This window comes from Heloderma suspectum, chromosome 2, assembly GCF_057233095.1.
Source record: "Heloderma suspectum isolate Gila_16-S chromosome 2, 16-S_ref, whole genome shotgun sequence".
In the NCBI taxonomy this organism is placed as follows: Eukaryota; Metazoa; Chordata; class Lepidosauria; order Squamata; family Helodermatidae; genus Heloderma; species Heloderma suspectum.
Window position 1 is genome coordinate 65,612,454 of NC_139459.1, and position 144,179 is coordinate 65,756,632.

Sequence of the window (144,179 nt, forward strand, 5' to 3'; positions counted from 1 at the left end):
ATGAAGTGTCTGAAGGAAAGGAAAGGGGTCATCTGGAAAGGAATATAAATTGTTACCTATCACTGATTTCACTCCTTGGCCCCAAATGTCTTGGATGACGCAATAGCAATGGTTTTATACTGAGCTTTTCCAGGGCAATATGGCAGAATGTAGCACTGTTTTTATTCTTCCAAGCAAACTATCTGAGATATCATTTCAAACAGAACTGATGCAAATTCCCTGCTGGGGAATATATATCCCAGTTCCTGTCAGGAACAAGGAAATATGCACAGGACTGGCAACCTCCTGTGGAGAGATGACAATTGCTAAGAGAAGGAAGCATTTGACTCCAAATGCCTTTGACTCCAAGCATTTCTGGCTGAGAGATGAGATCTGAAATATTTCCACATTTGAGGGTTTCAAGGGTTTTTCGATGACCCTGGCTAACTATATGCCTCATGAATTCAAACATATATACATATATTGTTGTTCCATAAGCTATAATTCATGTGCTTGCTACAGAGTAAAGTTATAGCTGCACAGGTACTTTGACACTGTTTACAGTAACTTCTTTGTTTATTTCATCTCTTCCATGGGCTTCTGTGGAACTATGCTCTTCTCTTTCCTTCCTTATCCCTCCAATTGCTCCCCAGTTCTTTTGGTGACTTTTCCTGAAATCCCCCATTAGGATCATACTGGGTTTTATCTCCTTTTCTCATTCTCCAGACTCCTCTCTTTCTGTGATCTTGTTTGTTCTGCTATGATCTCCATGCTGATGGATTTCACATCTGCATTTCCACCTTTGGCATCTATTCAGCTCATATTTCTGTCTCACCAACATCTTCTCCTGGATATCCTGCCAAGGTCACACATTTAATGGCCCTATTCAGATGTGCATTGGGGAAGGGTGGTTAGGCTAACCATGGTGCATGGTGGTTACCAATAACCACTGCGAGTACTACTGCCACATGTGCAGGTAACCATGTACTGCAGTTGGTAAGACTTTTGTTGTTCAGTCGTTAAGTCGTGTCCGACGCTTCGTGACCCCATGGACTATAGCACACCAGGCCTTCCTGTCCTGCGCTGTCTCCCGGAGTGTGCTCAAGTTCATATTCATTGCATCGGTGATGCTATCTAGCCATCTCATCCTCTGCCGTCCCCTTCTCCTTTTGCCTTCAATCTTTCCCAGCATCAGGGTCTTTTCCAGTGACTTTTCTCTTCGCATTAGGTGGCCAAAATATTTGAGCTTCAGCTTCAGTATCTGTCCTTCCAATGAGCACTCAGAGTTGATTTCCTTTAGGATGGACTGATTTGACCTCCTTGCAGTTCAAGGGACTTGTAAGAGTCTTCTCCAGCACCACAGTTCGAAGGCATCAATTCTTCGGCTCTCAGCCTTCCTTACAGTCCAGCTCTCACAGCCATACATTACTACTGGGAAAACCATAGCTTTGATTAGACGGACCTTTGTTGGCAAGGTGATGTCTCTGCTTCTTACTATGCTGTCTAGGTTTGCCATAGCTTTCCTCCCAAGGTGCAAGTGTCTTTTAATTTCATGGCTACAGTCACCGTCTGCGGTGATCTTGGAGCCCAAGAAAATAAAATTTGTCACTGCTTCCATTTCTTCCCCTTCTATATGCCAGGAAGTGATGGGGCCAGATGCCATGACCTGAGTTTTTTTAATGTTGAGTTTCAAACCAGCTTTTGCACTCTCCTCTTTCAACCTCAACAAGAGGCTCTTTAGATCCTCTTCACTTTCTGCCATTAGGGTGGTATCATCTGCGTATCTGAGGTTGTTGATAATTCTCCCAGCAATCTTAATTCCAACCTGTGATTCATCCAGCCCGGCGTTTCTCATGATATACTGTGCTTATAAGTTAAGTTATAAGCAGGGCGACAATATGCAGCCTTGTCGTACTCCTTTCTCAATTTTGAACCAATCGGTTCTTCCATGTCTGGTTCTTACTGTTGCTTCTTGACCCTCGTACAGGTTTCTCAGGAGACAGGTAAGGTGGTCTGGTACTCCCATCTCTTTCAGAATTTGCCACAGTTTGTTGTGATCCACACAATCAAAGGCTGTAGCATAGTCAATGAAGCAGAAATAGATTTTTTCTGGAATTCTCTTGCTTTCTCCATGATCCAGCGAATGTTGACGATTTGATCTCTAGTTCCTCTGCCTCTTCAAAACCCAGCTTGTACTTCTGGTAGTTTTCGGTTCACATACTGCTGAAGCCTAGCTTGTAGGATTTTGAGCATCACCTTGCTGGCATGTGAAATGAGTGCAATTGTGTGGTAGTTTGAACACTCTTTGGCATTGCCCTTCTTTGGAATTGGAATATCAACTGACCTTTCCAGTCTTGTGGCCTCTGTTGAGTGTTCCAAATTTGGTGGCATATTGAGTGCAGCACTTTAACAGCATCATCTTTTAGGATTTTAAATAGCTCAGCTGGAAGACTGTCATCTCCACTAGCTTTGTTGTTCGTAATGCTTCCTAAGGCCCACTTAACTTCACTCTCGAGGATGTTCAGTGACCACACTATCATGGCTATCAGGGACATTCAGACCTTTCCTGTATAGTTCTTCTGGGTATTCTTTCCACCTCTTCTTAATCTCAGCTGCTTTTGTTAGGTCCCTGCCTTCTTTGTCCTTTATCATGCCCGTCTTTGCACAAAATGGTTCCCTTGAGATCTCCAATTTTCTTGAAAAGATCTCTAGTCTTTCCCATTCTATTGTCTTCCTCCATTTCTTTGCATTGTTCATTTAAGAAGGCCTTCTTGTCTCTCCTTGCTATTCTCTGGAAATCTGCATTCAGTTGGATATATCTTCCCCTTTCTCCCTTGCTTTTCGCTTCCCTTCTTTCCTCAGCTACTTGTAAAGCAAGTCATCAGACAGCCACTTTGCTTTCTTGCATTTCTTTTTCATTGGGATGGATTGAGTTGCTGCCTCCTGAACAATATTACGGACCTCCGTCTATAGTTCCTCAGGCACTCTGTCTATCAGGTCTAATCCCTGAAATCTATTCCTCACCTCCACTGCATATTCATAAGGGATATGATTTAGGTCATACCTGAATGGTTTAGTGGTTTTCCCTACGTTCTTCAATTTCAGCTGAAATTTTGCAAGAAGCAGCTCATGATCTGAACCACAGTCAGCTCCAGGTCTTGTTTTTACTGACTGTATAGAGCTTCTCCATCTTTGGCTGCAAAGTACATAATGAATCTGATTTCGATAGTGACCATCTGGTGATGTCCATGTGTAGAGTCACCTCTTGTGCTGTTGGAAAAGCGTGTTTGCTATGATCAGCGTATTCTCTTGGCAAAACTCTATTAGCCTTTGTCCTGCTTCATTTTGTACACCAAGGCCATGCTTGCCTGTTATCCCGGTGATTTCTTGACTTCCTACTTTAGCATTCCAATCCCCTATGATGAAGAGGACATCTTTTTTTGGTGTTAGCTCTAGAAGGTGTTGTAGGTCTTCATAGAACCGATCAACCTCAGCTTCTTCGGCATCAGTGGTTGGGGCATAGACTTGAATAACTGTGATGTTGAATGGTTTGCCTTGGATTCGTACTGAGATCATTCTATCATTTTTGAGATTGTACCCCAGTACTGCTTTTCCCACCCTTTTGTTGACTATGAGTGCTACTCCATTTCTTCTAAGGGATTCTTGCCCACAGTAGTAGATATAATGGTCACCTGAATTAAATTTGCCCATGCTTGTCCATTTTAGTTTGCTGATTCCCAAGATGTCGATGTTCAATCTTGCCATCTCATGTTTGACCACCTCCAGCTTACCTTGATTCATTGATCTGACATTCCAGGTTCCTAAACAATGTTGTTCTTTATAGCATCGGATTTTCTTTTCACCACCAGACACATCCACAGCTGAGTGTCCTTTCGGCTTTGGCCCAACCGCTTCACTCTTCCTGGCGCTACTTGGAAATACCCTCTGCTCTTCCCCAGTAGTATATTGGACACCTTCCGACCTGAGGGGCTCATCTTCCAGCGTCATATCTTTTAGCCTTGTGATACGTTCCATGGGGTTTTCTTGTCAAGAATACTGGAGTGGGTTGCCATTTCTTTCTCCAGTGGACCACATTTTGTCAGAACTCTCTGCCATGGCCTGTCCATCTTGGGTGGCCCTGCACGGCATAGCTTATGGCTTCACTGAGTTACGCAAGCCCCTTCACCACAACAAGGTGGTGAAGGGGTTGGTAAGACTAACCATTCTGTAATCACCCTCCTTCCCACAGGAACCCACAGTCCTCTGGATGAGTGGTCATTCATCCCAGCGGCCTTTGTGCTGTTGGCATTTTGGTGCTTGGTACTGCTAGCCATTTTGGTGCTCAGTGGCTACTCCTTCTTTGACTGATCTTGCCACGGAGTTCTGTGGCAGCTGTCAATTAATCATGGAGGCTGTTCAGACATCACACTAAGCCATGGTAGAGCCCATTAACCAACTTGCAGCAAGTGATTAGTGAACATGGTTAGTCTGTGGTTAATAAACCACCATGGTTGGGACAGACGCCTGTCACACTAAGCCAATATGGTTAGCTCAAAACTCCTAACCATCATGGCTTAGTGTGATGTCTGAATAGGGCCAATATGGCTAAGGAAAGAGTGGTTAATCTTTCCCTATGCATCCTTATCCCAACTAGGGATGTACAAGAATTTCATTTCACTTCATTAAGCATCAGAACTTGTTCACAACCCTGAATGCAAAAGTAAATGGCAACCCATTTCTTGGCCAAAGTTCTCATATTCTCCAGTTTGTGATCATGTTCGAACAATGCATTTGCTAGAAAAAATGTGCACCTTATGTGCATTTTGGAAAACACACACACCATATGTTCAGGCTTTTATCTATGAGGTAAAAGTACGCATTTGGGTGAATGCTTTAAAAATGTGCACTCAAATGTACACTTTTCCCATTTGAAAAAAAGAAAAAAAAAACACCTTGCATCTGGGAATGGGAATTAGGACAACTGAGCTTTGATGTGGAAACTGGAGAAGCTCAGCAAGACTGAACTGAGCTGATACTTCCATCGCTATTCCTAACCAAGTCTTGATACACAGGGTGTCTCTACATGAGTGATTTATTTCATGTTGGAGATTGGCCATTCATGGAAGTTTGTGGGTCCTTTACAAGACATTGTCAACCTCCAGGTTGTCTCCCGTGCTTCCCCCCATTTAGCCTGCTTTCAAAAAGATTGGAGATAAGCTGGAATAATAAAAATTATTATTACCAGTGTGTAATGCTGGTATAGCATTATAATTCAGCCACTTGATGGCAGTGTTTCACTGAAAATATAAAAGTCCCCATTAGGGTGATGAGAAAGGGCATTTTTAATTCCATATCACCTGTTCATCGTCTAAAGGAGGCATTCTAATCGTGCCATGGAAACAGAAGCAGAAAGCCCCAGTAAGGCTGTGGGATTTTTCCATAATGTAGAGAAGCCCATAGTACCCAAGGGTTGTCAAGCTATTTTGCTACCTGAGACAGAAAATCACACAAGCACTTCCCCTCTCTGGTAGTAAAATATGATAATAAATAACAGGTAACAACAGTCTACCCTTTATGACATGCCAAATCAGCTGCCTGGGGATACTGCCTTAATCTGCTTAATGGAAGGGCTATCCCTGCTTGGTAGCTATGGAACAATAGTGAAAATATCTTAATTTGCATATTGTTGTGGACTGCAATCCTGATGTTGGTCACTGAGCATTACTGATGGTGGTTGCTTTGTATCTCTTGATTGTCTGCTGTCTACCTGATCATCTGCTTCTTCTGCTTCCCCTCCTCCTCCTCCTCTGGCTGTTATCCTTTTGCTATGCTATGCTAGGCCAATGGCTGAAACAAATGAACTTAACTGAATTGAACTTAAGATGGCTGTTCATTGCACTGCACACTCTGTAATAGCCTGACCATACAGTGGTTCCTAAGAGAGACTATCATGGACATATTTTAATGAAGAGAAAGAAATTTGCCATTAGGCCTGCATTAGCAACACATTTGTGAACTGATAGTCCTCAAGAGAGAGTAGAAAAATACAGAACTGCAAGAATTAATGTTAAAATAATTGTAATTTTATACCTGAACAGAGATAAACAGGTTCCACATTAGATACTGTTATCTCATTCTTAGAAAGTGATGGATAGCTTTGTAATTTTTCTCTCCAAACTAGCCAGCTATGAGGAGATAATTTCTTTGAAAAGCATTAGGCACTGGGGAAAAAAAAAAAACCCTGATTGAATTGGCTACATTAATTCTCTAATTTAGTAAAATTAAGAGGTAGCTGAGGCAGGTTGTCTTTTTATGCTGTTCATGCATTTGTCTGCCTAATGGATAGTTGAACATTTCTCTCTAATGCTCCTGCTTTGGTGTAAGCAAATAATATTTAGAGGTATGAAAGGGATATTGCTCAGATATAGCTTCCTGTTGATTCTGGACAAAGATTGGGAATATTAGAGAAACAATAATACATTTCTGACTGTTTTCTCTGATCCTTGCTCTAGGTAGAATGCACCCCATTCTCTGCAGTGCCTGTATTTCTAGAGGTCACCTATCATTGTATGTATGGATAGTGTAAAGTCTGCTCCATCCGTATTTTGCGGATTATTAGGCGCTTTTTGTCTGGTGTCTGTTCACAGATAGATTTGAATTTCTTTCCGTCATGCAGAAAAATATGCAAATGATTCCGTAAGAGGGTTTGCAACAATTTTACATAATTTAGCTTAGTACATAACACTTAGCGTATTGTCCTCCATTCCATTCAACTTTTCCCCATGTATATTTACCAGTCTCAGCAAAAACGTGCATATTTTCCTACGAATAAATGCAGTTGCAATCAAAAATATTCCACCCCCATTGCAAATCAGGTTTATTGTCAAAATTTACAGACTTTCAGCTGTTTGGAATGAACAAATCAAATAAAAGCAATTGAAATAGCTCAACACAATGAATGGTTCAAGTGGTTTCCCCAAATTCAACTGAAAATGCAACTTATAATGACTTCTCCAGTCTCAAAATTATTCAACCCCTTCATGGCAAGCATCTTTAGTATTTAGTAAAGCACCCTTTTGCTGTTATGACCTGCTGCAAATGAGATGCATAGCCAGACACCAGCTTCTGGCAGCGTTCCTGAGGAGTCTTAGCCCATTCCTCATGAGCAATGGTCTCCAGTTCAGTAATATTCTTGGGTTTGCATGCTGCAACCACCTTCTTCAAATCCCACCAGAGATTTTCTATGGGGTTCAAGTAAGGAGACTGTGATGGCCACTGTAGAACCTTCCAGGACTTCTTCTGCAACCAAGCCTTGGTGGAGTTTGAGGTATGCTTGGGATCATTGTCCTGTTGGAAGGTCCACTGACACCCAAGCTTCAGCTTCCTCACAGACGGCATGACGTTTTCTCCTAGGATTTCCTGATACGTCAATGAATCTATCTTGCCTTCCACATGCTGCAGGTTTCCAGTGCCAGAGGATGCAAAGCAGCCCCAGAGCATCACCGAGCCACCACCATGCTTAACTGTAGGCAGAGTGTTCTTTTCATGCTTCATTCTTCTTCCTCCAGACATACTTCTGATCCATTGGGCCAAAAAGTTCCAGTTTTGTTTCATCGCTCCACAGAACAGAATCCCAAAACTTCTGTAGCTTATTTATATGATTTTGAGCATATTGGAGCCAACATTTCTTGTGCTGCCACCGCCGCCATTGCAAAAAAAAAAAAGTAAAGTAAAAAACAACAACACACACCCTTGATAGGCTATGTAATGATTTATGTAGCCTATCATGGCTAGATTTCCAAAGTCAGCCATGTAGTCTACGTAAACATTTACGTAGACTACGGCGAAAATAAGGGAACGCTATTTGCGTTGCCCTTATTTTCGCCGTAGTCTACGTAAATCTTTACGTAGACTAGACGTGACAAAATAAGGAACACAAATGACGGTCCCCATGGGAGCCGCCATTTGCGTACGCGCTTTTTTTTTTTCAAAGTCACCCGTGATAGGCTACATGACGATTTACATAGCCTATCACGGCTGACTTTGGAAATCTAGCCGTGATAGGCTACGTAAATCGTTACGTAGCCTATCATAGGTGTGTGTGTGTTTTTGTTGTTTTTACTTTTTTTTCGCAGCCGGGTAGACGGGGCGCTCCTACCCGGCCTGAATTTCGCTGGCAAGGGATGGGGCGCCTCCCCCCCTCGCCTGAACTTCGGGGGGAGAACCGAAGTGCCTCCCCACCACCACGAAGCAAGCTGCGGGACGAGGTAAGTCCCTTTCGTCCATCCCTAGTCTTTTGCAGTCATTCGAGGGTTTTGTCAGCCTGCCTTCTCAGAAATCTGGTTGCAGCCGTTAATAGCTTCCTTTTTCTGCCCCGTCCCGGTAGTGTGACCACTGTTCCTTTAGCGTTGAACTTGCGAACTATGCTTCCTACGGTGTCTCTAGAAACATTCAGTGCCTTCACTATCGTTTTGTATCCTGTTCCTTGTTTGTGAAGGGCAATGATTATCTCTTCTTTTAACTTTTTGGACCATTCTTTTGACATAGCCATATTTCTAACATGCAGTCACACATGACACTCAACAGACCTCGAGCCAGTTCAGGTATTTCATGTGTTCCAGCTCAAGCACACCTGGTGCAACTAATGAAGCCCTTGATTCGTTGCATCAGGTATGCTTGAGACAACACCTGTTTTGCATATTTGTGATGTTATGAGGGATTCTATTCAGGAGGTTGAATAATTTTGAGACTGGAGAAGTCATTATAAGTTGCATTTTCAGTTGAATTTGGGGAAACCACTTGAAGCATTCGTTGTGTTGAGCTATTTCAACTGCTTTTGCTTGATTTGTTCATTGCAAACAGCTGAAAGTCTGTAAATTTTGACAATAAATCTGATTTGCAATGGTGGTTGAATAATTTTGATTGCAACTGTATGTGTACATTTTGGGAAAGTAAAGAAAAAAGAAAAGATCTGGAAGTCCACAGACTCTGCACAGCCTGAGGAGGTCTGTCTGCAGGGGATTCTGCAGGCCAGATTCTTATTAATCCAAGTTCATTTTAGCCTGTCTCGAATTTATCCAGCATCCCTACTGTCATACATGGACAAATCTGAGGTATACCACTCTTCCTGTTCTCCACATTATAATTAGGTCTTTGGGGCTATACGTGTTGTTGGCATGATGCCCTGACCCTAACAAGTGGTTTTGTTAGTGGCTTGGTGTGTGTTTTAGGATACCCTAATGGTCCTGTTAAAATAAGAGTCATTTTCTAATGGCAAAAATCTCTCCAAGCTACCATTTCCAATTATTCTAGCATTTCTTTCCTGGAGTCCTATTTCTGGGAGGAAATGTGTATATTCCTCTCATTTAGACAGCAGCAAACATGGGAAATCATAGATGGATCAGGATGGAGAGGGTGGGGTGCTGTGCAGTATCGCCAAGCCCACTGTATTGTTTTTTTTTACCTCCCCAAGTGACACCAAAGCCATTTTACTGAATAGCATTAAGTAACTACTCAAATATTTATCAGTCTTCTCCTCCTAATAATGGAACACTACATTTGTCCAACTGTGGATGAGAAAATATTTGACCTTTACCTTGGAATTACATTTTCAGTTCTGGCATACCATTAGCCATTTGAACATGGATATTTGTTAAAAATAACATTTAAAAAAAGAATAGCACTGCTTGATTTCAAGTGTTGGAGAAAGACAAAATATTTCATTTTGTGTTCTTCTGAATCAAAATTGACAACACTGGTGCAAAAACATGAGAACCAACTGGAGTATCTGAGGTATTTCCTTCAAGAGGAAATGTTGATCATCTGCTGATTCTTCAAAATGGGCTGCCTATTTCACACTTAGTTATCAGTGAAGTTCATGATTGCCTGGTTCATGATTCATACATTGCTTGTATTCATGCATGATCCCCCAGATATGCTTCTCTGGCTCAGCACATGTGCAGTCATTTTAGAGTAACTAGACTGCTTTGTAGCTACATAAGAAAAAGTTGTTTAAGATTAACCTCTTACTGTCACTGAAGTTCTTCCCAGTTGCTGTGAAACCATAGCTACGTACAGCGGAAGGCAGAGTAGGACTGCCCCTGCTGGTTCTGCCTGCAACTTCACTGCACCCACTAGCCTTGCCCCGACCTCTCCGCATCCACCAAAGGGCTGAAAGGGGTACACTGTATGTGCGCAAGCACTCCACACAGAATTTCAAATCTGGCGCAATCAGGGTTCCAAGTTGCATCTTGCATGGAGCGCCTATGCACGTACAGCTGCATACATGTAAGCAGCCTTTCAGACTTTCTGGCTAATGGGCTGGATCCAGATTTAGTCATACTTAAGAGTAGATCCATTGAAATCAATGAGACTTATATCAGTCATGACGAACCCAAGATCTCAGTGGGTCTACTCAAAAGTATGACTAAATCTCCAATGTGTGGAGGTTGGGAGATACCATAGGCTGCATCCAGTGGGTGCAGTCCTGCTTCCTCTCTACATGTTTACACATGGAGGAAATGACTCCAAGGGGATAAGGTAAAACTGCCCTAGAAGTGCCTGCACAGAATTCTTTACTGTTAACTCCCTTACGCTCGGAATGCTCACTGAGTGCTGTGAAGTACGTGATCAGAACTAGTAACCTTTTCTTTTGAATATTCTGTTGGGGTTCTTTTGATTGTTTCTTGCAATTATTTTACGCAGTTGGTGTCCCTGATCTAGACCTAAAAACGTCTCTTGTTCCTGAGTATAATTTCTGGCTGAATTTCCAAGCCATTACTAGTTCCAGGAACTAAAATGGAGCCAATGCAATAAGCCAATGCACATGACACCATTGTAATTCATGTGCAAACATTACAAGCCAGGAGAGCTCTGTCTGGAAAACAGATTTTTTTCCTCCCACACATGCCAAGACAGTGTGTAATTATTACAAAGCTGTTCTGAATCAAGCTGCAGGGAGTCTGCACAGCCCTAGATTTACTAATACTAAATTTTAAGATCCACTTAGTATGGCAAATATAGGTATACCGGTCTTCTGGATTGAATATCAAGAGGTAGCTGTGTGGGACACATACGTCTGTAGAACTGAGGAACAGAACCTCAGACCTGGGGCCCCAATTCGGCCTTCCATGGTTCAGCAGAAGGCCATACCTCCTTCCCCTGGCTCCACCCCCTTTTCCCCAACAATCATTTGGAGGTTTCCCAGCTTTTGTGCAGTTTCTTCCCATTCTAAAGGGTTGAAATGCCTCCCCTGAGGCTTAGTTACCTGCAGTAAGGGCATTAAGCTAAAATACGCTGTTATTTTTAGTCCCACTCCTTTGCCTGTGGCATCATCCACCACTGGAATGTGGCTCCTGAGAGCCCAAATGGAATTCAGTCCTCAGGCTGAAAGAGGTTCTGCATCTCTGCTGTAGGACAACAGATAAGTGTCCTGCCAGACTCAGTCCTAGTGAGCAGAAGGCTTCACTACTCCTGTCCCTAGGTAAAAAAAAAACTCACTGTAAGGGCATTCTTTTGGCTCTGAAGGGGTCCTCTGGTTCATCAGAATGGCATGAACTGGTATAGCTCTACCATATCCAGGAGGTGCAAGGGCAAGAGCAGCATGTTGGATGGCATGTAGGGTAGAGACCTGGTCTGTCCCACTTATTAAAGTGTCATGATACTGGTATAAATAAAGTACTGTATACAGATCCTCCAAGTAGGAGGTAAGTCTAGTTGAGCCACTTTCAGTGAATTGTGATATGTATTTAATAGCTTCGGCTTCAGAAACCCTAATACACATGTGCGCAGAGCAAGCACATGCAAGAGCTTCCTCATTCCCTTAAGCAGAAGAGGAAGCAGCTGTGCTCATGTAGCCATTTAAGGAGGGCCTACAAAGATGGTATATAGATGAGGTTTTTCATAACAGACAATGACATTTCTATAGGAACATATGAACTATATTGCATGACAAAAGACTGGGTTGGATCCAGACATAGTCATAACCAGAATACACCCATATTACATAATTCATTAAAATCTAGTATCCTTCCTGAAGACTTGAAAAATTATGCATTTATTAAATTTAAGATGGAATTTGAGTTTACAGGGCTTTTTGTGTATGCTGGACAAATACATTAATTTTATTGTATATGATGTCCTAAAAATTGAGTATTCTTTATGAAGACTTAAAAAATAATGGCCTAGCCATTTATTTAATTTAGGGGTATAATTAGAAATTAGGGTTTCTGTATATGACGGACAAATATGTTAATTTCATTGTATACGATGTCTTAAAATTCTACAGAAGTGTGATGAAATTTTATAGGATTTGTCCTTTCGAGTATTTGATAGATATAAAATCTACTTATGTCTTCCTTGTTATGAAATTATCTTCTGGCTCTGTTAAGGATGAATAGGGTAAAAATTGTGGTTTTAATGTTCTATATATTTTAAATTGTTTTATTGTGGCTGTTTGGTTTTAATTTCTGTGAACCGCCCAGACAGCTTCGGCTATTGGGCGGCATAGAAATGAAATGAATAAATAAATAAATGAAATCTGAGAAAGAAAAGTACTAGAAAAAAGTTTAATATATTTTACAGGTTGTACAAGTAACAAAGAATTAAACATCAACTCCTGTACACAAAATAATATTAAACAGCATCAGACATGATGATCCTGACAGAATACATCTCAACAGTGCACAAAAATGGGACCTGGGTATGTTCCATAGCAGTAGTACTGTTCAGGAAGGTTATTTTCTGCAAACTGGCCTCCTCTAGTATATATAGTTAAAACAATTGTGCTTTTGCTTATCCAGGGTAACAGTGCTCTTTTCTGGAGGAAGGAGAGAGAGGAAAAAAGTGAAACGGTGCAACATTACAACGTGATCCAGTTGTGTACCATCTCTATCCAACAGGAGAAACAGATATTGTGTGAATGTTTCTTGGGGCTAAAAGTCTGACTCAGGTACTGGAACTTTGTTGGCCAGGAAAGACATATCCAGCACCTATTTGAACTGCCCCACCCCAACCCCACTGAACTGGGATACATATCTTTAGTTACAACGGGGCTTTTTTAGTAGCCACACTTATTCCTCCAAACTCATCTCATTTACCCCCAAAAAAGAAAAAAGAAAGAATTGGGAGTTCAGCAGACGAGATGCTGAAAGATATGCTGAATGAAAAACTCTGTTATATATGTGCTATTGCTTGTCTGGATGGATGCTACCTCACTGGATCTGAGCCTAAACTTGAAGATCCTAAGAGGCCAGGCATCTTCTATGCTTAGTGAAGTCAATGGGAGTTGTAACCAGTATGGAAAATTGCCACAATACAGAGCAACTGGAATCCTCATCTTGGTAGACTTTTAACATGATATTGAACATGTGAATGCCTGTTTACCTGCAAATTTATTGAAAACCAGCTGGAAAAATGCATTCATTTCCATTTAAATCAAGCATAGCTCCTAATCTGCGAAAGGTAAGTACCTTTCGTACATCCCTATTAAGCTCCATTATGTTGGTTTGGCTCCAGACTTAGGTCTACTCTAAGCATAGCTCTATTCTAAACATGGCTAAGTCTGGATCCAACATATAGTATTTATTTTTTGTGGAACATTTTTGTGGGCAGTGTAAAACTGAGCACTATCCAAACAGGCCCCCAAACCAATTGAAATGTTGAGTATATTTCACATTGTAGAAAGGTAGTAAGAGAAGGGAAATCATCACAAAGGAAAAAAGCAAATATATTATACATTTATCTTTGTTAATCTCAGGAACTCCAGAGCTCCTAAAAGAAACAGGTATGAATTATAAAACACTGGTTTATAATTTACATTCACAAGAAAAATGATCTGAATGACAACAAATTCCCTTTCCTACTTTGCATTTCTAATGAGACTCTTCCTATAGTTTTGTATTAAGGCATCAGAGCTTGCCCACTAGATATATGCTGGAGTTAGTGCTAGCCAATATTGCAGTAGGTATTCATGGTAGCCACCAGGCAACAAAATATGGTATGGAAAAGAATGGCAATAAGAAAAAAAAAATCCTTCGGTCTGAACAGATGTAACGAGTGTGTATGTTTGTGTATATATAGACCCACTAACAGCAACCTTACTGTATAGTTTCTGTGGACTACCTTTTCTCCTCTTGTTAGGTCTAGTAGCTAATCTCAGAAAGGAAAGTGGATTTCAAATGGTGCCTATGCTTTCACAACACACAAAGAAGAGAAATAGACTGAAAGGTCTATACAAAGACATACGGCAGGATCTGAGATAAAGTTTTCATCAATGTCCTGTTGGTGAAATGCAGGAGTGCTGCCATCCAGGGAAAACTTTGGAATTAGTACTCATGTAACTCTACAAGAGCAAGAGATTCTGACAAACAAGAGACAGCATGGGTGCTGCTACCTTAGGTTCTACTTATCATACACAAAAGTGGAAGGGGGGGAGAGCAAGATGGCAGTGCCTATAAAAAGACAATTGTGGCACCCTGATTTACAGGTAGTGTCATCTTAGATTTTCAGTGACTCTGATAAAAGACCTGAAAGACAGGATCCACCAGCCGCTGCAATATTGCATTTTAATAAACTTTTCCATCTTTTAAATCTTTCCCATCATCTTTTAAATCTGATTCAGTTGTTCTTATTCTTCATCCATTTCTTTATTTTACAGTCAAAATCTATACATGTTTCTTCAGAAGTCAAGTCCCGCTATGTTCAGTGGGGCTTACTCCCATACAGCCTGTTCTAATTAAGGGAAAACCTCACTTCCTTTATGTAGCATACTATCATATATTTTCATTGATTCTGAATCTGAACTCTAACTTTTTCTGTTGTAATTACATTGGAAAATTGAAATTTTCCTGAGATGGGAAACATAAAAACATAACCAGTATTTTAGCCCTTTCTTGGTTATGGATATGTAGGAATAGCCTGAGTAGGGGGAAAATGACAGATCAGAATTAAGTATCAGGATTCAGGTTATGTGAGATGATAAAGGCACTAGTCTCAACTTCTTTAAGGTGGTTGTGTGTAAGTTTATACCATTATGGATTGCTAGTGTGTTCTATTTAGACTGTTCTAGAATAACCATGTTTCCAAACCAAGTATGTCTGCATAATCATGGTAAAAATGATTCTCAGTCTATGAAAATATATTTTTAAAAGAATTTCTTAAGGAAATGAAAAATATATAAGTACAACCAGTTGTGTGACACTATTTTTAATAAAAATGTCTATTTTCTTGTTGCACTGAAATAGGTGAGCTTATGTATGACCATAAATACAAACTGAAGTCTTTTGTGAGGAAGGGAAATCTTACTTAGTGAGAAAAACCATGAAGGAAATATTGTTAAATAGCATCCACTGACCTCATTGCATGTGCTTCACTGAAACAAATGGAAGTTTGTGCTAGATTTGGTAGATTACAACTTACATCTAAGACACAGAAAAGATATATGTGTATGTATGTGTGTAAATACATATATGTGTGTAAATACAAATCCCCTGGACTGCAAGGAGGTCCAATCAGTCCATCCTAAAGGAAATCAACCCTGAGTGCTCATTGGAAGGACAGATACTGAAGCTGAAGCTCCAATATTTTGGCCACCTAATGCGAAGAGAAAACTCCCTGGAAAAGACCCTGATGCTGGGAAAGACTGAAGGCAAAAGGAGAAGGGGACGGCAGAGGATGAGATGGCTAGATAGCATCACGGATGCAATGAATATGAACTTGAGCACGCTCCGGGAGAGAGCGCAGGACAGGAAGGCCTGGCGTGCTATGGTCCATGGGGTCACGAAGAGTCGGACACGACTGAACGACTGAACAACAACAACAAAATGTGTGTAAATATATATACACACACACACACACACACGCGTACATACACACACATATATACTCTGTCTCTCTCTCTCTCTCTCTCTCTCTCTCTCTCTCTCTCACACACACACACACAGAGTTACTAGTGAATGCAACAGCCCCACACAATATCTAGTTGCCTCCCTAAACATGCTTTTTCCAGTAAAATCTCCAAGACTTAAAACCAAGTCCTTAGGATTCTGCACAACACTTTTCCCACTACGTACATTGCTTAAGTCCATGAGTGGTAGTTTATTTTACATGGTTTTATGTTAGGCAAGGGATTTCACACTTAGCTTTTTTCCTATGGGTTTGTCATTCTCATCCAACGTATGGAGCTCCATTGAGTTACACTGATCTAGATTCAAAACAGAACAGTATACACTGAATACCAGCTCTTGAGGAGCAAAGGTGGAAGAAGGCCTTCATGTCTTCTCTATGGACTTCCCAGAGCCATCTTGTTGGCCACTGTGGGAAACAGGAAGCTGGACTAGATATACTGCTGACCTGATCCAACAGGGCTCTTCTTATGTTCTTATAAAGAGCAAAGATGTATTCATGACTCACTGGTAGTTGGATCAGATGAATCACTGGTCTTCATCTGGTAGGCTTTCACCCAGAAGTGGGTTATGACCTTAAAACAGATTGTATTAGCAGCACAGCACCATGCCAGTCTTTTGGAGATGATAGAGGTAGATAGACGCACACACAGAGCGAAAGAGAAAGAGTGGTAAGATAAAAATAATAGAAGATGCGTTGGGGTGAAAGGTGGCTTCCAGGTTAGAAAGGGTTGAAGGGCACTGACAGGAATGATTCAACTTAGGAAGAAGGCATGGCCCAGCTCCAAGTTTCAATCTCTTACATACCAAAAAAAGAATGCACAATCTAATACAGTGTGATATAAAACTCAAATTTAGAACTGCTTCAGTCAATATCAGAACTTAGGACCTGAGAGTGTTTTGCATGTGCTCAAGATTTTTCCATGTGTGGGGAAATGGCACAAACTACTCTTTTTCATATACTCCATTCTGTGAAGTCCAATGAAGTTCTATTCTTTGTTTGCTTTCATCAGTGTTTTTCTTCTGCTCCTACTTAAACGGCAAAAATCAGTGATAAATGAGGAGGGAACGAAATCACACTTTAACTCCCTCCCCCCCTGCAATTATGGAATCACTCATTAATTGCGTTCTGAAACTCTCTAGATCATTTGAGGTTTGCAGCCATTCTGTTTACAACCCTCCTCAACTGTACTGCCACATTAATAATTCTCATTATATACACTCTGAGCAAAAATGCAGCAATAGAACTTGTCCCAAATAATAAAAGAAAATGGAAGGGAAAAGCAAGGTTGCTCATCAGCAGTGGCATCGACGATTTATAAGAATATCATAGAACAGGGAAAAGGGGCATGTTGTTCAGCACTATGAGTAATATGGATCTTAAAAGGACTTTGGGAATTAGGAAAAAAATATCCAGTATGGCAACTAAATTAAGTTTCAGTGTTTTGTATTTACATTTCTGATTAATTACCTTATCTTGATTAAATGAGATTATGGCTGCATTTCATTTTTTTTTAAAGGGAAAGCACCTGTTATCTCTATTTAAAATATTCAAGGTTTACATAAAAAGAGCAAAGTCAAGTTAAGGAATTTGTCATTCAAATGAAATCTAGACAGCAAGTCAACAGGAAACAAAAATGACTGAAAACAGTTTCCTCAGCAGCACAGCAACACAGTAATAAATGTACATAATTCATCATTAGAAGGAAAATAAACCTACATCGATTACAAAATCAGCATAATCTTTGGTACCAAATGTAAGGGCACCTGCTTGTTAATGGTATCATCTTCATTTGCCATGTAGCAGAACAATCTTGCTTTTAAAAGAGCTCAAAATATCCGATCTTTTGAGAATGTTTAACTTGTACCTTAGGGCAAGCTACATATTTTCAGTTCCTGTTTAGGTTGAGCCTTAGGCCAAACTACACAATATGATAAACGTATTTTTTAAAAGCATGTTTAAACTAGCAAGTTTTATCTTGCCAAAAAAGCAACTGTGGGGTCCTGATCTAGAGTATGTTCCTGATCTGGATGAGGGAACCCACTCCAACTTCCTGTAGACAATCTCACTCCCTGCTATTTCTGCCCCCAAAATGCTGTTTGTGGTAACACCCCCATTCAGGAGCAGATAGCAGGTGTGTGTGTGTGTGTGTGTGTGTGTGTGTGTGTTGGGATTCAGCAGGAAAATGGCACAGGGACCCAATCTGGAATGTGCTCCCATTCTGGATTGGGGGGACCCACAACAGTTTTTTCTTCAGAAGAAAAGAGGCCAGTATGGGCACACTTTTAAAAAAGCACATTTATCCTAACATGTCATTTTGCCCTAACAGAAGCACCTACAGCAACTGAGAGATGCTAAGCCCTGGTCTACAAGTTATACTGCTCAAAACAGCCACAGTGAGATGACTCTCCCCCCGACCCCGGCACCCCTGAACCGCCTCCCACATAATATGTATAGAATACCACATGTTCCTGGCAGTGGCTAGTTCTGGAATAGAGCATCTCCAGGGATGGCAGAAGTCAAACGTGGTGATTGGCTCTATATGTTACGGCAGTAGGAAGTCATCACATGGAGGCAGTTTCAGCTATAATGCATATACCAAGCACAAGCTGAACAATAAAATACAATACAGATTTTAAAGTATCTCGGTTTTTTGAAAAAATAACTTCTTCTTCTAAGACCACTTCTTGAAGATTACTTAAAATGTTCATATTATTACCTTTTTCAAAATCCCTTAAGGGGTTCCAATACCCAAACACCATAGAAAATGAATGACAATTTTAAAAACAGGAAGGAAAGAGAGACAGACAGAGAGAGGGAGAGAAAGGTTATAATACAAGGTCAGGCATTCCCCTGACTGAAGGTATTTTGTGTGATCTTGGTGAAGTTATCCCCTGCTCTACCAACTCCACCATGGGTTTTCCTGCCAGATGCTTGTATTTCCTTAAGGGCAGATCCCACCTCCTGGGTATTCATTTATATGTCGCCTGACTTTGCGGTGGCAAATGAGCAGTAAATACATGATTTGCTTCTTTAACAGATGATGAATGCATCATTGGATCTTGTAAACACTACTGATTTTATACATTCAAGCTTTGTTCTTAGTGAAAGTGGCACTTGCTCGAACCATTGCACTCAAGATTTAGCACTTCAACAGGTAAAACGATAGCTGGTAATGTCATTCTGATGGACTTCCTTGATCTCCAATGGTACAGTGCACTGGGATATATCCATTGCTTGGATTCCACTGCGGTTCCATAAAATCCAAATGACGAAGCCAATATCCTGTACTTCTCTTTGTACTTGACTTGTGCTTTATTGCTGTACACATTTCCCCGTTGTCAATTTAAGTGCCCCTCTGTTATGTAACACACTTAAAGTTTTAAACTCTAATGGCATCCTATGGGGACTGGCATTAGAAAAGTATCGATACTTTAGGTCATCGTAATAATGATATTTGACTGGTTTCCCATTTATATCCTTTGGAAAGGGCCAGAATCCATAGAGGTGAATTTCATCACAGAACCTCGTAGCAAGCGTGTACATGAGGAGTCCTGTGCTGGGTCGCTTGATAAAGACCTTGTTGGTCAACCAATAACTGCAAGAGAAAATAAAAGACAAAAGGATGTACAAGTGATCGTTAAGAAGTTTTGTTTCAGCTTCAGCAACAGGAACAGGAACAGGAATAGCAGCAGCATGTACAACACTCTCACTTCTCTAAAAAAACCAAACACCTTGAAAAGAATCCACACAAACATTCAAATTGACTTGTATCGTTAAATGTGATTCCTCCCAAAACATGCATGTCTCAGCATACTTTTTCTCAAATTACATGTAAAATACAGGGTTGGGGCTGAGAATTGTTGGGAATATTGGAATCTCATCTGCAAGTTACTGGATGAGGGCAGCGTTGCAGTTAGTTCATGGGAATTTTGACCACTGCTAGCCTCAGGATCTCTATAGCTTTCAATGTCATTTCCTATGATCTCTTCCTTTTGCTCCTCCCCTTCTCCCCCCCCCAACCTCCACCATTGCTGGGAGCAAGAGTGTTTGCTCTTTCACTCCTGCCTGTGTAATGGAACACAAAATAGATGGAACAAACTCTATGCTGTACCTGCATTTTTATGCAAGATTATTTGTGAGTAAAACTGTTTTACCCTTTCTTCACTAAAGAAGGATGTGGTCTCCTTTTATTGTACTAAGATAGCCTGTGTGCATGTGGGACTGGTAAACACTCATTCTGTTTTGCCTTTTTTTGTTTTTCTCTGCTAACTGCTGTTCTAGCAGGAGGTATCATTACTAAATAATTCCATCAAGAATTGCACTGCAACATTTAAGTGCAAAAGGATAACCAAGCTCCAATCCTCAGACATTGGTTTGGGAGGTGTGATTCAGGTCTGTTCATATCAGAATTTGCAATGATCACGTTCCTCAACCACCCCGAATAGGGAAGGGTCAGAGCTCAGAGATAGGTGCATGCTCTTTGCAGGTACATTCCAGGGTTCAAGCCCTGATTCCTTTCCTCCCATCAATGGATACTATTTTATGTATTTATTTGATTATTAATTCTATTGATATACTTCTTTTTTAGGTATACCAAAAACACCATCCCTCCCAGCCCCCAGCCCCACTAGCATCAAATGTAGTTGTGTAGCCAGATAAGTACAAATATGAGATCAAATATTAAATTAAATTAACTGATACATTTTCAGTATTATTGTGTCCTGTACAAATGCCATCCCTTAAGCTGCCATTTGCCCTGTATGGAAAAATGTGTATGTACCCATATGTTTTACCCAATGGGGCAAATAGAAGTTGGGAGGAGGGTTTTACATCAGGAGCATGACATAGAGGAGAAAGTATTTATATCCCCCCACCCCAGCACTGCAGCCTGATCCAAATCCCATCCCCTTCCATTGCAGCTTTTAACAGCCACTTAAAGATATGGGATATCATCACAGATCCTATCCCCTTGTCTAGTTTGTCCTTGATAGGAGCTGCACTCACAGTCCTGATTACTAGATGCAGAGATCTAGCCCTCAGAAGCATCCTTTTGCCCATGCAGACACAGTTCTCACTTGAGGAAGGCTTAAGCACATGGGAATATATTTGTGGGAAATCTAAACCTTATCAAGCAGGATTATCTATTTCACTAATGCCATACCACAGTGCTTCTCTGATTTTTAGCAACATCTCCTTCTGAATATAGCAACAATAAAAATCTGTTTTGCCAGGCTTAGCTTCGAATGTCATTAATCACATGTCGGCAGGGTGTTTTTCCCCCCAAAGCATATATTAGTTGTGAGTTGGAACCTCTAAAAAGCAAATGTGAAGCAACAGTGACAGATGCCGGGGGAGGGGATAAAAAGAGAATATGAAGCATTTTCTAATTTTAGACTTATTTTCTCCTGTGTTAAGGGAGAAAAGAATCTTGACTAGCAGCAAATCCATCAGGAAATAATTAAGGGCCACTTTCCTGATGTATTTTGCATAAACCTAAAATAAGTGTTAGTAATGTATGGCTGTGAGAGCTGGACTATAAGGAAGGCTGAGCGCCGAAGAATTGATGCCTTCGAACTGTGGTGCTGGAGAAGACTCTTACGAATCCCCTGGACTGCAAGGAGGTCAAATCAGTCCATCCTAAAGGAAATCAACCCTGAGTGCTCATTGGAAGGACAGATAATGAAGCTGAAGCTCCAATATTTTGGCCACCTAATGCGAAGTGAAAACTCCCTGGAAAAGACCCTGATGCTGGGAAAGACCGAAGGCAAAAGGAGAAGGGGACGGCAGAGGATGAGATGGCTAGATAGCATCACAGATGCAATGAATATGAACTTGAGCATGCTCCGGGAGAGAGTGCAGGACAGGAAGGCCTGGCGTGCTATGGTCCATGGGGTCACAAAGAGTCGGACACGACTGAACGACTGAACAACAAAATAAGTATATTCTACGAACAGACATTGAGCACACTTGTCTTTGATTCCCTGGCTTTTATTCAAGTTACTATTTCACAAGTTTCAATCAGAAGCATTGTTTTTGTTGTTAGAAACAGAATATGAAACACATAAAGCCATACTGTATATATTTGGGTTCCAGATAAGGCTTTATATTCCTGATTTATATAGCAGTTGGTAATTGCTCTGGTTGGTAACTATGTTTATAACTGCTCCTCATTTCTACTTGATGATAAAAGCATAGAAACAGTAGTAATTAATACAGTGCTGCTGTAAATGTATATTTCATACATTTTCAGTGTGTGTTGAAACACTGTCAGTTCTAGAGAAAGATTGCAAGCCTGCACAAATGGGTAGCTTAGATGAAAGTCCTGATCATCTTATGTGTCTGAACTACAAGGGTTACTATACTCCTTCTTTGGCTGAAGTGGACGGAAAAATGGCTCTTGTTGGAACAGGAATTACATGGTGCATGACAGCCTCGTGCCAACCTTTGTCACACACTGGGCTAAAACTGCATCCAACCCCAAGCAATAATGGAGGGCATTATTGAACACCAGGAAATAAAGAGGCCAGCCATGTGTGAATCTGGATTCCAAGCTGTGCCTCAAATTCCCAAGTGGAGGTGGCAATGGAAAAGGTCACTGTTACCCTGCAGAAGCTGGACTCTTTGTCTAGCTCTAGTTGTAGCATTTGCAGCATGAAATGTCTCAGCTTGCCAGGAGTGAAGCAGAAGTTGTTTTCATGGCTCAAAAAAGCCTGGCATTTATTTCGCAGGGAAAGAAAGCAAAGGAAAACAAAACAACCCTCTTTCATATTGTACCCAAGCGCTTATAAAAGTGGAGTTGGACATACCTTCTTTGAGCTGAGCCAAAGCAACTTTAAAATAACAGGTGAAAATGGAGTGAAGAGATTTATCAACCAGAAACTGAGTTCAGCTTCGTCCCTATCAAGCACCTTCTAGATGAAGGCAAACTCCCACAGTTACGTGGGATTTCCCAAGCACACAGATCTGCCCTGAGTTAGCTGCCTTGACTAGTCTGGTGCCAGAGCCTAGAGCAGACAATGAGAATTGGCTGCTTCAGTTTTCTTTGTTTGGACTCATGCCTGGAGTAAACATCTGCTGGGTTTTTACTTTGGACTATATTACCACTACCTACTGGAGATTCACATTTACTGTGCTGCTTCACCAGACAGTTGACACCGAAATCAGATTGACTACATCCTTTGTAGCCAAAGGTGGCGGACATTTATGCAGTTGGTAAAAACAAGACCTGGAGCTGACTGTAGTTCAGATCACGAACTTCTTATTGCACAATTTAGAATCAGACTAAAGAGAATAGGGAAGACCTACAGAGCAGTTAGATATGAGCTCACTAATATTCCTCATGAATATGCAGTGGAGGTGAAGAATAGATTTAAGGGACTAGATTTAGTAGATAGGGTCCCGGAAGAACTATGGACAGAAGTTCGCAACATTGTTCAGGAGGCGGCAACTAGGGGTGCACGAAAGTCACTTACCTGGTCTCGCAGCTTGCTTTGCGGTGGGGGGGAGGCGCTTCGCTGCTCCCCCCGAAGTTCAGGCCGGGGGAGGAGGCTTCCCGCCTCGCCCGGCCGAAATTCAGGCCGGGGAGGAGGCGCCTCGCCTCTCCCGGCCGCGAAATAAAAAGTTAAAAAAACCCACGCCCCTGTGATAGGCTATGTGACGATTTACATAGCCTATCACGGCTAGATCTGCAAAGTCAGCCGTGATAGGCTACGTTAATCGTCACGTAGCCTATCACGGGTGACTTAAAAAAAAAAAGCGCGTACGCAAATGGCGGCCCCCATAGGGAGCTGCCATTCGCGTTCCTTATTTGGTCCCTGTAGTCTACGTAAAGATTTACGTAGACTACGGCGAAAATAAGGGCAACGCTATTCTGAGAGTGCCTTGGACTGCAAGAAGATCAGACCAGTCCATACTCCAGGAAATAAAGCCAGACTGCTCACTTGAGGGAATGATATTAAAGGCAAAACTGAAGTACTTTGGCCACATAATGAGAAGACAGGATACCCTGGAGAAGATGCTGATGTTCGGGAAAGTGGAAGGCAAAAGGAAGAGGGGCCGACCAAGGGCAAGATGGGTGGATGATATTCTGGAGGTGACGTACTTGACCTTGGGGGAGGTGGGGCAGACAGGAAGCTCTGGCGTGGGCTGGTCCATGAAGTCACAAAGAGTCGGAAGCGACTGACCGAATAAACAACAACAACAGTATGCTGAGCAGAGCAAGCTCCAGGTTTTGGTGGATGATTGGGAAAGAAAGGTTGTATCAGTAGGACCTCCTAGTCCCCTTTTGCCCACAGATGTGCCAAAAACAAAGGTCAATGCCCTTGAGCATATATAAGATGTTTCCCCCTTACCACTGCATAACTACAGACAACCTCAAATGCCTGAGATTGGAGAAAGGAGCTTCCAGAGCAAATCCTGTAATTTCCACATAGCATCTCTCCTTTCATATATTTATGAAATCTATGCTAGCAGGTTAGACCAAAGTTCAATATTGTACTGGATTTGGTTTCAGAAGGATGGCAAGGAGTCAGGTGTGAATTTACCCACAGATATGCAGTATTTAATGCACTGTTTAACAGCGTTAAGTACACTACTTTGCTAGAGCCGTTAGCAATTTTTATGATTTTAGAGTTAGTTCTCATAGCTGTATTCACATACAGTGAAGGCCTTACTTTTTGCTACTAACAGAAGCTAAAACAACGCACCACAGTTGCTTTGCACTATAGCTGTATGGTTTGTACCTTCTAACTGATAAGGGATGCTTCTTCCTATACTGTAAGAAACTTATTTTGCTGCCAGGAGAGAAAGCCCCCCCCCCCCCCGTTCTCCTTTTGGGTGAAGGGAAGGGTTTGTGAAACCCTGAGCAGATTGGCCTGCTACCTGTTCTCGTCTGAGAGGGGGAAGGCACGCCACATGCTCAGATAACCAGCCCCACAGGACGGCACCCGTTGCCCCTCTGGGAACTAGAGCGACTGAACTAAGAGTTAATGGCATGTATAAGCTTTCTTTGCTTTTGCTTTCTCTGCATCCATTTCCCATCAATAAACTCTGTCCTTCTTTCACACAAGTGGACTTGAGTCATAATTGTATCCTCAAATCTGTTTACTGTGGGACCTGAGTACACCAGGCCCCAGTTTAAGACATTTGGTGTAGTCGGCAGATACCAGTCTGACCAATCCATATGTGGGCAAAGAGAGCTATGGGACTAGGAGCCAGTCAGATCTGCAGGTGACCTGCTACGTCATTCTGGGGTGAAGTGGCACAGCTGTTGATGAGTAGGGTCATCCACCCTACTTCTACTGTTGAGGTTGCAGATTTGTGGAACAGAGGACTCACAGCAGCCATTTTGATGCAATGCATACAAGAGCTTGGAACAGATGAAGGGAAAAAATCTGAGACTGCAGGGGTGGGTTGCATGATCTTAAGAGACTTGTGGGATGTCAACCAGAAGCAGGAAAATAACTCCCAAGCTTTGAGAGATGAGATGCGGGCAGTTAGAGAATACAATGCAGTGTTGCAACAGGCATTGGAGACTGCTGAATGGTGAGATCAGGAAGCTGAAACTAAAGCAGAGATCCTAGTGATGAGAATCACTAAGATGGAGAACTGTCGTGGCCAGGCATGTTGTGTAAGTCAAGCTATAATCCTGGCACTTTTTACCCAGCGCAGCTGGGACCCTGCCAAGGGGATTGGGAATGTCTGGCAGTCTTCCTCAGAGGAAGGAGAGTGGACCAAGGGGAGGATGAGGGCATGCTCAAAGAGTTAGCTACATCGACTCGCCCACTGATTCAGTCCCTCTGGAGCTACAAGCACTGTGTGAGATTTTTCTCAAGCTGAATTGCAAGATCTAGCTAATGGAGAGTGGATGTCGGCTGAGAACCATCTGTATTGTTACATATTGGCTAATGTGTTTGAACATGTAGTGTAGCTTAGGCCCAAACTTCTGTGTGTGCCAGTAAGGGTTACTTCACAAGACAAGAAAATGCAAGCTAAACTGAATGTTTGTTGAGCGATGCTGCATGTGCTATAATGATGCTGTCGAGATGGGAATGAGATTTCTAAAATGGTCTAAGCACGTGTCACCTTTTACCGGAAGTCACTGGTGGGATATATTGGTACGCTGGAATAACACTGGATTTGAAACCCTATGTATTGTGCTGTATCCCATTGTTGTATTGGTGATTGTTATCTTCTTGATTTGTCCTTTTGCTTTGATTTTAACATGCAAGCTTAATCCTGTAACTGTTTTAATTGCTTAACAGCCAGCGATATATGTAGGCTTAGCAAGATACATGATTTGTTTTAATTGTTTAATGAACAACTGCATATGAAATCTGAACTTTCAAGGGATGGAGTATATTAGATTTGGTTTCAGAAGAATGGCGAGGAGTCAGGTGTGAATCTTCCCAGAGATATGCGTATTTAATGCACTGTTTAATGGCAGTTAGTGCTGTCCGCTAGAGCTTCCACATGACCTTATTCATGAGTTTTATTTAATTTATTTATTTATTATTAAATTTATTAATCGCCCATCTGACTGGTCACCCAGCCACTCTGGGCAATGTACAACATACAATAAAACAGTTTAAAACAATAAAATTCTACAATAAAAAATTGTATTATTTAGGAAATAAAAATTCCTAAAATACCCTAACCCACCCCAAATGCCTGCCTGAACAACCACGTTTTTAATGCATGACGGAAGTTCATTAAAGAGGGGGCATGACGGAGTTCCCTAGGGAGGGAGTTCCACAGAGTGGGGGCCAAAACAGAATAGGCCCTCTCCCTCGTCCCCACCAGTCTAGCTGTCCTGGCTGATGGGACAGACAGAAGGCCATCCGAGGCTGATCTTGTTAAGCGGCCTATCTGGTGCTGCTGGAGGCGCTCCTTAAGATAGGCTGGGCCGGAACCATATAGGGTTTTAAAGGTCAAAACCAACACCTTGAATTTGGCCCGGAAAACAACTGGTAACCAGTGCAACTCATTCAGCACTGGAGTGATGTGATCTCGCCGGCGGCTGCCTTTAATCAGGCGAGCCGCCGCGTTCTGTACCAGCTGCAGTTTCCGAACCGTCTTCAAGGGTAACCCCACGTAGAGCGCATTACAGTAGTCTAAACGAGAGGAGACCAGGGCATGTACTACCGATGGGAGCAGATGGTCGGGAAGGAAGGGGCGGAGCCGCCGTATCAGATGGAGTTGATACAGCGCTGTCCGGCTCACAGCTGACACCTGAGCCTCCATGGACAGCTGGGAGTCCAAAATGACCCCCAGGCTGCGGACCTGGTCTTTCAAGGGTAGTCGTACCCCATTCAACACCAGGTCAACATCCCCCAGCCTCCTCCTGTCTCCCACCAAAAGTACCTCGGTTTTGTCAGGGTTCAGCTTATTCCTCCCCATCCAGCCACTCACCATCTCCAGACATTTGGACAGGGATTCTACGGCCAACCTTGGTGAAGATTTGAACGAGAGGTAGAGCTGCGTGTCATCCGCATATTGATGACACTGCACCCCAAAACTCCTGATGATAGCCCCCAGCGGCTTCACATAGATGTTAAATAGCATCGGGGAGAGGATGGAACCCTGTGGCACCCCACAAGTAAGTGGCCACGGGTCCGAAACCTCCTCTCCCAGTGCTACCCTCTGGTACCTGCCTGAGAGGAAAGACCGGAACCACCGCAATACGGTGTCCCCAGTGCCCAACCCCTCCAGGCGGTCCAGGAGGATACCGTGGTCAACGGTATCAAAAGCCGCTGAGAGGTCGAGGAGAACAAGGAAGGAGCATTCACCCCTATCCAGAGCCCTCCTCATATCATCTACCAAGGTGACCAAGGCTGTTTCTGTCCCATGCCCAGGCCTGAAGCCCGACTGAAATGGGTCTAGATAATCAGTTTCTTCCAAGTGTGCCTTCAACTGCACCGCCACCACCCGCTCAATCACCTTGCCCCAAAATGGCAGATTTGAGACTGGGCGAAAGTTGTTCAGAACTTGAGGATCCAAGGAGGGCTTCTTTAAGAGCGGTCTTATCACTGCCTCCTTGAGGGCTGATGGCATCACTCCCTCCTCAAGGGAGGTGTTCACCACCGCCTTGATCCCCTCACCCAGTCTCTCTCTGCAGCCCATAATGAGCCAAGATGGGCAAGGATCAAGTAAGCAGGTGGTCGGCCTTACAGATGAAAGCACCTTGTCCACTTCATCAGGAGGAAGAAGCTGGAACCGATCCCACAAAACCGGTTTGCCACAGGCCGCCTCTTGCTCACTAACTGTATCCACAGCATGCAGAGTAACACACCTAATCTGATCAATTTTATCTGCAAAGTGCCTTGCCAAGGCCTCACAGGAGTCCATAGAATGCTCCAGTGGTTCCGGAGCCACAGGACCGACCAGGCTCCGGACCACTTGGAACAGCCTCCTGGGACAGCACTCTGCAGACGCGATGGAGGCAGCATAATATTCCTTTTTTGCTGCCTTCACCGCCACATGATAGGCTGAAGATACAGCTCTAGCCCGTGTCTGATCGTCTTTGGAGCGAGACTTCCGCCACCGGCGCTCTAGCCGTCTCACCTCCTGTTTCAGAGCTCGTAACCGTGGATTGAACCATGGTGCAGTCCGAGCCCTGTTCAGGGGGAGAGGGCATTTCGGAGCCACCTGATCTAATGCCCCAGTGATTGCGGCATTCCAGCCACCCACCAGGGTCTCGACCGAGTGGCCGTTAGCGTGCCCCAGAGAATCCCCAAGCGCGTTCAGGAATCCATTTGGATCCATAAGACGCCTGGGGCGGACCATTTTAATGGGTCCTCCACCCCTGCGGAGGGGTTGTGGAACCGAGAAGTCCAACGTCACCAGATAGTGATCTGACCATGACAAGGGGGTGGTGGATATACCCCCGACTTCCAGATCGCTCCCCGCTTCTCCAGAAACAAACACAAGGTCTAGTGCATGACCGGCTACATGGGTGGGCCCAGTTAGAATATGGTGCAGCTCCCAGGAGGCCATGGTCTCCATGAAGTCCCGAGGTGCTCCTGTGAGGATGGCCTCTGAATGTACGTTGAAGTCCCCCAACACCAATAAGTTAGGGGACTGTACACGCATATCAGAGACCACCTCAAGCACCTCGGCCAGGGAGTCAGTCGTGCAGCGGGGTGAACGGTACACGAGCAGAATCCCCAGACTGCCCTTCGGGCCCAACCTCCAGTACATGCACTCAGCAACCTTGGTCTCCTGGAGAGGGGGTCTGGTGAAGACCAAGGACTCTTGGTAGTTAACAGCCACTCCCCCTCCCCGATCCCCAGCCCTCAGCTGCTGTGCACATGAAAATCCGGCTGGACACATGGCTACAAGGTTGGAGCAGCAGCCTCGGCCAGCCAGGTCTCCGTAATACATGCCAGGTCTGCACCCTCATCCAGGATCATGTCATGGATGAGGGAGGTTTTCTGGGTAACAGACCTGGCATTGCAGAGCAGCAAATGAAGGCCAGAAGATGGGGTCACGCCTCCCCCAGCCATCCTGTGGCTCTGGACAGGCCCGGAGCAGGGGACAGATACTACACATCTCTCCCTTGTTCCCCTTACCTGGCATGGCCTGCCCCTAGCGCTCCGCCAGCGCCTGCCGCCCAGCCTCGGTATCTTCTGGCCCCCAACACTCCCCCCACTGCCTCCATCAGGTGGATACATGCCCCCTCGCTCCCGCCTATCAGGCAGGCTACCCACCCCTAAAAACACAACAAAATCCCCCAGAAAAACATACACACACACACACACACACACACACACCAAAGAAACAATTAAAATCCCCTTAAAAATAATGCCAGGCCATGAGTTCTTGGCATGCAGCAATTTAATAGGTAGAACCTGAGATTTAAAAAATCGAATGTGGGCAAAACTGAAACTGAGAGGCCCAGGGCACTGGGTATTTCACTCCTAAAAGCCTGGGTCTGAATCCAGCCAATAATTAATCAGTCAATAACACATCTCACCCCAGTAAATCCTTGGCTTCCCGTTTCTGCTTAAACACAATTTTAAAACTGACCGACAGGTTTGTTTGACTTCTATGGTATATTCAACCATGTTAGTACTGAATTAGAGTTGCCACTTCTTCTTTCTGACAGGTTCCTCATCTTTAACAATGAGGCAGGCAGGGTGGTACAACCGTGGAAATGGCCAGTGGAAATGGTTGAGAATTTTGTTTCAGTTCATTCTGGGGAAGAATTTACCAAAATGAGCACATTTCATCATACTTGAGATGGAAAGAACTTGTGATTTAAATAAATTCAAATGCAGGAGAAAGAAAAACTGACAGATGTGTTCATCTCTAATTGAATCCTAGGCAGGAGGTCTTAGTAACATTCCTTGGGGTGTAGGGCTGCTAAATGTCAACCAATGTCAGCCTGATTATCTAGCAATAAAACCTGGCTGATGATGTATAGATGGTCAAGGAGAGGCAACTATGTGGAGAAAGCTCAGAGTGAACTGGGTGGTACACACGATGTACCCTTCTGTGCAATTGTGGCTTGTTGAAAAGGACTGAGATGGATGCTGGTTCACCATGTGCATTAGCTGGTTTATGCTACCCTCTCTCCAGCTTGGCTGTAAAACTGCAGACACAACTGTATGAAGAAATTCAGTAATTTGAGTTGTCCCTTAGAAAACTGTGCAGAAATGAACTTGTTCTGAAAAAGACTTGGTATTGTGATATCATGACAAAGGGAAAAAATAACTGTTGGGTACTTTATAAATGGGAGAGGAGCTCAAACTGAATTTCAATTTCTCGAAGTCTAGGAAACCTTGCAATTCACAGCTCAGTTTTGCAGCTTCCAACCATCTCGAAGAGAATCCAAGTGCATCCAACTAACGAAATGACTTGAGGCATTTAACCTGCAGTTTAGAACTTAAATCCTTTTACAGGGGCTGGATTAGTAATTAATCATCCAATAACACATTTCACCTCAGTAAATTCCTGGCTTCCAGTTTCTGCTTAAAAACAATTTTAAAACTGACCCGCAGGTTTATTTGACTTCTATGATTTGTCCCTAGATTATATGGCTGAACTGGTTAGTGAACAGCACTGCTGCTTTGCTAAGAGATCAGTCAAAGTTGATTATTGGAAAATTGCTTAACCAGAAAAGTAATTGTTTGATTAATAGGCTTCTTGCACTAGTTCTGTCCCATGGGTGAATAAATGCAGGTAATTGTTAAGTATTAAGAAATCCCTTTGCCAAGGCAAGGTTTCTTGGAATACACGGATTTTCCTCGCAACAGCCAATACAAGCATAAAGGAATGAAGGAAGCAGTAAGGGGCCTAAATAAACATAAATGCTAGCAAACATAGAGCAGGCAGTTAAGAATTATCTGATAAAATGTCCTTTTAAATGCTCCATTGCATATGATCCAGCGGGGGTGTTGTTTGTACATTACTTGCTGGATCAGGAATTGCACAGAGAAAAGCGAATGCTCAGTATGCAGTTCCCAAGGGTGGATCAAAGCTGTGATTTCTGACCATCTGTTTAACAACAAGGTGCATGTGTGTCTCTCTGGATCAGAACCAGAGAGTTCTGATCCAGACTGGGAGGGGTAGTAATAACACACATCCTGAGCACTCTTCAGTGGTTCCCCAGCTGCTGACTACTTATGTGTCTATTACTTATTTCGTAATGAAAGCTGAGATGTAAACAAATTTTTGGAGCTCAGCTTTTGAGTAAAATGATATTGTGTGATATTTGAGAACAAAGAACAGCAATAAAATTAAGTTTGCCAAGTCTCAAATCATTGTCCTTTTCCGCTATACATTGCATACTACACATGTGTAGATATATTGCTGTGAGGTAAGTCATATTTCACTGTGCCAAACCAAGTGGGTCCACCTTGCTGGCAAAAAATGTGCAGATCCATTTCAGTCACCTCTAGCTTCACTGATTTTTACCAGTAGCTGGATGAAGGACCATGCTGATCGGTCTGAAGCCATCATTAGCTTTTCCCTGCCTGGCAGTCCTTCGTAAAAATCTACCTACTACTAGTGTGCAGTGAGGGGCTTTTCCTTGTTGGTTGGCAACCATCATAAACACAGTTTAGCACTTAAGATGCATCTTCATAATGAGGACTGGCCCACAACAGTTTGGTGCCTGAGGTGGAGCAGCAAATGGTGCCCTCCCACTCAAGTCAGGGTGCATATCACTCAAGGCTAGTCAAGTTAGTCTGGCACTTCAGGCAGAAAATCCCACAAGCGCCTCTCCTTGTTATTCCTTGGCAATAAAAATAGAATAATAATACATTCTCTAGCCATTTGCTGCCCTTTCATAACACCCAAAACTAGCTGCCTGAAATGGCCACCTCTCTCTGACTAATGGTAGGGCCAAGGTTGATTTCCCTAAAAACTGAGGAATCAAGTTTCTTCTTCACAACAGAAGATCAAACCCTCAAGGCATAGTCTGAAGGCATATCCTGCGACAACCTTCCTAAGGATTCAGCAGAACAAGAGACTGCCAGATGATAATCAGATGTGAATCCTATGCATGCTGCTGCCTTGACTTCCACCACTGAAGAAAGGTAGGATATAAGTATAATAAATAAGACAAAATATCAGGAAAAGAGGAGTGGCCCAACCTATTAGCAGAAAGACAAGGTATGGCATTTTCACAACAGAAGATCAAACACAACCACTACTTGTTCTGGGCTTGGGAGTTTGAAGACCCTGATACAAGTATTCATCAATCATCATCAGAGGATACACTTGTCATTTTGTCACAATTTGTTAATCTATTCGATGGACCTCAAGTAGTGCATTAAATAATACAATTGACGTCTGTCACTGTACAAGACTCATTTTGTCTCTGATCTCATTTTCCCCACTTGACATGCACTTGAATTCTGTTCAGGAATTTAGTTTCTTAAGGGTGCAATCCTATCGGGATAGGTGGCTGCCTCCGGATTCGGAGGCAACCGCTTATCCAATGCAGGGCAGGAGAAGCGCAGAGGGGATCATCCCCCTGCGCTTCAGCCACCCTGCATTTGCAGCTAGACTGCTGATTTTGGCTGTGTAGCCGTGAGACCTCGGAGCGTGGGAAGCAGCAGTTGGACAACAAGTAGGATGTGTCGTACTGGCATTTCCTGCTTCCCTACCCTGACACGCCCCCAGGAATGCCCCATTTTTGCTACTCCGCGCTCCTCTTCCAAGTGCGGAGCCGTTTCATGCTGCATACAATAAAGCGTGGGAGGGAGTGGTTCCCAGGCACTGACCTATCTTATGGCTGTCTAGCCGCTGACTAGCAGCCATAGGACTGTGCCCTAAGTATGTTTGAATTGTGTCGCTACTTGATTCCTTTAGCAATTTGATAGTTCTAAAAAATTGCTGTGTTATTGAAGGTTTTATTAGTGAATGTGTTTTAACAGTGCAATCCTAGGGATGTTTTCTTAAAAGTAAGTCCCATTGGCTTTAGTGAGAGTTACGTCTTAGTTAAGTGTGCTTAGAATTAAGAGTTCATGTTAGAGGAGTCGTGCCCAAATGGGTATACCTTCCATCTGGACATAAATGGTTTTGGATTGGGGCCAGAGCTGGCCATGAAACCCAAGATTGTTCATCCCCATTACTCACTTGCTTCAAAGAAAGCTCTGTCTCCTGAACAAGAAATATCAGTTATCCCAACTGTCAGATTTAGGGTTCCCATTAAGTGAATTGCACAGGAAAGAAGCAATCCTATGTATGTTTAGACAGAAAAAAGTCCTGGTTGGGATATGCTGGGATTTATAGGGCTTTTTTTTCTGTCTAAACATGCACAGAATTGCACCTGGAGGCACTCAAGACACCTCTTTTAGACATGTGTACCTCCCTTTTAGGGAAGGAGGCTTGAACACCAGTCCCTGGCTAAAGCTCAAGAGTTGTTCCAAAGTTGTTCTGTGAATGCATGCATCAGTATGACTACTGAGAGACCACAAAGAACAGAATTTCTCCCACAACAGCAGCACAAAAACCCTACCTACTAGCTCATATAAATGTGCAAGAGGGATATAGCATCACCATGATGGGATCGTACCGATATGACTCAAGCTATAGATCCGGCCTGTGTGTCCAATGTTAAGTGAGAAAAAAAGGGTGCCTGAGCAATCACACATTTAAGAAAACATGGACATAGACAAACCTTTTGGAATAAAATTTAGTACATTCTCATTTCATTGTTACCTTCATTTACATTTTGACACAAATATGAGGTAATTCTTCACATTACCAGCCACTGCCAGTGAGACAGTTTGCCAATCAGAACTGCCATCCACCACTACACGGTGACTGGAGGCTCGCAGTAAAGTCCCTCACCTACCTTTAAGCACTGGGAAGGGCCATTGAGTGAATCAGAAAGCACCAAGCAAGTGCGCAGTTACTGATCGGATAGGTGCCCTTGCTGACAACAGCATCTGCACCCAGGACACCTATCCATGTGTTTGCAAGGTACTGAGTGAGGCACTCGCTGTCTCCACCATTTCCTCCGGTCCTTACAATAAGGAGAGGAATCCCACCCATCCCTTTCAATTGCCCCAGAGTGGTGGCTGGTAGTCCCAGTGAACAAATGCCCAACTTATGAACCTTCCCACTGGCCGCTGTTGTCGACACCCTCACTGAATATAATCTCTATGCATTCTTGTGTATAAAGATCGTGTGACCACTATGAAAGGAAGGGATGTCCCCCTGCGTAATTATTGCTGAAACATCCAATATCAGAAGAGGTGAATGAAAAAACGGAGATCTACCATGACTGTGTCCTGCAATGTATACAGGATGAAGGATAATTTATAACTAGATGTGTAATCCTATGCATACTTACTTGGGAGTAAACTTCATGGAAAGGAGCAGGATTTATTTCCCAGTAAGTATCCATAGGATTAGACTGTAAGGAAAGTAAGGTGAAATAAACAGCCTGGACTATTTATCATCTGGAGTCTTATTCTTGGGTGTTGATAGCACAGAGTTATCCTGAGCATAACGATTGCAACTATCAGGCTCTAACTTCACAGGTAGGCTGAAAGTGTAAGAATGTTGATGTTATATGTCTGGGAAGAGGGAAAATCTTATATATCAAACAACTGATATATAATCTTTAAAAAAAGTAGCAGAAACCAACAGCCCTCTGCCACTTTAAAAATTGTGTGTGCTTCCAGTATTTCAAAAGGATGCCAAGTTCATGTAGATTGAGCTCATTCTATTCGTGCAATATACACAAATCTATGTATAACAAATCAATAGTATAACTCAGTATATGCTTACTAAGCATTACAAATGATTTATATCTAATATTACACAATGTCCTATTATATAGGAATCAGTGGATTTTTTTTGGGGGGGGGGGAAACTGCTCCATCTCAGACTTGGTTATTGTCAAATCTAGAGGTTTGTAATGTATCAGTTTTCATCAAACCTTCAGCTATGTAACCAAGCTGATAATTCATTATCTAAGGGCAGAGCTGAAACTGAATGTATGCTGGACATAGGGCTGCTGCTGAAAACAACAGCCCTGTGTCATGTTCTGCCTCCTCTCCCTGTAATGTTTAGGCAAATTTATGCATGTTGTGACATCACTTGTTCTACATCATTGGCGGTGGCTGGGCAGAAATGGAAACACGCATGATGACATCACACTATGGATGACTGAGGATTTTGTTTAATCATTTCAAAGCAAACTGATCTCATCTGCATCTTCCGAACTTACATGCAAGTCAGAGTGCAATTATCCTTCAGATTTTGCACATCTTTAAATTTTGTAATGCAGTTCTCAGCATAAAAACATAGAAAAATGCATATATTATTGTTTTATGATAAAATTCATTTAGAAATGCATACCTTGAGAGAACAGACATTACAAAGTAGGTATTTTGTGAGAGAAAACACATTTTAAAATGTGTATTTTGTGAGAAATACATTAAAATTGTATTTAAAATAATAGTTTTCATGTGGATTTTTTTTTTTTAAAAATATGCAGATTAAAGTGGAAAAGAAGCAAATGGACATATGAATGAAGACATATGCCATCCATCCCAACATCACACCACAGGGAAATGTTCCTAAATATTATGGGGAAGAAATCGAGAACTCAACATGGGGCATCCATTTTTGGTGGCCTCCATTTTCAAGCATAATATCTTGTCCCTCTCTATAATGACAGTCTGGCAAATGAAACCATGATATTCTTTCTGGACAGCAGATTAATGGGATAGAATTAATGCATTATAATCTGTAGTATTTAACAGGGAAACAAGTTAAATAAAAACAAATACTGAAGAGAAAAAGTAGACTTTTCCCCTGCTACAGGGGGAAAAAAGTTATCTTGAGTCCAAGTTCTGTTGGTGGGATTTCATATGTAAAGCACTAAATGACTGATGTGAATTTGAATTATGTTAGATAGATTCTGATGAAATAAATAGATACTGCTCACTCTGCCATTATTGACTGGATTTGTTCTGACTAATCTAAAGCAATGCTTTGCAATATGATTTGCCTTAAGAGCTATTCAAATACCACAAGAACAGGCATGACACACGAGAAAGGAGCAAATAAGTGTGCTTCAGGTGTATGTACGTCAAATCTAAAGGAGCAGTCCTAAGTGGAGAATGTGCCACTTCACTCCTCCTCCCTGGCTTACACTGCCAAGGCAGCAGGTGTGGGGCAGCAACTTTGCTGGGCTTGATAGGCTGGTGGTTCTTTAGTTTTTAATGTTTCTCCCCTGTTATTTCACTATGCCATCTCTAAGCTGGCATAGCGGAGGGATCCAATCATGGGCCTCCTCAAGGGATCAGGGGCTTTGGATTCAGGGCCTTACACCAGAAATGCCCTTGGAACTTTCTGTGAGTGGAAATGGGCTGTTAGAAAAGATGAAGAAGAGGACCTTCCCCCCCAGCCAGGGAAGGTCCTCTTTACTAGACAAAGGGAACCTCTGCCCCATCCTGACTACCAGTGGATCTGGAGGTTAGGACTGCTCTGCCCATTGCTGCATTGCATCTCTGAGGGGCCTAGACATGTTCTACTTTGCCACCTGGAACCAGAATCTGTCAAGGGCTTCTGAGCTACACTATAGCTAAGGTGATTTTTTAAAGTAGTAGCAACATCCATAGATTTAGGGCTTCTCCACCTGGGGCTTTTATCCTGTGATTGAGACTGGTTACTCATGGAAGTTTGCAGATCCTTTACATGGCGTCGTCAACCTCCAGGGCATCTCCTGAGCTGAATGACCTTTATCCCATTTTTTTAAAAGGTCTGAGATAATGAGCTATCAAATTACAACACATCGAATTTCCTTGTGAAAAGAGGAAGTCATACAATAAGAGGAGCTAAACCACAGCATCACCTAGTGGCTGTATAATGAAACATATAGAACACAAAGATAAGGGGGGAAAGGGAAGCACGTGTAAAGGGAGGCCGTCATGATCCTGCACTTAAAAAGGAAGCAGAAAGCCCCAGTAAAGTTGCCGGATTTTAGCCTGAAGTACTTAGAGTTATGCATATTATCCAGCTATATACAACCTTTTATTAGGCTGAATCAAAATGTACATTCATATGAGAATAAGGCCAGGGCCATGCAATCCCTTCACAACTTTGTTGCTGTCGATAGATCACCTGAGTAGCACCTACTCATATATATTTTCCAGGCTGCAGGGGATAGGGAGATGCAAGATTTTCAGTTAATGGGATGTAAGCAGTCTAACTGCATCACTGCACCAAAAGCGTAAAACACATCAAGCAGGGCAAGAAGGACTTTTCTTATTGTGTGAGGGACAGGAAAGGCAGGAATACATTTTCTTCTTTTCTTAACTTGGGAATATGCATAAAATATGCATATCATTTTTCTGCAGAAATATTTACATTCAATTTTTTGCAAGTCAAAATAATGATTAATAGATGGAGGAGAGGAGAAGAAACCTATGGCCCCTAAACAGCATCTTGGGGGAGGGAGGGATAGGAGAGTTCGGATTCCTGGTTCCGAGGTTGGAATCAGCATTCTGAGCTTGGGCCCAGGAGTCCAAGCTCCCCGCCCCCTCCCTCTCGCAGCTGGTGCCAAGAGAACCATGCCAGCTGCCTCTCTGAGGTTGCAAAGGCAACCTCAGAGGGAAAGTAAAGGGAGTGTTCCCCTGGGTGGGGAGGGGACTGGAGAGGCTGTCTTATGAGGAATCCTCTGCCCTCCTTCCCTCCCTCCTCCCTGATGCCTCAGCCAGATGGGCAAAAAAAAAACCATTCTGCATTGGATAGCCATACGTTCTGAGTTCAGAGGCTTATGGCCATCCTCATAGGATTGCCCCTGAAGTGGCTAAAATCCTCATGATAAATTGATTGAAAGGTCTTTAGTTGGATTACAGCCATTAGAACTTTATCAAGGAATTCACTGCAGCATTTAGATCAGACTTGTTCAGAAATGTACAAACTAAGTAAAAGAAGCAATTGTTCTATCTAGGGATGGACGAAAGTCACTTACCTGATCCCGAAACTTGCTTCGTGGTGGGGGGGAGGCGCCCCGTCCCTCCCCGCCGAAATTCTGGCTGGGGGGGAGGCGCCCCATCCCTCCCCGCCGAAATTCTGGCCGGGGGGAAGCACCCCACCTCTCCGGCCGTGAATCCTGTTGTCCTGCTGGGACGCAAATGGCAGCGGCCGTAGCCGCCGCTGTTTGCGTCCCTGACCTGCAGTCAGCCGTGATAGGCTACGTAAATCCTTACGTAGCCTATCACGGCTGACTTTGGAAAAAAAAATAAAAAAACGCGTACGCAAATTGCGGTGCCAATGGGCGCCGCCATCTGCATTCCTTATTTTGGCACGGGTAGTCTACGTAAATATTTACGTAGACTATGGTGAAAATAAGGGCAACGCAAATAGCATTGCCCTTATTTTCGCCGTAGTCTACGTAAATATTTACGTAGACTACCCGTGCCAAAATAAGGAACGCAAATGGCGGCGCCCATGGGCGCCGCCATTTGCGTACACGCTTTTTCTTTTTTTTTCAAAGTCAGCCGTGATAGGCTACGTAAGGATTTACGTAGCCTATCACGGTGTTTTTTGAAAATCTAGCTGTGATAGGCTACGTAAATCTTTACGTAGCCTATCACGTTTGTGGTTTGTTTGGGTTTTTTACACTTGGAAATGGCGGCGGCAGCAGCCGGTTGGAAGACCGGCCGCCGCCGCCGAACCGCTGCCGGGAGCCGCTGCCGGGAGGGACATTCGCCAAAGGTAAGTCCCATCCCGGGGGGGTGGCGGACCGTTTCTCCACCAATTTCAGGGGGCCAAATGCGCTGGCATTCGGCCTCCCTGAGATTCGTGAAGAAATTCTCTGACATCCCTAGTTCTATCCTGAACTGTTGGCTGCTGCGAGGAGTCATAGTTATTGAGACTTATGCCAGTGGTTTTAAAACCAGCTGTAACCAAATAACCAACCAATCCATTACACCACTCTGCGGTTCAGTGCTGGATTTACAGGAATGTACATATGAGCCACAGAATCCAGAGAGCACCCTCAATCAATGCCCATTTGTCTTGCGCTACATAATCCCTGATTTAAAGACGTACAAATTGCCGAACTGTAACATTTCACCCTATTGCTCCTAAATGTCAGCAGTGAAAGGTGAGCTGCAGTCAAGCGCTACAGAATTTTTTAACGGTCCTTGCCATACGGTGAATGCCTTTTGAAACTAAGGGGACTTTCAAAAGATATCTGTGACAAGGCATGGGGATCTGTTCTTCCAAGAAAAAAATCAATGCCTACAGTAGCTTTTGTATCAACATTCCCAGAGGTTTATATAAATCATCAGTGAACAAAAACCGTATGGTTTACAAAAAAAGGTAGGACTATACAGTTTTCAGGCAAACACCAAAAAGTAGGGAAATTGTGAGCCAAGCTTACAAGCCTTAACAACACATCCTTCCTAAAGAGTTAGAAGTGTACTAAAATTCTCATTCTCCCAAAGCAGTTAAAGCATGTGGACAGGATGGTGAATATGATATGCAGAAGTGACTGTGGGGTTGTGGAAAACTGATGACGAACAACTTAGGGCCACCTACTTCTCTCTTTTTTAGAGCAGATTTCCTCAATCTGGTGCCCTTTTCCCAAAGCTTTTGGTACGATCTCCCTTGTCCCTATATCTTAATTTGCAGCCTTTGCCAACCTGGTGTTCTCCAGATGTTTTGGACAACTCTCAGCGTTCCTGACCATTGGCCATTCCTGACCATTGGCCATGCTGGTTGGAACTGATGGCAATTGAAGACCAAAACATCTGGAGAGCACCAAGTTGGGGAGGGCTGCCCACTGTAACTAAGCCCAAGCACATGCAAGTTAAATAAACACATACGATTCACTGTTTGCCTCCATCTTCAATTGTCTCCCCCAGTGTTGAATTATGGATTGTCAGGGCAAGGACCTGTGCTCTTGTATTTTGTAAAGCACCATGAACAGCAATGGCACTATATAAATTAATATGAATAAGAAATCTAATAATATATATCACCATACATTCTGTTTTCAAGATACCCCAAAGTGACTTTTGCAGTAAGTAGCAAAAGCAGTCTGGTCAGAAATGCAAATGAGGACCCACAACATGAAACTGCCCACACCCCGGCAATCTGAACCCACATTGACATGAGCAAAAGCTCTGGAGCTTCCTCTGCCCAACAGATACACCTTTTCCTGGCAGCTACTCTCTCTGGGTTGGATCCAATGTTAGTCCTATTTAGATAGCAGAACCACTGAACTAAATGGGACTTGAATTGAACTAAATTGGACACAACCAAACGTCTTGTAAGGTGCTTCTGAAGTTTTCCATCTGGAATTGCTTGTCTAAGAGCATGTGGATCCACTTCCAGGAAGGGGGATCGGAGGCCCCACTGCACATGTGTTGCTCACAGCCTGGGTCTTTGGTTCAGGCCCCTTTGACAGGATGATGCATTATCGAAGTGATGATTTCAACAACTGCTGGGTGTCCAACTGCGCAACATAAATGTCTGAAGGATTCTTAATTTCAACATACGAGCATTCACTGAAGAATATTCTCAAGCAGCTAACATAAAATGAGACAAATAGCTGTTTTATCTAAGGTGAAAATGCACTATAATAAAGGGAGATTGAGTCAAACATTCAATCTCCCTTTAATGACAAGTTCCACTCAGTAAATCAATACTACCTTCTCCTCCTTCCCACTTTGACCTCAGTCAGTGCTAAGTGTTTCTGCTACATATTTCAGGCACAGCAAGATTTCTGTTTGTAAAGCAGATATTGGATGAAAAGACCGTTAGTATGGCCTTTAATTTTAATGTCTTTGTTCTCCTACAGGACACAAAAGGATCAGTTACTACAGCTTTCAAGATAGTCAGAATACAATGTTTAGAGAGATCCTGTGCATGTTTACTTGGAATGAGGTCTTACTGTTTTCAGTTAGGCTAAACTGCTTGCTAAGATACGTGTTTGAGTAATCATGCTTAGGACTGGGTTGTAAGTAAGTTATATCATAAGGCAACCTTATTTGTGGAGAATTCTAAATTCATTGCTTTGCATGGACTGAGAGTGCTCTGGAAGTACACTACCAACACATCTCTTCTCAACACATGAGAAGACCAACAGCGGTAGAAAACTGTCTTTCAGGGAAACTTGTCTTCTCATTGAGAAGCCCCTGCAAAACCTCCAAAGGACTTCATGGTTCCCCTGAATACAGTGTGGAAACGTGGGATAGACGGATGGATCTGTCAGCTTTGGTCTTGCTGAGATAGTCAGTTTTTTGATATCAAGCTCATTCCATTCTGTTTCCATACAAGCTTGCAATTTTTTTTTGTATGGAAATTCGTATGTGTCTTTTGTAATGTTTTTATTCATATTAGTGAACATGTTTTGTGTGGATTTTGGCAATGTATGCATTTTTCTTGGCGCATTTTAAAGATGTGGGCATGTCATAGAACATTTTTTAGTTTGTTTTGGAGAAGGTATTGCAAGTTCAGGAAGGTTCAGATTTTCGTCTGCAAACTGAGCTCAGTTTCATGAACTGCACATTGGGTTAACTGTTTAAAAAAAACTGACTTAAGTGAATTTCATACACATCCCTAGTGAAAATTATCAGCCTAGATTATATAACCTGTGAACAAGTCCCGAATGTTCAGTGTAAAACATCTCGAGTAGCTGTCACAGAGTGAGATAAAGCAGATAAAACAATCTGGTCTCTGTGCAGTGAGCCATGTATAGACCAGAAGCATCATTGCCTATGGACACATGGTTGCGGGCCATTTCATAGCTGACAACAAGAGAGTCGCAGCTCTGCCTGTCCTATGCAATTACGACCTTTATGATATAATGCATTATTATTTATTATCCTGTGCTGTAAACAACTGGAACGACCTAAATAGCTGCACACTATGGCAATAAAGTAACAAACTGAGTGATCAGAAATGTATTTGTGATTACTATTACAAAGTTATTAGTCAATGTGCTCTTTCTCATGTGTAAAATGCACTGACTTATATACAGATGTTTGTTTCAGCACGATAGCATGCCTGAACTAGAGACATTAGAGGTAAAATTTAAAATTATTTGCATGACAACTTTACTGAGCTATATTGGGAGGAGGGACCCCAAATAAAGTCCTCCTGCTGTTGTAGGCAGAGCCCTATCCTTGGCTGTGTTGGCAGGACTACTGAAGCTTGTATGAGCATCTGACTGAACAGGCAGCATCAGCCAGACCTTAAGGGCAAAATGAATCACTCTGCCTTACATCCCTGAGACAAAAATAAAGTGGTTTTATTTTGAGAGAGAGAGAGAGAGAGAGAGAGACAGAGATGAATGGGATATGCACAAGAGCATAAATGTATTCTTGTTATTCATTTAGCTACTTAAACAGGATAGCTTTCTACTAGATGGATAAGTAAACATCTGATACATGGAGGATTTAATTTAAACACACACACTAAACACACACACACACACAAAATAAATCAGTCAGTGAAACCTTCTAATTATCCTGAAAATCACAGTATCTTCCATTTAATCAATCAAAGAAAGTGGACAGATTCACAGCTGAGACATCTGTCTATTCACCTTCTGCTCCAGAGCACCTTTGCCAGAGATAGATCTGGAAGCTCAGAGGCAGAGAAAGGTAACAGACCTTTGGAGTAACCTCCAGCCTTTCATTTCACTCTCCTAAATACCCCTCCTCTCTAGGGAAATGTTACCATGTCCTCCTGTTTTAGGGAATTATAATGTCTTTATAACACCAGCAGTACCTACCCTTATATGAGATCTGTGTGCATGCCTAGTGATTCCATTCCATGTTCCAGCCAGCCATGCCTTCTTTCAGGATACTACATTCCATTCCCCCAGATCAGCTTTGAGCCAAATGACACCCCACCACCACCAAAGCAGACGGCTGCCTTTGGGGCTCCCTAGTATGTCTGGTTCAATGCTTTTATTTTTTGCAAATCACTTTCAAGCAGGCTTCCCTACACTAAACATACATATAAATGAATAAGTGCAAATGGGTAAGCTCACCCAGTACATGTTGGACTGGCTCAGAAAATATTTGAACTATTTTCACCTGACATGTGGAAAGAGTTTGGTTAATTTCCAAGCCATTCTGAGCAACAGGGCAGGGGAGCTCATCTCCTCTTACATTGCAATAATTAGGATATTGACAGTATACTTGAAAGTGACTTGTGAAAAATGAAGTCTTCAGCCAGCATAATACTAGGGAATCTCCAGACCTTGTGCTTTAGTACGGGTGGGATGGGAGGTGTCCCCTGCAGTGAGCCCCATCTCTCCTCAAATACCTTGTGGACTCTTTAAGTACTAGCGAGTGCAGCATGCCCTCTGCCACACTTGCCCGGATTGCTTTGGTCCTCTTCTTCCTTCACTGTCTGTCGTGGAAGCTCTGTGGATTCCTGGGCTAATGCTGAGCATGTCCATAAGAACATAAGAGCCATGTTGGATCAGACCAAGGTCCATCTCATCCAGCACTCTGTTCACACACTGGCCAACCAGCAGCCTGTGGGAAACTCACAAGTAGGACATGAGACAACAGCCCCCTCCTGCTCATGTTCCCGATCAACTGGTGTACATAGGCATATTGCCTCTGATACTGGAGGTAGCATAGAGCCATCAGGACTAGTAGCTATTGATGGTCTTAATGGAGTCTCCTCCATGAAGTTGTCTAATCCCCTTTTAGAGCCATCCTCTTTGGTAGCGAATTCCATAGTCAAACTATGCATTGTGCGAAGTACTTCCTTTTATCTGTCCTGAATCTCCCACCAGTCAGCCAGGTGACCCCACACTCAAATATTTTCACCTTCCATAAGAATTTCTGAAACATGGCATCCATTTTCCAACAAGGTGACCAAACCATGGGGTATAAAATGGGCAACGTGTATTATAATTTTTTTAATGTGGTGGCACTTCTTTCATTAAGGGACATTTAGTTGCCATGAATTCTCCCCAAATGCCCTCAACTGCCACATTTTCCTGAAATCTGATTAGTCTTAATAAAAACATACTTATGAGCATTATAAAATCCTAAGGGCAGTATCCTGTATTGCATCTATGCCTCCGCTAGTTCTGTTGCTCAAGCGGAATAGACCTCTGGCACAACAGGAACTAGCATTGCCTAAAATAACCCTGGAAAAGAGTGGAATTGCTCATTTCGAGAAGAGGACAGGCTCTTCTGTGAGCAAAGCTGACCTACCCAGTTCCAGAAATGGGCACTGTCATTTATTTTTCGTTGTTTCTGGAACCAGTAGTTCCTGTTATACTAGCAGTCCATTTCACTACTGCGCAGGCAACACCTTATGAAATTAAGGGCACAATCCTATGCATGTTTAGACAGCATTGCTGGCTGGGGAATGCTGGGAATTGTAGGCCTTTTCTCTGTCTAAACATGCATAGGATTATGCCCTAAACTACACAAGCTAACAAATATAAGAAGAGGCAACTATAAAATTATTTCTACACAATACAAATATTAGAAGGAGCTTTGAAGAATATGGCAGTTAGGATTAATGACTCCTGAATAGTATTATAAATAATAAGAGTGCAAGAACATACATTTCCCCTCCGCACACCCTAAAAAACTAGAACTCTTGACATTCTCTGTTCATCTGTAACTATGGTGCCTTAGTAACAGAGCTTGTTTTTGTTTTCGTTTATATACAGAATACATTAAATTCAATGCTACAACATAATTATTGTTCATCATATATTTTAGACAGAAGCAAGTTGTCAAGCATTTATGTAAGTTCAGTTACAGGCTCTTACTCAGCTGTTGACTGCAAGCCTAACCACAGATACCAGGAACCATATGAAATGCCCAGCAGGATTAGAACAAGGAGGCATCTTTTCTAGCATCCTGTTTCAACAACAACCAGACAACTGCCTCCAGGTAGCACACGAGCAGAGCAAGAGAGTAACACTCCTCCCCCACTGTGCCCATACTGCCTCTGAATCTCGAGGGTCCATTAAGCCAGAGATGGGCAAAAGGTAGATCTGGATGTCCAGGTAGACCCCTGGGTGCTTTGCAGTAAATCAGCATGTATTTGTGACTCTCAATTGTTTAACAAGAGCAGCAACAAAATTACTTTCCACCCTAAATTAAACATGCTGAATTGAAGGAAGCTTGAGGTGACCAGGAGTGGATTCTTATGTGGAAAGACTATGAGCTCCATTCAGTTTTGGTACTCAGAACAAATTCCTGGGCTCAGAATTCTTTAATTCCAAGTGTATGTATTTTGCACCACGCTTTGAGTGGTGGATCTCAGGATTCTAGCAAAAAATAAAGTAGACCCCCACCCAAATGCTTGTAGCTTTTCGTGGTAGAGAAATGTGTCAACCCGTTGCTCATTTTGGCTGCTTTTGCCCATGTCATTCCCAGCTCTGCAATATTGTTCTTTAGGTGAGATGACTAGAATAGAGAGAGGCTTGCTTTGGGCAAGTGTGGTGACACAGCTACCAAAAATGCAGAGCCAGTGGCAGAAGACATGATTACACCTATAAATATTGATTACCAGCTTAAACACTGGGGCCGGGGCGGGGGGGGGGGAGAGGAATGTCAGTGGATAAAATGGCATTGCTTTGAATTTAAATATTTCAGTATCATCTCCAAGCTTTGCCATTTCATTATTCTCTCCTGTCCCCAGAATACTGATGAACACATTAAAAAGAACTAGTCCCAGATGTATTCCACATGGAGCCCAACTGGTTCATTCTGAAAACTGTTCATTTATTTCTTCCTTACATTTGTTTCCTCTTTTCATCTGTTACCCATCCATAAAAACTCTATTTTTATCCTGTTTCTGTGTTTCTTAAAATTTTGCTTTTTGAAAAGCGCCACTAAGGATTTTGATCACAAGCATTTTGAAAATCTAAGCACAACCTGGCTACTGGATCATCCTCTCTTCTTGCCTACCGACCCATTCAGCTAGTTGAGGTTTGAGTTGCCTTTACAAAAGCCATGTCCACTCTTTCTTCAAATGGCATATTTGTTACTATTTTTTGTTTTGGACTTCCACCGCCAGCACTAAAAAAACCCCAGATCATTGGGTGTTACTTATAAAACTTTTGCATTTATCACTTCTTAGGTTATTCCTGCACATATTTCAGCGGGGTGGGGGGAACTACTGTCAGCTTCTTAGACTTGTAGACAATGAGTTAGAAATCAAGCAAGAAGATTGGGAGAAATTTTGGATCAACTCCATCTGCCATTGCTGTGAGAGGCATTTATCCAAAAATCCTGTACTGATGGCATCTAACCTCTTAAAAGTTAAATATATCTACGATACAGGAACAAGCAAGTTCTGGAGGGCTTGTGGTCAGTTTTCATTGGGTTGGATTCAAACTAAGTTATTTCCACTCAGTTCCCATGGAAATCAGAGGGATGAGTTAAATCACGACTAACTTCTCCCACAGATTTTTAATGGGACTTATGTTCAACTAACTTAGCCTGGATCCGACCTATCACGTACAGCAAGTATGCCCCAAATCAGATTGTTTTGAAATAGAGTTGGGACACATTTTTTTTTTAAGAAATAAAATAAGAGAATGCCATTTCTCATTGAGTCCTTATGTTTTGTTATGGTACCTTTGAGCTTCTCTATGTGTTACAGTTGAAGAGTTTACACACAGTTTACACAGTTGCATCTGAAGAATCTACATGTATCTATTCCACTGCACATACATACAGCACGGAGTTGAAGCTGATTGTAGCTATCACAAGTGTATGCATTCAAAGAAACAAGCGTGTACCTACTTCAGACAATGTTGTACACAATGTGTATACTTCTAAATCTCTAACATATGAAGAAGCTATGCCAGAAGACAGGCACTTCTAAAATCTCTGGCTGGTTTAAAAAGAGCTTTTTAATGTGTCATGGATGACATTGCTCTTTCTAAAATGTTATTGCATATTCTTGTTACTGACAACAATAAAGTATTTAATAAATGCCATACTTTTAAATAGTTCAACCTCTTTTGAGAAACAAGCATGTTTCTTAAATGGTTTTCTTTGTCTTTACAATGTGTAAAACAAGTCAGTATAAATGCTGTTGTGAGGCTGTTCCATTTCCCGTGGCTTCAGGTATTGTGTCCCACTGGGTGCATTTTTAAATATTAACATTTAAAGTAGGGGTGTGAACTTGCCCCCTCTGGAAGAGGCACGTGGGTATATCATGCACATATGCAGGTCCAGGGCTGGCCCAAAGCATTTTGCTACTGAGGTGAATTAGCGGCTGCCCACCATGCTTTCTCTTGGACATGGAACAGATGAGGAGCTGGCAGATGTGCTGGGCAGGTACACGCTTGCTGCCACCCTTCCAATCTGCTGCCTGAATTGAAAGGCTGAACTTGTCTCATAGAAAGGGCAACCCTGTGCAGGTTCCCAGTTCAAATGTTAATAACATGTCACAGTAGAAGAAGTGCAACTCAGTTCCCGTGACTCAAATATTAATAATGTCCAAGGCTACTTTGAGTGTTTCTTGCTTCCACAGAACAGCATGGAATACAGGGTTTTAACTGTGGCTTTGAAGCTTTGGGCATGACTCAGTGCCTCAAGCCATACCAGAAGGCTTTCTGTGCCTAGAATTTTGTTACTCCTCATTATCTCCTTATCCACCCAAGCCTTCAGTATTCTCTGCTTTTCTGTCCTTCTCCTTTGATAAATATATTGTGATGGCTCCTCCGAGAATAGTAGGAATGCTGATAAGTTATTGAAGAGACTCTGATGGCAGCAGTAGGCACTCCAGTAAACTGAGAGTAGGCCAGAAAATGGTTTGTGCTAACACTATATTTGAGAGGCAAGAAAGTATATATATTTGCCCCCAAAATGAAGCTATCCATCAATTTATTATAACTTCATGCATACCAACTGAGTAATGTTCTTCTTAGGATAACTGTATTGTGCCTTCTGGGTAGTATGAAAGCCAACCCACTTATCTATGCTTTCCAGTTCTCCTCATAAAAATAATGAGAGGAAGTTTCTTTCCAGTGCACCATACGTATTTCTTTATAACAATGGACTTGCTCTCTGGACCAAAATGCACTGTGCTCTTGACAAGAAATAATGCTCATATTAAAAACAAAAACAAAAACCCCAAAGGCAAAACTTAAGTTTTATAAAGAGCTTCCGTTAGCTTGTGAAAATAAAAGCTATTTTCAAGGAGGTTTCAAGGGTTTCAAGGAGGTCTTTTGAGGTATTTCGGAAGAAGTTGCTTTCTAAGAATTTTAAGAAAAAGGTGTTTATTTTTAAAGTATATCAACTCCTTTAAGAACATCTACAGAAAGTAGATATTTCAATAACCCTCTTGGCTCATGACTTATCATCTGTGCCAGACAGCATGTGTATGTTCTAAACTCTTGCAGTACAGCCTGTGGCAAAAAATAAAAAAATTGTGGCTCGTGCAATTCTGACAAATTAGGAAAGCAGATTGGTTAATGAGTTCAGACAATTATTCAAAGAAGACTTATATCCTCAAATGTTTTGTAATAAATGAACCTTTTATCATGCTCCTGGCATATATCTATATCTATACCTATATCTATCTATATCTCTCTATATAGATATAGATCTCTCTCACACACACACACACAAAGAGAACACACACATACACAGAAACCTTATCCTGTTTGTAACACATGCTGCTGTATTTCATGCCAAATAAAGAAACAATATTTGCTCAATTAATGCCAGTATTTTGAAGATGCTCTTCAGCTACAGAAAATGTTTATGAATCACTCCATTTATTTGAACAGGGGAGAAATAGCTTGGTGGGCACCGCAGCCTGGCCCTGCTCCACTTGTTGTCTCCCCCATGGTTGAAATTTAGGGCTGGCCTCGACTATTTTCAATTGCATGATTGAAAATAACATGCACATGTTTTGTTGTATAAATAGCAGCCAAGGGGAAACCTGAGCAGCTTTGGGGCATTGGAGGGTAGGAAGGAGAAGTTAATCCTCTCTTCTCCTGTGAGAGTCCCAACTAGGGCAAACAAGCTGAGGTTAAACCCAGATAAGGAGATGTTGCTGGTCAGTAGAAAACCTGACTTGGGGAATGGATTCAACCTGTTCTGGAAGGGGTTGTGTTCTCTTCCTATGGTGTCCTTAGAACATCAGGTGGCTGCAGTGGCAAAGAGAGCATTTGCACCATTACGACTGGTGTGGCAGCTGCAGCCCTTCCCGAGTCAGTCTGATGTGGCAATAGTTATCTATGCCTTGGTTACGTCATATTTAGACTACTACAACATGCACAATGTGAGGCTGGATGGAAACTTCAATTGGTGCAAAATGCGGCAGCTAGGCTGCTAACTAGTGCACAGTATTGGGACCATATTACACCTGTCCTAAAGGACCTGCAATGGTTGCCAATTGTTTTTCAGGCTCAGCTCAAGGTGTTGATTTTAATATTTAAAGCCCCAAATGCCTTAGGACATGGCTATCTAAGGGACCACTTGTCCTGCAATGAACCTGCCCAGGTATTAAGATCTGCAAGAGGGGCCCTTTTGAGGACACCATTACCTGCAGAGGCCTGTTTGTCACATGGAAAGGGTTTCTCTTGTGTTGCTCCCCAACAGTGGAATTTCCTTTCTCAAGATTACAATTAGCTCCTACTCTTAGTCTTTTAAATTATGTAGTTGTTTTAATTTTATGATGTTGTACTGTTTTAATGTTCCTATTCTTATTGCTTTAAGGTTTTATTGTTTTAAATTGCTGTGAAATGCCTTGAAGACCATTTAATCAAATAATGTGGTATATAAATGTTAAGCAATAACAACAATAGTAACAACAACAACAATAACAATAACAATCATAATCATAAAGAACCCCTTCTCTAAAGCTACTATTTGTATTTGAAGGGAACCTCTGATTAGGACTAGAGAAAAAGTTCACACCCCATGCTTTCTAAAAAATGAGTGAGGCCGTATTCTTTGAAAGATGCAATTTTTACTCTTCTGGTATATGTATTTGAAACCGATTCACACATGCATGTATATCAATTATATACCACTCAATGACTTGTGACTCAATGCACAAACTAATTCAACTGAAAAATACTGTACTAGTGGACATGAAGCAAGTTGATATGAAATCTCTGTCCACGTTGTTTGATTTGTGGTGGCTGTTTGACACATACAACTCAACACCTGATGTGCCAAAAATGCATGTGTGAACTCATTGTAGATCAGGCCAAAGAGGTGGAATGTCAATCCCCCTTCCCAATCACAAGTCAGAATAATGCAGGAACTATCCTCCTTTTCTACAAAGTATTCTGTGGGCTCACATGAATGTGCTCCCAAGTCCTTCCTTTGATCTGTTTGCCCCTGGGCTGTAAACATAGGTAACATCTGTCACAGTTATTTTTTAATATTCCTTCAGTACATTAAGCCAGTCTTCTCCATCGCTGGCTGGGAAATTCGGGAGTTGTAGTCCAAGACATTGGGGGGGGGGGAGGGTGTTCCACCAGCAATTTACTCTGAGCTGACTGTGTATTGAGGTCGTTAGGGATACATGACGTTGTGGCCATCCAGCAGCCACCCCAGAGCTTATCAGGAAAAAAAAAAACAGATTTCCTGAGATTGCTTAAAGACCGATTCTTTTCCTTAAGTCAGGTTCTCCCTGGTATAGTTGTCGTGTGCCCCAACCACCGCATTTACCTCCGGTATGCCAGCCCTGCCCAGGGGTGTGCCTTTCACCATGACCCTGGTCAAGGGCTGTTTCCTTTGTGTTTCCCTCTCCTTTGTTTGGTTTATTGCCTTAGGAAGTAACTACTTCGACCCTTCATTATAGAGATCCTGCAGTTAAAATGGGGGCTGTTTTCTGTCTTTGTATTCTCCGCCCCCCCCCCCCCCCAGCACAAGCATATGTGTGTCTACTTGAAAGTAATTCCAATTGTGGTCAATGAGGCTCGTCCCTTGAATGTGCACACCATAGATCACCCTCAACTGAAATAACACATTCTAAAGCACAAATTCCCTAAAGGATGCAAAGCACTTTCTCCAAGCTGCCATTCTCCCTTGTTTGGTTTATTGCCTTTGGAAGTAACTAATTCAGACCTTCGTTCCTGTGCAGCATTGGATTAGAAAGGGGGCTGGTTACCCCTTCCTGTCTTTCCCACCATAAACATATGTGTGTCTACTCCCATTGTGGTCAATGAGGCTTATTCCCAAAATGCACACCGAGATTCCCATGAATCAAAATAACGCATTTAGAGAGCCTTGATATCGATGCTTCAAAGCTTTGATTGATCGCAGCACGGCAGCTAGAACACCGTGTTCTGGAAAGGACTATTTAAGGAAATAAGGGGAAGAGAGGAGATTGTTCCTGTCCCCCTGTGTTTCCTAACACAAACTGATTAGTGTCTACTCAGAAGTAACTCCCATTGTAGTCAATGAGACTTGTCCTCTGAATGCGGGGGAGCCTCTCCTATTCTCAAAGTAGAAAGGGGGGAGTCTGGGGGGGAGCCTCTCTTATTCGTTAAGCAGCCCCTGCCAGTCATATGATGTCCACTCCACACACACACACCCCGGGAGTATGTTCTGTGAAGCGACTTTTACTGGTCCAATCCACTCGCTCGTGGAGCCCTGCGCGGAGCAATGCTGGCTCCTCGAAAAATCTGGGTAAGCCACAATTGGCTTTTCCTTCTGTTGTTGTGGAGACACCCCTTGGTCGACCAGCACGAACAGCGTTTTCCCAGTGCCTGACAAATGTTTTGGAATCCAGCATACAACGGCAGTCACATACCACTGGCTGGCCAGGGTCAAGGAACCAGCACCAACAAATCTCCAAGTGTCCACTCCATGTCAGGTGCCTGTGTGAAGGGACCCTAACTGTTTATGTTTTAAAGCAGTAATGGATCTTGGTATTTCTGAGGATGTGATATCCTCAGAGTGATTTAGGTCAGGGGCAGAACTGATGTGGGGAGATTTATTTTTTGAGACACTGGAAAGCTGCTGAGTGGAACTACGCCATAAGTATGTCATGAGCTTGAGGCGTGCACATCTAACTGTGCCCTGCTAATAGAACATTACTGCAAAGTAAAACAGGAACAGGAAGGAACTGCACACCTTTGCTCTACCGCTGCACCTCAATCAACAGATATTGCTACTATTGCTGATCTGAAGTCAGAGCTGGTAAATGGCACAGAATTATGATCCCAAAGGAGACGACCCCACATCAGGGGCTTCTAGGCTTGTTTGAGCTACCAATCTAAATCACACTGCCAGATGTTAAAGGCTAAAGCTCTGCCATGATTCAGGGTGTCAATGCTGTAATTCAGTTCGGTTAGAGTTGAGTTAGAGTTGTGAAACTAACAGCACACGCATAATGGCAGTCTCTTTGGAAGCATAAACTGTGTGAATTACAAGTATGCTGGGTGGGTGTGATTACACAAATACGTTCCAAACATATTTCAACCCAGTAGTTGCTCCAAAAACACAAGGCACTAACTAGTAGACTGCATGTATCAAATATGCATGTGAAAGTTACACACATATACATAGGCTGTCTCATTCAGTTCAATGTCAGGGAATGTTTTATCCAAGCACATACTAGAGGGCACCTCCACTGTGCTATGAAACGGCCTTGGTTGCCTTGCTGGATGATATGAGGAGGGCTCTGGATAGGGGTGAATGCTCCTTCCTTGTTCTTCTCGACCTCTCAGCGGCTTTTGATACCATTGACCACGGTATCCTCCTGGACCGCCTGGAGGGGTTGGGCATTGGGGACACCATATTGCGGTGGTTCCGATCCTTCCTCTCCGGCAGGTACCAGAGGGTAGCACTGGGAGAGGAGGTTTCGGACCTGTGGCCACTCACTTGTGGGGTGCCACAGGGTTCCATCCTCTCCCCCATGCTATTTAACATCTATGCGAAGCCGCTGGGGGCTATCATCAGGAGGTTTGGGGTGCGGTGTCATCAATATGCGGATGACACGCAGCTCTACCTCTCGTTCAAATCTTCACCAAGGTTGGCTGTAGAATCCCTGTCCAAATGTCTGGAGACGGTGAGTGGCTGGATGGGGAGGAATAAGCTGAAGCTGAACCCTGACAAGACCGAGGTACTTTTGGTGGGAGACAAGAGGTGGCTGGGGGATGTTGACCTGGTGTTGAATGGGGTACGGCTACCCTTGAAAGACCAGGTCTGCAACCTGAGGGTCATTTTGGACTCCCAGCTGTCCATGGAGGCTCAAGTGTCAGCTGTGAGCCGGACAGCGCTGTATCAACTCCATCTGATACGGCGGCTGCGCCCCTTCCTTCCCGACCATTTTATTTATTTATTATTAAATTTATTAATCGCCCATCTGGCTGGTCACCCAGCCACTCTGGGCGATGTACAACACACAATAAAACAGTTTAAAACAATAAAATTCTACAGTAAAAACATTTTCTAAAATACCTTAACCCACCCCAAATGCCTGCCAGATGGGACCATCTGCTCCCATCGGTAGTACATGCCCTGGTCTCCTCTCGTTTAGACTACTGTAATGCGCTCTACGTGGGGTTACCCTTGAAGACGGTTCAGAAGCTGCAGCTGGTACAGAACGCGGCGGCTCGCCTGATTAAAGGCAGCCGCTGGCAAGATCACATCACTCCAGTGCTGAAGGAGTTGCACTGGTTACCAGTTGTTTTCCGGGCCAAATTCAAGGTGTTGGTTTTGACCTTTAAAACCCTATATGGTTCCGGACCAGTCTATCTTAAAGAGCGCCTCCAGCAACACCAGACAGGCTGCTTAACAAGATCAGCCTCGGATGGCCTTCTCTCTGTCCCATCAGCCAGGACAGCTAGACTGGTGGGGATGAGGGAGAGGGCCTTTTCTGTGGTGGCCCCCACTCTGTGGAACACCCTCCCTAAGGAACTCCGCCATGCCCCCTCTTTAATGAGCTTCCGCCGTGCATTAAAAACGTGCTTGTTCAGGCAGGCATTTGGGGTGGGTTAGGGTACTTTAGAAAATGTTTTCATTGTAGAATTTTATTGTTTTAAACTGTTTTATAATATGTTGTACATCGCCCAGAGTGGCTGGGCGACCAGCCAGAGGGGTGATTAATACATTTAATAAATAAATAAATAAATTTTAATAAATAAAAACAATCCCCTGCCTGTTTGGAGGTCCATGAACACATGGTAGATCCCATACACACAAGGACCAGGGTTGTTCTATAAATGGTATAACTGGCGCATACATTAAGAACAAAAAAGCACAAGGTCCAACTCTTCTGGGGTTGTTACATTTCAAGGGGATATGCATACAGGGGAATCACATACATACAGGTTAATTCCCCACATCAAAACTTCTCTGGATTTAGAAAACCAGCATGTCAGGGAAAAGGCTAAGCTAGTACTCTTCTCCCTGGCATGCTAGCTTTCTGGAGTCAGGTAGGTTTTCACATGGGAGAAACACTTCAACAAGCAATCTCCCTCCTGCATTCTAAAGTGGTGCAGCTTTATCAAATGCTTTTTCTGAACATGTAGCCTGGCCCTAATTTCATTTTCCATCATCATCAACTCTTGTCTTTTGTAATCATATTAAAAATGGATGTGCCCAATAATGGGTTTTCCTTGATGTTTTTAAAAATGCACTACCATCCCTTCCTGCTCCGTACACCTTGGCACACGAATCTCTCAAGTAAGATAACATTAAGGAGAATGAATATATAGCATCATGTAAAATTATGGAGTATTCTATTTCAAATCCATATAAAATTTTAAATGCACAGATTACAGGGCCCACTTCATCTTGTTATGGTATCCAGGGGATGGATTGTAACACCCGGACTTGTTCCAAGCTTCTGTCCCTACCAGGGCATGGTCTGAAGTCGCATTATATAGCAACCTTGCTGAAATATGTTTGGGTCCGCTCAGTGCCTAGATGGGAGAATGCCTGGGCACCCTATGTATGCAAACTTGAGTTCCATCATAGAAGAATGGTGAGATATAAATGTAGTAAATAAAGAAATAACAGCACATATGTCATATATGTAGAGGCATGTCAATGACAGAAACTGCAATTCAGGAATTTAGTCCTGCATGTGTACGTCAGACTCTTCCACTATCAGCTATAGCAGGGTGTGTGGTCATGATCTCCACCAGCAATGGGAGACCTGCAAATATTTAGGGTTCTAGATTACAGACAAGGCGACACCTAAGAAATACACTGCTTCAGTATAATTGCAAAGCAATGATGTTGCACTGAATCAACTGTGGTCTGTGTTCCCGAGAGGCCTGATAAAATTGTATGTTTATTATTAATTTATCATGCCACTAAATCCTGACCTCTTTTCCTTTAATCAATGTAATGCAAGGCATCCTTTTTAAAGGCCTATCATATCAAATATCCATTATAGATGCTTAGAGTTTAAACAGGCTAAATTAATCAGATATAAAAGCTATTGATTTTACTGTGGCATATCCCAGTGGTGCCTGGGTACATTTGCCAACCAGAAGAACCACAATGCATTAAAATGAAAGGGAACCCTTTAAACAAAGAGAGGAAGTATTAATTCCCATGAAAGCAAAGCACTAAAAGCAGGGGAATCAATAGCATGCAGACCAGCCAGGGTGGCAGGTGCACAGCCCTGTATAAAGTTGGAATCATACAAATCAGCTCTTGCAGGGAAAAGTCAGTTTGTCTGCATGCAGGGAACTGAATCTGCCCCCTTCTTTTCCTCCTGAATAGCTTGGTGATTCCAACTGCTTTTATGGGGCTACAAACACTCAGCCCCAACTCCAGGATGAGGTTGGGAAACTGTGCAGGCAGCACATGAGCTCCTATCCAGCTAGAGATATGCATGCAGGAACACTGGTGCACATCTACGGCTTCTAGCTGGATCTGGATGATACTGTATACAGTACTGTTATTCATCTTTACTGCTGCACTTTTCAGGATACTAAGTGCTTAACCATTTTTATTCTCAATTATTTTCACACACCGCACCCCCAAATAAAATATAGATCAGTATTTTTAAATTATCCATCAAGACATTCTTTGCTTTTTGTGCTCAGGGCTTTTTAGTAGATGCCAGATTTGTCTTACTGAAGGAATAGAAAGTCAGAAGCCATTATATATTGCCCATAGTACAATGTATTGATAAAAAAAGCCATGTAATTAATAAGCAAGTTATATATATAGTCAAACTCAGTACGATTGATTGGCTATAAGTCCAGGACAGGTTCAAAAAGAAGCTCTTGTTGCCAGAATGGGTAAATTATCGAATTCAAGAGCCACTAACTTTAAAGAAGGGTTAGATAAATGTATGGAAATCTGCCAATGGCTATTATACATGACAGCTACATGGACAATCCTGACCCCCAGATCCACAGGCTGGAGAGGTTTAGGATGGCTCGGGGGTGCCACTCCCTTGGCAGGGGGAGGCATTCACCGCAGATATGCTCACACAAAGGTTCGCAGATGTAATTTTAGTGCCATTAGTATTTCTGACGGCCCCCAAATGGGACATTCCAGAGGTGAGGGCAACTTTGGATCCATTGGGTCCAAACCCCTTCCATCCTCCTGTGTGGCCCCAGAATCAGGTATTTTCCATCCCATTCAATGGGAGGGTAAATTAGAAACAAAACAGCCAACTGGAAGGAAAACTGGCAGATAACACCCCCCTCTTCCACCCTGGCCATTCATGTTCCAGCAGGGCTCTAAATGGTGGCTCCACGGTAGATTTCCCCATTTGGCTGACACAGGATTGCTCTGTAAGAATGGAACTTCCATATTTAAAGTCAGTACACCTCTGTTTACCTAAGGGCCATCTGCATCATGTTCCGTTTGTGTGCTTCTAAAGAGCTTCTAGCTCGCCAGTGTTTGAAATATAATGCTGGACTAGAAGTTACTTGGTCTGACCCAGTAATGAAATTTTTATATCCCATGAAAGAAAATAATTGGTCATTTACTGGTTCATTTTTTACACATTGTTCAACACAGGATTCCAGGTTCTAATATTTCAGAAGCTGGTTGAGCAATAATTGGATGACAATTAAGATGCAGGCAACTGCAGAACACAAGCACACTGTGGTCCTTCTGGAGCAATACCATTTAGGTTCCATATAGAACCAAGATTTTTGAATTCTGTCACAATGAGTCCCCCTACATTAAAGAAACAAACCTACTGCTTACACATTCCCAAGTATAGGCATGACTGGTAGTCCTCACTCTAATCCCATAATTAATGTTAAAGAGATCAAAGGAAAAGGGGCAACCACAATGTGCTTTAAGGATCTTGGAGCACGTGCCCCACAGGTAGAAAGGACAATGAAACACTTAATAAAGGAAGTGACTTCTCTATCAAGCAAAACTGGGAAGAGGGAGGGAAAGCCAACAAACCACATAGCTGACTACATAGGAAAGGGTTGTGTGGAAGAGCTTTATACCTTTTTGCTCAGTCAAGTTACACAGAGTATGTGGGTGATCACCCTGAAATATGAGTGCCGTAGGCAATGAGAGTTTGCAACAAGGCTGGATAAGAGCAGCAAGTCCATGGGTCCTAATATGGCACAGAACCAGGCCTACACTTTTGTCTGTTTCCTGTGCCTTAGGGCTCAGTAGACTAGAACCAAAAACATCCAAAAACACAGTGTTCTGTACCTGCACTGTAGGGTGCAATCCAGTGACACTGTCAAATCCTTTTGGTTTGATCTGTGGCACTCCTGTCAAAAAGATTGGTCATTATGGATGTACAACTACATATTTCATATTCATCAGCATTAACTGATTTGCTAGATTTTCAAGAAGTCTTATGATGATTATATGTATGCATGTACTCATTCTAAGAGACCTGCTTAGAAAACATGGGTTCTCAAATCTTGACTCAGTCTTAACTTGTAATTAAACCTCCAAAGAGTTTCCTAAATTGACCTTAAAGTCTAGATTCTCTAGTCATATCTATTATTCTCCAATAATAGTCATATCTATTATTCTTCAATAATAGTCATATCTATTATTCTCCAAGATGCTTCAGATGTTCTTCTGCCTAGAAAATGGGAGATCTTTCTTACTGATCTTTTTGTTACTATTTAGAAAGGAAGCTTTGAGGTAATTTTTATTAACTAATAGTAAATTGCTGACTTCACTACAGGATGCCAAGTTCTACCACTCAACTTAATCAGACTCACAGCCTGCTCCTCAACAAAATCAATGGCAAAACACTCCACAGCAGGAGGAGACAGAGAGGAAACACTGAAGAATATTTATTTAGTAACCAAGACTAGACACTTCGGCTGCAATCCTACACACCTACCAGAGAGTCAGTTCCATAGAAGTCAATAGAGCTTACTTCTGAATAGGCATGTCGAAAATTGCGCTGTTAGTGGCTGATACAAAATTTTTTAAAATGGAAGAGAAATCTAGGAAGATGGATTATCACTTTTCTGAATCGGCCATCAAAAACTGTGACCTGCCCTCAATCCTTGTCTCATAGCCACAGTGATGATGCCGGTCAGCTTCGTTGATGTGGATTCCAACTTACTTGTTATTCTTTCTTCAGCTTTTGACATGGGGGTGGGGTGGGGAGAACCAGCAGAAAAGCATTATTCAATTGCTCACTTAAAATTTAACGGAAAATGGAAGAGGAATGGAAGTATTTTAAACAGCTTTGGAACTCGAAACAGTGTTGTAATTAGTAATCCTTGTCCATTTCGGTAAGGATAGTAAACAATGCTTTAAAATGCTATTGTATTTATTAGCCTATGCATACTGATTTGTCATGCCTTTAGGAAGTCTTTCTTTTGTTTATGGATGTTTGTTCTAAGGTGGATATCCTAGAAACATACAATGGAAATGTTATTTTTTTCTTCGTAAGAACATTACAATAATTTATTTTCTAAAACAAACAAACACCCTATACCTTAATTCAGTATATGACCAAGTTAACTGAAAGACTCCAGTATATTTTGGTTCATGTCTAGAGTTCTGCTTTTGTTACAGCTGATCAAAGAAGTGTGCAGTGCATAATGGATGGCTTTAGTTATTAATGGGGTTGATTTTTCATGTTCAGTTTTCCCTTTCCCTTGTTGATGTTCATATGTCCAGAGTAACATTTGGAAGAAGAGCCTATGTCCACAGGCTAGGTTCTCCTTTCTGACATTCCACTGAGTGCAGTAATGTTTGAGTCAGAATCCCTTGTGCCTAAAGCTGACTTTCAGATGCTCCGAGAGCAAACTGACATAATCACAGTCCAGGAAACAACAAAAGGTGTCCCAAGGATGCTGTGTCACAGCTATTCCTCTTTCAACTCCTGTACAATTCCTTTCCAAGGAACAAACAGCCTAAGTACTCACAAAGTCCTGCCAATTAAGCAACAATCTCTTCTGCTACATGTCATGTCTGCTCTTGATGCCATCTGCCACCAGCAGTTAATACACACCTTTGAAAAGGGACACTTCAAAAAGCCACTTTCCCATTGACTAGTCAAAATTTACATGAGGCCAAGTCACATTCCTCATACCAGATTGGCCACATATTCCATGGAACAATTCTGCCTCTGGGATTGCCTTTTTGAAAAAGAGAGGATTATGCCTATGCCATAGACAACTGGCCCTTTAAGGAGGGTGGAGGTTATTTATTTATTTATTTAAAACATTTCTATCCCTATATCATTAAGATCTCAGGGCGGCATACAGATAAAAGATCTCAGGGTGGCATACAGGCAGGTTAGGTCATCACAACTTAGGAAGAAGGATCCCTATCAGTATTATTTCAATCTTAACTTCAATTTAATCTTAGGATCTGCTCCTCAAGGTATTATCTGCGACTATGTATTATTTTGTTAAATTTGTATCATACCTGTCCTCCAAATGGTGCTCAAAGCAGTTAGATGAGAGAAGAGATATTTTACTTTTTCTCTTCCTTTCTGAAATGCCTGTTTTGATTGATGGCTCTATAGCTGTGCTTTAATGATAAAAATACCTTTTTTGGTTTAGAAGTTGTACGACTAGTTGTACAACAGCAGATCAACAAAAACTCCATGTGCCTAGACCTCTACAAGGTGATTAATCTGGCCAGGAGTGAAAACCAGGGAACTGGAAAAGGCCTGCCTTTTTCATATTTCTCCTGAGCCATCTTTCCACAGCTATCTTCTCTACTTCGGAACACTGCCCCCATCCACAGCCCTCTCACACGCAGACACAATAAATAGACAGCTGTTGGTAGTGACCTACCTCTGATGCACAGTCCAGATGCATTTTTTTTTTTGTCAGACCGTGTGAAAACATATGTACAAATGGAGTGGATGAACCATTGCCAGTGAGTATTTTGTGACACAGCTGTTAAGTGAAGTTTTACACACAGGAAAAGGAAACAAAAAAGCAATGTCCCCAGAAAAGTAATCAGAAATAGCCACAGTCTTCCGGATCGTACTCAATTAAACTATTCACAGCATCTGGTAGGAAGTAAGGGGACACGATGCTATTGTCTATCACAAAGAAGAGTTGGAAATACATGGATGTAGAGAAGGAAAAAAACAGGATACCCTTTGTGCAGTGTTCCTAGTCAACAAGAATGGGTAGTGAGGTATCAACGTGTCCTTGTAAAGATGGTAAAGCAGCAATTAAAGAAACAAGCATCATGGGTCCCTCCATTTTAAAAAAGGCACACAAGGAAGATTTTATGTTTTCCTAGTAGAGGTGGAAGGTGAAAGAAACCAAAATGTTCTTGTTTAACAAAATAATAGTAATATACATTGGTTTTATTCATGCCTTACTGAATTGTCCCACAGAAGAACTATATAGGACACTGCCTCACCTCTCTAAGGTCCAAGGTCTTTTTTATGCTATCAGAAACTTGCTTTAAAGATTCACTCTGAAATCACAGGTACTGGAAGGCCTGCAAGGGTCTTTATGCCATCATAATGAAACAAGGAGTAAGGCAGAAAACCTCTTTAGAATGAAGTGAATAATGTCTATTCAGATCTCCACATAAACTGCAAGTCAACATCCCATAGAAACAGGATCATTCTCTGACCTCTTCCCAACTTTAACAGTGCAATCTTACACGTGTTGCATCAGAAGCCCAATGAATGCAATGGGACTTACTCCCACGTAATTGTGTATAAGATTGCAACCTAACAGTGCAAACCTATACCTGTCTACTTAGAAGTAAGTCTCACTGCGTTCTGAGGGGCTTACTCCTAGGTAAGTGGGTACAGGATTGCATGTAATTTTCTTAGCTACTGAAGCAATAATTCCAAAATTAGGGTTAGAATTATAAGATATCATTGTGCACTTAGGCACCAGCCCTTTCTCTCAAAGTCCTGTCCCATCTGCTACTATCACCTCCCCATTGTCCCATAGATACCCATGTGGATGGATATCTTCTTCTCCCAAACATTCTGTAGGACATACACATTTCCCCCATCATCTTTAGCATTTGGAAAGGAAATGAAGAAAGATTTTAAAAGAAGTGTCAGAAAATATTGGGATGGAGCATGACTGGGGTGCTTAAGCGCACTATTTTATAGATTATACCCGTAACACTTCAGTTCAAACCACATACATGTGCTCTCTGATATGCACACAGAAGCCTTGCCCATGTAGACATCACAATTTTCTTCAATGGGGAATGTAGCTCTGCATGTGCCTCCTTTTGCATCTGTAGTTCTGTAACCTCCATGTAGAAGTGAACATGGAACATTTAGTGCTAGTGAAGCTCTGTGCAAACATCAGGCTTGAGGTTGCATGATATCCCTGGATCATGGCAATAGGTCTCGTTATAACAAACTGTGAAATGTTAGGGTACAATACTGTATTGCAAATTACATGCTCTTTCCGTTGAATTCAGCTAGGAAACTTAGTTTCAAGGATGTATGATTGCAACAAATTTTAGGTCTCCATATAATTTCCCATTTCATGTTCCTGAAAACTTAACTACTATTAGATAAAGCATTTGTTTCAAAGCTACAAATTTGCATCCTGGAAACTGGAATTACTTTGAAATTAACCTATCTGGCACTGAAATCTAGCTATAAAAGGTAATCATTTTAATCTCACCTTTCAGTTACTGTTTCAATTTCTCACTGCTAAATTTTGAAAGCTGCAGTGCACTGAGTCCCTCAGTTATTTTGTCAATAATGGGCCAACAATTATAACAATATTCAGCAAAAGGTATTAGAAACAAAATGCACAAAACATGTTGTGCCACTGTCCAAAGTACAGCCTACTACAAAGGAAAGAAAAAGAAGACGAACTCTAAAAGCTGAAAAATACAGCAATCGATTATAAAGCAGTAGTTACATGGAACTATATATATTTGTCTGCAGGATAGGTTACTGGATATAATATTGTAAAGCTAAACGAAGAGGTCACAAGATATGCCATTGCTATAAAATGTGGCTAATCTACTGGATTCACTATTTAAATAATATGTCTATATACGCTTTGAATTGTCCCTAGATTTCAGAATAATGGCTTTTATGCATTTAACAGGGCATGCAAACTACAAAAAACTATTCCTTTTTTTTCAAATGCTAGGTTACTGTTGTCACATTTAATATCAGAAAAAGTATATAAATATTAAGGATTTTTAAGCATGGCTTTCCTGAACTATTTGCACAATTGTGTGGATCAATAATGAACGTTGAACACAGCTGCTGTTCAAATTCTAGCACACCTAGTAAATGGTCCTATAGTTGTAAAAAAGAAAAGAAAAAGAATAATCTAATTTTATGACAGAATAACAAATTGAGGAAGTGACTGAAGGAGAATGGAAATACATAAAACTTGATATGCAAGCATACATTGTCTACTAATCACATATTAATTAGTCTGTTAATCATATTCCTAGCGTATAACCATAGTATAGCCCAGAAGGCATGTAATAAAGCCTCATAGCACATCTACAGCATACGTTTGGCCAAGAAGCCAAACTACAATAAGATGACAAAGCCATGGAAAGTCACAGAAAGTGGAACCTAGGAAGGTACAATAACTAGACAAGTGCTGACTTGATAGTTATAAAATAGATACAAAGAGGACAAACAGGCACTGTTGTGGTGCAGAAGTCAAAGAGACATCCTAGGGGCATCCCTTTGTGTTTTAACCACCCTAAATAAACTGGTGTCATTGGCAAACTTGGCCACCTCACTGCTCACACCTAATTCCAGATCATTTATGAACAAGCTGAAAAACATTGGTCCTAATACAGATCTCTGTATATTGGCATTACATTGGCCATTCTCCAGTCCTCTGGTACAGAGGCTGATCTTAGAGACATGTTACATGAGTAGACACACTGAAACCAAGGAACTTTACTCTAAGCATGACTACATTTAGATCCAACCTGTTGTAAAAGAAAAAGCTTATAGACCATCCCACAAACTTACAGGGCTGCAGGCACTTATGTCAGCAGGCACTAACACAAAAGATGTTCATGCAAATCTAGCAGAGAGAGTACAAACAAAAGTTCAAGAAAACAGGATAGTTCAAATGGTTCACAGAGAGAACAGAATAACTTGTGATGCTGACAAAACAATATGGAAGAAGTGGGACCAAGGAGCTTGGGGGGGGGGATGGAACAGTCCAGACCTTCACCGTAGCCCTCTTCAGATATGGGTACTGAATGCGTGAAGGGGGCAAGGGGCTAGTGAGAATATGTGGGCTAGCCCTGCCTCCTAGAGGCTAATGCATGTGACAGCCATGCCCCCTGGGCTTCGCCTGTATAGTGTCAGACTGAAGGGGACCATATGTACAGACATAGGGCTCCCTCCATGGGAAAGATGGAATCCTGATTGACCAGAGTCCCTATTCCTGTGGAGAGAGCCCTCTTTAATACATATGGCCCTCTTTAGACTGACACTGAGCACACAGTAGCCAGAGTTGTGTGGTTGGCAAATGCATCTAGGAGGCAGGGGTAGCCCTCTAGCCCATCATGTTCAGTACCCAACCAAGACAGTCACTGGATTAGGTCCCATCTCCTCAGCAATAGTTTGCCCCTATCAACACCCTTCTCACCTTGAAAACATGGATGACTACAAACAGTGGGACAAAACATCTTCCATAAATACCTGACATAATGTTGAGCCTCATGCTCCTACATCACTTGCCACAGATAGGAGACCTCCACTCCAGGAGAGGCTTTGTTCCTGGGGAATGGGGTACTGGGAGGGACCAGTAGAGGTGGGGTGTGGGGTCTAATTCAAGACACACCTGCTGGAGGGGGAGAGGCTGTGCCTGCCTCACAGTTGGACCTGATTTCAGTGGAAGGGGTTCACATTTTTTGAGCATTCTCCTCCCTCAAATAATTGTTCCATGCCTAGTCATTGTCTACAAAATCATTCCATTATTTTCAAGATAAAGGTTTCTAAAATAGTCATAATTCAACTTAGCTATATCAAAGAGCTCTAGATGAAGAAAAAGCAACATAATCTGAGAGAAAGGATTGCCACTTTACTCAAAATGAATTTTTAATGCTTTGAGTTTGTGCCACTGATATCCTTAGCTATCCTTTCTCCAAAAAGTAGAGCAACGGGGCCATATGCCCAGTTGGAGGCCTTGACATTACTATGGCATAAATAATAAACAATACGATTGTGCATGTGCAAACAGTTTTTAAAGTTGAAACTCTTATAATAAAACGTTACATAAAGGCTGGCTGAAAAATAATTTCATTCTGTTCAGAATATCTACAAAGCAGCTGAGTTCCTCATAAGGTAAAAGAGAGTGTGTTGGAGAGACACAAAGGGACACTTAGCTATCGGAGATAAATATTCTCTTTCCTCCAAAACAGTTTAATGGACTTGCTTAGGCTATTAAATATAAAATGGTGCTGTATATTTGTTCCCTACTCAGATTATATCCATTTGAGTTCAGGTTGCTACTTGAAGAGATGCTGTTAATGAGTGCTTCTGGTGGAGCTTTGACAAAAATCTGCCTGTAGTCTCTCTCTCTCTCTCTCTCTGATAGTGGATTCATTTCTATGCATTAAAAAGCACCATAAGAACCCCTGCGACTTTGCTGACTAAGAGTCTCATCATTAAAGTCTATTTTGAAAAAAACAACCCTCTTTAAATTGATGCTTTATGCAAATATTCCTTTTTTATATAAAACACAAGACACTGTAAGTTAGCCAAAACGGATCACAATGGAAGTGTTTACAAATATCAAAAGTGGATACCCCATCAAAATAAAATATAATAATTTATGGGGATACATCTTGGGTGTTAGCACAATATTGGTGCTAAAGAGATACTATATTTGACAGAGCACCTTCTCCCTACTAGTCTGCCCAGTCACTCAGATCATCAGATGAGGTTCTCCCGGTGGTTCCACATGGACCTGCAGTCCATTTGGAGTCCACTTGGAGTACAGCCTTCAGTGTACTGGTCTCCCTCTCTGTGGAATTCCCTTCCTGTTGATATGAGGCGGTCGTCAATGTTGTTTTGTTTTTGGCACCTGCTGAAGACATTTTTGTTTAAACAAGCTTCATTATGAGCAAGTATCACAGAGGTGGTATGATTACCTGCCTTCTGTCCTGTAGCTCAGAACTGACAGTCTTTTCAAAGCCAATTCGCATTGGGCTTCAGCATTTCCAATGCCATAGCTGGTTTCTTTGCCACAGTTCCTTTCAGATAGCAAGCAGTGAGACCAATCAGGCACTGCCAGGATACTGCTGCTAGCCTGTCCAACCCTGGAAGTCTTAGGTTGATAGGCAAGCTGATAGTTTCCATCATGAAGCTCTTCCACAAAGCCTGGGAATTCTGGGGCTGGGAGAAGTTGTTCTCTCTGTCTACTCAGACTGCAGGCATCACAAGTAGGCTTAAGAGGCATATGCTTTCTCAACCCCTTCAGCAATGGATGAGTTGAGACTGGAATGCTTGGGATTTGAAGGACAAGAAGGCAGCATAACGAACCCCATCTTCCCTCTTCTTGACTATTAACTAAAGCCTGTATGTTGGGCCTTTGCCACTGGGACAATTTCTGCAGTTGTAGGCCAGAACACCTGCGCCAGCTAAGGGTTGTCTCAGGAGAAGTAATTTCCATCATGACTACCATCAAGGAGGAACATGGGAAGTTACCTTATATCAAGTAAGACCACTGGTTTGTCTAGCCCAGTATGGTCAACACCAGCCTTTGCCAACCTGGTGCCATCCAGATATTTCGGATCAAAACACCCAGGATTGCTAACCATTAGCTATGTTGACTGGGGCTGACGGGAGTTGAAGTCCAAAATATCTGGAGTTGGGGAAGGCTGTGTTAGACTGACTGGGAGCAGCTCTCCAAGTTCTCAGGCAGAGGTCTTTGGCAGCCCTACTAACAGAGTCTCGTTAATGGTAGAGGCTTCATATTGAACCTGGGAAGATGCTCAGCATGCAAAACATGTACTCTGTCATTGAGCTCCTCTAGCCTTGCCTGACCACTCCTCCCCCTATAGAGTTATCTACAATGGTGGCGGGTGGTCTGAGAGTATACGCATCAGACTGGCACTTTCTAGTCTCTCACAAATCAACATCATCTCTGTTTTATCAACAATGCACCCTTTGTCTCTCTTTGGTGTTTCATGCAGCCACTGATAAATTGTGTATCCTAGATACTTTTTCACAGCTTCTTCATTTAAAAGGCAAGATCTCAGTGGGCACATTATATTTCTTCACTCTTTTTTTTTTTGTATAACAGTCTTCCTATTGTACTCTTTCTTATGCCTCTGCTGAATCTGAAGCACTCCTTAATTTGCCATAATGTGTTTATTAGACAGTAACTTATGGGCTCCTGCTTTCAGGATCTTGCTGCACTCAGTAGCAATATCACTCTCTTTGTTAGAACAGCAAAACTATTATTTCAGCGTGTTGCTATGAACTGCACAGATCTTCAGTTCACACTAGGTTTGATTCACAATAGATCAGAAGATTCAGAACACAGGCATCACAGAGGAAACACTCAACCCAGTATGAATCTCTTCCTTCCCCCCTCCCCTCCCCTCCCCTCCCCCCCCGCCACACACACACACACACACACACACACACACTTTCTAACCAAGCTGAAAGGGAGGATATAACAAAAGAAAGGAGATTGCAGCATTTCTTTGAGCATGGCCTTTCCCTGGCCAGGTGGCCATGCACCCTACTTTACAGAGGAAGTCCTCTAATTGAAGATGTCCTCTATCTGAAGGGTTGTCCAGCCCAAGTGGAATTTAAAGGCAAAGAACCATAAGAACGGAAACAGCCAGGGGGCTTGAAGTTGCCCATCAACAGTTAGCACCTGGACAGGCAGGCACACAGATCACCTGGCCACAGCCTTCCCCACTGTGGTGAGATGTACTGTATTTCTATTTAAATTATAATAATTATGTCTAAATTTGCATTTATACATAGAAATTAGCATGTCCAAATTTTATGCAAAACTGTGCCCTATTCTGTCCTCATTTTTTTGGTATGATGCATAACTACCCACACACACACACACACACACAATTCCTTGGCCATACAATTTAAAACCTCTGTTCTTCCCAGTCCAGTTCATTTCTTTCTTGTACATGACAGCCCAAGACTCAGACCAGGTTGAGGGTTTTCAAAAGGTCCTACGCATGACACAGTTAGATGTGAATATTCTTTAAAGTAGGGATGGGGAACGCATGGGACTCCAGATGTTATTGGATTTCAGTTCCCATCATCCTTCATCATTGACTATGCTGGCTAGGGCTGACAGGAATTGCAGAGAAACACCATCTGGAGGACCATTTGTCCCTCCCTCCTGCTTTAAAGCTACTATCAATCAATACATTTCATTCTTCCAAGCCATTACTGAAGATTGCTACAGTACTTATGCAGATCAGCTATGGAGATTACATTTTTATTTAGCATTTCGGAGAACAATGCTATTACGAGAAAACAGGCTAGTTATTTTTTTACCATTGTTAAGTACAACTGTGCTTTTTCAAAGTATTTAGTTGGTACTGTTGTAGTTCTTAGTAAACTCAAGACAAGCTCAGAAAATGTTGTGGGACGCAATCAAAATCACCACTATGCCAAGGGAACTGTCTGCTGACGATCCAGTGTGCTGAAACTCTGTCTGCTGGATCTTGGATGCCAAAGTCCCTGGATCTTCAGAGGGCATGATCCTTGGCTGACAAGTACTTAACTCACCAAAAAAAGTTCTGGCCATGAAAAGCATTAGTCTGCCAGAAGACCTGGCACTTCTTCTCTGGCAGAAGAATGCCAGGAATTGTAAACCTCGCTTCTCCTCTAAGGTGGGCTTTCATGAGTCCCTGAAGTACTGTCTCAAGTGAGGCTTTGCCAGCATCTCTAATTAAGATCATCCTCAAAGAGCCTCCTCTGGCTTCTGTGGTAGAGCAAGTGGTGCTCAGGTATAGGGCCTCCTCAGTTGTGGTACCCCGGTTTGGAATGGTTTTATTGTGGTTTTACATTTTGTAGGAAGCTGCTCTGAGAGTATGAAATTCTCAAATCACAAGTGCAACAGCTGCACAACATGTAGAAATCCAAGCATAGCTTTCTTCCACCACTGCATCTTAATACTTGGGGAAGCGGGGGGGGGAGGTGTTGGATATCCTGCAACTGTTCTGCTTTTGTTTTTTATGCAGTTGTTAATGGCACAGGAGCACTGACAGAAAAAGGTGGTAACTCTCTACCTCTGTGTCTAGTTGTGATATGTTTGTATTTAAAATCAACAAAGCATGAGGGTCTATCCTGAGAAGCAAAGTGTTACTGACAAGTGTGCAGATGCTAAAGGAAACAGAACATGCATGTTGCTGTATGCTCAAAAATATGGGAAGATGGCAAAAGTGGGATTTAAAAGATTAGAGCAAGGTTGAACATTCAGAAGTTACAACTGAGGAGAAATCCTAGCTTTTTAAATTGGATACCTGAACTGTTCTTCTAATTCTTTCAGGTGTTATGAGAGGAGAGCAAGAAAAGGTATGAGAATTTACAGTAACTAAGAAAGCAACAATTGGAAAATGCTTTGAAATTTCTAGCTCTGTTCTCTGTATTGCTGCCCAGCATTTCCTCAAACATCTATCTATCTATCTATCTATCTATCTATCTATCTATCTATCTAATGCAAATATTAGTCCTATGCAGATGTTTGCCTGCAACCAAGGTACAGCTAAAGCAGGGACGGGATGTATGTGAGCACACGCTCCCCAAAATTCCTGTGCCCCCAGCTACAACACAGATCTTCATGTATCAAGTGTGAAGATCTGAACCGGGACTTGTAAGCGTGGTCAGCTGAATGTGCTTACAGAAGTCCTGTGATTGAGACCCTGCCTTTAGCTGCACGTGTTCACAAGTCCTTGTTCCGATTTTCGTGTTCAATGCATGAAAATCTGTGAGTAGCCAGGGGCACAGGGATGTTTGGGAGAGGGGTGTATATATTTGAGCACATTGTGTCCTCACTTTAGCTGTACTTCGGTTGCAGGCCTGCATAGCCCTACTGTCAACATGTGTTCTGATAGTTCTATGTTTGCTTTCAGATTAGAATATCTTTGTAATAATAAGATGGAGAAGATAATGGAAAAGCTGAGGGAAGGGTTCTCCATAGAATAAAGGTATGTTTAGTTTGTGTCTAGAAGTTTTTATTGTAAAACGGTTACTGGATTAGGCCAATTTTAATGAGGTTGCTTACTTGATTGACAAATGTGCTTCTGTAATATACTTACTAATCCTTAAAAAAAGACAATTGGCTTGCAAACACATGATACATGGATATAAAAGCACCCACTTGTGTTTGGGGTCCTAGAAGGTTCCATGCTCCTTGGAAAGTCCTTGGAAGGGGTGCCATCAGGGATAAGAAGTGAGTAGCCATCAGTATGCTGATGACACTCAGATCTCTTTCTCCTTGTCTTCTGAGTCAGATGAGGCTATGACCATCCTAAACCACCACCTGGATGCAGAAATGGGCTGGATGAGGGCTAATACTGCAGCTGAATCCTATGGGATTCAGTGCCCTCTGGGAAGATGGTTTCCAGTTCTGGGCATCTGGTGGTTGTCCTGCTTTTGGATGAGACTGCATTTCCCCTGAAAGAACAGATGTGCAGTTCCAGGGTACTCCTGGATCCAGCTTCATCACTAGAAACTCAGGTGGCCTTGGTGACACAGAGCGCCTTTGGCTCATTCACTAAATGGAGATATTTCTGGACAAGGATAATCTGGAGATAATGGTGATCCATGTTGTTGTAATGCTTTGACTGGATTACTTCAATGGGTTATATGTGGAACTGCTCTTGGAGATGACTCAAAAGTTTCAGCTGGTGATGAGTGCAGTCTCCTGAATGTTGACTGGGAAAGCTAGGTTTGTGCATATAACACCAGTTTTTAAAGAATTCCCCAGACTGCCTGTTTGCTTCTGGTCCCAATTAAACATGCTGGTACTTGCCTTTAAAGCCCTAAAAGACTTGCGACTCAAATACCTGAAGAAGTGCCTCTTCCCATTTCAATTTGCTGTTTTTGGACACTATCTGCAGAACTCCTCCTTCAGGTGCCTCCTTTTTTGGAGGTATAGGGCTTTTTCAGTGATGGCACCCTGGCTATGGAGCATCCTCTCTAGAGAGACTCCTGTGGCATCAATGTTGCAAGCTTCTATGTACCAGGCAAAAGTAATTTTGTTTACCCAGGCATTTTAAAATGTTGTGAGTTAATTTTACTTATTATTGTATTTTTGTTGAGATCATTGATTTTACACCACCCTGAAATTATATATATATATATATATATATATATATATAAAATGAAGGGCAGTATAAAAATGTCTTTCTTAAACAGATAAAAGAATGAAGTAATATTAAGAGCCTTTGCTCACCTAACAAAATCTGTGTTTTCTGATAGAGATTTTTTTTTTAAAAACAAAACATTATTGATGGGGAATGCATAAATCAACGCAATCTTTCTAATGGGCTTATAAAACCAATCTATTTTAGTTGAATACCATTCAAACATTAAATTGATGAAGAAAATATTACATTCTTAACAGCTAAATTTGCATAGGGCACAGATATTGTATGTTAAGTCTGAGAATACAGTAATTTTATAAAGCACCTTCAACCAACTGGGAATGTCCCATTTAATAAACAAGCAGTGCTCAAAGGATTGAACCCTTTTGCAAATTCTGCTAATTCTAGCAACAAATACATTATAACACTAAATATTTTAAAAAGCAAGACAAGAAAATATGCAGCATAGCAATGCAATGAAGGACTGTATCCTGGAAAAACATGGAGGACGTAATACATCACAAGAGACAAACAGTTCAAATGTGACAAAGTGACTAATATGATTCTTGATGCATAAAACAGAGAAAATTGCACATCAGGGGATGGACATGATTTTACACCTGAATAAACTACTCAAGTGTAAAATCACTATTGGAATAGGATGTTTGGGTCCAGTGTCCATATTTTCTAAACTGGTATGGAAACTTTGAGAGGCTTTAAAAAAGAGATACAAGAACAATTACGGTGAAAGGAATCACAAAAGATATTCAGTGTCTGATCTGTTAAACTTGTCAAATCAAAGTTATTACAGAGGAAATAATTACAGAGAGAAATAATATGGATACTAACTTCCTGTTTCAGGAAGGTAGGAAAAACAAACAAACAACATAGAGTTTAAAGGCTAAAACCCAAACATTCAAATCAGAGCAAAGTCAGAACATTTAATATTGGAGCTAGTTGGTTCTGCTCTAACTTAAAGGGTTTCAAATAATTCCTCCTAAAGATTCACGTCCTTCTGTTCATAGAGGAAGGAAAGGTCACCAAATTAAATCATTCCCAATGTTTGCCTTTGAATGGGCTAAATGAGTGGGAAACGTTTTCTACCAAACAAGTGTGACTTTATCAAAAGTTTAATCCATTATGACTAGAGTGGAATTATCATAAACCTTTTAAGCTATTCTTTCTGTCTGGTGGAAATTTTAGTTATGAGTTCTATTGTGCCAAGGACAGACCAGTCTTTTCCAGACACTTACCCTCTGACAGCATGAATAAGTCTCAGTGATGGATAGGCAGTTCGCACTTTCAATTTATTCTTAAGGATTAATGCATTAACCCATTCCACATGCTTCTCTCCGCCTTTGACCATGAAAGCAGGGATCCAAAGGACACTGTCATTCAGCATGGATAGTCTATGCACAAATTTTTCTCTGTCACTCTCATTCCGAAAGCCTCCAAATGCTCTTTGTACAACTGATGGGTTCATGGTAATAAAATCTGATTTAGTTCCCACATCTGCAGCAAACTCCACCACGGGAGCTAGATTGCACCTGAAGAGGAAGAGATTAATGGAAAAAAAATAAAAATAAATATGAAACATTAACTCACTTAAAAACGTGTGCATGAAATAAAGGCTGAAAATGAACATGCAGGGCTGCTTCTAAGTAGGTGAGCAAAACGATCAGTGACATCTCACATGGTTCAACATACCACTGTGTTGGATATCGATATTCCTCCTAAGAGTCTGCTAAATATTGGGTGTAATCCAGAAGCATCTTAAATCCCAATGAAATCAATAGGGGCATAACACTTAACTGTACACTTAAACCACATTATAATCAGCTTAGGCCGTAATTCTATGCATGTTTAGATGGGGAAAAATGCCCTACAACTCCCAGCATTCCCCAGCCAGCATGGCTGGCTGGAGAATACTGGGAACTGTAGGACATTTTCCTGTCTAAACATGCATAGGACTGCGCCCTTACTTGCTCAGTGAATGGACCATTGATTGAAAGCACAAGGCACTGCCACTTTAATGAACAGCACTGACTTGGAAAGAATGTTTGATTATGATCATGGCACAGGGTACTAAAACACACATACACGTGTGTGCATGCACACAACTTGGTAGTTGTTATCAGGATGCATATGTAAATATTCTGCCATGCGAATCATCAACGTAATCCTGTGACTGGAATTTCACGTCTTAATGCAGTACTGCTTACATATGTATCAGAGAAAGATATGGCTGCCATACTAGTCAGCTGACCGTTTTTGTGCTTATTATTTGATCATGATCAAATTAGGGTTGGCGGAGAATTTCTCCCCGAAACTTCGGGGGGCCGAGCGCCAACGTGTTCGGCCCCCCGAACAAGTTTCGGGGAGAAATTCTCCACACCCCCCTGCCCCCCGCACCCCCCCCAGGACGGGACTTACCTTTGGCGAATGTCCCTCCCGGTGGCGGGTCCGGCCAGCGGTTCGTCGGGTCTTTGTCCGGGGCGGGAGTGGCAGCCGGTCTTTCGACCGGCTGCTGCCGCCGCCATTCCAATCAAAGAAAAAAAAAAACGTCCCCGTGATAGGCTACATGACGATTCACGTAGCCTATCACGGCTAGATTTGCAAAGTCAGCCATGATAGGCTACGTAAATCGTCACGTAGCCTATCACGGGTGACTTAAAAAAAAAAAAAAAGCGCGTACGGATAATGGCGGCCCCCATAGGGAGCCGCCATTCCCGTTCCTTATTTGGTCGCTGTAGTCTACGTAAAGATTTACATAGACTACAGCGACCAAATAAGGAACGCGAATGGCAGCTCCCTATGGGGGCCGCCATTTGCGTACGCGTTTTTTTTTTTTTAAAGTCACCCGTGATAGGCTACGTGACGATTAACGTAGCCTATCACGGCTGACTTTGCAGATCTAGCCGTGATAGGCTACTTTAATCGTCACGTAGCCTATCACGGGGGCGTTTTTTTTTTTTTTTAAACTTTTTAGTTTGCGGCCGGGCGAGGCGAGGCGCCTCCTCCCCGACCTGAATTTCGGCCGGGCGAGGCAGGAAGCCTCCCCCCCGGCCTGAATTTCGGCCGGGCGAGGCGGGAAGCCTCCCCCCCGGCCTGAACTTCGCGGGGGGAGCAGCGAAGCGCCTCCCCCCCACCGCGAAAAGCTTCGAGGACAGGTAAGTGACTTTTGTCCATCCCTAGATCAAATATTGACTGAATTCTATGATGCCTCCAATGCCACTGTGCCGTAGCAGCACAGCTTTTACACATTTCATTATGTTCTCATTTGTTAGCAAGGGTTACGTGCCCCACATGCTATCTGACTGGCATTCACAAAAAATCTTGAAACAAAACTAGGGGTACCTGTTGAAAAAAATGTTGCAACCATGTGTGTGTAATTTACGATTTAGTAATTTCGTTAATCAGCTCTTTACCTGAGCTTTCACAACTTCATATTAAATTTGTATTAAAACTGTTAGAGATAGGCTGGTACAGTAAGCGAGAAAGTTGTTCAGTTTTGAAAGCTTCTTCAAAATTTAAAAAACGCTGGAAATCTCTATGACGTACAGTTTTTTAGTTATACATAAACAAAAAACATAGTTTTCCAATTATTTTGATGAAATTAGCCTGAAAAGTGGTTTTCAGTATTTGTTGCCCAATCTGTGTGGTAAATGCTTTAATTTTTATTTTTTAAAAAAATGTAAATCAGCCATGTGGTGCTCAGGATATTGACTGCTAAAGAAATTGCTTCACATTTTAATATATATCACACGGTGAAAGATTTCATATCAGAAGTGCATGTAAATAATTCAAAGTGTCCAGTTCACCATTATTTATTTATCTCTAAACAACTTTGCCATTCCGCATCTTCAGTTAGAAAATTACGTGCTTGAGCTGCTTCTTCAAAAGTTTCATATACTTCCCCATTATATGTTCTGATATAACTGGCGGCACCAACAACGCATGGTAATAGTAATCTAAGAAAATATCTTTATCTATCTGAAGGAGATACACCATACATTCTCCCTAGACGGTAACAACCCAAGGCAATGGGGATTGCATACATCAGAAATGCAGAATCTCAGGATCAGGGGCCAAATCCAGCCCACTTGGGTCCTAGCCTGGCCCTTCAGGGTTCCACAGATGGTCACATACCCTTTCCCCTGACCACTGATTGTTTGGTGATCTCCTGACTTTTGTGCAGGTTTCTCCCCATTCTAAAAGGTCAAAATGCTTCTCCTAAGGCTTAGTGACTGGCAGTGAAGAGCTTTAAGCTAAAATAGGCTGGTATTTTGGGTCTTTGGGGGCCTCCTCTTTGCCTTTTGGCTATGCCCACCACTGGGATGTGGACCCTGAGAGCTTCTCCAAAATGGAATTCAACCCTTTGGGCTGAAAGAGGTTCAACACTCCTGGCATGCATCCTACCACATGCAGTAGAGTTAGAGGTGCAGAACCTCTGGTCCATGGGCCAAATGCGGACCTCCAGGCATCCCAATCCAGACCTCCAGGCTCTTCCTAGGGCATGCCCCATCATTGGCCCCACTCCAGCTTAAAAAAAAAAAAGGTAAAGGTGTCCCCAACCAGTCGTGTCCGACTCTAGGGTGCGGTGCTCATCCCCGTTTCTAAGCCGAAGAGCCAGCGCTGTCCGAAGACGCTTCTGTGGTCATGTGGCCGGCATGACTGAACACCGAGGTGCACGGAACGCTGTTACCTTTCCCACCGAGGCGGTACCTATTTATCTACTTGCAATTTCTTGCTTTCGAACTGCTAGGTTGGCAGGAGCTGGGACTGAAGACGGGAGCTCACTCCGTCACGCGGCACTCGGGTCTCGAACTGCTGACCTGCCGACCTTCCAGTCTGCAGTTCAGCGTCTTAACCACTAAGCCACCGCGGTCCTGGAGTAATAATATCACTCCAGCTTACCGATATTATTTATTCCAACTACAATTATTCCTTCCAACTACAAAGGGGGGCTCATGCTCATTAGGGAAGGAGAATGCCTGCATACAAATGTCTTTTTTTCCGCCCCTTGTTGTGCATGGGACTTTAGCTCCACACATTTTCACTCTGGCCCCACCCACTTTTCACTCTGGCCCCACCCACTTTTGGCTCTGGCTCCACCCACTGCTGGAATGTGCGGGGGGGGGAACCCCAGCCAGGTTTGACTCGAAGTAACATGTATCTCAACAGGAAAAAGGTCTCCCCACCCCCTGTACAGTAAGTACAGTGTTAGAGTTAAAATTGGGAGGTACCAGGCTATGTACTCAGTGGAGTTAATACCCCCAGCCTTTCTTGGGAATATTCTTATTCGTATGGAGCACAACCTGGGATAGCAACGGTGGGGAGCATTAGCAATGATGGGGAGCATGCGTAGATTGACATCGCAAAGTAACTGCATCATAATACAGTAAGAAGTGAGACTGTGTGTAAATTTTAAAAACTTTAACATTTAATTACCGATGTTTTAACTAATTTTTTAAAATGGAATTATTTTTCTGCAATTGTAGATATCAATAGCAAATGCATGCGATCGTGTATTGCGTGTCTGTTCGGCTCCACGATGCAAGTTATTACAAACTTTAACAATTAATTGCAAAACTGTTAATTTATTTTCAGATCACAAATCTCAGCATCGGCAGCTTTAATTTGAGACTGTTCCAAACTTGATCGGATAATATTTAGGGGTCAAAATGGAGAGAACAAAAATTCGTGCTCTGTATTAATATATAGATTATACTAGACTTGATGTCAATTAGAAGTCAATAAAGGTCCATTGTTTCATGCGAATGAAACTTACCCAAACATTAAAATCTGCTCTATGTGCCCTCACCACGGAAGCGTGGCAAGTGGTTACAAGAGACAGGGCCTTTCCAACAACAGCACCAAGACTTTACAACTCCCTCCCTAAGGAGGTTCACCTCACCCCTTCCATCCTGATTTTTAACAACTGGCAAATGTAGTACTTTTATGACATATACACAAAAGGGCTCCTTGTTAACTTTTATTTGTAGGTTGCTACCAATATTGTTTTAATGCTTTCCTGGACTTCTGCTGCTTTTATTGTTACATTGTTGACTAGGTGTTGTTGTTTTTTTAAAAAAATTAATCTGAATCTGTATATTGTGCTTTTAAGAATTTTGATGACTGGTCAATTGACTGTCCTGCCAACCCAAAATATAAGGGAAAATGTAGTCATTAACATTTGTTCTACTTTTGCAAAGCCTTTGTATTTCTTCCATAACACACTTTTCAACCCCTTATCCTTCTTATGCTTTTCCCATCACTTTGTAATTTTCTTTGCAAATAGAAACTGAGAGGAGAATGTGAACATATTTTTCAAAAAATTATGATCACAACTCTACCAATCACTCAACCGTTGAAAGTTCATTTTATTCTTGAGTTTCTGTTCTAGAGTTTCTTCAATACACACAACTAATATTTTCTGAAGATGATGAGGACCTACTGAGTAATCTGGCCCCAATGGGCCTAGGAATGCTAATTTTTCTTGGTCACTTAAAAAACAACAAAGATGTAGGCCAGATCAGACATCTGTAAAAGGTGAGGACTGTGTTGGCCTCATAATCCAATGATTCTTCTTATCACTCCGAGACCTTTTTAGGTTTTACTCGCAGCAAATCTCCACATAGGTTTCAGTAAATGATAATATGTCTTGTGAGGGTACTTTTGTTCCACTCTACTTTTTTTTCACTGTCAGGCAGCTGCTATCTGATGGAGACTACACCCAAATCTCCAATAAAAGCCAAGGAATCAATTGCAAAAGAAAGAAGAGATAGAAGAGCAGTGGTTAAAAATAAATGTGTGCTGAAAACTACCCCCCAGCTTTGCCTGTCTATTTTCCCTCCAAAAAATAGGGGCCATTTTTCTACCAGTTTCATGGGGAGCTGATGAATTTCTGAGAAATTTGGGGGGTGGAATGCGGGGGGGGTGTACATGGGCTGGCTGAAGATTTTTAGTTTTACTTTTATTCTTCCTTTGAAATTAAAACAAGCCTGCCTTGTGCCACTTGCAGCAGCATGAGAAACTCCAAAAGCTTCTGGGCTGGCAGCAGCACTTCCTGGAATTCCCATATTAGAGCACAGGCATTTCGTGCTGACTGGAAATGGAGGGAGTTGCAATCCCCCCACATCAGGAGGGCTCCAAGTTGAGGGAATCTGGGATAGAGTGAACTATCTTCCCTTATGGATAAAGGCTGCACTGGTCTAGCAGCATATATACACCCTTTCCCTTTGTACCAGTCATACCTGATCCCAGAGTAAGGCATGCTCCTTTTGCTGGAACACATTCATATTCACCATGAGAAACCAGCAATACAGGCTTTTGAACATTGACTGGTGGGAGACCAGTGCAGCCTGAAGCATCTACTACAGCAGGACTGTGAAGAATAATGGAAAAATAAAAAATATCTGCCCTGATCTCCTAAACAAGAGCTATCTGGAGACACCTGAATCTTTACCTGTCCCAACAAACTCTAATGAAGTGTTGTTTCAAGTAGTAAATAAAAGGAGGAACAAAAGCTTGTTTGAGGATATATTTTTCATCTACTCAAAATCATTGTCTCCTAACAGCTTGCTATATTAAAATCTCGCCATCATATGTGATAATCTAGCAACTGGTCCTTAAGATTTTGAAAAGCATTTCATCTTGTAAACAGTCCTGTAAACATTCCAGCCATTTGCAGCATGGCCCATTCCCCTGACTGAACCTATTAATATGAGCACGTATCTGAAATGATTGTCATTCTCCAGCCTGCGTATTGACTCGAGGAACCAGGTGCATGACAATAAATATGAGCAACAAAAAATATATATCAGTGATTCATCACATCCCGTGAAAGACTGCAATACTACCGATTCCTTCTCCACAGAAACTCATATTCATATTTTTACAGAAGTATGTGAAATGTAAGTCGGCAGGTGATCAGGAAAGAATGGCAACAAAGGAACTTTATAAAGACTTTGCTGTTTTAGCTTCAATATTTCACAAGGGGAAATTAATGCAGGTTTTAACCTTAGAAGCTTTTGTGATGCCATTAGATGAAGAAAAGCTGGACTCTTAGAGCTATTGTTAAAAACAGTCACAAAACTGATAAGGAATCCATCTCTGCTACAGCTCTCCAGAGAGGAGCTTTGCGCTTACTTCTTAGGTCTTGAAGGGTGGAGGCCTTAAAATACTTGGGTGGGGAAGAAACAGATAATTCCTTAGGGCTAAGTCTTCATGAAGTGATAAACAATCTGGACTTAACAAACTGCAGGAGAAGTAAGCATGATGAAGTACTCCTCCCATCGAAAACAAATTCAGAGAAAATGAGTTTTGTCAGGAAGGCTAGGTTAGAACTGCTTTCCTTGAGTTCTAGGGTAGGGATGGTGTGGGCATCCAATTGGATCTGGGAATCTGATGGACTCCCCCACCCCTTGCCCCTGAGCTGTGCCTGCCAAGCCCCTGCCCCTGCTCAACCCCCCATGCTCACTGAGCTGCTGGCACTCACGCGGGACCCATCTGCGAGCACCAACTTGTGAAAAAAATGGTGATTGCGAATATGCGCACATCTAGTTGTATGCAAAATGGCACTATGAATGGCCCATATACGCAAGTTTACAGGAGTAAATGGCCAATTTATGTCTGTAATCTTGCATATATAGACTATTCACAGTGCCATTTTGCATACAACTAGATGTGTGCATACTCGTGATCACCATTTTTTTTCACAAAATGGCACTCACAGACAAGTCCCAGGTGAATGTGAGTGGCTGGGTGAGTGGCAGGGAGCTCGAGTGTGGGTCCGGGGGTGCATAAGCAGGGGCTGGGCTGGCACCCAGAGAACCCAGATGGGGGGCACCCATCCATCCCTATTCTAGGGAAGAATTCTATGGTCCAATTATAATGGTTAAGAAACTGTTCAGTAGGGTGGAAACTTCCAACATGACGGTCTTGAAATACACTTTTGCCAGTGGTCCTATGCTGTTGAAATGTCAGAGATATACTGAATGCTACACTGGTGTACCTCTACCACCATTGCTATGCCACAAAGTTGTGACAGAGATGTAGAAGGGGTATGTCAGGGAAGGAGCAGACTTACACCAAATCTAATGCTCCCTCAGGCCCCTCTTTACACCAACAAAAGAGGCGATATAAATTAAAACTTCCCCACTGAACTCAATGGAGATCAAAAATCCACTGCATTCCCACCTCCTAATGCTCCACTAATAGGAAGCATGGGATTCAGAATTAAGCCCTATTTGCCCCAAGTGATTACAACTGCATGGGGGCAGGCTAGCCACCTCCACCCTTTCCATCATGTCCTCATGCCTGGGCCCACTGCCCTCCCTGCAAGGGAGGGCAAAGGGAGCCTGCTGTACTCGTGTAGGCTCTCTGCATGACTTAGAGCATGGATTGTACAAGGGTTCTAAATTGCACAAACAGCCTGCACTAGTTCGGCAGGCTCCCCACTGCAGACCTTCAGCATGAGGGGCAAGTGGGCCAGGTGGCAGGGATGCAACAGAGGGGGCAGGGCCATCCAGCACATCCCCACTCCCCTTCATGCAATTCTAAACACATGGAGGAATTGAATACCTAAATAGACCTTAACACCCAAACACAGCACTCCATCCACAGTATAAATCTCTCCTGTTTCATCAGGGTGTGGGGGTGTGAAAGGGAAGAGGGAAACCAAGGCAAGCCCATCCAGGTTGAAGTCAGTCCAGATGCAACAAGGCAGATCAGAATAGGTCAAGTTGCAGTAGGTCAAGTCCAGTCAAGTCGGTCCAAGTCAGTCACGTTAATTCAACATATGACAAATCAGGTCAAGACAAGTAAGTATGGTATAGCAGGAACAGCAGGTTCTGGTGAGCAGCAATCAGAACCATGGATGGTTTCCTGTTAGGGATATCTGTTGCTGGGAAATCTGGCCCTTTTGGAGCTCACAAAATTTCTGCAGTGCCCCCAGCTCAGCTTGCATTCGTGAGCTGAGCTTCAGGGGGTTTTCTGAAATCTGGGAACTTTTCCCATTTTTTTAAATTTGTGTAGATAGAAATTGTGCAAATTGCAGCCACAATTTGCATATTTTGTGCAAATTACACCCAAAATTTGTGCAAATTATTAAAACGGTGGTTGCAATTTGTGCAAATTTCTATTTCAACCATTTTTAAAAATGCTGTAAAATCCACAAACTGGCCCAACTCAATGCAGATCGAGTCGTGCCAGCTCGGGGTGAAACGAGCTGGTCTGGGGAGGGGGGAGAGCTGATCAAAGCTTTGCAAACTTCATCCTCCAGATGGATTCCTCCAGCATCCCTATACCCTGTGCACTCTGTTAGCTACTCTGTAGAAAGATGTCTCCACCCATCTCAAGAACTAGAGTCAGCTAGGGATGGACAGATCACCCTGCACCCACCCCGCACAATGCTCTTTGAACCTCCAGCACTTACCCACCCCAGGTGAGTGGCACAGAGCGAGTTGCTGGGCAGTTCATGGTGTGCTTGGCAGCAGTGTGCAGGCATCTGCTCCCTTGTTGAGCACCATTTTTCACTCACGTGTCTGCTCGTTCTTCTCCGTAAGTATCCCATCTACACAAACAGGGACCTTAAATGGGCAGTGTCCACAACATTACAGCCATTTATGGCGGACTGGTGTTCGCGGGGCCGAGCTGGCGATTTCTCACTGGGCTTCAATCCCCAACCGGGTGCCCGTACCGTCCCTGGAGTCATCTGAAGTCCTAAGAAAGCTGGCTGGGCCTCACCATCAAGTGAATCCACCCCCCTGGAAGAACTGTCTGCAATCCTTAAAGTGGCTGATTCTGCAGTAGCATGCTCCTGTACGACTTTGGAGTGGGAGAGGCTACAGGGAATCATCCTGTAATCTGAGGATGAGGAAGAGGTACAGTGGCTACATGTGAATTTCCCCAAAAGAGGAATTCATCAGCAAAAAAGAAGCCATTAACCTCTTCTTTTCCTTACTGTTGGTATTGTTCTTTCCTAAAGATCCTGCTGGGTATGTGCACATTTTGCTGTATAAAAAATGATGAGACTAACTAAAAGCAAACAATAAACCCATCCAATATTTTACATTCCTTGGCATTGGAAATGAATGGCTATGAGCCAGCCCAATACAGAAGTGAATATATATTTCAGACTCAAGGTTTGAAGTGGCCAGACACTTAAACACCCAGGATTTGGGTTGCCTTGCATATATCTTTGCTTATTACAGCAAAAGACAGGCACATCATAATCTAAAGATGAACAGTCAACAGAACTGTGAGTAAATATATCAATCAACACTCTATATGGTTTCTAGCATTACTTAGCATTTATCTGCATGATGCAAAGGAAGCAGCAAGCAGTAAATAGAAAAGACAGACAGTGGGAATTCAAATCTGTGAAGTCACAATGTTTACACATATAGAGGTCATACTTTAATAACTTTAATGAGGTCCAAACAAAACCATGAATGGAGGTGGTAGTGGGGTGGAAGGATGTAAGGGAATAGACAAACCAGGACAATTAGTATCTTTCCCTAACTGCACATCTTCAGGTTTGTACATGATAGTATACCTAAGGTGCTTGGTATTTTTACTGCCAGACCGGAAACCTGGGGGAAAGCACCTGGCCCTGAAATAGATAAGCTGTAGTTTCTATGCTGATGTTATGCTGATAGGCTTCATAATGCAAGTATAGCAGCCCACATTGTTCCCTTTGTGGTTTCTTTCTCCTCTGCCAGGGATGGGCAAGCCACAGCCTTTGGAGACTGCCTGTATGGGCCACTGCGGGTGCTCAAGATGCCTCAGTTCCCCTTCCTGTGCCAAACTGTTTGATTGGCTTTTGGAAATGTGACTGAGCTAGGAAAGGGGGTGTGCGCCTTCACCTCCATGCGCTTGTTTCTCCAGCCAAATCAATCCCAGTGCAGTTGGGATTATCTCCCCACCACTAATAACAATGGGAAAACAGCGATCCCAGTGGGGATTGCTTCAAGGTTGGTGGACTGCACCACACAGACTCACACAGACTCTGCCTTCCAACCCCCGCTAAGTTTTATTTAAAAAAAGCCTTTTCCACAGAACTCGCTCAGGCTATGGCCTCTCTCTCCTCAGGCCAGAAGCAGTGGGTGTTGCCCTCATCTACTTCCTGGCTTCTCCACCCCATCCAGGCCAAATCCAACCTTGTTACAGGGTGTGCGATGGGCGAGGGCACTCCTTCCTCCCAGCAATCCAGCTACACCTAGGATCATGGTTTCCCCACCTAATTAGGATCACTGTGGGCGGAGAGGCAAACACTTCCCTCAGTGACCCCATCCCTTGTGTGAATGTGTGTGTACATTCACGTAGGCTGAAAAAGTTCCCCACCAATGTACTATGCAAATGGGAAGGGAGAGGACAGGCTGATGCAGATTCCACTGAAGGCATGTTTTGCTTTAATGGCAGAAGAAGATGAATTATACATACCTAGCACTGGCTGCCTTTTCTACTGTTCCTCAACCTGTAACACAGGGTGTCACAACCATCCACATGTTGTTGTATCCCATCAGCCCTAGCCAGTATTACCAATAGTGAGGGATCATGGGAGCTGCAGTCAAACATTTGGAGGGCCACATACTCCCCATCTCTAATGTAAGAGAACAGAATCCACTTTAGTGTTTTGCATACCATAGCAGGGATGCAGACCATTAGGCCCGGGGGCCAAATATGGCCCTCTGGAGTCCCCAGAAAGCTACACCCCTTTTCCTGGCCCCACTCCCTTTCCTCTAACCTCCAATTCTTTGGCGGATTCCTGGATTTTGTGCATTTTTCCCATCCTAAAAGACTGAAATGTCTATCCTGCGTCCTAGTTACTGGCAGTAAGAGCTTTCTTCTAAAATATATGCTGGTATTTGGGGGGAGGGGGTGTCCTGCTCCATTTGCCTTTTGCTCTGCCCATCACTGGAATGTAGGCCCCAAGAGCTTCTCCAAAATGGAATTTGGCCCTTAAGCTGAAAGGGGTTCTACACCTCTGCCTTAGGCTTTTATCTACTCTTTCAAGTGGATGGGTTCAACACGGTAGTTCATTACATGCTTAATGGCAGTTAGGAAGATCTACTGTGCTCTGAGTAGGAAGCACAACTTTCAATATTAAAAAAGGAAGAGAAATATGCATGTGAAGTCAGTATCTATTCACGACAAAGAACTTCTTTCTTACTGCAAAAAGGGAAGAACTAGGTTGGAAAAGTACTATGGTATTGCAGAAGTAGAAGAACTCCGGAAGCAAAGAATTTATTTCTTTTTTTACATTATTTTATGGAAGTTTGGATTAGGTGGTTTTCACAGAACCAGGAAATGGTAGTGGTTCTAATCAGGAGCTCTGATTTATTCTCAAATCCTGGTGCCATTTAAATAACAGAATATTTTATTCTGGTGTTGCCAGTCGGTTTAAGAATGCAAGAAGTTAGGTCACAACAGGAAATTTTACATTTTCATGTATCTATCGGAGGAAAAATGTAAAACACGGCTGTGTTCTAAGTTTGGAAACAGGCCGTTTGCCAAAAAAAGCATTCATTTTGAGATATAAAGAAATGCTGCCAAAATAAAATAAAATACAGCTGAGTGGACTTCAGCTAACCTTACCTGTTATATATGTGTATGTTATTTGTAAGGATGTGTATGTAATGAACTTGTTGCCAAATTGGATTTTGAAACTGAGAAAAAAAAAAGTATTTCTTTCCCACCGACAACCAAATACTGTCAGTTTGTGTGAATTTAGGGCCTCAGCTCCATGAACCAATCTAGACAGGTTTTTGTGTTCATGTAAAAATCAGCTACTAAAATCAATAAAAATCCTGCAAAATCAATGCATTTATATCTGAGGGGTTTTTTTAAATTAATATCATATATGATAAGGATGCACACTTTCCCAGGTTTGAAATATATAATCCATAGAAACGATGCCACTCGTTCTGTGCAGAAACTGATTTGGGCTGTCTCAGGAAAGTGAATTGTATCTTCTTAAAATGCCTATTTATGGACTCCTGAGACAGCGCTGCTTTGCTAAAACAGCAGCAGTGGCTTCTGCGCGCTGGAATTGATTGTTTGGCCGAAAAGAAAAGAAAAACCAGAAAGGAAAAAAAAAAGAAAGAACTCACATTCTCAGTTCCTAGTTGCATGAATGATGTTTAAACATTGCTCACAGACTGTTTCCTTCGTAGAAGGTGTACATCTAGCCAGTAGTTGGTAAGGGCATGAAAAACATAAGCAAAAGGCATATATGTAAATTTCAGGGGGAAAGAGAAAGCAAAGTAGCTAGTTTTCAAGGTCAAGGTGTCCCCAACCAGTTGTGTCCTACTCTAGGGTGCGGTGCTCATCCCCGTTTCTAAGCCGAAGAGCCAGCGCTGTCCGAAGACGCTTCCGTGGTCATGTGGCCGGCATGACTGAACACCGAGGTGAACGGAACCCTGTTACCTTTCCCGCCGAAGCGGTACCTATTTATCTACTTGTAATTTCTTGCTTTCGAACTGCTAGGTTGGCAGGAGCTGGGACTGAAGACGGGAGCTCACTCCGTCACGCAGCACTCGGGTCTCGAACTGCTGACCTGCCGACCTTCCAGTCTGCAGTTCAGCGTCTTAACCACTAAGCCACCGCAGCCCCATCTAGCCAGTAGTTGGTAAGGGCATGAAAAACATAAGCAAAAGGCATATATGTAAATTTCAGGGGGAAAGAGAAAGTAAAGTAGCCTGTTTTACCCATGTATAAAAAGCTCACTATAAAGGTTTTTAGCCTCCTGGGAATAAAAGCCTCACCTACCCTGCCATCCGACCTCTGGACAAGATTAAAACTTGCCTGGAGCAACAAGAAATCCTCATACTATATAGACAGCAAAATGAGTCACTTAAAAATGAATATTTTGTCACTCATTTCAAATCCCTTAGTGGTGTCATCAGGGAGGGCTTGGGCGAGAGCATCTGCCCGCCCCCTCAGCAGAATGACCATAAGTGCCCCCAAATGCAACTGGGCTGGATTATCACTTTTTGAAATAAGCGAAGTAACTAAAGCAGGGGTGCAGCTCCTCAGGCCTGGGGGCCAAATTCAGCCCCCTGGGGTTCCCCAGAGGGCCATGACCCCTTTCCCTGGACCCATCCTCTTTCCCCCAATCACCAATTATTTGGTGGGTTTCCAGCTTCTGTGCAGTTTTTTTCCAGTGCTGTGCCAAAATTTTCTCCCACATTTTTTCAACCATTCTCATTCAATTTGATAGAAGAGAAATTGCTTTCAAAAAGAAATTCTGAGGAGGAGAAATTTCAGAGAAATTCTCATGGGTTGGGTTTGGGGTTCTTAGGCTTACCTGAGGTGGCTGAGGAGTATGCATGAGTGTCCTATCTGTCACTGTACAGTAACCTCTGTGGCAGCCTGTACCCTCTCAGCTTCCCGCACTTCAGTTAAAGTCATCATGAGGAAGACATCATGAGGCAATTCCTCCCATGGGGCTTTTTCAGTTTAGAAAGTGCAGGTGGCCAGGGAGGCTGCAGAGCAATGGAATGATGTGTAACAGAGAGAGAAAACACACACAGCACCTTTGGCCACCTCACAGTGATGAGGTTAGCTCAAAAATACCACCAAAAGGAATTCAAAAGTGGAAGAAGTGGAAGCCTCAGTACACCTGATACAGTTTTCACCTACAGAAGTATGTGCAATAAACCAAAAACCGTCAGGAGAAAAGAAAGAAGCTGTGCTACAACTCCTGCCAATAGTGAGCCCCGTCTGTGAGAAACTGTTTGGAGAATTTCCCCTCCCCTGAGAGAAATTCAACAAAACTATCTCCCCAGTTTCTCTGCCCACAAATAGGCTGGAGAATTTTGAGAGGTCGTCTGTACACAGCTTGAGTCCCGTCCCCCCCCCCCATTCTAACAGGTTGAAAGGCTTAGTTGCTGTTAGTAAGACTTTTAACCTAAAATATGACGGTATCTGCCATTTTGGGGCTCCACTCCTTTTCCCTTCAGCCCTGCCCACCACTGGAATGTGGCCTCCAAGAGCTTCTCCGAAATGGACTTCGGCCCTCAGCCTGAAAGAGGTTCTGCAACCCTGATCTAATGAGTATAGGGGTGCATAAGACCATTAAGTCCAGAGACTAAATGATTTAACTGCACTATTGCTCATAGTTCAATGTGTACAATGTTGATTTGAAAGATTCCATTTCATTTGTAGGGGCAACAATATGCTAATTTGTTTGTTCTTATTTATTGAGAAAGACTCTTTCCCCCGTTTTTTATATAGAGAGAGCCTTTAGAGACCTGCGTGACCTTTTGCATGGCAGCTTGAAAAGGCCAAGAGTTCCATTTGAAAAACAGGAAGCAAAAACAACACTGCATACAATAATACTGCTGTGCCGAACCCATGCCCTACTTTTGCGAAATTCTTCGCCCTCTGAAAAAGAGGCAATGTTTTTTCTGCCTCTTCCACAGGGAGGGGGAGAATTTTGGAGAATAGGTAGTGGAGAGACAGGGGTTCTGTCTACCTTATGCAGTATTCGAGGTGGCTAAGGAGATGTCTGTCTATCTTTGTTACTTTTAAAATGTCTCCCCTGCACTCACAGCTTAATGGAGGTCTTCACAATCAGCTTTCAGCTCAGCAGTAGTTCCTGGAATGGCCAACGTCACATGGCCATTCCAGGAACCGCTGCTGAACTGAAGAAGTCTGAACAGGAAGAGTACTTGGAAAAGCAACCTGCCAGCATGAATCAAACTCGTTTTAAAGTTCTTTGCAAGGAGGAATGGGACAAGCAGCTGTGGGACTCGTTTGCAATGGGACTATGCAAGCAGGAATGGGACTTGTTTTAAAGCTCTTAAAACTTTACAAATCTCCCATTCCTGCTTGCAACTTTGGAAACTCTTGTTTGCAGCATCAGAAACCCACCAGTTTCCATTTTCACTATTTTTGCCTGTCCGGCAAGGCTGCTAATAGAGGGTCTGACGGAGCGTTAAACAAAAAAACCTGTTATACCTTATTTCAAAAACCTCATGCGGAGACTCTTGCGTGCGCACATACATTGCACCCCGCCCCTCCTCCCAACTCAAATCACAAATCACCCAAAACATGCTCCCTGCCCAGGAGGGAAGCGGCGGCAGCTACCTCCCTGCCAGAGCGGGGAGAGCAAGGCGAGCAACATTGGCTACCTATAGCCAACATGACTTGAGCTTGCAAAACACCCTCCCCAACCAAGCAGCGAGGTGGTTGCAGCAGCTGCTTTCCTCCCAGGAAGGGAGAGAAGAGCCTTTGCAAGCAGAGGGGCACCAGCCGATTGCCAGCATACCCTGCGCTTGCAAAGTACTCCTGCTCAGGAGGGAAGTGGCAGCAACCATCTCCCTGCCCGAGAAGGGAGAGATTACACCCTACACCTACAAAGTACTTTGTACTATTCTTGCTCAAAGGGAAGCACCAGCAGCCACCTCCCTGCCCAACAGGGGAGAAAACAGCTGTTGCAACCACACAGGCACCAGACAATAGCCAGCGCTTCCTGTGCTTGCTACGTACCCTTCCTGCTTGGAAGGGAAGTGGCACCAACCACCTCCCTGCATGACAGGGGAGAGAACAGCCTTGGCAAGCCCAGGATGTATGGTATGTACAATGTAAAAGGAAGGAACACACACACATGCATGCCTCAGCCGGCTCCTAGTAGTAATGTAAGTGTCAAAGCCCCACACCGCAAAAATTTCTTCAGAAATTCTCACTCTTTCCCACAATTTTCATATGTGATTTTTTTTCAACCCTCCCCACACTTGGGGAGGGTTGGGGGAAAAAAACACTGAAAATTTCGGCACCACACTACAAAATAATGATACTCATCCTTCCAGATCTATACCCCACACTGTAGGGGAGAAAACATGCATGACTTAGTGTCACATGTAGTCTGGCCTCAAACCAGGGGTGGGGAACCTTAGGCCCGCAGGCCAAATCAAGCCCAGATGGGTTCCCCAGAGGACCATGCCCCCTTCTCCTGGACCCACCCAACCACTGATCATTTAGTTTCCCAGCTTTTGCATAGGTCTTTCCCCATTCTAAAAAGCTTAAATGCCTCTCCTAAGGCTTAATTACTGGCAAGAAGAGCTTACACTAAAATATGTTGGTATTTTGGATGTTTCTGGCCCTACCCCCCTTTGCCTTTGCCCTGCTCCCCAGTGGAATGCAGCTCTCCAAGAGCTTCTTCAAAACTTCTTCTGTGAAAGCCCTGGCCTTAAACCATGTCTGTCAGAGACTGTGCAATCTCTTCTAGATGTTCCACCAAGGAAGATGATTTTCATCACTGTTCATATGCCTGAAAATCTCTTCTTATTTGCCATAAGGGCCACTTCTGGGTTTCGCCATTAGGAGGCACTCACAAGGCATGCTGTTTATGAACAGGCATCTTGACATGGAGGAAGTCCACGTGGCTGGGTTTTGTGTATGAAGAGTGGGTTGGGCACCGCCTCTTCCTTGGTAAGAGCAAGGCCCGTAAGTTTCTTGCTCCACCCCTCTAACATTAGGTTAACACTTCAGCACAGTACAGTGGTGAGCATTCAAAGCAAAATAATCTGGGACAGAAAAACATAAATCTTCCATTTCCAAAAGGTTACCAGAAACATTTTTGTAAAAGATTTTAAGCTTTTAAATCACTGGAGAGCCAGTGTGGTGTAGTGGTTAGTGCTGCACTGAGAGCTGGGAGAGCTGGGTTCTAGCCGCCACTTGGCCATGGAAGCTCACCGGGTGACTTTGGGCCAGTCACAGACTCTCAGCCCAACCTACCTCACAGGGTTGTTGTTTTTGTGAGGATAAAATGGAGAGGAGGATTACGTAGGCTGCCTTGGGTTCCTTGAAGGAAAAAAGGCAGGATATAAATGCAACAAACAAATAAATAAACACATTCAATATGTAGAGAAAATAAAAAATGTCATGTTCTTACTAAACACAGCCTAGTTCAACAGTATTTCTTAAGGCAGGGATAAACTACTTCCTTGGAATTATATTACCAGTACGTTCCCAATTACATATGCATCTTTTTGCACACACACACTTGTTATTGCGTGGTACCTATAATGAACACTAATTACTTTTACTTGGGGAAGTTCTATTATTCTCCAAGCCTTGGATATTTCTGGATATTTTATGGGTCTGACTTACAGCCAATAAAACTTAAGGTAAGCCCATCTGACCACTTTACTTCGTCATATGGCAAACACTAAGAATATCTACCATAAGAATAGTTTCCTGTTTCTCCCATTTTTCCTAATGTAATGCCATCCCTAGCTAGCACAATAATACCACAGCTGAAAATACAGACCACACATCATGTATATGTGAGGCATACTGCTCACTTCAACATATGGTTTCTTATGAGGTACACAGGCCACTTAAAGGACAATGTGGCTTTGTATGAGGTACACATGCCACTTAAGGGACAAGGGGAGAGACACAAGCACACACAGAGAAATAGAAAGTGCACCCAAACTGAATTCAAATAATTCTTATCTTTGGACTTCATATATGTGTGTTATTTCATATTTGTATCCATCATTCCTGTATCAGACACACCAGTTTAATTGTACTATCCTACTCATTTTCCCATAGTCCTGGCTCAATTCCCACCTTAGAGCCAGAAGAGCAACAGAAAGTCAATAGCTTATTTAGGCTCAGACTAGCAATCAGATGAATACAACTTTAACTGCTATTTCTTATTTTACATCTACTTTCTAAAACTGTCTAGCTTCTGATGAGGAGTGGAATATCCTGAGTTTTTTCACCCTCATAATTAACCAAAAGGCCAGTTAAACATCTGACCCATCTAATCTACTGCATGCTAAATATTTGAGCTTAACTATCCAGTCAGTTCTTGACTGAATCTGGATGGGTAAGCGTGCAGAGAAATGACTAAGTGGGTCGATGCCATTTTCAGAAGAACAGAGATTTATTTTTTATCTTTTGTAATACAGACTATTTCCAAAGGACAGCACTAGGAACAGGACAGCTCAGGGGTATTTTTGTGCTACCTTACACAATTGCTATATTTATCATGTCTAGCCTTCTAAAAGTGAACTCTAGATTCATTTAATAGGATATAATAAATGCATACACTGATAATTTCAAATATTTGGCACACTGTATGCCTGAATATCCTACACTATACATTAATTCTGCTCTGGCAGATTCACCGCTGGATAAGCTGGAATTATTTCACTGATGTCAAGATTTTATTATACCTCCTCGGTTTTTGACATGCAAACTTTAGCTAACTTGACTCACACATTGAGAGAAGACTTGTATCCAGTGTAGCAAAAGTGACAGTATTTTCAAAATTGATTCCCACTCGACAGCTTCTGGAATTAAACTTTTCAGACATGAAATGACTCCTGTGAGTCTCCGCCCGCCCTGAACATGTGCAACAGGATGAAACATAAACTATACGTTGAGAACAGAAATCTGACTGGCATCAATGGGTCTGTATTTGGTAGGCAGGATATTTCACAGGATATTCCATGTCCAACTAGAGTAATATGAGAGGTAACCTTAAGTTATGAGAACAGGTGGTGGTGCTAATAAAAGGTCCAGTCCTCAAAAGACAAGCCCCACCCCAGGAACGAAATAACCTAAGTGGAGCCAATGGATTAATGACACATGTGTTATGGTTGTTCAGTCTTTCAGTTATAGCTTCCGCCACGCATTAAAAACGTGGTTGTTCAGGCAGGCATTTGGGGTGGGTTAGGGTATTTTTAGAAATATGATGTTTTAATGTAAAATTTTATTGTTTAAAAACTGTTTGTATTGATATACACCGCCCAGAGTGGCCAGGTGACTGGCCAGATGGGCGATCAAGAAATTAAATAAATAAATAAATAAATAAATAAATACATATTTTCCCCATATGTTTTAGCTTTAAGGTCAAAAACCCTTACAGAAATTACCTGTATTGCTCCTAACAAAAGACTGTGAAAATGTCCTTTTTACCGTGCTGTATAAGGAATGACCTCTATATTTTTCCATCTGCATTCTTATAATTTGAAGAGTTGCTTAACCAATAGCTTCCCGCAATTAAGGAAAGAAGTGTAGAGTAATATTTTGAGATACAATCCTGTATTTCAGTGCACTTAAGCATGAATCAAGTGCAACCGGGATGGTGGTGGTGGTTGTTCAATCCAGCCAAAGTTAAGCACTTTTAAGAGTCCAATCGAATGCGTGTTTACATGTTTATCATATGTCGTACATTTCAGTAACATTTTTGCTTCCCACAAAACATGCCCCTCATCAGCCAACTTTTGCACTCCATTACGAAAGCAGGGGGAGGATTGGAGGAGATAAGAGAATGTGTCACCATCACCAAAGTAATCTAGCTAGTGCTCCTTCGCCTCAGTCAGTCAGTCGGTCACTAACTGGGGCAGAAAATGGATGGTGATAGTCAGTGAGACAAGTATCCAAATGCACAATCCACTAAAAAAATGCAGTGCAGATGGATGACATCCAGATATGTATCAAAATGCAGATGTCTTCTAAACATATTGCATTACTTTCAGTTGGATGCACATCCGTATACTCATCCAAATGTACATCCCCATTCACATTCTGCACCAACTAGTCATGTGTGACTCCACATATCTAGAGCAGGATCAGTGTAGAAGTCTGGCCATGTAGTATTGCTGGGTAAAGAAACCTATACTGCAGAGCAACAAGAAAGGCAAAAGCCTAGACTACACACGACGGATTCCCTCTTTTCCACCCTTCCCATTTAGACAGAGGGAAATAGGAGCGCTTCACATTTCCCCTTGGTGATGTCATCACAGAGCTAAATCTGATTGTCTATATGGCAGTGTGATGTCACCATGTGCACTATACCATCCCTGATTGGCTCGGATATCACACAGTACAGTTTATCGTTCAAGTAAAAAAAAAAAAAGTGCTGAAGCAGCAGCAAATTAGGAAAGCAATAGCTGTAAGCAGGTGCAAAAACCATACGAAGAGCAAAAGTTAGGTTTTTTTCACATACCTTTTCACTCCCTACTCTGAAATGACAACTATCACAAACCCCTCAAACATTTTATACAGCAATAATTTACATTGATTTCAATAGTACTTCTTTTCAATTAAATGTGCATAGGCTACAGGACTCTGTATAGTGCAAGAACTGAAGCTATGTAGTACAATCCTAGATATGCTTACCCAGAAGTAAGTACCTCTAACTTCAGTGACGCTCCCTACTGAACATGCTTAGGACTGCTGACTTAGTCCTATTAATTTGAGCACATGCTATTAAAATAAATGAGACTTAGAAGTCTTTAACTCTGGCAGGATCACGGCCATTCTATTCTTGGAGAACTATGCACAGGGAGCATAAACCATTTCCCACTAAAGTCAGTGGCAAGACTCTGACAGATTTTAATGGTTCTGGATGGCACAATGCCCTGTATTTTTAACTAAAACCTGTTTTGCGTTCATACAATGACAGCCTATTAAATAGTACCTCCAACTCCTTTTAATTTCTTCCTGACCTTTGACAATGCATAATGTTTTGCTTTGGACAAGCAAACTAATTATTAAAACTAAAATATGTGAATACATTTGCACATGCAGTCAGAATGCATTTTCAGTGTAGCATGCAAGGTTTTGATATGTGACTTTCAATTCCCTTAATAGGAGCTCTCTGGCTAATCCCCAATGCATTTCATGTAAATTTTACCCCATACGGTGCATATATAATAAGTAAAGGTAGTAATTTTCTGCTCTGACTACTGGCAAGAAGGAGAAAATGAAAACATTTTCATTTTGTAAAGCCAGCTCTCTATCAGAATAGTGATTTTTGCCTGCATAAAAGGCAAATGCAGATCCTACAAAACAATATTACAAATCTCTCTGCAGTCTCCAACGGTGTAATTTTTCATTCACAATATCTAGATGGTTCTGTTCTTTCGATATTGAAATATATTTAACTTTGGGCACCACACAGTGAAAGATATCACTCAGCAGTTCCAAACCATCGTGCCAAGTTAAAGCATTTGTGTTCATTATTGTTGAAGTAACACAGACAACCTGTCAAGTAAAAGATGAATGCTCACCTTATAACAAACTCATGGTTGTCAATCTCTTTTCCACACCCGCTATCCAAGAGGATGCCAGAATTTCCTACCACGGCACATGTCTTAAATCGACGGTTCTTCATTGGCGAAACTTCAGGAAGAAGGCTGTGCAAATCCTGAGAAATGTTTAGTGTACGGCGTCTGTCTAGCACATAGTGGATTACATCCCCCGGCTTGAAGCTACTTTTGACTACTGAGATGTCTCTTTCTGCATCCAAGAATCGAAGAATGTTCTTCCTGTATTTCAAACAAGAGTGCAAACTTATAGTAGTTCCTGCAGGACATGAGAGGAGCGCCTTGCTGGATCAGACAAAAAGCTCATCTAGTTCAACATTCTGTTTCCCAAATTGGTCAACCAGATGCCTATGGGAGGCCCATAAACAAGACTTGAGTGCAACAGCATTCTCCTACTTGTGTGTTCTCCAGCAGCTGGTATTCAAAGGCAGACCCCCTCTGTAAGAGATATTCCAGAGGACTAGCCTGATGCTTGCAGCAGAACAGTGCCATGAACTTGCATAGATATTTCAGGCTGGTTCATACATAACACCAAATAATGACTAGATTCTAAACCATAGTTTGCAAGTCTGGACAAAATGGTCAGCCTCAAACCAGGAAGGAATTGCCATATGTAAAGCGGGAGGAGGGAGAGTATGCGACTCCTTGATTGTTCATTCAAATGAACCATCCTTTCATGCGGACACTTCATGCATCTGATCTGACAGACTTTGGCCTCCTAAAAATTTGTCCTCAAGATGCAATAGCACTTTCCTTTTTTCAGTAAGATATGACACATAATCAAAATATAACGTGGAAAAACTGATCATTTGTGGCTTTCATAAAACTGATGAAACTGCATTTGTAAACCTAAGACTTAAAGGCTACAGCCTGGCTTTAAGATTTCAAAGTTCCGTTTCCACTGATCCATTTTTATTGTTGGCTTTAAAAAAAAAAAATCATTACCACAATCAATAGTTGAGAGCAAGAATCAGATTCAATCATATATTTGGGGAAATAAACATCACCCAGGGATCCCTGCCTCAAAACCAAACTGTTTACTCTGTTTCTAATCATATAAGATATAATAAAGTTCCCCTAGTAGTCAGTAGCAACATTCCCATTGATTTTAAAGGCCAGGTTTATATAATTTGCTAAATTATAGTGCTGTATGTTGCTCTCATTAAGTAATTGTGCCAAGCCAGAGATGGGCTAATCTGGCTATTTGTAGTCCATGTGTGGCTTAATAGTCTGCACATGAGAAAGATCGATACACAACTGCATGAGTCAATGCGTATTGTTAGTGGGACGATACAATCTACTCCCACATACTGGCTGCCTGTTTTGAGCCATATACCACCTCTGGATGCAAGACGAAAGAGCGCCCGTCTTCAAGAATACCAGAAGATTATTGACCATCTCCACCTACCAATATTAAATGACCTAACCTACTTGGAGCGAAACAGGTTAAGATCGAGACATCCAGCCATTTCTACCACTAAAGCTCTTCTAGAAGATGATTTCAATATCCACAAGACGTGGAAACACCATTGGCTAGGAAACTGCCCTCCACAATGCCAAAGCTTGCCCTGCATCTTGGAAAAACCACCTGGATTTGACCAGCCCCGTGCGATATGGACAACCTTAAACCGAATTCGCACGGGTCATGGTAGATGTGCAGATGCCCTTTATACATGGGGCAAAACAACATAATCAAATTGTGATTGTGGGGCTGAAAAACAAACTATCCAATGGCAATTGTGCCATGGGGTTCCACAGGGCTCTATTCTATCCCCATGCTGTTTAACATCTACATGAAACCGCTGGGGGAGGTTATCCGGAGGTGTGGGCTGAGGTGCCATCAATATGCGGATGACACCCAGCTCTACCTCTCTTTCTCATCAAAACCAGGTGAGGCAGTGGCTGTTCTGAACCAGTGCCTGGGCACGGTAATGGACTGGATGAGGGCCAATAAACTGAAACTCAATCCAGACAAGACGGAGGTACTGTTAGTGGGTGGTTCGTCTGCCCGGCTAGGTGATAATCAACCTGTTCTGGAGGGGGTTGCACTCCCCCTAAAGGATCAGGTTCGTAGTTTGGGGGTGCTCTTGGATCCAGAACTGTCACTTGAGGCACAGGTGAACTCAGTGGCACGGAGCACTTTTTATCAGCTTAGGCTGGTATACCAACTACGCCCTTATCTGGACAGAGATAGCCTAGCTACAGTTATCCATGCTCTGATAACTTCTCGTCTGGATTACTGCAATGCGTTATACGTGGGGCTGCCTTTGAAAACGGTCCGGAAACTTCAGCTGGTCCAAAATAGGGCAGCAAGATTGTTAACAGGGACTGGCCTGCGAGCTCATATTACGCCAGTACTTTTCCAGCTGCACTGGCTGCCGGTCCATTTCCGGGCCCGATTCAAAGTGCTGGTGTTAACATTCAAAGCCCTTAACGGCTTGGGGCCGGGTTACCTGAAGGATCGCCTCCTCCCATATGTGCCTGCCCGGACCTTAAGATCATCAGCAGCAGCCCTTCTCCGTGAGCCCCTGCCAAAGGAAGTGAGGCGGGTGGCTACTAGGAGGAGGGCTTTTTCTGTTGTGGCACCCCGGCTCTGGAATGAGCTCCCTAGTGAGGTTCGCCTGGCGCCTACATTGTACTCCTTTCGGCGCCAGGTGAAGACCTTTTTATTTTCCCAGGCATTTTAGCTTTCTAAATTTTTATCTTTGCTGTTTTAAATCTGTATTTTAAACTCCTGTACTGCTGCTAGGTTTTATTGTGGTTGTATTGTTATATTGTGGTTTTAATGTTCTATATATTTTAATTGTTTTATTGTGTGTTGTTTGGTTTTAGTTTTTGTGAACCGCCCAGAGAGCTTCGGCTGTTGGGCGGTATAGAAATAAATAAATAAATAAATAAATAAATAAATAAAATCCAACATATAGTGACAGAGTGTCAAAACCGAGCCTACAATGGAGACTTTGCTGATTTCCTGGCTGTGACAACTGAAGTAAAAAACTATATCTGTAACTTGGACATACGTTTGTAATATTCCTGTCTATATTTTATATTTTACATTTCATATTTATTGTGCTCTATGTTTTTATTGTAATGCGATGTAAATGTGCCATACGATAAATAAATCATGTGTTTTTACCCATAATTCTGTTCCATTTCTGCATTCATCTGTGATTCTGCGTTAATCTCAAAATACGTATTTAAATATGGATTTTAGTATGGATTAAAATGTGTATTTTCCTTCAAAATATGTGTTTACATGTATACCCCGACTCAGAAATAACCCCCATTCAGTGCAGTGGGATTTACTCCCAAGTAAATGGGTACGTTATTGCAGTCTAAATGGGTATTTTCTTTCAACATATATATATAAATACGTATTCTGATAACATTTAAGCCGCCAAAAACTGCATCACAACATTTGGAGCAGTGTGAAATCCAGCTGTGTTTCGATGAGCACATTAGTCCAAGAGGTGCGGATCAGGTCGTTTTGAATAGGAATTTACAAAGACTTTATTCCTGAAGCATCCCTACGCTGAGCCTGCTGTTTAGGAGCAAATTCTGGTAGCCAGAAGTACGTAGCCAGCCACAGGCAACCTGAGGCCCCAGGGCTGCCTGTGGACTGAGCCCAATTTCAAAAGCCTTCTGCAAGCAAACTGCAAGTACTTTCTCATGTCTGTCCTAAATCTCTCACCAGTCAGACAATTCTCTCACCTTCTCTCATAATTAATACTAGAACCGGGGGTCATCCAATGAAGCTGAACAGTGGGAGATTCAGGACAGACAAAAGGAAGTTCTTCACACAGCACAAAACTACCACAAAATGTCATGTTGGCCATCCACTTGGATGGCTTTAAAAGGGGATTAGACTAATTCATGGAGGATAGAGCTGTTGGCGGCTCCTAGGCATGATGGCTACATACTACCTCCAGGATCAGAGACAGTTGTTGAGGAACAACAGCAGGAAAGGGTTGTTGCCTTCATATTCTGCTTTTGGGATTCCCATAGGCATTTGGTTGGTAAGTTTAGGAAAGAGGATACTGCACTGCGTAGGCCTTTGGTCTGATTTAGCATGGCTGTTTTGTTCTTGTACAGTTATTCCAGCAGTTCTGCAAATGTTATGACAGTATGCTCTGGGAAAGAGAGAAAAGGGACCGATTTCCCCAAGGAGAGGGACACATGCACAATAATATCATACAGACCAGCTGGGCATCCATGGTCATTGCTTCAAGTTACAAGAAAATTTTTGACATGTCTAATTGTTCTTGAAAGACTAGGTATGTTGAAGTTGTGTTTAAAGCCCATGGAAAAGTGAGAGATGATAAAGATTTTTTTAAGTATTATCTCTTGAAATTTAAATATCATTAAAATGGGAGGGGAAAGCATTTTCCTGTCTGTTTTAGGACTTTCATGTAGATTTGAAGCAGTGTCAGAGTGAAGACCATGTGATGACTGAACATGCATAAAGGACAGAGTGATGAAGCAAATGGAAAATATTAAAATACAAAATGCCTAGAGCTCCTGGCAAATGAGAATAAAGCAAGGCAAATCTTTCTCTTCCCTATCTTTTCTTTTCTGGAACATAAAGACTATTTTTTTATATATCCTTAATGTAATCTTGTACACAAATGGGTTTAAAAGCCTTTCAGGACCAATATGCCTAGATTGGCAAATTGTAAGTATATTGGAGAAAATGCATTAAAGAGAAAAATAAGCAACTCATCTAACTGCACTAAAGGCCTGACATAGGAATAGGATAAAGCATGAAGCAGCAACAGAGCTGTGTAAGATTGCCAACTCCTATCTCATAGGAATATAGGAAGCTGCCTTATACGGAATCACACCATTGGTCCATTTCGCTCAGTACTGTCTAAACCAGTGGTTGGGAAACTTTTTTCTGTCTATAACCATATTTGCTTGGAGTAATCTGTCAGGTGCTTCATGTCAGCAGTGTATGGAGCTGAAGCCAATCGTGGGTATGTCTAGAACCAAAAGTAATCAGGGCCACTCCTTTTCTTTCTCTTTTTATGCCATTCCATTCCATTCCATTCCCTCTCTCTCTATCTCTCCCCCCGCCACCCCCCTGCCCCCGAGCAGACTATCAAGGGAGGGATAGATCCCTCTTGCCCGAGGTCTGAACTGATTGCTTGCAGATGGCTTTCGAAATTAGGCTGAGGGCCTCATGGAGACCTGGTCTACAATGACTGGCAGTTGCTCTCCAAGGTTTCAAACAAGAGCTTCTCCCATCCCTACCTGGAGATGCCAAGAATTGGGCACGGGTCATTCCGCAGATGCTCCAGCATTAAGCTATGTCCCTTCTACTTTCCCCAGACTCCCTCCAAGAAGCTCAAGGTGGCATACATGTTTTTCTCCACGACCTTCTTATCCTCACAACAGTTCTGGGAGGTAGGTTAGGGTGGGAGAGTGACTCTAAGGTCACGTCATGAGTTCTATGGGAAGTGAGGATTTAAACCCATATCTTTCGGAACACAGCAAGCCGCCTTATACAGAGTCAGACCATTGGTCCATCTATCGCAATACTGTCTACACTGAGTGGTCACAGCTGCTCTGTGTTTCAAGTCTGCATTTTAATCATGTATAACTTGCTGCCATTTTTTATTGTTTTTCTTCTCTGATATTGATATTGTTTTATTTTGTTATTGCTTATAATGTTGTGTGGATTATTTTTTTTTTATTCTAGATGTTACTGCGATTAGTCACCTTGCGCAATTTTTATGGAAACACGGGGTATAAATTTAACAAATAAAGAAAGAAATAAGCACACTTCCGGGGTTTAAATCAGGAGTCTTTCTCAATCCTACTTGGAGATGCCAGGGATCGAACCTGGGACCTTCTGCATACAATGCATATGCTCTACCACTGTGCTATAGCCCATCTGTCAACTCTAATGGGCTTTTGTGCATGTTCTGTTAGTGCAACCATGTTGAACATGTCCCTGACTCACGGCTATTAAGGGTACAGAAGCTTTAGAAACTTTGTGGTTTTCTGGAGGAGATAATATGGCATACTGATATTGAAGAGGACCTTTGTGGAATCAAAGACGAGTTTCAAAGGAAATCCTAGCTTAACCACCTGCACATCAAGTGCAAACAGAGCACAGCCCTTTTTGCTCTGCAAGCAGAGGCAAATATGTTACTGCTCCTCAAGAAACTCAAAGAAGCCAACGGCTTTTTGATCTTTTAACCTTAAGAGCTGCTGTAGGACTCTGGACACAACTGGGAGCTGGGAAGTCCCCACACACTCCAGCTACAAGCTGACTAGTGGTTTTAAGCCAGACACAGTTCTTTCAGCCTACCCATCTGCAATACGATAATTGGCATCATACTGGCCTGCCTTACAGAGATGCTTTCAGGATTACTGTGGTAATGCACATGATGCACTTTGAACACTTGGCATGTGCAATATGTATGCTAAGTAGCTGTGTTTGTGCTTAATCATGTCCAGCCTTTTCTAAACTGTGGCTGCCCTTACACTCTGATAATGTTGCATTTCAACAGGAAAGAACTATTGCCCATGCTGTTGTGCAACATCCATATGCATGCAATCGACTATCATTCTCTACTGAAACAAGCACCGGAATGCTGCAGATTAACCTGTTTTTGTGCATCAACTCTTAGCTAAAACATCTATGTTCTCAATGAAATGTTAGTTTCTTGGAGCTGGAGAGATCTTAAATTACCTTTTTTTTCTAATTACACAGAGCATTGGTGGGAGGGGGTGCTTTGCTCTGAAACACATGCAAATGCATCTCCTGGTGATATATAACAAAAGCAACACAAGTTTTGCAGACAGTGGACTTGTGTTGTTGCATTTGATTTTCCAATTTATTTTGATTGCTTATATGAAGAGGCTGCATTATAATATCATTGGGGAAAAGCACATTCCAATTTTCTCTTGCTTTCCATTTCCAAACTAAACAAATATGTGACTTTTAACTACTGGAGGTAATGATTTTGATTAAGTGAATGATGTGCAATTGAACCTGACAGACTAGTTCAAAAAAATCTTACTTTAAAAGGTGCATGCTATGTAGATCAGTAGTTAAGAACAGATCCCTAACATTGTCAAGAAGACAAACAGCCTCAAGAACTGCTTGATGAACTACGCTTTTAGGAAAGCTCACATATTCTGTAGTTGCAGTTAATTTATTAGGAGGAATGAAAATGGAAGATTTATGTTTTGATTCTCCTAGGAGTTATTGATTACCAAAAGACAAATGACCACTATTATAACTAACTCCACATTATTTTATTTATCCTACAAGGCATCTTTGTAAACAAAGCCTTCACTTTTAAAATTCTTCATTGATCATTTTTCTAACAAGTGAAATCACTTTTTCCAAACAGGATAAATCACACACACACACACACACACACAAAACCATGTGAAGTTTTTTTTTTTAATGTAACCCAACTATTGGCAGCTTGGGCTGCTGATCTCAACTGAGTTGTAGTACATATATTTTTGTAAGCAGCATACACAATAAAAGTTCTTAATATTTAAAGTAGCCAGTTTCCACTCTGACACCATGGCACAAAACTGCTTATAGCATACAGCAACTTTCTCCCACCTGGTGCCTTCTACATATGTTGGACTACAACTCCTAGCATACCCAGCCAGCATGGGCAGAAGGTAGATCTCCAGCTGTTTTGGACTTCAACTCCCAGAAGCCCCTGCCAGCATGGCCAATGGTCAGGAACACCAGCAGCTGAAGTCTAAAATATCTGGAGATCTACTTCCTTGCGCCCTGCTCTAAAAGCCCTGAACAGGAGCAATGGGGAGTGCTCCTGTTCAGGACTCTGATAAGGCAGGCTCACAATTGGGTAGAGAGTTCTACTCGTGTTCAAGTGAACACAATCAGAACTCCCTTTAAGACTCAGGGATGGGAGTGATTTTCAAGTTCATCTAAACTCCCTGAAAAGTACTTCAAAGCTTGTTTTGGCTTGCACTTGTTTTCAATTTTTACCTGGTTTTCAGCTTGTTCAAATGGGAAACATGTGCATTTCAAACAGGAACAGTGCGCATTTCTGAACAATTTTTTGTAAACAGCTCACCGTCCCCCCACTAACTAAAGTGTAAAAATGCATTTAAAAAAAAATGTGCATTTTAAAGTCACATTTCCCAAAAAGTATGCGTTTTTCAAAAATGAATTTGGAAATTTGCTAACATTTCTCAGAAAAACACTGCTCCTGCTCATGTTTGGAATTGTGAACAGGACATGTTTGCATGATTTGCGAACAGAAACAAAATTCTCAGACATCCCTGTTCAGGCCTTGCCAGTTTAACAGGGCAAGATCTGAACTGAGGGGGGTGGGGTGCTGGTCCAGCATACACAGCCTCATCACAATACACACTTTAAGCCCTCCCACATTCAAGCAAGCACCTGAATAGGACTTCAGCGGTTCTAAGTTTCATGAGCAGATCATAAACGTTTCCCTCCAGGACTCTTCACCACTACTATTGAGCATGTCTTTCCTTTACCATTGAGCAACTAACCCTAAGCAGCTCTCATCCATTTTGGATAAACAGCAAGGGTGTCAAGGGTAGGTGCAGTGTAACTGTTGAGCCAGATGTGAGCCCCAATACTACTCGTTTTTTTTCCTCCACATTTAGAAAACGGAAATTCCCCTGTGCTACTGTGCTGATGTCAAGATCACTGTGGTTTTAGATTTGTGCAACAGAGATCAAAAGATGATTCAGGAAGCTACGCTCTTCAAACTCTTTATCTTAAGAAAAGTAATGTCCCAATTCTTTTCTTATCCAAGCATGTGCAGTGATATTATTCTGCTAAAAAGCACACACAATCAAGTATAATGAAATTCAAGTCATCAGAAACACTGCTGGCTATTTGATCTCAAAATGATGAAGCCCTGGGATCATTCACAGGCTAAGACTTCCAGGGGCTACCAGGCTAGAGGCTTCCTGCAAATATCTTTTAACATCACTTTGCATATGTTAATTAGCCCTATGCTGATAATATCTTCTCTTGTGCTTTATACACAACTTTAAAATGTTGGGACCAATCCAGATAAATTTCCTATATGCCATGAGGCGGACCACATTCTGCCCTAAGAATTTAGCTTAATAATGGATTAGGATTTGACTCTTCACCAGGTTTGATCAAAATGAAAGAGACATCCTTGACACTGGCATCCCCATGACATTATAAAACTGAAATGTTCAATACAGAATGGTACAAATTTTGGACAAGAGAGAACTTTGATCCAGAGACTTAAAATATCCTCTATCCTGTACGTTGTCCAAGAGAAGTAATCTGTTAACAGTTTTTCACAAAATATAGCATACTCTGTTCCTCACATGGGAACCCAGTGGTTAAGCAACAGGTGATGCTCTTGTTCCCAAGTCTCTTGGATTTTCAGACACACCACTAACTATGCTCTTGGTCAGCATCATCTGCAGGAGAGAGAGCCTTCCCCTGCCCTGTTTTCTTTCTTTTCTAGAAGATATAACCAAGGACTACATCATATGGTTAATAATTAGCAGCTGGCAACCAGCCTGCTGCATTGCAGTCCACCCAGTTTCAGACTAACAATGGGAAAAATATGAAGTTCCCAATTCTAATTTGTGTGTGTAGACATGCAAAACCCCAATAGCCGTTCACAGCACTATAGGCTAGGTACAAAGGCAAAGGCATTGAAACACAATGCATAACCTCAAGCCCAGGGGCCAAATCTGGCTCTCCAGGGTTTCTCAAATGGCCATGCCCCCTTCCCCTTTTCCATGACCATCAATCATTTGGTGGTTTCCTAGCTTTTGTGCAAATTTTTAAGGCTCTTTAAGTAAAAGCCTTAAGCTAAATATGCCAGTATTGTTGGCCCTGCCCCTTTTGCCTTTGGCCTCACCCACCACTAGAAAGCAGCCCTCAAGAGCTTCTCCAAAATGGGATTTGGCCCGGAGCCGCCGCCGCCGCATCTGCCACCAGGTAAGCTCCGTCCCGGGAGGATTCCGTGGTGGGGGGAGGCCGTTCCGCCACGGATTCCAGGAGGCTGGATTCTAAAGAATCCAGCCTCACTGGAGTCCGTGGCGGAAACCGTGTGTACTCCAGAGTCACAGCTAAAATTAGCCCTACAAATTCAAAATGTCCTTATTCTTTAAAATAATTGTCTATGTTAAAAGCATTCTTTATTTCACCATTTTGTGTCATCTGCTTTGAAAGACTGCATACATGCAAACCTTTTTCTTTAACTACAATATCCTCCTTTATCTTCTATCCATCACATTTATATCCTGCCCTTCTTCCAAGAAGCTTAATGCCCATATTTATCCTCACAACTCTGCGATATAGGCTAGACTGAGAGGCAATGACTTGCTTGAGATCACTCTACCAGTCCAAACTTTTGACTCCAACACTGTTAACTTATAAATTAACAGATGTAAATCAAGAAGGTTCTGCATTGCCATTCAGCGTGCCCCCCCACACACAAATTACAACCTACCTCAATATAGAAATTAGTTTTGTGTGTTATTTAAGGTACTCACCTTATTTCCAGTACCAAGGAAGAATTGATTTTCCATCTTTCTACAGAATGCTGGAACACTGAAGAGCCACTCTTCTGGTTTATTTTATCAGAGCTATTGACCATTGATCTACTTAAACTTATCTCACCGTCTCTGAAACACAATGCAAAAAGAGAGAGAGTTAAAATTAGCTTGGTGCTAGCCAGAAGCCTTTTCTGACAAACGTCAGTGGTGTTTCATTTATTTATATCCATGGTTGGCTCCAGGTTTTAAGGGAGACCTGGGCAATGTGCCATCTGATCAGACCCCTCCTATTCCAGTGGTGGCTATGAGCCACCATTTTAATTTCCCACAATGCCATGGGACACCTGACATAGTGTTGCTCCAGGGAAATTAAAACGGCAGCTTGCAGGCCCAGTTGGACAGTGTGGGCACCCGGGGTAGGTGCCAACACTGTGCCAATGCTTTGCCAAAGCACTGGGGTCTCAGCAGCTGTCTAGGATGCTTTATGCTGATGTCTGACATATTTATACCCCTATGGGTATGACCATGGACAGTTATGAAATTGCTGTTCTACTAAGACAGGATTCTACAATGCATCCTCTCTCTCTCTGTTGTTGTAAGTTGTAAATGTTAAATGTTATATTGTAATATATGTATATATATGCATTTTAAAAATGTTTTTGTATGTAAACAGCTTACAGATTTTATTATATTAAGCAGTATATACATATTATTAATAAAAAATAAATGAACAAGCCACCATCCACTGGCCAGAGAAACAGCAGCTGCAGGGAACTTGTCTTACGCGTCCCTGCCAGAAAGAACACCCAGTTCCATGTCTGGCAGTGGCCCTGGGGCTGCAAAACAAAGAGAAAGGGCACTCCTGTTCCTTTGGCTGATGGATGGCTCTAGAGCCATAGGGTTGCACAAACTCACCCCCGTCTGGTTCTCCGGATGCCTGCCCAGCCCCTGCCCCCACTCACCGGTCCAAAGACTGCACTTGAGCCCCTCCCACGCTCGGTGAGCAGCCTGCACTCACCCCAGTGGCCTCGCCGAGCTCTTTGGTTGCCATTTTTTAAAAAAAATAAAATGGTGATGACAAAAATGTTTTCATATGCGCGAAAATGCGCATTTTGTGAATGTACGTATTTGCGTGTGCAAAATGCGCATTTTGCAAAATTTTGCGTTTTTGTACATATGTAAATATGAGCATTCACAAAATATTAGCATTCACAATTTGCATACACAAATATGCACATTCGCAAAAATGTGCATTTTTGCACATGGGGAAATGTGTGCATTTCTGCGAGCACCGTCTTATTTCTCAGAAATGTCGACTGCAAAGCTTGACAAGGCCGCTGGGGTGAGTGCAGGCCATTTGCCGAGCATGGACAGGGGGCAAGCAGGGGCAGGGACTCAGCAAATGGGGCTCGGGGGTGCAGGGAGGGGCGGTTCCACCGGATTCCTGGACTGAATCGGGCACCTGCGCCATCCCTAGCCATGAATAGCGATGTTAGAGAATTCCGCCATGGACTCCAATGAGGCTGGATTCTTTAGAATCCGGCCCCCCAGAGTCCGTGGTGAAACAGAGCACTCCCCCCCTGCCACCCCGCAAAATTTTCCCAGGACGGACCCTACCTGGCATCGGCTGGTCCGGTCCATCCACTGCTCTGGTCTGCGGCCGCGAATGGCTGCCCCGGTTTGCAGCCGCCATTTGCCTCCCTACTTTAGCCATCATAGGCTACGTAAGTATTTACGTAGCCTATGACGGCAAAGAGCAGGGACGCAAATGCGCCCGCTACGCCATTTCCATCCCTGCTCTTCTCGTGATAGGCTACGTAAATATATACATAGCCTATCACGAAAAGAGCAGGGACGGAAATGGCGTAGTGGGCGCATTTGTGTCCCTGCTCTTTGCCATCATAGGCTATGTAAATATATATGTAGCCTATCACGGCTAACGCAGGGACGCAAATGGCGTCCGCTATGCTGGATGCCATTTGCGGCTGAAGCCCTACAGCGTACGGAAGTCTGGCTGTGGGCGGACCCGTCCGGCTGGCCAGCTCTGCAGACTCGCCGCGGAGCAGAGCCAGCTGAGGAGGATTCTGGGGGGAGGGACAGATCACCTCCCCCCCCACCACGGACACCCCGGACCGGAACAGGATAAGTAATCCGCCCATCCCTAGCCATGAACCACTATTCCAGTAACAACACCAGCAACGGAAGATCAGCGTGTTCCAAACTACATATAAATGACCACTTATAGGTCACAACTTCATTCTGGCTTTGAAGAACTGATCTTGCTTTTCCTTCTACTCCCCTTCCCTTGTCTGTCTTATCTTTTTAAGTTTTTAGCTTGTAACTCTGATGGGCTGGTGTCTCTCATGGTTTTTTACTGATGTGAGTCACTTTGGGAGACAATATTTATCTGAAAATCAGGATAAAAATATATTTTTAAAAATTAATACATTTCAGGAAAAATAATGCCCCATGAAACTCTACTAAGTATATCTGAAATGTATACCTACAATCTGCATATTTAATAGGTAGATTACTTCTACCATACTAATTCTGAACATTGGCTTCCAAATGTACTGAAACTGTACTGAATACTGGAGTTTTCTGTTTACTAACTGACTGAACTTATTTGACTTGCATCTACTTGTCCACATTCAGCAAGTAAGCTCAACCCACATTGCCATGTGACATAGCTGCAACATGACATGTTGTGGAGTACTCTGACCATCGGCATGCTACTTTGATTTGTACTCCACGGGTATTATGATTTGATCACTGCTACGTCTCACAGTTCAATCCTAAAGGAAATCAACCCTGAGTGCTCATTGGAAGGACAGATACTGAAGCTCAAATATTTCGGCTACCTAATGCGAAGAGAAAACTCATTGGAAAAGACCCTGATGCTGGGAAAGATTGAAGGCAAAAGAAGAAGGGGACAGCAGAGGATGAGATGGCTAGATAGCATCACCGATGCAATAAATATGAACTTGAGCACACTCCGGGAGAGAGCGGAGGACAGGAAGGCCTGGCATTCTATGGTCCATGGGGTCACAAAGAGTCGGACACGGCTTAACGACTGAACAACAACACATCTCAAAGTAGTAATAAAAATATAAGAAGAGCCCTTCTAGATCACATTAAAAGCCTGTCTGGTCCAGCATTCTGTATCCCACAGTGGCCAACCAGAAGCCTCTGGGAAGCCCAAAAGCAAGGCATAAGGGCAGTAGCCCTCTCCTGCTGTTTTTCTCCAGGAACTGGTATTCAGAAACATGCTGCCTCAGATACTGCAGTAGTATATAGCCATCATGACTCATAGCAGCTGATAGCCTTATGCTCCATGAATTCCATTTCATTTATTATATTTATATACTGCCCAATAGCCAAAGCTCTCTGGGCAGTTTACAAAGATTACAAACCCTGAAAATACAGTATTATGCATAATATAAAAACAGTTTAGCTACGAACAAGTAAACAGAACAGACGTGCACACACACACATATATCCATATGATATCATGTGACCTGATTAAAAACCTATCGTATGTTGCCAAACGCCTGGGAGTGGAGGAAGGTTTTAACCTGACGCCAAAAAGATAACTATGCTGGTGCCAGGCAGGCCTCACTGGGGAGTTCATTTCATAATTCAGGGACCACCATCAGGAGGGCCTTCTCCTTTGGTGCCACCTTCCAAGCCTCCCTCGGAGAAGGCACCAGGAGGTGCCTTAGATGATGAGCTTAGTTTACAGGTGTACAGAATTTGTCTTCCACAATGAAGGCAGATGCAAAGAACATGGAGCCTCTCATCGATAGATCGCAAAGCTCTTTAAAAGTAAATGGAAGTCTGTTTGCTGCATGTAGAAATCTCATCCAACATATTGCTAGGCACAAAGGCTTTTAGTTTGCTTCAAGGCATCTTGTTACCCTAGAATTTGATTATGTGAAAAAATCATAGGATCAATGATCATACATAAGTATGTGCTGGATTTGCACCTCATCAAATGTGTAGTATTGATTTACAGCTAAGAGTGCCACCTACTGAAAAACCAAACAAGTTTTACTGCTTATTTCATACACATTTTCTGTCAGGCGGGGAAAAAAATTCAAATAAAGAGCCAGGATCTTTAAAGTTCCATACCATTAAGAACAATTATATGGTCTTTATTGAATAATGCTTGTATACATCCAAAGGGGAAAGGCCAACATAAAAATTCATTACATGATGCTTTTCCGCTTTCTAATACACAATAAATCATTCTCAACCCCCACCCAACCATACCGCTTTTCTTCTTCTCTCTCTCTGCCACACCACAGTGCACACTTCTGAAGAAAATGCATCACAGTATGGACAAGAACTGCAGTGGAAAGGAGTCTTGCTTATGCTGAACTAAGTGCAGTCCATTAGAAACTTTCAGGAAGTGGCACAGAGAGCAGGAGTTAGCTTTTCACAATGTTTTTGTCCCTAAAAGTGCTAATGCTTGAAATACAGCAGACCAGAGAGGTCACAATTTACTCACATCTATAGTAAAGGAGACATATGCCAGGGTGTATGGAAGCAGCCTTAAATAATTTGGGGAAACTACAAGTTCTTCTTTGGGGAAACTACAAGCTGTTCTTCATTATGACATTTCTCCAAATCCAAGTTCAAGAAGATCCTCTTGATGGGTTTAGCATCTCATCTCCAGCATGCTTACTTTTACCTTCACTTGTCATTAAAAAGACTTTTCAACTACGGCAGCTGTGAAACCGTACTAGGGATCTCAGCGAAGTCCTCTCCTGATCTAGGTAAGCACTTTTAAATCCTACTGAAATGAGTCTTCAAAGTGTTTAACTTTAGTTGGATGGTGCCTCTGGTCTTTACTGGCACTATTAAACATTATGTTTATGACCCCTCTGTAGTTTTTATGTAGAATCTCACTTGCTTTATGTATTGCTTGTTTTTTTACTTACAATTGTCAGCAAATCCCTTGCTTAGAACAGGCTATTCCCTCCCATCAAAGCTGTGAAGGAAATCTACTATGAAAGAGCAAGCCAGACTTAGTTTGGAAACCAAAGCCAAATTCAGTAAAACAATTCATTTGGAGACTCATCAAATCTCTTATCCACAGTCTGCATAAGACAAAGCTTTTGCTACCAACAGCAAAGCATTCTGTCTTGTGCAGAATGTATACATAATAAGAATGAATTTCTCGACTTTTCCAGTCCGATTCTATGCATGTTTACTCAGAAGTAAGCACCACTGAGTCCAGTGGACCTTACTTCCAACTAAATGTGCACAATGTAGCATAGAGATGCATTCAAGCGACAAGCTACAGTTATAGGAATGGAACCAATATAGCCACAGCCCCCAACATTGCTTCTAGACATGACCTGTGCGTACTATGAAATATAGGATATGTAATGGATTGCTCACAAAAACTTTTAGAAGGCATTGTGATTTTGTAGGCAAATCATAGCACATGCCCACTGTTGGCATGCTAAAGGTTATTGGTATGATTTTGTCTTTGTTTGGTTGGTTCAAAAAGCTCAAAATGAACATTTCCTGCACATTACTTAGCCAATAGTCTAGGATGAGTCATACCATAACTTCACTTCTAAAGTGGCAGGTTCTATACTGCCTTGTTTGAATCAGAAGTTAGGTTTTACTTCTAGCAGGCTCTGCTTTTGGTCAGCTTAGGAATCTTGGTAAAACCGAATCATTCATTTCTAACGGTTTTACACCAAGTAGCACTAAGAGGCATCTTAAAAGATGACAAGAGTTTGGGATAAGTTATCACTACAACTTTCCTAGACCACATAGTAAATATACCGACAGATAAGATAGTTATTTTCTTTTATTTTAATGCTTTTTTTTTACTTTATGAAAAAATACGCTCTATAAACTAATTAAAATCTTTGTAACAGATATCAAATGACCTGTTACAAAATTAACTAATACGTTGCAGATATAAAATGTGCAAGTGTAAAGTAAGGATGAAAACATGTGATGGATCTAGACAAACACATTTTACGGGAGCATACTATTTGTTGGCTGTGTTGACACTGCTGTAGCTCTGTAACAAGCCAATCATTTTTTAAAAAAATACTTGTTAGAAAATTCCACTGAAGTTAATGGAACATTCGAGCAAGGTGCTTAAGATCTGGTGTTAATAAGAAGTTCCACTATCTGAGGTTAGTAAAAATGGCATCGCAAAGACTTGTTCTCAACTGCCCACAGACAATCTCAGACTGAGAAGGAGGTGACATGACCCAACAACAGCCTTGCCAACCTGGTGCCCCAGATGTTTTAGACGTCTACCCCCATCAGTACTAGCCAGCATGGCCAATGTCAGGAATGTTGGGAGTTGTAGTCCAAAACATCTGGAGGGCAGCAGGTTGGGTAACCACTTTATGATCCTGTCAAGTCCCTAGGAGACAGACAGTGGGAAAGGAAAGAGTTTTCCAAGAACAAAAAAACCCACTTAGGCAACAAGGAGACAGAAAATACAGACTCCTGTTTTGCTGCGGCTGAGTGCTCATGTGGTCTGTAAAGTGCTTTGGCAGAGACAGGAGGCAGATAGGCTCCAGCTCCATTGGAAGGTTCAGTGTTCTGCAAATCTTTGTCCTACAGTTAACTAGCGCCACAGGTACTCACTGATTAACAGGATAACAACCAACTCTCAGTTCTGCATACCCTCATCATGAAAGCAGATTACTATTTCCCTTTCTCCCACAAGCATGCATTCAAGGGGGGGGGGAGTACATTTGCTCACAACTCTGATGGTAAAAGAGTGCTTGAGTCTAGACTTTAGTTTGAAATGCTTTGAGGAGCAACTACAAAAAGCAAACTTCCAAGTTGCACGGTGAGGCACTCAACTCATGTGTTTAATAGATCAAGCCTGTACACAGGAAAGAAAGGTTACACAACTTAACCTTCAAACAAACAAACAGCCCTGTTATCTGGGAGCTTTTAATTTTGTCAAAAGGGGGAGAGGGGGAGAGAGAGAGAGAGAGAGAGAGAGTGTTAGAAACAGGAAAGATGGATAGGGAACATGGAAGAGTGACTTCAGAACAATGGGTTGGATCCAGACTTAGTCATATTTAGAACAGACCCATTAAAATCAGTGGGACTTTAATCTCGAAGTATGACTGGATTTCAATGGGTCTACTCTAAGTATGACTAAGTCTGGATCCAACCCATTGTGTTTCACTCTCTACAGTTGTCCTGGCTGGGGTTGCAAAAGGGGAAGGCGACCCACTCGCTGGGCTGAGCCCCCTCCTTCGAGGAGTGTAAACGCAGGAGTCTAGCGAAAATCTGGCGGTCTAACAAAGAAGCTCGTCTTTTCTCTCTCTTGTATTCCAGCAGCCTGGCCGTGGCGTGAAAAAAAGACCCATCACAGAGACCACGCTTTTCCTGCTTGCGCAAGCCTCGCCAAACCACCGCTAAGAGGAAACGCAACGCCTTAAAAAAAAAAAAAATGTGCTGGAGAAGGTGCCCCGCTGCTGCCGCTTCAGCGCCCAACGCGCCCTCTCCTCCGGTGGCCAGTTGTGCGCACATCTGGCCGGGCATAGCCCCCGGGAAGCCGGGAAAGCGATGCGGGGGGGGGAGGCGGAGGGGCGCAGGAGAGTTCCGGGGTACGCAGCCGCTCATGCCCCTCCTTTTTACGCGGCTGTCTGGAGAAGGAGCTTCGCAGCGGAGAGGGGACGGGATGCATATCAAGCGGCGCGGCGATGGCTCGCTTTCCCTAGCACTAGATCTGCTGTCGGGATATATATTTGGGGGGCGGGGCGGGGAAGTGGGGATCAGGTGCGGCAGACTCGCGGCCCGAGGGAGAACGAGCGCAGGCTGCGATCCTACACACACTGAATAGGAAGCGAGGGTCACTGGCCTCAGGAAGGGTAAACACGCTATGGAAATGGGGGCTGGAAGAACACAAAGCGCGCTTATCTACGATCTCCCCTCGGACTTCAAGCCTCCTGCCTGGGGATGGTATCCTCTTTCCCTCCACCCACCCACCCCGAGAGGAACCCCCATAGATTTCCCCCAAGGTGCTAGCAGGCATGTACTGAAAGGCAAAGCAGGCAGGTGGGGGGGGGGGCGGGGCGGGTTGCACATTGTCACAGGCAGTGGAGGCTGGTGGCTCCGATTTCGCTGGGGCTATGAATGCATTCTGGGTTTCAGTCAGAACCAGCCAGAACTCTAAAGGAGCTATCCAAGGCGGTGAACCCATTTTGGGGGCAGGGTTCAGCACCATGGATATCTCCTTTCGAGTCTGGCTGGCTCTGACTAAAACCCAGAATGGATTCACAGCCCCACCGCAATTGGAGCCACCAGCTTCCACTGGTCACAGGCAAGCTTCAAGATGAAGAAGGCAGAACAAGGAAGAGGCATGCCCGCCCCAGGGGCTGCAGTTTCTCCGAAAGGATCGCTCGTCGTCTCTCCCAGTGCACATGAATCCTGCTGGATTTCCAGAGCACATCATGCTCTCCACCCCCATCTAGGCATCCACACGCGCTCCATCCCCAAACGGACATCAAGCCTGCTTTAGCATTAGCTATTGCCACATTTGAAAAGGCTTGCAAGCGTCAAGGAAAGAATGCAGCAACAAATATTCCGATCTTGTCCGGTATTCTTAGCGACATAAAGAAAACAACCCCACCTCCCGCCCCCAAGATCCCACCACGACCACTCTCGTTGCTTTCTTTAGGTCAGCAAGCCCGTGAGAAGGTAACGCAGTCATGTCTAGGATGTTAAAACAAACCCACTGTGTTTTTAATTTATTTTTTAAACTTCGGGGGGAAATATAGGAGATCTTGGACAAAGCAACATTATGCAGAAGATTTTGAAGTAAAAATGATTTAAAAAGAAAAAAAAATCATCGCCCGGCGCTTGACAGAAGGGAAACCCTAACAAAGCCCCAGATGGGAAGGTTTTGGAGGTTCTGTTTTAATACCAACAAGAACAACAAAGAGTGGAAAGAAAGAAAGAAAGAAAGAAAGAAAGAAAGAAAGAAAGAAAGAAAGAAAGGTCTTTGTAAGAGAGAAGGGTTTCTTTGTAAGACAGGAGATACGTGTTTCTAAAGGGACGAAAATGTAAAGGCTTATCTTTAGAGTCCCAGGGAACTTCTCCTTACCCGCCATTAAATCAACTAGCTAAGTTAGACGAACCTCCCAAAGAACTTCAAAGCGATCGAGTAACGCTAAAATCCCAAACACGTTTCCTAAGGTGCAAGTCCCCATCCATGGGAGGCACTTGAGATCAATGCTTCGGAGTGACCGTGTTTAGGATCGGACTGCGCGGGAGCTATTGACCTCCTGCCCTACGGCTGACGGCGGAGGGGTGAGGGGAGGAGGCGTGTTAGAAGCAAAAGAAACATGCTGCGACTCAGCTGTTACCTTCACGATCCTATGCACAGTTACTTGGGAGTGACGCCCACTGAATGGGAGTCTGGGATCAGGCTGACAGATCCTGCCGAAATCATCTGAGATAAACTTCTGAGCGGAATGCCACTCCCCCTTGTCAGCACAGCAACATAACAGATCCGGAGTGACACCGCTTTCTGCACCGCAAACGGCTCGCTACTTTCGAATCAATCTTGAAAGACCCCCAACCCCTCGATTTAATAATATTTTCTCGACTACCCAGCCGGCGTGTGGCGTGGGATCAAGAAGCTATTGAGCCATCTGTGCAACGGATCACCTTTTTGCTCCTAACTTCTCTCCAGACACCCCACGGTTCTTTCAGCGCTGTGAATCGGTTATCTCCTGAACCCGATCCGCACGCTTCATTACGCGAGGGCGAGCGCGCAGGCGACAGACCGAAACACACACAACACGCGCACACACAAAGAGAGGCACGTCTGAGGAATGGAAAGCCGGCGAGGCAGGAGGGGAAAGCGAAGCGGCACCTCTCCGGCACCGTTTCGACGCGCGCGCATCCCCGCTCTCTTCTCTCCCCCTTTTGTCGACTGCGTGCGAGGAAGCGACGCTCTGCCTTTACCCGCTGGGTTGTGTCTCCTGGTGTTCCTCGGTTCTTGCGATCTCTTTTGTCTTGTAAAAGATCAGGAGGATACTTATCGTGCAGATAGTCCACCTCTTCCTGACCGAACGCATGTCTCCCGCACATATAAATCCCGACTGCTTCCTTTGTTTGGCAGGGTCGATATTTTTAAAGGAAAAGGGAAAGAAAAAAGGGGGGGGTCAAATAAAAGCAACGATCGCGCAAAAAATAAATCAATGCAATAAAATCTGGCTTGACGCTCCGGGATTCGACGATGCTGCCGCCGCCGCTATTTCCCCCGGGCAGAGTCCTCTTGCCGAAAGCCCACGCGCTCCAAAGATCACTCGGCTCCTGCCTCTCCGTGATCCTCTCACGTTGCCTTCCCGTTTAGGTAACAGCAGAGGCGGCAGCCGCCAGTCTCCGGGGCGTCACTTAGCCCCTCCCTTTCCCTGGCGGGGAAATGATGAGCAAAACCCGGCCAATAGGTGGCCAGAGGAGGCGGAGATCGCTGCTTCCCCAACTTTACAAAACGTTTTCCGGAGAGAAGCGCGGTGCGCGCTGCTTTTGCTGCCGCCACAGCTCCCACCGCTCCAGAAGCCCAGTGGAGACCAAGAGGACGCGGTAAGCAGCTAGCTTCTCCTCTAGCTTTCCTGCAACCCTGATCCTACTGCGCAGGAGTAAGTGCCCACGAGTTCACGAGGGTGGCCACTTCTGAATTGGCCCAAAGGAGGACCAGCGAAAAAGACGCCTGTTTGCATAACATCTGCATATGCTAATGTACATGCACAGATGCAACTTTAGAAATAATTAGTATAATTTAAATAGCAGTGCAGTACATCTCACCATAGCAGGGAAGACTGTGACCAGGAGATGTGTGTGCCTTGCTCTGCCTGTTGTCCGGGTCCTGTTGATGGGCAGCTTCAAGGCCCAGCTCTTCGTTCTGATGGTTCTTTATATTAATGCAGGACTTGGACTGGACAGCCCTTAAAACAGAGGACACCTTCAAAACAGAGGACGGCCCTGTGCAGCCCTTGAAGTAGAGGCCTGGCCTCTGTGAAAGAGAACACATGGGCACTTCTAAACTGGGCTTATTCCCAAGGAAGTGTACATAGGATTGCAGCCATAAAGGATGCTCTCTGCCTCTGGAAAGATGAACTGCCTCATCCTATGTTTACTCAGAGTAATATTACTCTCAATAAGCCACCTAACTTTGGGAGCAGGCTTGAGAGATGTGAACAACTAATGTTTGTGAAGAGGACACAATCATAATGTAAAAAAGATCAAAGAGTGTTGTGGCACCTTAAAGATGAACACATTTATTCTGAAATAAGTTACATGTGTTAGTCTTTAATGTGCCACAGGACTTGCTGTTTTAGTCTAGAAGAAGTGCTGCTGCCAGCCTGTGTTCACAGCCCTGTCTGGAATTGTATATATAGCCCTGTTAAAGAAACCTGTTAGGTACCAACACCTGTGTGGACCTTGAACCTATTTCATTCATTTCATTTATTATATTTCCACATCGCCCCATGGCCAAAGCTCTCTGGGCAGTTCACAAAAATTAAAAAAAAACATTAAAACACACTGTACAAAGTACAAAAAAGTTTCATGCCAGAGTGGGTTTTTTCAGTCTCAGTACAACACTATTTTCAGCTGTATAGGCAGAGGTCGGCGGCAGAGCCGGCAGGAAACTGAGCTCTTATCCTGTAGAGTGTGTCTACATTTGTGTTTTTCAGAAGCAAAGCTAACAGCTGTCCTCAGGTTTTCATTAAAAAAAAATCTTTTAAGGTCACCTTGACTTTAACTTTCGACTGATAGAGACAGATGAAAGTAAGAATTGAATAGATGTGAGGCAATACTGATGTGTAAATTATTTGACCTTTCATATTCACATGGAAATGTTTGTGAATTATGTCAAAATTTGAAGTTGCTAGTGACATGTTTATATATTATTCAGCACTTACGGCAATCTATTATTCACATGTCCAGGATGTGATGTAATGGCAACGAGGTGCTGCTTTTGGCTCTGAGAGATCCCAAATTCAAATCACTGCTTAAACATGAAACTCACTAATCCTTAGGAAATTCACTTTCTTTCATCTTTAATGAACTCAAAGGGTTGTTACACTGCTAAACAAGAGAAGAATTCCAAAGTAATTTGTATTTTTAAGGTGTGTGCCCCACTGAATTCAGCAGGGCTTACTAACAAGTAAATGACATAGGATCAGACTGCATAAGTACTACTAACAGTAGAATCCTATGCATGTCTACTCAGAAGTAAGTCCCATTAAGGTCAGTGGGATTTGCCCTCAGTATAGGATTGCAGCCTTAAGCACTAATATTACTAATACTCTTAATATTCTCTGATATGAGTTTGAATCACATGGCCTCAACACTTACTATTTTTTGGCAGTATGCTGGCTCAAGATAAATTAATTGAATCAGACAGTACCAATTGGAATAACTGAAATTTAGGCTTCCAACCAACAGGCAAGAAGCAATGAGGTAGAAGTACCTCCATGAAAGAACAATTCATGGATCACAGTAGAGCTCTTCTTTCCACAAACAGACCTTACCTGATCCTATAATATGGCATACATAGACACACATTACTAACTGTTCAATGTATTTTTCTCCTTGTACATTTTATATTTTATTGTACGTGGCCATCAGAGCTAATAGCTATAAGGCAACTAATAAATTCTAGAAATAAATACAAAGAAATAAACAAAATGCTGTTATATACAATGCTTTGATACTGTCTGCATTACTGTGTACAAAACACCAAGAAGGAAAAGATCCCAAAGCACCACTGAGTATGGACTATAATAATTGTTTATTTGCTGTATAAATCTCCAAAATGCTCTTCTCTACGTGTTTCGAGACAAAGTCACTTCTTCAGGAGCAATTAATCTCTTGGTCAAGCCTGCTTCTGTTTCTGTAGGAACTAGTCTGTTTTGTCGGTACAGCCAATTTAGCATTTCAAGGAGGGGACTAGAAGATTTTGCTCTCATTTTCAACTACCTGTGTTTTCTCATTATGTCCAAACCTGGACAAACTAAGTTTATTGCTGCCCATGGTTTATTGAAACAAGCCAACTTCAAACCTTGTTAATGATACTGGCTTGTAGTTAACACAGATTACCATTCCCAGTTCAGCTATAATGAGAAACTGCAATTAGTTGAGAAGAGAAGCAAAAGTGTCTGATCTCCTCATGGGCATGCTCAGGGAGGAGAGGAGGAAGTACAAGCTTATGCATGTAATGCTAAACTGTGGTTTATACCAGGCTGAGTAGCAAAATTTTTGAATTTTTGTTGCCTGCATTTTCAACTTTATTTTGAAATAAAAACTTATGTCAAACAAAAGTAGCTAATAGCTAACTGAAGCCAATAGTATGTTTCAGCTGCAATTTTATATGTGTTTACCTGGGCATAAATCTAATTGAACTCATACACAGATACACATGGAATCATACTGTTAATTTGTAATGAAATTGCAGAACAAAGTATGTGTATTGCAGATTTAACAAATCCAGACAGTTATCTACTACATAAGTCATCTCTCCATCCATAGCCACCCCATGATAGAAAGAATCGTAGTCGTGTACGTCAGTGGAGGTTTTACTTGTGAAGCAGATGTTCCCAATGGGTTGTGCGATATGACACTGATTTTTAAGTTATGTTTTATTTAATGATCCAGGGGACAATAAAAGCAGAGAACAATAAGCAATTGATACCCTGGAGGTGTCTCCATGAGTGATTTACTGCAAGCTGGCTGCATTTGGAGGTTGTTCGGGGCACATGATGTTGTGGCCATCTCACAGCCAGCTCGGAGATTTCTGCAGAAAAACACTTTTTTTCTGTGACTACTTCTAGTCTGATTGTTTTCCTTAATTTGGCTTGCCCATGGCTCTGTTGTGGTATGTCAGCATCGTAGCCCTGCCCAGGGGTGTGTCTTTCACCTGGCTGTGACCTCACTGACCCCAGTCAAAGGGTGTTCCCACAGTGCTTCCCCTTCCTGTGTTTCCCCAATGTTTCTGCCATTTTGCAGCTGGCCCTTCAGGAGTTCTGAGCTACTTCATGGTATTTATTTTGCCTTGCCTACCACCAACCTCTGGCGGCCATCCCCCCGAAAGTGCTCTGCTTGGCAGCTTTTACATTTTTAAAAAATGCCCTTAAAAGTGCAACATTGAAATAGTGCATTGCCACTCCATCATAAACCCGAAATAAGCACTCCAGTTTCACCAACCACAGCCACCTGGGGTGGGGGGGGGGAGTGGAACCTGGTTTCAATCTTTAACAATCCCCCCTTCTCTGCATGTTTACTCAGAAGTAAGAAATAAATCTCACTCCCCTGCAGTGAAAGGGTTAAAGGATAACTGTAGTAACTCACCCTAAAGCACTTTTTCACTTCTCCGTTGCACTCTTAAATCGTGATTGTGATTGCGAAGTTGTGCTTCTTTGATGTTCTGTAGTTTCTCTCTTATGTAAAATCACTTCTCCACTTGATCACAGTAGCAATCTTGCCTTCTCATTGCAGGGGGAAGGAGAAAAGAAGAAAGGGGGGGTGGAAGCAGTAGGCAAAAGAACACACATGGGGGGAAAATGAGGTGGGAAGGAGTAACTCTGCAGCAGGTTGTTGGGGAACTCTGTAGCAGATCTGTACTGCAGCAGATTGCTGGGATGTGGTGAAATTGGGGGGGAATAGAAATGGGGAACATTGCAATCCTGTGCATCTGTACTCAGAAGTAAGCCCCATTGGGTTCAATAGGGCTTCCTCCCCAGTAAGTGGGTTTAGAATTGCAGACAACATCTCCCAGAGGAGTTCAAAGAAACAAAAAGAGGAACTAATGATGATGATAAGGAGAATGAGCAATTCTCTCCCTTCCAAAATGAGCAAGCTGAAATCTGTATTTGAAGACTTCTTTGTGAACAGAAATGCAATTGACAAGAGAATAGCAGCTGGGGGAAAAGGAAATAAAATAAAATATCACATCATCAGCCACTGGCAATAACTCAGGGAAATCTAAATAATTGCTTCTAAAATTCTTCATATTTCCCTGAAGAAACTAAAATCCCCAGTCCTCAAGAGCTCAGGCAGTCATGGAACTAGAAATGGGGAACACTGCAATCCTATGCATCTCTACTCAGAAGTAAGACCCATTGGGTTCAATGGGGTTTTCTCCCCTGTAAGTGGGTTTAGAATTGCAGCCAACTTCTCTCAGAGTAGTTCTGAGAAACAAAAATAGGAACATGAAGAAGAAGAAGAGGAAGAAGAAGAAGGGGAATCCCTTCCAAAATGGGCAAGCTGAAATCTGAATTTGAAGACTTCTTTGTTAACCCAGTCCTCCAGAGTTCCCTCCACCCCAATTTCACTGCACTGCATCCCAGCAATCTGCTTCAAATTCAGTCTTCAAATTCAGATTTCAGCTTGCCCATTCTGGAAGGGATTCTCAGTAATAGTAGTACTAGTATTAGTCAATGTTCCTCTTTTTGTTTCTCAGAACTCCTCTGGCAGATGTTGGCTGCAATTCTAAATCCACTTACTGGGGAGGAAGCCCCACTGAACCCAGTGGGCTTACTTCTGAGTAGAGATGGACAGGATTGCAGTGTTCCCCATTTCTAGCTCCCCACCTCCACCCAAATTTTGCCACATCCCAGCAATCTGCTGCAGAGTTACTGCTCCCCCACCCAATTTTCCCCGTGTGTGCACTTTTGCCTACTGCTTCCACCCCTCTCTCTTACTCCCTTTCTCCTTCCCCCTGCAATGAGAAGGCAAGACCATTACTGTGATCAAGTGGAGAAGTGATTTTACAAACTACAGAACATCAAAGAAGCACAACTTCGCAATCGGGATTTAAGAAAGCAAGGGAGAAGTGAAAGAACGCTTAAGGGCAAATTACTACAGTTAGCCTTGAACCCTTTCACTGTAGAGGAGTGAGATTTATTTCTTACTACTGAGTAAACATGCACAGAATGGTGGGGGAATATTTAAGATTGAAAGCAGGCTACCTAAAGTGATTTGAGCGATTAAGTGTCCCCACTAATGTGGTAATGTGAGGGGTCTCATTTAGTCCTGTTGCTGTTATGGTTTTGGAGGGTATATAATTTTTTTAAAAAATGTGGCGGGGGGAGGGTCAGACATAGGTTGGGCAAGGTGGGGGCGCTAACACACACACTGGCCAGAGAAAGCAGAAGGGGTGGAACAAGGTGAGAGTGGGAGGGAGGGAACAAGCTCTCTAATGAAGACAGGGATTAGACTCCACCCAGTAGCCACCAAAACAATTTGCAGTAAATTGCATCTGACCTGCCCAGAGCCCCAGGCCAGCTTTGGGATAATCCGGATTTTCGACCCCCATGTGTCCCCAGATGGAGCTGATCTGACTCCAGTAAAAACCACAACAAAGTGGAGAGCAAATTAAACCTGTTGCCATGGAGATTCCCCCCACCGTCTTCAAACAATATTGGATATTTGACAGTAAAGTTGCATATTGAAATATAAATGATAGGAAATGTATCAAAGGAATTATTTCTATGAATAAATGTTACATAGTTCAATTAAGGGAATGAAGATACCAGCTGAGGAAAAATTCAGCTTCATGGCTGTTAAAGACGACACAGTTTGTTTCAAGAAGTGGTCCTGAAAGAGCAAAATGTGAATAATAGAAATAATTGTGCATTTAACCTATTCAAATTACATTGTGCTAATTAGCACATCCAGTATGCATTTTAGGGAATGCATGCTATATGTTAAAAAAGCACAATCATGCAGAAGCTTTAACACTTGGACAACCATCTGGAGCCTTTTGCTGAACATGATCAACAAGCGTGGCATAATGGTTACGTTAGAGAGTTGAACCAGGAGCAGAGAGACCCAGGTTCACATCCCCATTCAGCCACAGTGCTCACTGACAGTGCAAACCTCTTCTCATCTACCAGAAGTATGTCCCAGTGAGTTCAATGGGAGTTAGTTCCAGGTACGTGGGTATAGGATTGCAGCCTGAGTGACCTTGGGCCAGTCACTATGGGCACTATCTACTGGTACTTCACTTCAATGGGTCTAATCTGTGTAGGAATACTATTGGATACTGCCCTATATCTCCTAGCCTTGCCTACCTCACTGGGTGGCTGTGAACACAAAATGGTGGGAGGGTAAGCATGTATACCAGCCTTCCCCAACTTGGTGCCCTCCAGTTGCTTTGGACTTCAACTCTGAGGATTTCTGACCATTGGCCATGCTGGCTGGAGCTGATGGGAGTTGAGATCCAAAAACATCTAGAGGGTACCAGATTTGGAAAGCCAGTACACTGTCCTGAGCTCCTTAAAAGGCAAGATGGGGTAACAACGTAACAAATAAATCTAGGAGTCATGCCATTGATGATGATGCCCCAAGGACTGTTGTAGTTCTTTCTAGGTCCCTCCCCAGTAGCTCTGTCATGCTTTAAAATTATAATATTTTAAAGTAAATATTATATTTACTTATAATATTGCGCCTATACCTATATTGTGCCCAGGAGTGTACAATACCACCCCACTGTTAAGGGTACTTTAGTGTGTGTGTGCGTGTGTGTGTAGAGAGAGAGAGAGATTTGTTTTTTGAAGTCACAATGGAGATGGTTTGGTGGAACACCTTGCGTGATTTTTAGCTATATGGTATTTGCTAAGCAATGGAGAGAGCTTTTGTCTAGTGAATCATAGGTGTACAGCTTAGCAAAGTTCTCCTACTTATTTTAATAAGCATGAATTCTCTGCTGTCAGAGCATTTTGTTAACCATTCTCTGTGGGAAGCCCAAGTTGACACTTCAGATCAGGAGAACCCAGAGAAGGAAGCTTTGCATTTGAATTTATGACAAGCCAGAGTAGATTTTCAATTGTTTCAAGACAAGTGAGTTCCACCCCACCCCCACCTCCTTCTTTTTAGTTTGGGATAGTGATTATTCATTTTATGTAGAAGCATTCCTGTTTTCCATTGATTTCAAAGGAACCTGTTGCCAAGTGTCTGTGCTTAGGATTTCATCCCAGTGCTCTGTTGTTGTGTTTTACATAATGAGTCAGGGGTTGGCACCATCAGGCAACTGCCAAGGCTGATGGGGCGCACTGCCAATGCCTGGACCCTCCTGGCCCTGCATCTCCTCCTCACTGTTACTACTTGTTCACCTACCCTGTGAGCAAGGCGAAGGAGCAGGAATCTCTGCACACTCTCTCTGTCTTTTCTCTCTCTGGGAGGTGGTGCCAATTGGGCTCAGAGTGAGAATCAAGCAAATGGGAAGCATCAACAGCAATGAGGAGAGTGTCATGCTGAGAGCATCCAACCCAAGGACTTCCCAAACCTGGGACTGGCGCCGATGATGAGTTATCCCGGGATGACAGTTCCTGAACTCACTTCTACAGGTGCCTGGTGCACATGCTCAGGAAAGACAAACCAGCTTCTTATCCCCTGCTCCCTGTTTCAAACTCCTCTAGCTGGTTTTCATTAAAAAAAGAAAAAATATAAAGATAACAACAACAACAACAACAATGGAAGATGAATCATGGAATGCAACTGCCTGTCTTGTGTATTTTGGTCCACAACGACATGTGAATGACCCGAGATAGCCAGGGTTGGTTTAGTTATGAGGAGGTAGTTGAGATCTTCCTCCTTCTTTCAAAAACTGAGCCACATTCCCAATATTTTGTTAAGAATTTTATTCATATAGTTTTCTAAAAAAGAAGAGGCTTGCAACTAACTCGATGGTTGGACTTGATGGTCTTATAGGCCCCTTCCAACCCTACTATTCTCTGATTCTAATTCTTATACTGACAGCTTAGTGCTCCCAGTCCCATATTCCATTGTATTATGCCCAGTATGCAAATGAAACCCTCCTGTTGCATGCAATAATAGTCTTTCAGGTGCATACTACTCAGTCTATTTTTGACTTTCAGTAGCTTACAGCAGGCATGAGCAGACTTCAGGCTTGCAGGATATACTTTGTTTTTTACTAGAATTCTGACTGCTGAGGTCCTCGGACCAGAGCCCGGGTGCAAAATAATGGCATGGGCAGGCAAATGTACACTAAGAATGAAAGAATAGGGTGCCTCTGGCCATATGTTCAGCCCAGAAATTTGTGATCAGTACCAGAACCAAGCTCTCAAATCCTTCCACAAATAAATCCACTGCTGATTTTCTCCCAAGCATTCTTTTTCAGCAACCTAAGTTACGGGGAGAGGAAGATTTGTAGTTGTTTGTATGGATAAGTTAGGGTTCAGAAACCCTTGCTGATATACTGAAATCATCTAGGGATCTCCCAGTAGGTCCCAGTCTATGTTCTACCTACCCCTAGCTTACAGTATAGGTTCAGACTGTTGATTTCAAAAAAATCATTCAACAGTCACACTGGTCTTTTGTACTGGGTTTTGTTGTTGTCGTATAGGGATGGCAGAGAATTCTGCCACGGATTCCAGTGAAGCCGGATTCTTTAGAATCCGCCCCCCCCCGGAATCCGTGGCGGAACGGCCTCCTGACCCCCTCACGGAATCCCCACAGGACGGCACTTACCTGGGGCGGATTCGGCAGCGTCGGCTGCGGTTCCAGCGGCACCAGCTCCAGCAGCTGGTCTCCTGGCCGGCCATGGCTGGGCTGCTGCCGCCGCCATTGCCATCCTTGCAGCCGTGATAGGCTACGTAAGAATTTACATAGCCTATCATGGCTAACCCCCCCCCCAAAAAAAACCCAGCGTATGCAAATGGCGGCAGCTACGGCAGCCACCATTTGCGTTCCCTATTTTTCGCCGATTTATCTTACATAAATATTTACATAAGATAAAACAGCGAAAAAAAGGGGAATGCAAATAGCGTAGTGGGTGCTATTTGCATTCCTTTATTTTGCGCCATGCTAGCCTACATAAATATTTACGTAGGCTAAAACAGCGAATAAAAAAGGAAGCAAATAGCGCCCACTGCGCTATTTGCGTTCCCCTTTTTTTCACCGTTTTATCTTACATAAATATTTACATAAGATAAATCGGCAAAAAATAGGGAACGCAAATGTATGCCGTATGCCGGTTGTTGTTGTTTTGCCCAGCCGTTATAGTCTTTAAATCTTTATGTAGCCTATCATGGCTGCCTGGCTGGATGCAAATGGTGGCCGCTACGGCGGCCGCCCTTTGCGTCCGCACCAGCCAGTCTGCGGCCGGAAATCTGGCTGCGGACGGCCCTGACCAGCTGCTCCGCAGAGCCGCCGTGGAGCAGAGCTGGCCGTTGAGGATTCTAGGGGGAGGGACGGAGCGCCTCCCCCCCCCACGAACAGAATCCGCGAAAAGGTAAGTGACTTTCGTACATTCCTATTGCCATAGAAGAATGCCTATTGGTTGCACAAGAAATTTCTATTTCACTAGTGTAACTTTAGGCTTTGGGCTTTTCTCCACTACATCAGTGTTTTGTTTTGTTTTTTTACTGCAAGGCCTGAGGGCCAGTGACAGCTCCCAATTGCCTCAACCTCCCCCCCCCCCCGTGTGTGTGTGGGGGTGCAGTAGCTACCCTCTCTCAACAGGGGCTCTCTTACTTTAGCAATTGGTCAGCTGCTGTAATCTGGGCTACTGGACGAGGTTTCGGGGGTGAGGAATCAGGAGACCCACTGCTTGTCAGCTGTCTGTAAGGTGGCAGGGAGGGTGGCAGGGAGGGAGGGAGAGGTGGCAGGGCAGGAGGGAGAAGAAGGTGTCAGGGAGGGTGGCAGGGAGGGAAAAGAAGAGAACACAGGAGTATGGAAGTTCAAATCAGCTAAACTCAAGGTCATTGGGGTTGTCTGATTTCATCCTCAGTTTGTTCCAACTAAGGTCCATATCAAATTGTCAGCTTTTTTTCTGCATGAAAATGTTTTTTTTGTGTTCGTTTTTCCAAATGTATGCATTAATTGTGTGCATTTTTTAAATTGGCAAATTTTCTCCCATTGACTAAAGGAGGTTCATGCAGAGTTTTTCAGATATACGCATTTTGGACACATTTTTTGTTGTGAGAATGACATTACAAGCTCCGAAATGTACAGATGTCAGACCATAGATGGTGATGGTGATGATGATGATTAGCCGAAGCTCTCTGGGTGGTTTACAAATATTAAAAATTAAAAACCATAAAAATATATTATACAAAGTGTAAAACCACTAGGGGTGTACAGATTACTTACCCCGTTCCGCTGGGGCCGTCCGCTGGGGGGGGAGGCAATCCGTCCCTCCTCCCCAGAATCCTCCCTGGCCATCTCCGATCCACAGGGAGCCCGCGGAGCCGCCAGCCTGACTTCCGTCTGCTGCTGGGCTGCGGCTGCAAATGGCGGCCGCCATAGCAGCCGCCATTTGCGTCCCTGCAGTAGCCGTGATAGGCTATATATATATTTACATAGCCTATCACGGCAAAAGGCAGGAACGCAAATGGCAGCCACTACGCCATTTGCATCCCTGCCTTTTGCCGTGATAGGCTACGTAAATATATACATAGCCTATCACGGCTACCACAGGGATGCAAATGGTGGCCGCTACGCCATTTGCGTCCCTGCGTTAGCCGTGATAGGCTACATAAATACTTGTGTAGCCTATCATGGCTAAAGTAGAGAGGAAATGGTGGCTGCAGACCGGGGCAACCATTTGTGGGGCAGCAGATGGCCGACAAAGGTAGGCTCCGTCCCGGGGGGATTCCGCAGGGTGGGGGGGGGGATTGCCCCGTTCCGCCATGGACTCCGAGGGGCCGGATTCTAACGAATCCAGCCTCAGCGGAGTCCGTGGCGGAATTCTCTAACATCCCTACAAATCACTGACATAAAAAGATATAAACAGACAGCACAGACAGAGACAATGTATTTCTTTTACCAGCTTTGGCTGATTTACCAGCTATGGCCTCTCCTGGAGCAATGCTCTCTATGTGGGGCTGCCCTTAAGGCTGGTCTGGAAGCTGGAGCTAGTGCAGAATGCAGCAGCTCAGCTGTTGTCAAGAGTTGCCCCTTTTCAGCATGCAACTCCTTTGCTGAGGGAACTGCACTAGCTACCTATTAGCTACCAGACCAGGTTTGAGGTATTAGTACTAGTGTACAAAGCCCTAAACAACTTGGGACCAGGATACTGAGAGAGCACCTCTTCCCTTACCAATTTGCCTGGTCACTGAGGTCATCAGAGGACATGTTCCTGGTGGTTCCACATGGACACATGGTCTAGCTGGAGTCCACCAGGAAAAGAGCCTTCAGTATGGTTGCCCCTTCCTGCAGAACTCCCTGCCTTTGGAGGTCAGGCAGGTGCCAAAGTTATATTTCTTCTGGCACCTCCTGAAGACATTCTTATTTCGGGAAGCCTTCCTTGAGGGACCAGCCACAGTTTATTAAATCCAGTCTTATCGGAACTTGTTTCTTTTAAAATGTTTTAATTGTTTTAACATGGTGTTTTATTCTTTGGATGTGGAGTGGTATATAAATATTGTAAATAAATAATTATCTAAAAACAGTGCTAAACTATCAACCATAAGACAAATCCAGGACCTGATTAAAAAGATTGTGTTTGGATCCACATTTGGGAAGTGCAAATTTGATAAATTTTGGTCAAAAATGAGCTAAAATTAATGTCTCACCCATCTTTATGTGGGAGCAATCAGCCAATTAGCTATGGGTGTGGGGAGGGAGACCAAAAGGCAAAGAGCAATGTGACTGGCTAGCTGCAGTAGTACACTGCACTGGATATGTAGAGGAAATTGCATGAGTGAGTGAGAGAGAAAGCAACATGGACTTTCTGGGAGATCTTGCAGTATTGAGTAGAGCAAAACACTCTCTCAGTGGCGAGGAAAAGATCAATCCCAATCCAAGGACTAAGTGAGTCTGTAGGAATTTTCCTGCCTGATGACTGACTGAGGAGGCCTTGCTTGGCTGATGTGGAGGGGAATGGAAAAGAAAGGACCCAAAAGGTTTCCAGTGCAAAACATTGCCACTTGGTGGGTGGGGGGAGGTGGAACCGACCCCCAACCACCAACCAGGAAAGGTCCCAAGTGGCCTTGCTGGCAGTGCCTGGAGCTACAGTGGCTCCTGCTTGAATAGTGCAGATCACTGCCCTTCATAATGGGAATGCTTTCTTATGCAGCAGTGTCTTTGAAATGGCCTCAATGTTCTGAGAATTTTTGTATTTTGGATTCAGTTTTAGCCACCTCTTCCTACTGTCTGCAATTCATTTCCCCAACAGCAGCATGATACGCCATTTTGACTCAGGGACATTCCCAGGACCAGTTCTTCAGCAAAAGTCCCCTTCTCACCTCAAACAGCAGCAGTCCCAGGCATGTGCTCCGTCCCTCTCATCTAACCTAATTTAAAGGGATGCATATGTTGCAAGTCTCACTTCTTTCTTGTAGAAATTATAAATTATAAAAACAAACCCCCACTCTACTTCTGCAGCAACATTGCCAGAGGAAGGAAGAACCTGCAATTCAGTTAGACAAGAAGGAAGAGAGAAGGAAGGAGGCATCCCACATCATGGAGCTATAGGAGCTGTTCCTGGGAGGGCTGGGGAGGGATGCATGTTAGAAGCTCTCCTTTGCACAGTCAGTTGTACCTGGTTGCAGGCAGCGGAAAAGCAAAGAAGTGCAACCTTCTCTCCATGCATCATGCGTTTGGTTGAAACTTCCTAGCTGCACACATTGCTGCAATAAGCAACCCAGATTTTTTGTATGGATGCCCACAAGAATGCACTGAGGTTTCATGACTCATACAGAGAGGACTTTATTCTTGCGAAGATATGAGAATTGTCGCATGTGTTTGGCAACACTGTGCAAGCAGTAGTGGTGGTAGCTATGCAAGTTTTTCAGAGCAAAAGTGCTGACAGGGAGCAACAGAAATGCAGCAGAGGCATGATTTCGACATTTCGTACAGTTAAATGACACCACCCTGTTTAAAGGAGAAGATGGAAAATAATTGATAACCCTTCTTTAAAAAAAAAACCCGAAAATGAAGGAACAACAGAAACTTTGTCAGCTATACTTTTGTTTACGCACACACACACACACACAGAGGTGTTTTTTCAGTTCATCCTTCTTGAACTAGGCCTTGAAGATGTGCACTTAAAGAGCCAGATCCCACGAACTGAAAATCCCAACTCTAGATATCAAACCCATAGGGCTGCATTAAGAGTTCTAATATTCACCACCAGGTTGTGATGAATATTATTTTTGGGCTGCCAGAAGTTGCCAACAAAACTGAGTTAAACATAAACGTATCCCATTACTGGAAAAGTTTCAATCAAAATTTTAATCCTATTATTTTCAATCCCCACCCCCCACCCCACTGAAATGGAGACTATATTTTAAAATATCCTGTTAACGTAAATCATGAAAAATGTTTAACCCAGCCACAATATAAAAGAGTTATAAAAGTCCTTTAGAAGCTGTTCAATGCCCTCCCAAGGAGCACCTGCTCAGCTGATGTTTCCTCCTGCCTCACAGCTGCCTATTAACTTATGTTTGGACAGGGAGAAGAGAGAGGAAGAGGTGGCAGCCATTCCCTGGCACAGCATCTTTTCATCTTGGGACTGGACCTGGGACTGTTAGTAATTCCTTTCAGGGCAAACAGCAGGATGCTCATAGATCCCTAATAAACATAGATATGAGCTTGGGAACAGGGTTATAGACATTGTATGGTTATAAGGGCAATTATTGATTTTTGCATGCATTCCTTTGAACCCCCACCAGGAACTGTGGGAGGTCCACCTCCTAGCCACCATCCTCTGTAGACTAGATACAATCCTATGTGGAAGCTGTTACTACAGCAGGATGCTATAGTGACCTCTCAAATGCATGGGAAGACTCAATCCACTTGTGTGTTTGTTTTATAAAGTGAAATCACTTATAAAGTCCTCTAGCAGGACTTTCAATCATGTCATCAACATGTTTCTTCCAAAATTGCACCTATGTTGTTTGCCCCACTGTTATGGCAGCATTTGCAAGTACTCATGTGTCTGCAACTGTCACACTTGAGCATAGGAAGCTGCTTTATATCATGTCAGACCACTGGTCCACCTCGTGCGGCATTGTCTGTTATAGCTTTCTCCAACCTGGTGCCCTCCAGATGTGTTTGACTGCAACTCCCACCAATCCCAGCATGCAGGGCATCAGGTAGGGGAAGACTGGTCTACTTTGGCAACAGCTCTCAGCGAGAGATCTTTTCCAACTCTGAAAATGACAGGGATTGAACCCAGCAAAGCGTGTGTTTTATTTTATTACTGAGCTATGGGCCTTCCCTTGCAAGTTGTACTGCCAAGTGAGGAAGATGAAACGGGAATGTGCTTCCTCCAAGCTGGTATGTTTAGGATCCAACTACGGATTACAACAGAATAAAGTATTTGAAAGATGAGGTATAAAACCAAGACAAGAAGGGTAGATCCGTAATACAAAACATCCACTGCACACTTGCCTTTTGCTATAGTGCTTTGCCAAAAATGCCACTTCACTTGTGCAGCCCCTTTTACAAGCTGCAAAAGTGGGACAGCATTTTTCATCCCATTTCTCAGGGCTGGTGAAATTCTAACTTGCTTTTTCCTCCAAGGGCTTATTATGATGAGTGGTAGGAATGGATGCTCAGGGGTGGTGCTGTTCATTATTAAAATGATTGTTCTGCCGCTACCAGCTTGATGCCTCTGGAACAACTCTACATCCCAATGTAGTGTGATTCAAACAGACTTATTGCAAAGGAGTTGTGGAGCAGTTGTTAAAGAACTGGGGAGAAAAGCTTCTGCCATCACTTTTCACAGTAAACTCTCACTTTTTTTAGATTTTCTCCTGCTCCCCAAAATTGTATTCTATTTTCTCTCTCCCTTTCTCCCCAACGAATGCTTTGTTTTGTTATTGTCGCGGGGAAAGGCTGAGGTGAAAACTTGGCCAAGCTTTAAGTTAAACTCAAGGGCCACATATAGCAGGAAAATATATTGCTGGATTATGTAATCATAATGTAAGCATGAGAATTGGACCGGGAAATGTATGATCGCACCCCAAAAACCAATCATGCCAAGCGATACTCCAGTTTAAATCAATGTAATGTCATTAAGCTTAATGGAAGTAAGCTGACAAATCTATATACTCACATTTAAGCACTTCGCACATCACGGCTGATACCTCAGTACTCATGCTCATATTATGTTGTCCCACACATAGGACTGAAAACATTACAAAACTTGATACATCTATAATACAGATAACATAGGTATATTATAATATAGATATGATATGATATAGATTCTATATGTTTCCATCCAAACAAGACATGTTAATTTTTCTTGAAGTTAGTGACATTGAAAAGATATTTGAAGGGTGTATTTTCTGCAGTGTGATGTGTGCAAGGACCAGAAATTCTAGAGATATGTAATACATTAATCTGAGAGTGGGAAAGATATTATAAATGGATCCAGGCAATCTAAGTTTCAAAAATACTGTGATCTGTGACAGACATGGTAAAGCTAAGTCATATGAACAGTCCATCAAGTTAATTATAGACCTGATGATGTGCGGCTTAGAAGTTGAAAGCAAGATGATTGTGAAAAATGAACTTGAGCTTTCAAAGAACTGAACATTTTTAGCCTAATGAAAACTGTACTTTCCAAGTAAAATTGTGAATAAGCAAAATAAAGATTGATGTTCCACTAATTAAAAATGGAGGCTGATGTTGACATGGATGGTAATGTGCTTGGCAAATCTTCAACCGGACATGTAACTAGACCAAGTCAAGCAGAGGGCATGTGGTTTGTCTCTTGAAAGACTTCACACCAGCACAACTATGTTGAGGGAGGATAGAATGTAATTTAAAGACGGCTGTAGGCCTAACAGACAACAGCTACAAAAATTGTGAACCCAGCATAATTAGGTTAGTATGAAACTAATAGAAGATTTTATATTAGTAGAGGTATAAAATAAAATTCTAGAATACTTGCCTGAAAAAGCTGTGGGAACAAAGAGCCTCAATAAGTTCACAACAGAACTGTATAAGTGTTTGAAAGACACCTTGTGTTTGATTTCCAGTGCCTCAATATGTTCACAACAGAACTGATTAAGTGTTTGAAAGGCACTTTGTGTTTGATTCTCAATGCCTCAATGGTGTCTTGGAGGCTTCAGCCGAGCTACTACATTTGATTTTTTTACTCAAGGGTAACTAGTGAAAGGTGTGGAAGTGAACCCAATTACGCCTGAAATCCTATACACACTTAGCTGAAAATAAATCCGATTGAACTTGGTGGGGTTTACTTCTGAATAGACATAGGATTCCACTGTAAATCTCTCTTGGATATACTCAAGGCCAAACATGATATCACATTGGGAGACCCATGACTGGATCTCCTCTCCCACTGTCTTAAAAAGTTTAATACCAACTACAGGGGATCTAATCCAGACCATGGCACACTGGATACCCACATTCCTGATTAAAGGAATCGGGTGGGGGGGGGGCAGATTGCACCTTTTCCTCCAGTTAAAATCCTTTCCTCTCCTAGATTCTAGAAACTATTTGCTCCTTTGGGAAAAACAAATAGCTACCATGCATCTACCTGTATGTTTCCTCTGTGGGCAAGTACTATTATCAGAGTTTCCCTCTCCACTGTTGTCATTAAACTTTTTAAAAACATTGGGAGATTCGGTTACTGATCTTCCAATGTCACATCTAGTTGCACATCTGATATTACATCTACACTTTGCTCACACTCAGGGTTTCCTGACTGTATTTGGGGTCAGAAAGGAATATTTTAGACAGTGAGCATGTGGGCAGGGCCTGTCCTTTTTTCACCATGTTAAGCTCTTAGGATTGTTGTTTTTCTGAAGTGCTGTATAAATTACTATTATGGTTCAAAGAGGAATTTACTCTAGGTCAAATTGGCAGCATTTCTGATCTTTGTGTGTGTGTGTGTCTGTGTTTTCCCCAAAGCTTGCATAAGTCATTTTCTTGAACCTCTATGCATTCACCTGAACCGGTGCATGGATTGTGCAGAATGTACAGCTTGTACATGTATAGCTTCTATATAGAAGGTGTAAGGTGCCAAGGGACTTGAACCAAGGACTTTGGTAGGAGGGCTCGGATACCTTACTTCCTGTCCCACCAGGACAGCTATCAGGCAGAGTGTACTATTTTGGCCTGACATTTGCTGTGCTGCAGTGCCACCAGATAATGTGCTAGAGAAGGGTACTGAAGTTCCTCAGCTCAGCCAGAACAGGTGATCTGGAGAGTCAATAGGAGCCTAGCTGATCTTATCACTGTTGCTTCAAGCTTGGTCCCTTAGTGTGAGCAGCGCATTGCTAAGAGTAGCCATTCAGGTTGCCTTGCTTTAGACTTCCATTTTTTGGAACCTGACCATCTGCCTAATCTTGATGTAATCTACCTTTGTCTTCTCTGCTCTTTGTCCTCATCTCGACTTCAGCCTGAGCTGGACCATGTATCTGCCCCTGGTCTTTCCAACTGAGTGCTTGCAGGCCTTACCCTACAGTAGATCAGATGAACATATGGAAGCCAGGAGGGGGGACAGTGGACAACATCCTGACCCCCCTCCCTTCATGCCTTTGTTATCCCTAGATTGTCATCTTCACAGAGCTTTTGTGAGTATGGTAAAAAACTAATTGATAGTTACCTTCATATTCAGGGACAAATTCGAGACACAATATAAATAAAACAATATGAAAGAAATACAGGGGCCTATGTTTCAAGTTTGCAGTGAAACCTCCTGCATTATAAAAACTCTAACCTTCAGGCTTTATGTTACAGCTCTTGGGGCGGAGGGGAGAATTATTTCTTCTGTGTGCTCTAATTGCGCACAACTCTCTGACAGACGCTTTGTAACTCATACGCAACAGAGGCTGTGAAGAATACATCAGGAACATCAGGAAAAACTTCCTGACTGTAAGAGCAATACGACAATGGAACCAATTACCTGGGGAGGTGGTAGGCTCTCCCACACTGGAGGCCTTCAAGACGAGGCTGAACAGCCATCTGTCAGGGATGCTCTGATTTGGATTCCTGCATTGAGCAGGGGGTTGGACTCGATGACCTTGTAGGCCCCTTCCAACCCTACTATTCTATGAATCTATGAATAGTTGCATTTTATAAAGGAGACGCTGCATCAGCTTTTCTTGCTCCCTCCAAACGTTTTGACCTACAGCTCCCATCAGCCCCAGCAAGCATGGCAAATGACCAGGAATCAGCGGCATTACTTATTCCGTTTTTAATAAAAAATTAAAAAACATTTAAAAAACAGACAATACATGGATTCATCACAAAGACCTACAAGCCTGAGGGGGGCAGGATATGTGTGCTCCCTCCCTTCCCCTGACAGTTTTGTACATGGATTAGTGTCACCCTGCTCCCCACCACAAAACAAAAGACCAATAGCACATCATCTAAATTAAAATGTTCTACCACTACAGTTCTGCAAGTACCTCTCCAGCAACATCACTACCATCTAAAACACGGTCCTCCAATTGTTGCCAGAAGAGTTTATTTCTCCAGAGGGGGTATGTTAAAAACATACATATATTCTGCTAAGAAATTTTTGGTTTTTTATTTGTATTATTATTATTATTATTATCATCATCATCATTGCCATTACCATTATCATGTTTAGCTTTGAGAAGACTGAGGGGAGATATGATAGTGCTCTTCAATTACTTGAAAGGTTGTCACAGAGAGGAAGGCCAGGATCTCTTCTCGATCATCCCAGAGTGCAGGACACGGAATAATGGGCTCAAGTTACAGGAAGCCAGATTCTGGCTGAACATCAGGAAAAACTTCCTGACTGTTAGAGCAATACAACAACAGAACCAATGACCTAGGGAGGTGGTGGGCTGTCCCACACTGGAGGCCTTCAAGATGAAGCTGGACAGCCATCTGTCAGAGATGCTTTGACTTGGATTCCTGCATTGAGCAGCGGGTTGGACTTGATGATCTTCCAACCCTACTATTCTATGATTCTATCATCATTATTATCTGCTGAGGACATGAGGGCCACAAGTGCTGTACTACCAGTAGGGATATCAGAGAAATCCACAACAGAATCAAATGAGTTTGGATTTCTGTGAATCTGACTGCAGATTCCACAGCAGACCGGCTTTCCCCATGTCACATGGATTCCATGGACTTGCAGACAGGTGTTTTTTTTAAACTTACTGGAATTTTTCACAAATTTAGTCATAGAAAAAAACGTAAAATAAATAACCACCAATGGAAAATGCCCATTTCCCTCATAAGCTAAAGCATGAAAATGCACATTTGGGGGGATTTGTGCATTTTCGCAAATGTGAATTTCTGAAATTGCAAATTTGTGCTAGTTCAGGAAATTGGGGGGTGGCAGTTCCGTCAATGCGCAGACGATGGAATGAAAGGTGCCTGACAATCTGTGAATCGTAGACAGAACAGATTTTATACAATCCATACATCCCTAACTACCGTACTGCTCACCTGACTGAATGTTCTTCCATATGTGGAAAGTAGATATAAACAGAAGGGTTATAGACTAGCCTTCTCTCTAAAATGTAGTTTTCTATGTGAAGGGAATATTTTTGATTTTGTGGGCCTTTCCATGGTGGTTTGAAGAGATATACTGTATAGACAGTCATAGGCGCAAGTGGATAAGCAAGCTAGAAAAACTCTGTTGGAAGATTATCTTCATTTCTCAGAAATGTATTTGAGCCAAATATTATTTGCAGTTTGAATTGTGCAAAACAGCTCTAACTTAGACTTGAAATGGCAAACGTCTTCAAACATGCCCAAATCTCCAGTTTATATATTCTAAGGCTTCTTTTGAAACTTTAGAAATGGCTGAGCATCGCTATGAGGTAAAGAGAATGCATTTGGTTTTTGACTTCAATAAAAGTAGAGATGGCTAAGCACTAAGTACGAAGCAGTGAGTTTATCAGTATCATGCACAATCCAGCCTTATGTAATGTGGAGTTTGAAGTGTTAAACTTATATCATATTTGAGTTATCTGTGCAGAAAAGCACCTGGAAAAAGCCTTTCTAGTTAAATTGCTTATTTCTGTTTTTAAAGAAGCATTTGTTAGCCTTGATGTATAAAGTAGGGTGTTTTCCCCACAGCATTCTTATCTCCAAAACAGCTCAACAGATATTTAGGAAAGTTTTTGGAATAATTAGCTCCATTGCAGAGAATAAGTAGGAGAAATATTCCTTTGCAAGTATTATGCTTGCATTTTAAGAACGTTTTAACCAATTCAGATTTTAATTGCTCAGTACTGAAAGAGAGCAGAAATTCCATCTGTTGTACAATGGGAATTAAAGTACAGATCTTTACTGAAATGTTTGAAACTTACTTACATGAATTAAGGAAGACAGAAAAAAGGATGTGAAAATTGTAGGTTTTTTCAGTATTGGGATAAGTATAATCAAATCAAAGTAAATAGATGGATTTAAATTTTGTAAATTAAGGATACATTAAGGATATTGGGATGGATGGAAGTAGTACCTGATATTTTTATTTAATTTATATCTGGATTCAGTGTCTGAAGGATACCAGTGTTAAGACCACAGAAGTCTGTCTTGGTTGGAAGGGAGTTCCATATACTTTATGGCATCCTACCACTTAAAAGTCCATCTCTCATCATACATCTAAACGCCAATGGCTGTGGTATCCAGAGGAAAATTTCCAAAGCAGATATAAATCATATAAATTGCAAAGGTGTTTATTATGAGTACACTACATACGTATCTTAGATAAAGGGGGAAAAAATCAGTGGCTAAACAGCAATCTTCAGTGATAATGCAGTAAATTACTGGTGTGTGTACAAGACCATGAAAAGTATTAGGAATTCATTTATATGACTCTTACAAGGTTTTCATTAAATAGAAAAAGTAACCAGGATGATAGTTCTGATTAAAAAAAAAAAAATCAATGACAGCTATGTTGTAAACCTGAGAGAGAGGATGTCTCAGAACAAAAACTCTGCCAGGAATTTTAGCTTACCATTCAGAAGCCAGGACAGTAATGATTTATGACATTTTATGACATTTAACATGACATTTAACAAAAAATGAAGTGGCATTTCGTGCACTACATCATTTCATGTATGTAAATGTAAGTTTCTCAGTTATACATTAGACTTCACAAGATCTCTTGTGAAATTACTGTCAGCTTCTTCCCTCTGGAAGTTCAAGGTGTATATCTGATTCATTCTGACTAAGATGATAACCCTTTGTCTGGGCTGTACCACTTCAGACTGGAGGTGAGAATCACATGATTGCTCTCCTTTACCCTATTGAACCAAATTGTTGATATTAATTTAGTAATTGTGGGTTGGATCCAGACTTAGCCATGCTTAGTATAGACCCATTGAAATCATTGGGACAAATTATTCAAGACTAAGTCACATCCCATTGATGTCTACTGTAAGCATGACTAAGTCTGGATCCAACCCTATATCTTTAAATTTGTAGATATTGAAATATAGTTCTACTGTAGATATAGAAATATAACATGCCTGGTTTCCAGGGAGAAGGAAGCGTTATAACCCTTCTCTCTGCCATCTAGTTTTCTGTGTGAAGGGTATTTTTATATAGTTGTCAGATAACAGATAAGCACCTATAATTTTGTTGCCAGTAGGATTAATAGCTGCCTCAAGGGATGGGTGTGTTAGATTGAGAAAATAGCACTGCAAGAGGGATATTAAACACCTTCCCTCCAGCACCTTGCCGCAATCAGTCCAGCTCCAATCAACCCAGCACCCCAAACCAATCCAAATCAGGGGGCTCTCATTTTGCTTTAAATGGGACATCTTATCACATATTTCCCTAGTCACACATCTAGGGAAATATGTGTGTGTACACACATAGAGAGGTTAACCAATGGACTAAGGGAGCTGTAGCCTCCAGCCCAGTGTCTCAGGGGCCCGCATTAGCTAGCCCAGATTGCTAGCTTTCAAATAAAAAGGAGCAAGTCCCTAGTCCTTGTAGAACCTATGAAGCACAGTTCAGTCACATTCCAATCATTTTGCGAGAAATGGACAATAATTTTGTCCAAGCTTTTTTTGAGAAATGAGGCTACTACTGCCTTTCAGTGTGTTTACCAATGAGTGAAGCCTGCCTCAGGTGTGATCCACATTTGGGCATAGAGATAAGTATAGAGTGAAGACCTGTCTGCAGAAAATACTTCCTGATTCATTTTGTAGCCCCCTTCTTTGGTCTATCCTCATGGAATAGTGGTTGCCCCGTTCCGCCATGGACTCCGAGGGGCCAGATTCTAACGAATCCAGCCTCAGCGGAGTCCGTGACGGAATTCTCTAACATCCCTACAAATCACTGACATAAAAAGATATAAACAGACAGCACAGACAGAGACAATGTATATCTTTTACCAGCTTTGGCTGATTTACCAGCTATGGCCTCTCCTGGAGCAATGCTCTCTATGTGGGGCTGCCCTTAAGGCTGGTCTGGAAGCTGGAGCTAGTGCAGAATGCAGCAGCTCAGCTGTTGTCAAGAGTTGCCCCTTTTCAGCATGCAACTCCTTTGCTGAGGGAACTGCACTAGCTACCTATTAGCTACCAGACCAGGTTTGAGGTATTAGTACTAGTGTACAAAGCCCTAAACAACTTGGGACCAGGATACTGAGAGAGCACCTCTTCCCTTACCAATTTGCCTGGTCACTGAGGTCATCAGAGGACATGTTCCTGGTGGTTCCACATGGACACATGGTCTAGCTGGAGTCCACCAGGAAAAGAGCCTTCAGTATGGTTGCCCCCTTCCTGCAGAACTCCCTGCCTTTGGAGGTCAGGCAGGTGCCAAAGTTATATTTCTTCAAAGTTATATCCGCAAGAGGGATATTAAACACCTTCCCTCCAGCACCTTGCCGCAATCAGTCCAGCTCCAATCAACCCAGCATCCCAAACCAATCCAAATCAGGGGGCTCTCATTTTGCTTTAAATGGGACATCTTATCACATATTTCCCTAGTCACATCTAGGGAAATATGTGTGTGTACACACATAGAGAGGTTAACCAATGGACTAAGGGAGCTGTAGCCTCCAGCCCAGTGTCTCAGAGGCCCGCACTAGCTAGCCCAGATTGCTAGCTTTCAAATAAAAAGGAGCAAGTCCCTAGTCCTTGTAGAACCTATGAAGCACAGTTCAGTCACATTCCAATCATTTTGCGAGAAACGGACAATAATTTTGTCCAAGCGTTTTGTGAGAAATGAGGCTACTACTGCCTTTCAGTGTGTTTACCAATGAGTGAAGCCTGCCTCAGGTGTGATCCACATTTGGGCATAGAGATAAGTATAGAGTGAAGACCTGTCTGCAGAAAATACTTCCTGATTCATTTTGTAGCCCCCTTCTTTGGTCTATCCTCATGGAATAGTGGTTGCCACCCACAGAAAAGAACAGGGAAATCCAGAATTGTAATATAGCTGGGATTAGGCAGGGTTAGGGCAGGAGCATATCCAGCCCCAAACAATGAGTAGTAGGAATGGTAGGAGTTAATGTTCTTTCTCGCTCAGGTCTTAATTCATTCAAAAAAATATCTTTTTTTACTGCATTTATAACCATTAAAAAAATAATAATCACACAACTGCCAATGTAGATAAAGTCTGCCATTATACCCTAATTGTGTGTGTTGAGGTGGGGGCACTGTGGTTGACTATGGGTTACATCAGCACTGTGAAGTAGTCTGTGCTTGTTATACCCATATTGATGGGAGGGAGAGTAAAGTATGACATCACTGCAAAGTTGTTATCTAGTCTGCTAGTGAGTTGGGTTTTTTGTTTATTAGGGAAATGCAGTTGGGGGTGGGGCCTGTGACATATTTAATGAAAAGAAGGATACTTTCCTCCATTTCTTTCATTGCAATAGCTCCACCCACCCTATGTACTGTATATAAACCTGAAAATCCCATAATACTCCATGTATCTGATATAGTGGGCTATAGTTCACAGATGCTTATGCCAGAGAAACAGCACCTCAAAAGATGCCACAACTAGGCTGACCATACGTACCATTTTAAACGGGACAGTACTGTTTTTTTTCATATTTCCCGACTGTCCTGTCATTTTAATATAAATGTCAATTTTGTCCCATTTTTAATTTTTTTGTAAAAAACTGAACGCGTTTATCATAAGGCTCTATGCTAATCAATGCATGCAGTGAAACTACTAGTGTGACGAAAGAGGAAGTTCCATTTCCTTTATCCAGTCAGGGCCAGGCTTCTTGAGCTAGCGATGATCAGACGCCGCCCCCTGGCTTGCCTGCAGTGGTGGGGAATTCAAGAGGTGGTCGCTAAGCCCCGTTCAGCGTGTGGGAGCCAGGAGGGTGAGTCTTACTGTTATTTCTACCATCATTCCGCCCATAGAGATTCTTTCTGCCCTACATTCGGTTTGATCCGTCCTGTTTTTGTCATCCCAATATCCCGTTTTTGTCTCAAGGAAATATGGTCAGCCTACACAAGGCTCTTTGTTGTTTTTGCTGTTATTAAAGTTCCTTTGAGTTGATTTTCATGCAGAAGTTGGAGAAAAAAGGGTGGTGCATATGTGAAACAAGAGGATGGGGTTCCCCCCGCCAAATTTTGCATGTTTAATATGAGTTATAAGAGTTGGTGTCAGTCTTCTGGCTCCCTCTCCAGGATCTCCATAAGATCAATTTTCAGGTGGGCTATTTGAGGCACCTTATCTCTACTGCACGTGCATGTAACTAGGTGTACCCAGTAATGTGATGCACCATTTTACATGCTAGGGAGGCTTATTATGAACACAGTGTAAGATAATTATGGTTTTCTAGTGCATAATTATTTACTTTATTTTATTCTGTTTCTGATTTGCCTTTCCTCCAGGAAATAAAGGTCTCCCAATTTTAACCCTCACCAGTCCTGTGAGGTAGGTTAGGCTAAGAAGTAGTGACTGGGCCAGACCATCCAGAAAAGGAGGCATTTTCTGGTCCTCTTCAGGTAGTAAAACATCCTGGGCCAGCACTGGCTGTGTATTATTTATTTACAATATTTATATACCACTCCACATCAGGAGACTGCAGAGCCGTAAACACCAAAGATAAAATAATAAAATATGAGGTTAAAACAGTTAAAACATTTTTTAAAGAGACAAATTCCAATAAACCACAGCTGGTCATGCAAGGAAGGCCTCTCGAAATAACATATGTGGGCTCCTTCACACTGAGCTTTTATCCTGCGATTGAAATTGCTCCTTCACGGAAGTTTGCGGGCTCTTTACATGATGCCATGATCATTCAAGGCATCTCCTGCACTAAATGCCCTTTGTTCCATTTTTAAATAGATCGCATATAATGAGCTATCAAATTACCCCACTGTGTTCCGCTTCAGTTTCTTCCATGAAAAAAGTAAAAGCAGCAAGAAGGGGAGCGAGATCAATGAAAGATAAAAAAAAGACTCAGATACGGAAGGGTGTGGGGGGAAAGGAAGCAGATGAAAAAGGGAGTTGTTGTGATCCTGCATTTAAAATGGGAGCAGAAAGCCCTGTTTTAAATGCAGGGTCTCAGGCTGGTGTAGGGATGCCCCATATGTGTGTGTCCTGTTTGGATGTTGTGTTCAAATGAGTCAGTGAGTCAGTCTATAGCTTCTTCTGGAGTGTGTGTGTGTGTGTGTGCGCGCGCGCGTGTGTGTGTGTGTGTGTGTGGGGAGAAAGCGCCCCAATAAGTGTTTATGTTTTCTGTGTCTACGTGCTGTTGCACATTGTTGACTGTGTGTGTATGCACAAATGTGGTGTGTGAGCAAAGCACTGGAGGGAGAGTAGGGCCTCCACTATAGATGGCTAGCCCCGGGGTCTATCTTTGCAAATCTGCCAGCTGCACTTTCTCCAGTATTCAGATTGTTAAAACCTCAAATTCTTTCTACCGTGAATATGAAGAAGTTTGTGAATTTTGGTAAATCCTTATCGAAACCAAACTGAAATGAAATTCTCACTCATGTACATCAACCAGATTCCATAGGTAAACTTATTCCCGGCATGGAGAGGACTCTGATGTACCTGCTTGCCATATAGATGGTAAAGATGAGGAGTCTCTCAGAAAAAAAAGTGGCAACCTTAATTAAGCACAAACATGGTTTTATGCTGTCCTGTTTTTTTTTCTTACAGTTTCATCTGTAAGCTGCTCCATGCTCCACGCTGAAGAGCAGCTAACAAATGAATTGAATAAATAAAAAATAGCATTTGCTTCAGGCTTAAAACTGTATTAAGCACTGCACATATACTACATATAGGATGGGGCAGCTAATCCAATTACTGACTGATTTAGAATCTGCCTTAGAATCTGCAGTCCAAGGAGAACCTGCCATTTTGGTAGAAATATTTGAGTCTAGATTTTTTCATTGCTGCTGGGATGGACAATGCTGCCCTGTGCAAACTAGAGTGTACTGTAGAAGCTCTCATAATGTCACAGGTTCCCTCTCCAGGTTGCATCTGATAAGGATGGACAGACTTACCTCCGTCTGTGATAGCAGGGAGCTTGCCAAACCCTCACTGCCCCCCGCCCCGCTCACCGCACTGCACGAGCCTCTGATGGCCTGGTGACTGCCGCACAGCTGCACAGTCCCTTAGGGAACCATCGTTTTGCATAAAAATGGCAGCTCGTAATTCTGCCTAAAAGGCCTTTTATAGAAATGGCAGCTGTAAAGCCGACTTTTACACAAGGTTAGAGGCATGGATGGCAAGTTTAAAGGCTGCATTGGGTCCTCCAGTGGCTTGCACAGCAAGCAGGGGCAGGTGGCCAGCAGAGTCCATGGACCTCAGTCTGGCAGGCCAAGCAGGGTAGAGTCCATCGGACTCCACCCCTGTATCAGATGCCCACAACATCCCATGGGTTTGATGTCCCCCAGCTCTTCTCACTACACCTATACAATCTTTAATCTACCCTCTCTTTCTTCACTGCTTTCCCAAATGCCAGGAGAACATGGTAAATGTTTTAAGGATTGTGCCAGAAGAACAAAAGAAGCAGGGTGTGTTTTCATTTAATCTGGGCTCCCTTTGTTCAGGTTTTCTGAAATGTCTATTAAAATTGTACAGTTTAGTTAAGAATGCTAAAGATCTGCAGCCAACATTGAATGATCTTGTACTAAACATTACAATCATTTATTGTATGCAAAAGCATAGGTGAGCTATCAAACAAAGCGCATTAATGTAAAAGCAGTGTTTTAGTATACATCAAACCCTGTTAATCACAATTTATTCAGACAGTACTAGTCTCGACACCAACAGAGTATAAAACAAAGAATTCTTTCTTTTTTATTTCTTTACTACACTTATGCTATGGCGATACAAGTATTTAATGGTTTCACCTTCTGTGTTGTACCTCGTTTAGAAAGCAGAGACAGATACAACCACCTCTTACCCAGCAGGGATTTAAAAAATCCAGAAGGGTTTTTCTAGGCCTTTACCATCCTGGTCAGCAATATAGAATAGAAGCAAAAGGGAGGGGGAAAGATGGCACATTCTTTAATTTAGCAATACAGTTCTTTCCCAAAGTATTGTTTAATTCAGTAAAATGGTTCTTTGGATCTAGTTCTTTTTATTGGGGCTGTAAATGCACATCTTCAAGTAAGACTTGAATCAATACAAAGTGGCCATAGGTCTTATGATTCTACTCACAAAACTACTGCTCCGCATGTGCATCTCTAGCTGCTACTGTTTTTCCCTTATCACCGTCATTTTGTGTTTTTGGGGGCGGGGGACTTCACATGGTTGTATGCATAGAAAGTACTCAGAAGATACATAAGCAAATATGGTGTTACATGTAAGAATTAACAACATAAGAAGAGTGTTTCAGGTTCAGAGCAAAGGTGCATCTGGCTCATTATTCTGCTCACACAGTGACCAACCAGGTGCCATAGGAAGCCCACAAACAGGACTTGAGAACAATAGAACCCTCCCACTCATGTTCTCCAGGTATTAAAGGCTTACTGCTTCTGATACCGGATGTAAACTATAGTCATCATGGCTAGTAGCCACTGATAGCTTTATCATCCATGAATTTGTCTAATCCTCTTTTAAAACTGTTCAAGGTAGCAGCCATCACAACATCTTAGGGTAGCAAATCCCATAGTTTAACTATGTGTGAAGAATTATTTCCCTTTGTCTGGCCTAAATCTCCCACCATTCAGTTTCATTGTATGACCCCAGGTTCTAATATTATCTACTTTCTCCACACCATGCATAATTTTATACATCTCCTCTTACCAGTTTTCTAAGCTAAAAAGCCCCAAACATAGTCATCTTTCTTCATAGGGGAGTTACTTCAGTCCTTTGATCATTTTGGTTCCCCTTTTCTGCACCTTCCTTTCCCCTTTTTGAGGTGTGGTGATGCAGTATTCCAAGTGTGGTCACATCACAGATTAGAAGAGACATGTTATCAACAGTTCTCCTACCCCCAGTTCATTTCCTAATGATCCTCAAGAATTTGCCTTTTTCACAGCAGTTGCACACTCAGTCAACATTTTCATTGAACTACCAACCAGAACCTCAAGATCCCTTTCCTGGCCAGTCACCAAGCTCAGAGTCCATCAACATACAGTATACTGTATGTGAAATTGGGATTTTTTGTTTCAATGTGCATCACTTTATGCTGAACTGCATTTGCCATTTTAATGCCCATTACCCCAGTTTGGAGAGATAATTTTTGTTTTAATTCTTTGGTGTTAGC

General features: G+C 42.7%; 1 protein-coding gene across 1 annotated transcript; it reads right to left on the reverse strand.

The window, feature by feature from the left end:
* Nucleotides 1-12,538: 12,538 nt before the first annotated feature.
* ST8SIA4 (ST8 alpha-N-acetyl-neuraminide alpha-2,8-sialyltransferase 4) lies at nt 12,539-114,961 on the reverse strand. The gene is made up of 5 exons (XM_084833802.1): nt 114,566-114,961; nt 104,591-104,722; nt 94,037-94,294; nt 72,248-72,541; nt 12,539-19,480 (listed from the first exon to the last, which is right to left on the reverse strand). The coding sequence occupies exons 1-5, from the start codon at nt 114,676-114,678 to the stop codon at nt 19,198-19,200; spliced, it is 1,080 nt and encodes a 359-aa protein (XP_084689928.1). The 5' UTR covers nt 114,679-114,961; the 3' UTR covers nt 12,539-19,197.
* Between the last annotated feature and the right edge of the window lie 29,218 nt (nt 114,962-144,179).

Excerpts from the sequence above, each read along its gene's own strand:
- ST8SIA4 (XM_084833802.1), bottom strand. The coding sequence starts at position 114,678 with ATGCGTTCGGTCAGGAAGAGGTGGACTATCTGCACGATAAGTATCCTC. Across the intron at positions 94,295-104,590 it reads TCCTTGGTACTGGAAATAAG|GAAGAACATTCTTCGATTCT; the intron begins GTGAGTACCTTA and ends TTTGAAATACAG. Across the intron at positions 19,481-72,247 it reads CTTATTCATGCTGTCAGAGG|TTATTGGTTGACCAACAAGG; the intron begins GTAAGTGTCTGG and ends TTTCTCTTGCAG.